Source organism: Trachypithecus francoisi, unplaced genomic scaffold (assembly GCF_009764315.1).
Source record: "Trachypithecus francoisi isolate TF-2019V2 unplaced genomic scaffold, Tfra_2.0 Lachesis_group12, whole genome shotgun sequence".
Classification (NCBI taxonomy): Eukaryota; Metazoa; Chordata; class Mammalia; order Primates; family Cercopithecidae; genus Trachypithecus; species Trachypithecus francoisi.
In genome coordinates, this window is record NW_022681457.1 from 14,832,817 (window position 1) to 14,964,510 (window position 131,694).

Below are 131,694 nucleotides of genomic sequence, written 5' to 3' on the forward strand. Positions count from 1 at the left end.
AGGCCCCAGATGAAACACTTGAGGCAAATCTGACAACACTTATGAATGAATTAAATGCACACATTTCCTTCAATTGAGCATCCCTGCTCCTAAAGATCTATCCAATGGACCTTTTCATGACTGAAGGAATTTCATTGACTGCTCCCTGGAGTCTGCAGGGGAAAAAGGATGTCTAGGGGGCCCCATCTGGGTGGAAATGGCACCTGGGGAGTAGAGCACACCCAGGGAGGTGAGGGCCACTTCACTGTTTCTTACTTCTTTTTTTTTTTTCTTGAGACAGAGTCTCGCTCTGTTGCCCAGGCTGGAGTGTAGTGGCGTGATTTTGGCTTACTGCAACCTATGTCTCCCGGATTCAAGCGATTATTCTGCCTCAGCCTCCCAAGTAGCTAGGATTACAGGCAAGCACCACCACACCTGGCTAATTTTTCTATTTTTCAATAGAGACAAGGTTTCACCATGTTGACCAGGTTGGTCTCAAACTCCCGACCTCAAATGATCCTCCCACCTTGGTCTCCCAAAGTGCTGGGATTACAGGTGTGAGCCACCACACCCGGCCCCAAGCTTTTAAAATTCATTAGAAATTATTTAAGACACAGAGACACATAACAGATGATAAACTGTCTTGTCAGTAGGATGTTTACTGCTGCATCTCTCATAGTGGGAGGGACAAAAGAGAAAACAAGGTGAATTCCCCTCAATAGGACAGTGACTGCTGAATAAATGTTGGTACCTCCATGCCATAGGCCATGGAAACCACACCACACAACCATTAGAAAGGGTGAATCGAATGACTCGGAGGGTTGAGAAAAGCAAGATGCAGAGAGTTGGCCGGGCATAGTGGCTCTTGCCTGTCACCCCAGCACTTTGGGAGGCCAGGGTGGGTAGATCGCTTGAGCTTAGGAGTTCGAGACCAACCTGGGCAACATAGTGAGATCCCATCTCTATGAAACATATACCTATAGCTCGGCATGGGGGTGCATGCCTGTGGTCCCAGCTACGTGGGAGGCTGAGGTGGAAGAATCACTTGAGCCCGGGAGATCAAGGTTGCAGTGAGCTACGAGCATTCCTATGAAGGAGTCTGCGGGGGAGAGAAGAGAAAGGTAAGGAGAGAACCAAGCAGAAAAGAAGAAAAAACTTCCCTTAAAAAATTAAAAGTGGCTGGGCATAGTGGCTCACCCTGATCATTGTAATCCCAGCACCTTGGGAGTTGGAGGCAGGAAAATCACTTGAGCTCAAGAGTTTGAGAACAGCCTGGGCAACACAGGGAGACCAGAAAGAGGGAGGCAGGGAGGGAGGGAGGGAGGGAGGAAGGAAGGAAGGAAGGGAGGGAGGAACGAACCAGGTGCAGTGGCTCACGCCTGTAATCCCAGCACTTCGGGAGGCCGAGGTGGGTGGATCACCTGAGGTCAGGAGTTCGAGACCAGCTGATCAACATGGTGAAACCCCATCTCTACTAAAAATACACAAAAAAATTATCCAGATGCAGTGGCATGCACCTGTAGTCCCAGCTACTTGGGAGGCTGACAGAATCACTTGAACCTGGGAGGCGGAGGTTGCAGTGAGCTGAGATTGTGTCACTGCACTCCAGCCTGGGCGACAGAGTGAGACTCCCCCTCAAAAAAAAAGGAAGAAGGAGGAGAGGGAGGGAGGGAGGGAGGGAGGGAGGGAGAGAGAGAGAGAAAGGAAGGAAGGAAGGAAGGAAGGAAGGAAGGAAGGAAGGAAGGAAAGAAGGAAAGGGAAGGGCAGGGGAGGGGAAAGGAGGGGAGGGGAGGGAGGGGAAAGGAGAAGGAAAGGAAGAAGGAAGGAAGGAAGGACGGGCTGGGCATGGTGGCGCATGTCTGTGGTCCCAGCTACTCAGGAGGCTGAGGCAGGAGGATCACTTGAGCCCAGGAGGTTGAGGCTGCAGTGAGCTATTGATAGCACCATTGCCCTCCAGCCTGGGCAACAGAGTAAGACTTTGTCTGGAAAAAAAAAAAATTAAAAGCATGCCTGTAGGTGACAAAACTGGAAGTATCATGTGCAGGATAGAGGTGATCTCAGGCAAGGAGAGAGGAAAGGAGCCATGGCCAGGGAAGGCTGTGGCCCCTGGGCGTGTATTTCAAATGTTTTGATGTTTTTTGTCTTTCAGCTGAGTGCCAGGAGACTCCACTTATTCTTTATTTGTTTTTGTTTGTTTTAAATAATTTATAATAAAATTTAAAAACTTGAATAATATGCCTACATGTATGCCCCTATGGAAAATTAGCAATGTACAATAACATCAAATTCTTCACCCAGGTCAGCCCCACCCTATCCCCGAAGTCCCTTTTATCCCTGCAGATTCCAGGTCCATTAAATGACTGTTTTCCACAAACATTTCCTGACCACCTGCCATGGGCTCTGGACTCAGCCAGGATGGGTCATATCCGGGACCCATCCCCTAGAGACTCCAGTCTGGCAGAGATGTTGCGTTCCTTCCTCACCACCCCCAGGTTCCTTCACACTCATACCTTGGGGCGGGCAACCTTCACCACGGGAGGCCATATTGGGTAACAGACAGAAATGGCACCCATGACCCAAAGGGCACTCCCTTCTCCAATAATGACCGTAAGGGCCACTGTTTACCTGCGTTGAACTCTGAATTCCAGGCGCTGTTCTGAGTTCTGTGTACGTGTGGACTCCCTCAACCGCATGTCCACTCTATGAGTAGGACCCATTATTATCCCATTTCACAAATGGGAAAGCTGAGGTGGAGATACGCACCTGAGGCCACTAGTAACTGAACTAGTGACTGGGCTCAGTGGCTCACAAAACGGTGATAATCCCAGCATTTTGGGAGGCCGAGGCAGGCGGATTGCCAGAGCTCAGGAGTTAGAGACCAACCTGGGCAACATGGCAAAACTCCATCTCTACTAAATATACAAAAATTAGCTGGGTATGGTGGTGCACCTGTAATCCCAGCTATTGGGGAGGCTGAGGGAGGAGAATCACTTGAACCTGGGAGGCAGAGGCTGCAGTGAGTTGAGTTGGCGGCACTTCACTCCAGCCTGGGCGACAGAGTGAGACTCTGTTTCCAAAGGTTAAAAACAAACAAACAAACAAAAAACTAGTAACTGGCAAAGTTGGCTTTCAAACCCAGACAGACTGGAACCTGAGTATCCTCTGAACCACTATGCTGAGCTCTGTGGATGTGTCTCTTGTATCCATATTGAACCAGTCACTTTTTTTTTTTTTTTTTTTTTTTTTGAAACAGGGTCTCGCTCTGTCGCCCAGGCTGGAGTGCAGTGGTGTGATGGCAGCTTACGGCAGCCTCAGCCTCCCAGGCTTAAGTGAGCCTCCCACCTCAGCCTCCTGAGTACCTGGAACCACTGGTGCATGCCCCCACACCCAGGCTAATTTAAAATTTTTTTTTGTAGAGACAGGTGAACTTGTCACTTTTGATATGAGCTTTCCATGAAGGATTTAGAAGAATGTCACAGATCCATGAGTGAGGGGAGATCTCTCCTGAAAGATTAGGATATTCTAGGCCTTCTGCAAACAGGCAGGGATGGGTGCAGGTTATGCTAAGCTCTCAATCTGCTTTATTTTATTCCATCCTCCCTGCCAGAAAGGATGCGTCTGTCCTACAAGAGTTGAAAGCATGGGCTCTGATACACGTGGAAGTACTTATGGGTGAAATATGATGACTGGGATTTGCTTTAAATGTCTCAGCACAAAAAGGAAGGAAGGGAAGAGGGAGAGAATATAGGAAGGAAAGAAAGGAGAAAGGAAGAAAGAAGTATGGAGGAGAGGAGGGAGAAAGAGAAAGAGGAGGAAAGAAGGAAGAAAGGAAGGAGGGAGAGAGAAAGAGCAAAGGAGGGAGGGTAAAAGCAATGGAAAGGCCAGGAGCAGTGGCTCACACTGTAATCCCAGCACTTTGGGAGGCCAAGGCGGGCGCATCACTTGAGGTCAGGAATTCGAGATCAGCCTGGTCAACATGGTGAAACCCTGTCTCTACTAAAAATACACAAATTAGCCGGGCACGGTGACGCGTGCCTGTAATCCCAGCTACTCAGGAAGCTGAGGCGTGGGAATTGCTGTAACCCGGGTGGCAGAGGTTGCAGTGAGCCAAGATCACACTACTGCACTCCAACCTGGTCAACAGAGCGAGACCCCACCTCAAAAAAAAAAAAAAAAGCAAAAGAGAGAAGAGAGAAGGGAGGAAGAGGGGAAGGTATAGGAAGGGAGGAGGCAGGAAAGAGAGGAAGGAAGAGATAATTTGGCAAAATGTGGATAATTTTGGACACTGGGAGATTGAGACCTGAAGGGTCATTTAATGACTGTTTCTGCCTGCAAACATTTTCCTGAGCACTCTGCCATGGGCTCTGGGCTCAGTCACATTCTGATTCCATCATAGATTGGGGTATCAGTCTATCATAGATATTATACTATTTTCTCTACTTTTGTATATATTTGGGCGTTTTCTTAACTTAAATAAGGGTGGGAAATTTTATCTTCTAGTGTCAGATAGATGTGTGTTCAATCCCAACGTTCTACATACTAGCGGCCTCTTAGCCTCCTTCAGCCTCAGTTTCCTCCTCTATACAATGTGGATAAATAATAGCACAGTCCTCATAATTAACAACCCGAAGACATGACTGTTTCAATTGGTTGAAAGCTTAGTGTGGGCCAAGTTTTGTGCTTAACATACATTACAATAGCAGCTTATGATATGGGAACACAAGGCTCAGGGAGGTTATGAAACTTGTCCAAGACTACACTGAAGATAAATTGTGAATCCACACCACAAACCCACCAGGTCTGTTTGAGTCCAGAGATCTTTTATTTTTTTCAATTTTTTTAATTTTAATTTTTTTTTTTTTTTTTTTTTTTTTTTTTTTTTTTGAGGCGGTGTCTCGCTGTGTCGCCCGGACTGGAGTGCAGTGGCCGGATCTCAGCTCACTGCAAGCTCCGCCTCCCGGGTTCACGCCATTCTCCTGCCTCAGCCTCCCGAGCAGCTGGGACTACAGGCGCCCGCCACCTCGCCCGGCTAGTTTTTTGTATTTTTAGTAGAGACGGGGTTTCACCGTGTTAGCCAGGATGGTCTCGATCTCCTGACCTCGTGATCCGCCCATCTCGGCCTCCCAAAGTGCTGGGATTACAGGCTTGAGCCACCGCGCCCGGCCTAATTTTAATTTTTATGGGTACATATTAGGTGTGTATATTTATAGGGTACATGAAGAGTCCAAAGATCTTTACCAACCTATCTGGGGCAGCAATTTGACGTATTTGGTTCTACCCTCACCTCTGTCATCAATTCCCTCTGAGACTTCTGGACTAGTCAGGATAGGCCAGGTGATGCTACAGTAACAAACAGCCCCAACGTCTTGGTGACTTACAACAGCAGGTTGCTCGCTCCTATCACATCTCTGCTGGAGTCCACTGTGGCTCTGTTCAATGTCAGCTTCACTCCAGAAGCCGGCAGGTGGACTCTATCGGGAACCTTGTGGTCCATACGGCAGAGAGAGCAGTGACAGGGCAAATCACTTTATTTATTTATTTATTTTTTTGAGACAGGGTGTTGCTCTGTTGCCCAGGCTGGGGTGCAATAGCACAATCATAGCTCATTGAAGCCTTGAACTCTCGAGCTTAAGCGATCCTCTTGCCTCAGACTCCCAAGTAGCTGGGACCACAGGTGTGTGCCACCATGCCTGGCTAATTTTTTTAATTTCTTGTAGAGACAGGGTTTTGCCATGTTGCCCAGGCTGGTTTTGAACTCCTACGCTCAAGCAATCTACCCACCTTGGCCTCCCAAAGTGCTGGGATTACATGCATGAGCCCCCATACCCGGCTGACAAACCACTCAAGCTCTGAAATCTGCTGGAAATGACTCAGGTTACATCTGCCCACAGTTCAGAGTCCCTGCAAGGACATTCCTGTCCTTTCTTCCAACATGGGACCTGCTGACCTTTTGATCCACATGAATCGTGAATCAGCAGTCACAGCTGAGTCCAGCTACTTGCTGTTAGACTTTGAGATGAACACTCAGAAGTCTCCATCCCTCATCTGCAAAGTAAGGGCTTATAATGCCTACATCATAGGGCATCAAATGCAATAAATTATGTGAAACATCCACACAGTTCTAGCCAGAAATGATACTTCCTTCCCTGTTTCCTTTCTTTTCTTTTTTTAAATTATTATACTTTAAGTTCTAGGGTACATGTGCACAACGTGCAGGTTTGTTACGTATGTATACATGTGCCATGTTGGTGTGCTGCACCTGTTAACTTGTCATTTACATTAGGTATATCTCTCAATGCTATCCCTCCCCCTTCCCCCAACCCCACGACAGGCCCCGGTGTGTGATGTTCCCCACCCTGTGTCCAAGTGTTCTCATTGTTCAATTCCCACCTACTTTCAATAGTGATATGGATGGAATATTTGTGTCTCCTGAAATTCATATGTTGAAGCCCTAACCCACCAACATGTGGTATTACAAAAATGACCACAGCAATATTTCAGGCCCTGCATCCTTTTTCAGATCGCTGTTATTCTTTTGCCCCTTCCCTTGAACGTGGATGAACAGAATATGGCAAGAGTGATGCTGTATGATCTCTGAGGGTACGTCAGAAAAGCAACATGGCTTCCCTCTCTTGACATTCTCACCCAAGGGTACCTAGTGCTGAGTAATGAATTACCACAAGCTTAAGGGCTTAAAATAGCACCCATGTGTACACACCCATTAGGAAGGCTACTGTAAAAAACAAAAACAAGCAGGGCATGATGACTCACTCAAAATTCCAGCATTTTGGGAGGTTGAGGTAGGAGGATTGCTAGAGCCCAGGAGTTTGAGACCAGCCCGGGCAACAGAGCAAGACCTTGTCTCTACAAAAAAAAAAAAAAAAAAAAAAAAAAAATTATCTGGTTATAGTGGCACATGTCTATAGCCCCAGCTACTCGGGAGGATCACTTGAGCCCAGACGTTTGAAGCTGCAGTGAACTGTGATTGCACCACTGTACTCCAGCCTGGGTGACAGAGTGAGACCTTGTCTCTAAAAAAATGTAAAAAATTAAAACACACACACACACACACACACACAGAAACCAGAAAATAACAAGTGGTGGTGGCAATGCAAAATTATGTAACTACTATGGAAAATAGTATGGTGGTCCCCAAAAAATTAAACATAGAATTACCATATCAGGCCAGGCACGGTGGCTCATGCCTGTAATCCCAGCACTTTGGGAGGCCAAGGAGGGTAGATCACGAGGTCAGGAGTTCAAGACCAGCCTGGTCAACATGGTAAAACCCCGTCTCTACTGAAAATACAAAAATTAGCCAGGTGTTGTCGTTCCCAGCTATTCAGGAGGCCGAGGCAGAAGAATTGCTTGAATCCGGGAGGCAGAGGTTGCAGTGAGTCGAGATTGCGCCACTGCATTCCAGCCTGGTGGGCAACAGAGCAAGAATCTATCTCAAAAAAAAAAAGAATAACCACATCATCCACCAGTTCTACAGGGTATATATCCAAAATAATTGAAAGCATGGTCTTGAAGAGAGAGTTGTATAACCATGCTTATGCTCACTGCAGCATCATTCAGCATGTGCATCACAATAGCCAAGAGGCAAAAGTAACCCAAGTGTCCATCAACCAATGAATAGATCAACATTTGGGTCTACCCATACAATGGAATATTATTCAACCTTAAAAAGGAAGGAAATTCTGACACACGCTGTAACATGGATGAACCTTGAGGACATTACGCTACGTGAAATAAGCCAGTCCCAAAAGGACAAATATTGTATGATTTCACTTATAAGCGGTATCTAGAGTAGTCAAATTCATAGAAATAGGAAGTAGAATGGTGGTGGCCAGGGACTAGGAAGAGGGAAAGGAGGAGTTGTTTAATGAGTATAGAATTTCACTTTTGCAAAATGAAAAAGTTCTGGAGATTGATTCCACGATAATGTGAATATACTTAACATTACTGAATTGCACACTTAGAAATGATTAAGGTGGGCCAGGGTGTGGTGGCTCACACCTGTAATCCCAGCACTTTGGGAGGCTGAGACAGGCAGATCACCTGAGGTCAGGAGTTCGAGACCAGCCTGGCCAACATAAAGTGAAACCCTGTCTCTACTAAAAAAGACAAAAATTAGCTGGTTGTGGTGGAACACGCCTGTAGTCTCAGCTACTTGGGAAGCTGAGGCAGGAAAATCCCTTGAACCTGGGAATAGGAGGTTGCAGTGAACTGTGATCGCACCACTGCACTCCAGCCTGGGCCACAGAACAAGACTCCGTCTCTCAATAAAATAAAATAAAATAAAATAAAATAAAATAAAATGGTGGGCCATGGTGGCTCACGCCTGTTAATCCCAGCACTTTGGGAGGGCAAGGTGGGTGGATCACCTGAGGTCAGGAGTTCGAGACCAGCCTGGCCAACATGGTGAAACCCCGTCTCCTAAAAATACAAAAATTAGCCAGGCATGGTGGCACATGCCTGTAATCCCAGCTACCAGGGTGGGGGTCAGGGGCTGAGGCAGGACAACCCCTTGAACCTGGGAGGTGGACGTTGTAGTGAGCCAAGGTCGTGCCACTGCACTCCAGCCTAGGCAACAGAGCGAGACTCTGTCTCAAAATAAATAAATAACAAATAAATAAACCAAAAAACAGCTCATTCAGGTGTTCAACAGAATCAGTTACTTGTAGTTATAGAACTGAAGCCCCCACTTTCTTGCTGGCTCTTGTCTCAGGTCACTCTTGGCCCCTAGAGGCTACTCTTGGGTCTTTTCCACCTGATTCCTTCAATGTTCAAGCCCACAATGCCGCATCAGACCCTTTTCCATGCTTCAAATCTAACTTCCCCTTCTGCTACCAGCAAGAGAAAACATTCTTTTAAAGGGCTTGTATGAGTAGATTAAGCTCACCAAGATGATCTCCCTGTTGACGAACTCAAAGTAAAATTGGTAAGCGGTAATCTTGCTTTTTTGTTTTTTTGTTTTTGAGATGGAATTTCACTCTTGTTGTCCAGGGTAGAGTGCAATGGTGCAATCTCGGCTCACCACAACCTTCACCTCGCGGTTCAAGCGGTTCTCCTGCCTCAGCCTCCCAAGTAGCTGGGATTGCAGGCATGCACCATCACACCCGGCTAATTTTGTATTTTTAGTAGAGACGGGGTTTCTCCATGTTGGTCAGGCTGGTCTTGAACTCCCAACCTCAGGTGATAGCCCCGCCTCAGCCTCCCAAAGTGCTGGGATTACAGGCATAAGCCACTGCACTCAGCTGAAATTGGTAATCTTAAATTAGAAGCTAATGTTAATCTCCTTTGGCAATATCCTCACAAACACACCCAGGATCAATACTTTGCATCCTTCAATCCAATCAAATTGACACTCAGTATTAACCATCACACCCCACCCCCAAATCCTGATTCACAGTCTTGAATTGTTTTATGCCACCAAATTTTGGGGGGAAATATGTCACACAGCCACAGTAACTGAACCCTCACTTTCTTCCTCTCTACTCTCCAGCTCCCCTGCTTCTCCCTTTTGCTCTCCCAACCCTTCCCAACTCCCTGCATTAAATTCCTTCTGTTGAAATGCCTTGGGTAACTTGTCTTTCTGACTGATCCCTATCAATCCATTTCTTCTTTTTCTTTTCCCCTTTTTCAAACCCCATATTTTCACCATGTCCCCCTTTTCAAACCCCATATTTTTTTCATTTCCCCCTTCTCAAACCCCATATTTGTCCAGACTCTGAGGCAGCCATGATCCATAGGAGAGACTGGAGTATTTCTCAACCCAAGGGACTGAATCTTGATTAGATGAAGTCAATCAGGATAAGTCTATCATCTTGCCAGGGATTGGCTGGCTCAATATTGGCCAAGGAGGTATGAGGGAAAGTCTGCTAGGGGATGGGGCTTCTGGAAAGACAAGGATGAGAGGTCCCCCCTTCTGGCTTTGGATATGGTTGTACGAGGCCATGATGCTGTAGCTATGGCCATCATCATGGAAACATGCAGAGGACGGCAGAGGAGAAAGATAGTTTCTCAATATTTCCTTTGAATTGCTAAATTACTGACCTCTGGATACCCTCTACTCTACCTCCATTTGTATAACATTAACTTCTTTCTTTCTCCTGCCTCCCTCCCTTCCTTCCTTCTCCCTCCATCTTTCTTTTTCTTTCTTCTTCTTTCTTTTCTTTCTTTCTTTTTTCTTTCTTTCGTTTTCTTTCTTTCGTTCCTTCCTTCCTTCCTTCCTTCCTTTCTTTTCTTCTTTCTTTTCTTTCTTCCCTCCCTCCCTTCCTTCCTTTCTTCTTCCCTCCCTCCCTCCTTCCTTCCTTCCTTCTTCCCTCCCCCTTTCTTTTTCTTTCTCTTTCTTTTCTTCCTTTCTTTCCTTTTTCCTTCCTTTTTCTTTTTCTTTCTTTCCCTTCCTCCCTTCTTTCCTTCCTTCCTTCTTCCCTCCTCCTTCCTTCCTTCCTTTCTTTTTCTTTCTTTCCTCCCTCCCTTCCTTCCTTCTCCCTCCATCTTTCTTTTTCTTTCTTTCTTTCCTTCTTTCTTTCTTCTTTCTTTTTCTTTCTTCTTTCTCTTTGTTTCCTTCTTTGCTTCCTTTCCTGTCTTCCTTCCTTTCTTTTTCTTTCTTTCCCTCCCTCCCTTCCTTCCTTTCTTCTTCCCTCCCTCCCTCCTTCCTTCCTTCCTTCTTCCCTCCCCCCTTTCTTTTTCTTTCTCTTTCTTTTCTTCCTTTCTTTCCTTTTTTCCTTCCTTTTTCTTTTTCTTTCTTTCCCTTCCTCCCTTCTTTCCTTCCTTCCTTCTTCCCTCCCTCCCTCCTTCCTTCCTTCCTTGCTTCCTTTCTTTCTCCTTCCTTCCTTCCTTCCTTCTTTTTCTTTCTTCTTCTTCTTCTTCTTCTTCTTTCTTCTTTTTCTTTCTTTCGTTTTCTTTCTTTCGTTCCTTCCTTCCTTCTTCTTTCTCTCTTCCTTTCATTCTTTTTTTGTTCTCTTTCTTTCATTTCTTTCTTTCTCTTTCCCTTCCTCCCTCCCTCCACCCCTTCCTTCCTTCCTTTTTTCTCCTTTTTTTTTTTTTTTGCGGGGGGGACAGGGTCTCACTCTGTAGCCCAGGCTGGAGTGCAGTGACACAATCATAGGTCACTACAGCCTTGAACTTCCAGCCTCAAGTGATCCTCCTGCCTCACCCTCTCAAGTAGCCACCACCATGCTAGGCTAACTTTTCAATGTTTTGTAACGATGGGCTCTTGCTATATTGCCCAGACTGGTCTTGAACTCCCGGTCTTAAGCAATCCTCCTACCTCAGCCTCCTAAAATCACACTGTGATTACAGGCGTGAACCACTGCATCTGGTCCACATTAACTGTTTCTTACTGCATCTGCCTTGGAGCCTTTGCCTTTGCAGTTCCCTCTGCCTGGAATGCTCCCCTTCCCCACCTCAGACACCTGCATGGTCTTCTCCCTTGCCTCACTTAGGTCTTTACTCGAACGTCACCTTACTGAGGCTCTTACTCACCATATATAAGATCACACCTCTTTGGCAGCATTGCCCATTCTCCTTCCCTGCACTGTCATTCCTTCCTAGTACTCACTGATGTGTGATGTATGATAGGTGATATTTATTTATTATGTGTCTCCTCCACTAAAACACAACCTCCATGGAGCAGAGAATTTTGTCTGTATCACCAGTGTCTCACTTACAAAAGGATGCATAGCTTGTGACTGATAAAGATTTGTTAGATGAATGTTAAATAAATCGTTTCTGTTCTTTTGGCTGGGCTTTCTGTTTTTGAGACGGAGTCTGGCTCTGTTGCCCAGGCTGGAGTGCAGTGGTGTGATCTCAGCTCACTGCAACCTCCGTCTCCCAGGTTCAAGTGATTCTCCTGCCTCAGCTTCCTGAGTAACTGGGAACACAGGCACCCGCCACCATGACCCGCTAATTTTTTGTATTTTTAATAGAGACAGGGGTTTCATCATGTTAGTCAGGCTGGTCTAAAACTCCTGACCTCAAGTAATCTGCCCGCCTCAGCCTCCCAAAGTGCTGGGATAACAGGCGTGAGTCACTGCGCCCGGTGGGGGCGGTCTCTTTCAAGGCCCCTAGAGCCACGCCAGCTAATCTGTCTGGTGCATGGCCTGGAGTGGTTTCTTAGGTAGCCCTCTCTCCCACTGTCAGCCCCGGGTCACTGGGATTACAGGCGTGAGCCACCACGCCCAGCCACTTTCAGCAGAAAGCAAACGGTTCCTGGCGTTCCGCCTATGGTGAGCTCCCCAGTGTCACCTCTCCGCTCAGTCCTCTGAGTTCAGTTCTAGATGCAGCATTTGGTCTTATGCCCACCCTGGCTCCCAGACACTGTTGTCAGTATGTCCCCACCAGGTTCCCCAGTTGAAGAGGCTTAACCTCCTCTAGCCCCAGGGAAGAGAGGACCACATCAGGTCCCTCTTTGAGGTTAAAACGTCAGAAAAAGGAAACTCAGACCACTTGGCATTGTGATATGTGATTCATTCAGATCTGGTTACAGCTGGGAGATTGAGCCCACACAGAAGAGGGGCTCTTCACCCCACCCAAGCCCCCTGCCCGGTCTTGGACCACGGTAGGGGTGGAGGAGGCTGCCCTGAAAACCTTGGAAGCGGGTGTATTGGATCCTCAAGCCCCACCTTGGCTGCCCAGGATTTTGCTAGACCCCAAAGAGGGAGAACGAAAGAGGAGAAGTTGCTTGTCAATGTGTGGGAGGAGAGACACATCCCTGGTGTCCAGGAGCAGCCGGATGTTGGGGACCCCCTTGTTTGAAGAAGGAGGCTTAGTCTTTGAGGGCCTCTGATCTAAAGGAAAGAATGTGTAGCTATGGAAGTGTCTCTAACCTGAGGAAAAAGAACAGCCCTCTTCTGAGTGAGGAGGTTTGGCCTTGGGGAAAGTGCCAATCAGAGTGGGGAGGTACAGCGCCGCCCCCCGCCCTTAGCTGAGCAGAGATCTGATCTCAGCAGGGGGTGAGTGGCCTTAGTCTGAGGGGGGAAGACACACCCTAGGCTGATGGAGGCATGGCCTTTGGGGCCCTGGTGGGAGGAAAGAGGACTTAGCCGTGAGTAAGCCCTGAGTCTGGAGCAGAAGGTCTGGCTTTGGGAAGCGCTAGTCTGAGGGAGGCAGATCACCCCTACTTCCTGAGTTTCTCACCAGAAGCTTCCAGGTCTGCGCATTGCCCCAGCAGAGGGGAGCCAGGGCACCATCTAGCGACGTGCCCAACAAGCAGGAGGAGGGGGTCTCCTGGACGGCAGGGTGGTCCAGGCGGGATTCCTCAGGACAGCGTCGCGGTCGCCAGGACTAACGCCAGAACCGGCAGGGTGAGGCGGAGGCCGGGCGCGGCGCCCGAGCGGCAGTGGGACTCTAGGACGGCGCGGCGGCCGGAGCTGCAGTGGCTGGACAGCCGATGTTTCGGGAGCACCGGGAGCCCGTGGGTCCAGTACAGGGCGCTGCACAGGTCTCTGGAGCCGCAGCCGCGTAGGCTCATGTTCCGGCCGCCTGCAGAGACGGAGACAGGGTGCAGGGAGGGGACGTGGGGGCGCGCTCAGGCAGAGTGCCTTGCACACGCACAGTGTCTGCGAGCCCCTCGAGTCCATGTCCTTCGTGAAAACTCATCAGGAATGTTCTTTTCCTTGAGCTGGAGGCTGGTCACCGCTGTCTATCTCATTTGTCACTCCTTCTACCTTACACGTATGTTACAGGTAGGTTTTCACTTGTGTGCAATGTTTGTTTCCTTTTTAATTTTTTTTTTTTTTTTTTTAATGAGACAGGGTCTCTCTCTGTCACCCAGGCTGGAGTGCAGTGGCACAGTCACGGCTTACTGCAGCTTCGACCTCCTGGGCTCTGGTGATCCTCCCACCCCAGCCTCCTGAGTAGCTGCGACTACAGGTTGTACCACCAGGCCCAGCTAATTATTTTGACAATTTTTTGTAGAGAGAGGGTCAGCCTGTGTTGCCCAGGCTGACCTCAAACTTCCAGGCTCAAGCGATCCTGGCCTTCTAGAGTGCTGGAATTACAGGTGTGAGCCACCACACCTGGCCCAGAACATTTTAAATTACACACGTGTCTTACATTACATTTCTTTCAGACAGCACTGATATAGTTTAGTGGATTATCTTATTCAATTCTCTCAACAGTCTTAGGACTTAGCGACTGTTGTTATTCCCCTGTTTTGTTGTTGTTGTTGTTGTTTGTTTGTTTGTTTTTTTGAGACAGAGTCCTGTCGCCCAGGTTGGAGTGCAGTGGTGCGATCTCGACTCACCAAACCTCTGCCTCCCGGGTTCAAGCGATTCTCCTGCCTCAGCCTCCCAAGTAGCTGGGATTACAGGCATGCACCACCACGCCTGGCTAATTTTGTATTTTTAGTAGAGATGGGGTTTCTCCATGTTGGTCGGGCTGGTCTTGAACTCATGACCTCAGATGATCCGCTCGCCTCAACCTCCCAAAGTGCTGGGATTACAGGTGTGAGCCACCACGCCCAGCCTCCCCTGTTTGTTTTTTGTTGTTGTTGTCGTTGTTTTGTTTTGTTTTTGAGACGGAGTCTTGCTCTGTCACCCAGGTTGGAGTGCAGTGGTGTGATCTCAGCTTACTGCAAGCTCCGCCTCTTGAGTTCATGCCATTATCCTGCCTCAGCCTCCCGAGTAGCTGGGGCTACAGGCACCTGCCACCATGCTGGACCAATTTTTTGTATTTTTAGTAAAGATGGGATTTCACCATGTTAGCCAGGATGGTTTCAATCTCCTGACCTCATGATCTGCCCACCTTGGCCTCCCAAAGTGCTGGGATTACCGGCGTGAGCCACCATGTCCGGCCCTCCCCTGTTTTTTAAAGAACTTGTTGCATACCAAGTTATCCCCTTTTACAGATAGAGAAATTGAGGCACAGAGAGGCAAAGTCACCTGGTCAAGGTCACCCAGCTCATAGGTGGTGGATTCAGGATTTGAACCCAGGCAGCCTGGCCCTAGAGTCCTGTTCTCATGCCTTTTACTCTGTCACCTCCCTCATAAGTTCACTTTGTCCTCACAATGCCCTTCAAGATGTGTGTCTACCATCCCCAATTACCAGAAGAGAAAACTGAGGCTCAAAGAGATAAAGTCCCTTGCCTTGAGCTACACAGAGTAAAGAATGGAGGGAGACTCCAAACTCAAGCACACCAGTGTCCAAATCCAACATGCTCAGGCTCACTCATGCATACACACATGTGCACACACATACATACACACACATGCTGTTCCCATTACCTTCTTCACACATACATACACACAGACAGGTGTGTTGTCCCCATTACCTTCACACACACACACACACACACACACACGTGCTGTCCCCATTACCTTCTTCAGACGTCAGGTCCAGCTGGACACACTCAGTTTCCCCACTGGGACACTGCATGTAGAAGGAGGAATTGCAGGGCTCCAAGGAGCTCCCAGGACGTGTAGGACACAAGATCTCACTCAGGGTGTGTGAGGCCAGATGAGTTGCTGTGTAGAAGAGGATGAGGATCAGTCAGAAGGAATCTCAGGACCTCCCGGAGCCCTTGGTGCACTCCTAGGCTCTACCACATTGTCACGACCTTAATATTGTCACGACCTTGACATTGTCATGACCTTGATGGGATTTCCTCCCAAGCTGGGGTCAGGGTGCCTGAGGGCAGCCTGGTTGTGGATGGGGGTTGAGTGATGTTCCTTCCTGCATTCCTTCCCCAACTTTGCCTCCAGAGTCACCCACCACCTCCGTGGCCACCCATCTGACTGTTTTCTGGTGACACCATACCGAGAGGGGTGGGCTCCTGGCAGTTGCCTTGGCAACAGGTGGTGTTGACTCAGAAGCCAAAGCCAACGCCATAGGTCAGGGCATAGATGGAGTTGCCAAATTTGCAGTCCTTGGAGGTCACACAGAAACCGTTTCTCCAGGAGACAGGGTTAACTTCTCCAAAGTCTGGAGAGAGATGGAGGCCAGACTAGTGAGGAAAGGCAATCACAACCCACCACCCAACCGAACTCCCCAAATCTCTCTGGGTATTTCCCTGATGGCATTCACTCTGCCTGAGATCTCCCCATAATACTTCCAAAGCTGGTCATTGTTCATTAAGACACATTAAGTTCAGGCTGGGGGCAATGGTTCACACCTATAATCCTAGCACTGTGGGACAGGAGGATCACTTGAACCCAGGAGTTCAAGAACAGTCTGGCCAACATAGTAGGACCCCCGCCTCTACAAAAAATAAAATAAAATTAGCCAGACATAGTGGTGCAGTCCCAGCTACTTGGGAGGCTGAGGTGGGAGGGTCGCTTGAGCCCAGGAGGTCAAGGCTGCAGTGATCCAAGTTTGCACCACTGCACTCCATCCTGGGTGACAGAGTGAGACCTTGTCTCAAAATAACAACAACAATAAAAAATCACATAGTTCAGAAAGCCTTCCATGATCCCCTGCCTTCTCTCCTTAGGGTTCCAATTAATAGGGCAGCTCTGTACCTGTGAAGTCTCCCCACCCTGTCTATGAGCACCTCATGGACTTAGTAAGAAACTTCTCTAAGATCCCAGAAATATCTAGAACTGGAGACTGGAACACCATCTTTATTATGCCTCTTTATGCTGTAAAAAGATAGCAAAGAGCTGATTTCAAGTTGAACTCCTCTTCCCATTTACAGAAGAGTCCAGTTTTTCCTTCTATGGGGGCAGAGTGACAGGAGCCTTAAGGGGGCCTGCCTGCCCAGAGTGTTGTAGTAGATACCAAGATGGCCACAACTGTATCCCCTATCCTGCACGCTCTTTTGCAACCTAACCTTGCCACTCTGTCATCAAGAGGTGGAATCTATTACCTCACCCCTTGAATCTGAGCTGGCCTTGGGATTTGCTCTGACAAATAGACTGTGGCAGAACTGACACTGTGACAGTTCTGGGTCTATCACTTAGAAAGCCTGGTTGTGGCCACATGCAGTGGCTCACGCCTGCAATCCCAGCACTTTGGGAGGCCGAGGCGGGCGGAGCATGAGGTCAGGAGATCGAGACCATCCTGGTTAACAGTAAAGATGAAACCCCGTCTCTACTAAAAAAATTCAAAAAATTAGCTGGGCATGGTGGCGGGCACCTGTAGTCCCAGCTGCTCGGGAGGCTGAGGCAGGAGAATGGAGTGAACCCAGGAGGCGGAGCTTGCAGTGAGCCTAGATTGCGCCACTGCACTCCAGCCTGGACGACAGAGCAAGAATCTGTCTCAAAAAAAAAAAAAAAAAAAAAAAAGGAAAGAGGCCTGGTTGTTCCCACTTCTTCCTTCTCAGAAGCCAGTCACCATACTGTAAGGAAGCTCAAGCTAGGAAACTGACTGGTAAGAGCTCAGAGGAGAGATACTCTCCCCAGCTGTCTTGAACATTCCAGTTGCAGTCAAGCTCCCAGCTGAATGCAATCACATAAGTGACCTCAGCCTTTACCACTTAGGGCAGAACCGCCCAGGTGAGCCCAGTCAGCTGCAGAATTGTGAGAAATAACAAATACTTGTCTAACCCGAGAAGCTTTTTTTTCCAGTTGTGATTTTTTTTTTTTTTGAAAATCACACAATATAATATATACCCTCTTAACCTTTAAAAAAAAAAATAGAGATGGAGTCTCACTATGTTGCCCAGGTTGGTCTTGAACTTCTGGCCTCAAGTGATTCTCCTGCCTCAGACTCCCAAAGTGCTGGGATTACAGGCATAAACCATCATGTGTGGCTTTCTTAACAATTTTTTATTGTTTTTGAGATGGAGTCTCACTCTGTCACCCAGGCTGGAGTGCAGTGGCATGATATTGGCTCACTGCATTCTCCACCTCCCACGTTCAAGCAATTCTCCTGCCTCAGCCTCCCAAGTAGCTGGGACTACAGGTGCATACTACCACACCCAGCTAATTTTTATATTTTTAGTAGAAATGGGGTTTCACCATGTTGGCCAGGCTGGCCTTAAACTCCTGACCTCAGATGATCCGCCTGCCTTGGCCTCCCAAAGTGCTGGGATTAAAGGTGTGAGCCACCACGCCCGGCTGGCCTTCTTAACAATTTTTAAGTGCACCATTCAGTAATGTTAACTATATTCACATTGTTGAGTGTAACAGATCTCTAGAACTCATTTTGCACAACTGAAACTGTACCCATCGAACAACTTCCATTTCCCCCTCCCCACAACCTCTGGCAACCACCATTCTATCTTCTGTTTCAATGATTTTGACTACTCTGGATAACTCAGTGAAATCATACAGTATTTGTCTTTTTGTGACCAGTTAAGCCACTAAGTTCTGGCCAATTCGTTATTCAGCAGTAACTTAAACAACAATGGCAGTAGATTTTAAACTCACACCCTCCACTGCACCCCAGCCTCTGTCCTGCATGCCCAGGAAAAGGCTACAATGGCTGGAGCTAGGCAGCAAAGTGGGAGAGTGAGGATAGGTCTTGCTGTGCCCCAGGCCCCATTTCTGTCCCCATGGGCACTCACCTGTGATGCCTGCCATCTGAAGGCAGTAGTTATTATCCTCTGGGCACGGAAGTGGGCCACAGCTGTGGACGTCTGAGCAGGTGAAGCAGATGGTGGTCTCAGCTTTGGCGTGTGTCACAGTTGCATGAGGACCTGGGGACAGAGGAAGATGAACTGGACGGGAGACAACTAGTGTGCATGCACGTGCATGGAGCTGAGTTTCTGGGCACATCAATATGTGCCCATGAGTGCGCGAAAGTGCCTTCGTGTGCGCATTTCTGCAAGAATGCCATTTGTGTGTGCAAGTTTGCAGGCCTGTTAAGTCTGTGTGCACATCTGGCTGTGCCTTCCTGTGTTGAATTATCTGTGTGTTTCTGAAACTGTCTGCAGGAGGGCAGGGATGTGTGTGTGTGTAGCTCTGCAGGACATTGTGTGAGTAGGTGTTTACCTGCATGTCTGCATAAACAAGGGTGTGTGTTTATGTGTATGTGTATAAAGCTGGTTTTAAGGGTATGTGTGTGTTTCTGTGGCTGGGTGTGTTTGTGTTTCCATCAAGGTGTGGGGGTGCTTATATATATATAGATATGTTGGTGTACAGATGTGAGCGTTCGTGGATGTTGGTAATGTATTTCAGCTTGCCTGTGTATATTTTGTGCTCTTGTATGCTTGTGGGTGCTTGTGCCTCTTTTCCATGTCATGTCTATGAAAGCCTGTGTGTCCATGCATAGATATGTTCCGTGTCTGTGTCCACAGGGATCATGTGTGCAAAAATTCCGTGTCCCACATTTCTGTTGTTAGTCTTCCTATTTTGCCCTTTTTCTTTCCATATTGTAAATTTTGAGCTCCCAAGTCAGCCTTTTTTCTTCATTGTGATAATTAATTAAATCTGCTGCTCAGGGCTGGTCGCAGTGACTCACGCCTGTAATCCCAGCACTTTGGGAGGCCGAGGCGGGCCAACATGGCAAAACACTGTCTCTACTAAAAATACAAAAAATACAAAAATTCACCAGACGTGGTGGTGGGTACCTGTAATCCCAGCTACCTGGGAAGCTGAGGCAGGGAGAATAGCTTGAACCCAGGAGGTGGAGGTTGCAATGAACCGGGATCACACCATTGCACTCCAGGCTGACTGACAGAGTGAGACTCTGTCTCACAAAAAAAGAAAAAAAGAAAAAAAAAAATCCACTGCTCAGTTTAAAAAAGGAAAACTCCTGGCAGCTGGAGATTTGAAGAAGTTAAGGTGAGAATGTTTCGGCTTTGCCTGCAAATTCAGTAAACACACTCTTTGATGAGCCTTTTTTTTTTTTTTTTGAGACAGTCTCGTTCTGTCACCCAGGCTGGAGTGTGATGATGCGATCTCGGCTCACTGCAACTCCGCCTCCCGGGTTCACACCATTCTCCTGCCTCAGCCTCCTGAGTAACTGGGACTACAGGCGCCCGCCACCACGCCTGGCTAATTTTTTGTATTTTTAGTAGAGACGGGGTTTCATCGTGTTAGCCACGATGGCCTCGATCTCTTGACCTCGTGATCCTCCCACCTCAGCCTCCCAAAGTGCTGGGATTACAGGCATGAGCCACCGCGCCAGTAAACACACTCTCTTTTGCATCACAGAATGGTCCTTCAGCTTTGGCAAGACAAGGAGGACCTAGCCTCTAAAAAAAAATTTAAAAATCAGCTGAGTGTAGCGGTGTGTGCCTGTGGTGCGAGCTGCTCAGGGGGCTGAGGCAGGAGGATCACTTACGCTTGGAAAGTCAAGGCTGCAGTGAACCATGATCGTGCCACTGCACTCCAACGTGGGTAACAGAGGGCGACTCTGTCTCTAAACACACACACACACACACACACACACACACAGAATGGTCCTTTCTGGTGTAGTTTCTAACAAAGTTTCCTCTATATCTTTGGAGCTGAGGGAATGCAGCTCTATCCAGAGAAAATTGCCTTTCTCACCTCTAAAACATCTATCCCTCTGTTGAGTTGGTTGAATTGCTTAATAAACTGTGGCCCCAGTAAATACTATTTCAATTAGCATATCACTTTTGTGGAAGACAAAATTTCTTGTGAATGTTCTTTGTTAAGCCAAAAGAAGACTATTGGCAAATCTGTCTTCTTTCACAAGCAAGGAAGTGAAGAAAAGAGAGAAAACACCATCAAGTTTTTCTTTTCTTCCTTTTTTTTTTTGAGAAGGAGTCTTGCCCTGTCACCCAGGCTGGAGTACAGTGATGCAATCTCAGCTCACTGTGACCTCTGCCTACTGAGCTCAAGCCATCCTCCTACCTCAGCCTCCCAAGTAGGTGGGACCACAGGCACATGCCACCATGCCTGGCTTTGTTTTGTTGTTGTTGTTGTTGTTTTGTAGAGACGGTGTTTTGCCATGCTGCCCAGGCTCAGATCCATTTAAACAGAGTGTGGATCTTTAATCTCACTCACATAATATGTTCACAGTATGTTCATGTTTAGAAATTTATGCACCTCTGCATATTTATTTTGGGAGCTAGGATGTAAATGTGGATGTTTGTGGATATGTGCCAATAGATGTTCTGCTTCTGAGTGTGTCAGGTGGGGGGTGTGTGTGTATGGGTAATTGTACTCATTGGGAGCATTATCATAGGGAATGTGGACACCCTGGGAACACATAGGTTTGAAAAGAGCATATGGGATCCAGGGAGGTAAGAAAGGCAGGGTTCAAAGCACCTGGCTGTGTAGGAGGAGTAAGGTAGTTGCATTCAGGCTTAGCGGTGAGATGAAATCCAGAGTCTTCTGGACCCAGGGTGGCATTCTCATGTAAGTTGCAGACCTCTGGTGTAGCACAGCCCTTCAGAATTTGGGGACCCCCTGCAGAAATGAGAGGAGATTGCAACAAGAGGCTCAGAGTCCAACCCTCCCACCTTGATGTCTATCTTTTGCTATCTGAAAGTTCCCATCTTAGTAGTTCTATATGATTCAGTTTCAAATCTGCCTGGTCAGTTTTTACAACCTCTTGTTGCCTGCTCACATTTGTGATTCTAAGCTTATTCCTTCAGACATATCATATACCGTTATGCTATGTTCTACAGCTGATAATTACAATAGCTGAGCTCCTCACAGGTCTGTGTATCTCTGATTTGTTATTTCTGCTATCACTCATGGTGGCTTGTTTCCTTGTGCCTTTCATGAACTATGATTGTGAGCTCACATTTGGTTGATATTCATCTGTGGGAATCCTGGGAGCTTTTCCCTGGAAAGGACTTGCTTTTGCTTCTACTGAGTGCCAGGAGGTGCTACTGACCAGGGATCATTTCGGCCTCTGTCCAAGGTCCCTAGCTTATGTGGGAATCTAAATTCCAGAAGCATGCTGCCAGCCCAAAACCTATTTACCTAAAGCAGGCTATTATCAGCATTTGCTCCCAGACCACTGTGCCTTCCATGTTTTCTCACTGCTCCCATTCTGATTTCTGTTCACATTTTTGTTTTGCTTAGGGACATGTGGAAATTTTCTTAACTTTCTGCAACCCGAAAAAGTGTGGAAAAATATTTCTGTATAGGATCTTGTTCATCTGTAAACAGTGGCATACTAAGCAGGGGTAGGGAATGGGAGCAGTCCATCCTGGGAACAGGCTATAAGGGGTTTATTGTCTATAGAGAATTTTTTTTTTTTGAGACAGAGTCTCACTTTGTCACCCAGGCTGGAGTGCAGTGGCACAATCTCAGCTCACTCCTACCTGAGCCTCCCAAGTAGTTGAGATTACACGTGTGTGCCACCATACTCGGGTAATTTTTTTTTTTTTTTTTTTTTTTTGAGACAGAGTCTTGCTCTGTCGCCCAGGCTGGAGTGCAGTGGCCGGATCTCAGCTCACTGCAAGCTCTGCCTCCTGGGTTTATGCCATTCTCCTGCCTCAGCCTCCTGAGTAGCTGGGACTACAGGCGCCGCCACTTGGCCCGGCTAGTTTTTTGTATTTTTTAGTAGAGACAGGGTTTCACTATGTTAGCCAGGATGGTCTCGATTTCCTGACCTCGTGATCCGCCTGTCTCGGCCTCCCAAAGTGCTGGGATTACAGGCTTGAGCCACCGCACCCGGCCTAATTTTTGTATTTTTAATGGGGTTTTACCATGTTGGCCAGGTTGGTCTCAAACTCCTGTTCTCAAGTGATCCACCTGCCTCAGTTTCCCAAAGTGCTGGGATTACAGGCATGAACCACCATGCCCAGCCTATAGAGAATTTTTTAAAATCATAAAACCAACTAAAAGATCAGTTTGCTTTTTATTATCACCATGTAGTACCAGCAATTCTAAACAATGTCAGTGATAAAATGCTCCTCCCTACCATGATGGGCCACTTCCTCTATTTCACTGTCTCTGTCCTCCACCTTCCCAGTATGCCACTGTTTGGAGCAAAAGATCTTTTAGAGGATCAAGTCCACCATACTGCCAAAAGCAGAAGCCCAAGCTACTGCTCTCGATTCTTTGGTTGGCTTCATAATTAGTTTATCCTCTGGCTACTATGGTTATATTATAAATCTTTTGCTGAAAAGGCCTCTCCTCCAACTGTTTGCAAATCATAGTGGTGATTTAAAAATATCTCTGCAAATCTATGACACGTCAACAAGTGGGGTCCATGCCTCTTCCATCTTGAAACCAGATAGAACTTTTGTGACCATTTCAATCAATAAAGCAGAATAGAAGTCACATTACATGACTTCCAAGGCTGAGCCATAAAGACCAAGCCGCTATAACTTTGTTTGCTGAATGAAATCGTTCGCAACCATGTAAAGAGCCTTGAGGTAGCCATGATGGGAGGAAGCTCAATCTAACCAATGTGGAGAGGCCACGTGGAAAGGCCCTGTTTTTACATATATGCAAGAGGTGCTCAGAAAGCCCCTGGTTATTCCTGCCCCAGCAGTTCCAGCTCCTAACACCCTCTGACTATAACACATGAGAGACCCTGAACTCTCCAAAGGAGCTCTTCCTGAATTCCCAACCCAAAGAAACTGGAAGAGATCATCAAATGATTGTCATTTTTAGCCACCCATCTTGTGAGTGAGTTGGGTTTTTTTTTTTTTTTTCGAGATGGGAACTCACTATGTATCCCAGGTTGGTCTTGAACTCCTGGGCTCAAGCAATCCTCCCACCTCAGCCCCCCAAAGTCCTGGGATTACAGGCGTGAGCCACTGCTCCTGGCCTGTGGGTGATTTGTTAAAGGACAATAGATAACCGGGACACAAATGCAAATGAAGCTCAAGCTTTATTTGTGCAGGTGGGAAGAAACCTGCCACCCAAATGACCTCCTGTGAAGGGGCCCTTACCTCTACTCCAGGTCCCGTTGAGGGTGACACATGCAGTCTGTTTCCCAGTGCAGTTCATGACCAAAAGGGAGTCACATGAAGCTGACCTATTCCCGGAACAGTAGTGACATTTCACAGTGTTGGGCTTGGCCTTGGGCCCTGCCTCTGGTGGGAGTCGATAAAGTCAGTGTGGGGTGGGGGCTAAGGAACACCCCTACAGCCATCCTTCCTCACCAGGCCTCTGTTCTCCTGCCTTCCCTCTCTCACTGCCTCTACTCCCACAATCCAGATCATTTCCCTCCAAAGTGATTCTGCACCTGGCCCCAGAATAAGTTTTCAGGGGCTGCAAGGAACATTTTGAGACCTGAGGCTGGGCACAATGGCTTACGCCTATAATCCCAGCACTTTGGGAGGCTGAGGCAGGTGGAAGGCTTAAGCCCAGGAGTTCCAGACCAGCCTGGGCAACATGACGAAACTCCATCTCTACAAAATGCAAAAAACTTAGCCAGGTATGGTGGCACGTGTCTGTAGCCGCAGCTACTCGGGAGGCTGAGGTGTGAGGATGGATTGAGCCCAAGAGGCGATGGTTGCAGTGAGCCAAGATTGTATCACTGCACTCCAGCCTGGGCGACAGAGCAAGACTGTCTAAAAAAAATTAATGCAGTTTTAATCATACCTAGCATTTTATATTCTGAATAGCATGCCCACCTCTTAACTTGAACCTGGGGGTTTTATTTTGCTGAGAGACACAATTTGGGAGGAAAAGTAGACACAAATTAGGAAGCGGGAAATCCCACTCATTTGAAAGGATGGCTACCTCTCCCCATTGCTACGAATTCCTTCTTAGAAGAAATAACCAAGCAACGAAAAGTGATTTTTTTCACCACCCAGGGCCAGGTCTAGAGTGACACCAGGGGCCCAAAATTTGAGGAGGCACGACTTTTCATGGTTGTGCAAGTAGAGGGCCATCCCTTAGAGTGAGCATCTCCTTAAATTTTGCACCCTGTGGCTGGGCACGAGGGCTCACACTTGTAATCCCAGAACTTTGGGAGGCCAAAGTGTGTGGATTGTTTGAGGCCAGGAGTTTGAGACCAGCTTGGCCAACATGGGGAAACCCTATATCTGCTAAAAATACAAAAAACTCAGCCTGGTGTGGTAGCATGTGCTTGTAATCCCAGCTACTCAGGTGGCTGAGGGAGAATTGCTTGAACCCAGGAGGCAGAGGTTGCAGTGAGCCAAGATCACACCACTGCACTCTAGCCTAGGCGACAGAGTAAGACTCTGTCAAAAAATAAAAAAAATTTTTTGGCATCCTGGGCTCCTGGCTGGGCTCACCCTAGACCTGGGCCTGTCACCACTTGTGAGGTTTCTTGTTCTGTTTGACTAGCCTTCAAGGGGAGCCCCTCTATTAAAGACAAAAAAAGAGGCTGGGCACAGTGATTCATGCCTGTAACCCCAGCACTTTGAGAGACCCAGGCGGGCAGATCACTTAAGGTCAGGAGTTTGAGACCAGACTGGCCAACATGGCGAAACCCCAACTCTATGAAAAATACAAAAATTAGCCGGATGTGATGGTATACACCTGTAATCCCAGCTACTCGTGAGGTTGAGCCACGAGAATCATTTGAACCAGGAAGCTGGAGTTTGCAGTAGGCCAAAATTGCGCCATTGTACTCCAGGCTGGGCAATAGAGTGAGACTCTGTCTCAAAAAAAGAAAAAAAAGAAAGAGAGAGAGAGAGACAGAAAAGAGCTTGGAGATCTCTTTAGCCTCCCAATATTCAGTAAGCATGGCAACAAAAGGAGTGTCTACCACATGCCAGCTTAGGGGATGAACACCCTTTAAAACCTACATCACGCCCATTTTCTAGATGAGAAAACTGAGGGTCTCCTTCTTGCCCCAATAAGTCAGACAAAAGGCTGTGAGGCAGGAAATTGAGGCCGGGTCTGCATGACACCCACCCTACCCTGGTGTGTGAGCCCGAGGTCCCCCCAACAAACCTTGCTGGGGAAGGGTACTGCAGTTGTTTTCACAACAGGCTGTGCTGACCCAGAGACTTGCATGGGGGCCGTAGGTCAGGGCGTAGACACCTTCTTGGCATTCTCCAGGGGCCACACATGACCCCTTCTCAATGAGAGTCCCATTTTCTAGGGATAGAGGTTGAGGAAGGTAGATTAGGGCCCCTGCTTTCCAAGCCCTCCAGGACCTCTGCCCACTCTATAGCAATCCCCATGGCCAATCCAGGGCCTCTTCTGCTGTTGAGCTCCCCTCTGCCCTTTACCCCAGCAGCACCAGGCTGAGCTATGAGGCAGGGCTGGCAATCTCCAGTCCCAGGATGCCTCATCCATGCCCCCCTTCCAACCACCACCTTTGTCCATTCTCTCCGCCCAGCCCCTGTCCAGTCCCCAGCCCGGTCCCCCACCCAGCTGCATCTGGCTAAACAAGCAGGAGTCCTGGGCAGAAGGACAAGTTATTTCAGTGCAGTTTCGCAGCAAAGAGCAGGCTGGACATGTCTTGGAGCTTCCTGCAAGGAAGAGAACAGTGATCAGACTCTGCAGTTTGAGAAGGACAAAGAACACACACACACACACACACACACACACACACGATTCAAGAATAGGACTAGTCAGGCATGGTGGCTCATGCCTGTAATCCCAGCTACTCAGGAAGCTGAGGATGACTTGAGCCCAAAAGTTCAGGCTGCGGTGAGCTAAGATTGCACCACTGCACTCCAGCCTGGGCAACAGAGTGAGATCCTGTCTCGAAAATAAAATAAAATAAAGAATAAAACTGAGGGCTGGCGGGGGAGGGCCATTGGGAGATCAACAACTTTCTTTGTGGTGAGGAGTGCGAATGGCATTCCAAGTCGATGAAACAATGCAGGCAAAGGTTTGGAGATGGGAATCACCGAATCTCTAAGTGGGAGCTGCTGGGTTTAAGGTTTCAATTCAAGATCACACAGTGAGGTCCTGGCCAGGATCCAAACCACTTAATTCCCAACTCAGGCAAAGGTGGCAGAATTAGAGCCAAAGGGGAGATAAGCAGACGAGGTAAAAGAGTAACAGTAACTGCTCCTGAATAATCCAGCAGAGCTCACTCTCAAACAGAGCCATTGCCAGGCTGGCACTGTTCTGAACTCCTCAAACATGTGGATTCAACCAATGCCTCAACAACCCTCTGAGGCAGGGGCACTGTCACCACTTCACAGAAAACATGAGGCAAGAGAGGTTATGTGATTTGTCTGGAGTCACACAGCTAAGAAGTGGCAGAGTCAGGATTTGAACCCAGGCAACTTGGTTCCAGAACCAGGTTCTCAGCCGCCCTTTTCTTCTGCCTCTGCTAGACAGTGAGCCCAGTTAGAAGGACCTGGGGTCCAGACTCTAAAGCCGGACTCCCACCACCCCATGTGATCTTGAGCCGACCCTCTCCCTTTCCGATGGACCACGACTCGCTTACCTGCTGGGGCGGCCAGCGCTCCCAGGAGCACCAGGGCAGAGAGGAGCCAGAGCATGATCCAGGCTGGAGAGAAGGAAGCAGGACATAGGTGCCCTTGCCTTTTATTCAAGGGCCTTGGCCAGGGTAGCAGCCCCGGAAGAGGGAGAGCAAACAGGCCAGGAAGATAGCGGCCCCACCCACCACCCTGGCCACTAGGACACTCGGCAAGAGAGGGGACTGAAAGAGCATCGAGATGGGGAAACTGAGTCCTGACAGGCATGTGGGGAAAGCCTGGGACTACTCAGTAAGGCCAGAGAAGGACAGGGGGACATGTTATTATTATTACTACTACTATTAATAGGTTGTGTCCAGGCACAGGGGCTCGCACCTGTAATCCCAGCATTCTGTGAGGCCAAGGTGGGAGGACTACTTGAGCCCAGGAGTTAAAAGACCAGCCTGAACGACATAGTGAGATCCAGCCTCTAAAAAAAATTTAAAAATTAGACAGGTGGGCCAGGCGCAGTGACTCATACCTGGAATCTTAGCATTTCGGGAGGCCAGGGTGGGCAGATCACTTGAGGCCAGGAGTTCGAGACCAGCCTGGCCAATATGGCGAGACTCTGTCTCTACTTTAAAAAAAAAAAAAAATTAACCAGGCATCGTGGCACGCGCCTGTAGTCCCAGCTACTTGGGAGGCTGAGGCAGGAGAATCGCTTGAACCCGGGGGCAGAGGTTGCAGTGAGCTGACATCATGCCACTGCACTCCAGCCTGGGCGACAGAGCGAGACTGTCTCAAAAAAAAAAAAAAAAAAACAAAAGCATTTGAAGCCCCAAATCTTTCTCTCTCAGGTCCCATATACTGGTTCTTAACCCTTCTCTTTCTTTCTTTTCCGATGTCTTTCCCCACTAACACCCCTTCCCCTTCTGCTTCATAACCTCAACCTATAAAAACTTATCCCCTTAAAACCAGGCTGTCTGACGACACTGAGGTCCTCAAATTTCTTATGTCTCTGGAACTAAAGCTGAACTCCATGCTATATCCAAGGCATTTCCTGAAGTTACTGAAGAGCCCCATCATTTTACCGACAAATCGAACTTCACAGTTCAGGCTTACCCATCCAGCTTCTCTGATTTTTACCAACTTGTTTTGCATACTTGCGGGAGAAGGCTGGGCCCGACACTGGATGGCAAAAGCCGATTAGGGTCGGGTGTGGTGGCTCACGACTGTAATCCCAGCGCATTAGGAGGCCAAGGCAGGCGGATCACAAGGTCAAGAGATTGAGACCATCCTGGCCAACATGGTGAAACCCCGTCTATACTAAAAATGCAAAAAATTAGCTGGGTGTGATGGTGCATGCCTGTAGTCCCAGCTTCTTGGGAGGCTGAGGCAGGAGAATCACTGGAACCTGGGAGGTGGAGGTTTTAGTGAGCCAAGATTGCGCCACTGCACTCCAGCCTGGGTGACAGACTGGGACTCTGTCTCAAAAAAATAATAAAAATAAAAATTAGCCAGGCATGGTGGTGCACACCTACAGTCCCCGCTACTCAGGAGGCTGAGGTGGGAGAATCGCCTGAGCCCAGGAATTAGAAGTTGCAGTGAGCTATGATGTCGCCAGTGCACTCCAGCTTTGGTGACAGTGAGACTCTGCTCTAAAAAAGAAATAATAATAATATGAAATAATAATGGGTTGCCTCATCACTCATTATAGACGTTAGCTCACAAAATCCTTACAGTAGTCCTACCAGCCATTATCATTAACCCCAGGAAGGATACGCAAAATATTTGACCACCTGTCAATATAGCCAAGGTATTGGCAGTAACAATTCTGCCCAATTGCTAGAGTATCATCCTGGTGGCCGCCAGGGACCCCGTCTTTCCCTCATCTTTCTAGAACATGAGGATGTCTGCGAGGACCCAGAGATGCCATCAGGGCATTCAAGGCCTCCAGACAGGGGAATTTTATCAACCAAATCTGGACATACCTCAATATTTTATCAACCAGTACAAATGAAATCAGCCCTGGAGTTCCCTCTTTTACAAAGAAAGGAACCAGGGCTCAGAGCAGTCAAGGTCTTGTCCAGGGGCATACAATAAGAAAATCAGCACAACCAGGATTTGAACCCAAATGTTTCTGGCTTGAGCACAGGGCTGCACCAAGAGGGAAATTGATCTGCTCTCTCTGAATGAGACCTGTGTCGCTCTTGTCCTGCCTCTCCCTGGGCCACCTTGATTTTCACACTTGTTCAGTGAGAATAAGATCAATTTCAACCACTCCGTGAGGGGCCTTCCAGCCTGGTGCCTGGCAAGTCCACCCTTCATGGGCTTTCACACCCCACCTGCTCCTCCTATGAGGTGCAACTCTGGGGATGTCCCTTCCCCTATTTCAGGCCTCAGTGTGCTCATCTGCTAAATGGGTGTAGCCCAGGGCCTGGATTGCTGTAAATTGTAAGTGCCTTCCTTTTTTTTTTGGAGATGGAGTCTCACTCTGATGCCCAGGGTGGAGTGCAGTAGCACGATCTCAGCTCACCACAACCTCTACCTCCCAGGTTCAAGTGATTCTCCTGCCTCAGCCTCCCGAGTAGCTGGGACTACAGGTGCCCACCACCATGCCCAGCTAAATTTTTGTATTTTTTAAAGTAGAGACAGGGTTTCACCATGTTGGTGGTCTCCAACTCCTGACCTCAAGTGATCCTCCTGCCTTGGCCTCCTAAAGTGCTGGGATTATAGGCTTGAGCCATGGTGCCCAGCCTGCCTCTTTACTAATGCTAAATGGTGGCTCTGTTAGGATTGGAGGTATTTGTAGTAGTGATGCTTGGGCTTTAAGGAAACCGCACACCGGTCCAGAGGGGTGATGAACGCTTTGGAACCAGACAATCCGAGTTCAAATTCCAGTTCTGCCACTTCCAAGCTAAGCGGCCTTGGGCAAGACATTTTACCTACTGGGCCTCAGTTTCCTCATTTGTAAAACAGGGCAACTAGGAGGACCTCCATCGAAGGGCTGCTGTGAGGATTGAGTTGATTTATGTAGAGCACTTAGAACAGTGGGCAGTAACTGCTGCTGCCATTGTAGTCGTCATCATCATCATCATTATTTAGCAACATAAATAAGGCTGCTAAGGGGGCAAGTTGAGGTTGACCTCCCCTCTTGGCTCAGAGGAGAGATCCCAAGCAAGAGAAAGGACAAGTTCAAGGTCACCCACGGGCCTGCCAGGCTTCCCAGAATCCCAGGTGGGGCCCCTGAATCAGTGTGTACAATCAAGGAGGTGACTCTGGAAGGTGCCAAGCCTAGGAAGGAAAGATAGCAGCCTGGGGATGGGGAGGTGGCTTTTCTCGATGGGGTGCTGGGGCAGGGAGAAGTCTGTGGTCTTGGCTCACATCCTTCCCAAGTAAACCCAGAACCCTTTGGTGCAGGAGAGGTGAGAAGACGGGACAGTGAGTCCCCCAGCAAGTCTGGAGTGTGGATAGGAGGGAGCAGCGCCTGGCACTTCGTGACTAGGGGAAGCCAGTCTCTCTAGATGCTATCATCACTGATAACTCGGGCTGGGTGACAGGCCAGGAGCTGCACAAACACGAGGCTAGTGGACCGAAGAATGAAGAGCAGGCACGCAGGGAAGGGACATTTCCCTGCACTCCACTTGAAATGTGGAGGCAAGGGGGCATCAGACGAGTTGTTTTGTTTTGATTTTTTGTTTTGAGACAGAGTTTAGCTCTGTCACCCAGGCTGGAGTGCGGTGGCACAATCTCTGCTCACTGCAGCCTCAACTTCCCATGCTCAAGCGATCCTCCCACCTCAGCCTCCTGAGTAGCTGGGACTACAAGCACGAACCACCACACCCGGCTAATTTTTTTACTTTTTGTAGAGACAGGGTCTTCCTGTGTTGTCTAAGCAGGTCTCAAACTCATAGGCTCAAGCAATCCTCCCACCTTGGCCTCCCAAAGTGTAAGGATTACAGGCGTGAGCTACCACGCCCAGCACCAAAAAGTTATTTAATGCATATACTCTACAAGCAAATATAGACATATGCCCTTCTCCGTTTTCTTTTCTTTTTTTCTTTTTTATTTTTTAATATTTATTTATTTATTTTTGAGACAGACTCTCGCTCTGTCACTCAGGCTGGAGTGCGGTGGTGCCGTCTCAGATCACTGCAACCTCCGCCTCCCCGGTTCAAGCGATTCTCCTTCCTTAGCCTCCCAAGTAGCTGGGATTACAAGCGCCTGCCACCATGCCTGATTAATTTTTGTATTTTCAGTAGAGATGGAGTTTTGCCTTGTTGGCCAGGGCAGGCCCCTCTCCTTTAATGCACAGCGGGGTATTCTCCGCACTGTTCTGCCCTAGATTTTTGAACTTGGCAATAATGTAACCTGAATTGCATGAAGAGTTTCCTCTTTCTTATCTCCACTGGATAAATGCACCTCTTGTAGCATTAGTATGCTCCCATTTGACATTACAAACTATGCTGCAATGAAGAGCCCTGGGCTCATATCATTTCATACTTGCATCAAGTTCCTGGACGTGGTGAGCGGTTTTGCAAAATGACGAAGGTTTTGCCACATTTGTGATTTTGAGAGCGATTGCAAAATTACCTCTCACAGGGCTATACCAGTTTACACCCCCAGGAGCAACAATGGGGAGTATCTGTTTTCCCACAGCCTCATCAACTCCATGCATTATCAAACCGTTTTATTTTTGCCAACCTGAGAGGTGAAAAGGTATGTGGTCTAATACAAGTGGCCACGAGTTCTGGGCAGCAACTTCCAACAAGAGAGAGCGTCGATCCTCCTCCTCTCAAATCTGAGCTGGTCTTGTAACTTGGTTTGGTCAATAGAATAAGACATGTTGATGTTCCATGAGTTCTGAGCCTGGGCCTTGAGTTCCTGGCTTCAAGAACTTGCAACTTTGGTGGGACGCAATGGCTCACCTCTGTAATCCCAGTGCTTTGGCAGGCTGCGGTAGGAGGATCACTTGAGCCCAGGAGTTCAAGACCAGCGTAGACAACACAGTGAGACCCCATCTCTAAAAAAGAATAATTAGGCCGGGTGCAGTGGCTCATGCATGTAATCCCAACATTTTGGGAGGCTGAGGTGAGTGGATTATTTAAGGTCAGAAGTTCGAGACCAGCCTGGCCAACATGGTGAAACCTCACCTCTACTAAAAATACAAAAATTATCTGGTCATGATGGCGGGCGCTTATAATCACAGCTACTCGGGAGGCTGAGGCAGGAGAATCACTTGAACCCGGGAAGCGGAGGTTGCAGTGAGCCGAGATCACGCCACTTCACTCTAGTCTGGGCCACAGAGCAAGACTGTGTCCAAAAATAATAATGATAATAATAATTAATAATTAGGCCGGGTGCAGTGGCTCACCCCTGTAATCCCAGCACTTTGGGAGCCAAGGCGGGTGAATTGCTTGAGCTCAGGAGGTCAAGATCAGCCTGGGCAACATGGCAAGACCCCGTCTCTACTGAAAATACAAACAAATAGCCAGACATAGTGGTGCGCACCTGTAGTCGCAGCTATTCCGGAGGCTGAGGTGGGAGAATTGCTTGAGCCCAGGGGATAGAGGTTGCAGTGAGCCGACATCTCACCACTACACTCCAGCCTGGGTGACATTAGAGAGAGATCCTGTCTCAAAAAAACAACCAAAAAATAAAGAAAATTAATAATTAGGTTTAAAAATTTAAACAAAAAGAACTTGCCACTGCTGTTCTCACTTTCTTGCTGCTGAGAACTCTTTTGACACTGGATGAAGTAGCCCAGGCTTACCTTTTGCAGGGTGAGAAACCTTGAGGAGAGAGACTCCCAGCACCCCAAACATCGCAGTTGAGAGTCTAGATGTATGAATAAGACCATCTGTCAAACTGAATGCCTACAAACAGTAGACATTTATTTCTCACAGTGCTGGAGGCTGGGAAATCCAAGGTCAAGGCACCAGCAGATTCGGTGTCTGGCAAGATCCCGCTCTCTGGTTCATGGAAGGCATTTTCTTGCTGCATCCTTATCTGTTAGAAGGGACAAAACAGATCTCTGGGGTCTCTCTTATTGACTAATTTTTTTTAGAGCATAGTCTCACTCTGTCTCCCACGCTGGAGTGCAGTGGCACGATCATAGCACATTGCAGTCTTGAACTCCTGGGCTCAAGAAATCCACCTGCCTGAACCTCCTGAGTAGCTGGGAAGATAGGCATGTCCTACCATACCTGGCTAACCTTTTTTTGTTTTGTAGAGACAAAGCCTCCCTTCGTTGCCCAGGCTCATCTGGAACTCCTGGGCTCAAGCAATCCCCCTGCCTCCTCCGCCTCCCAAAGTGCTGGGATTAGAGGTGTAAGCCACTGTGCCCGGCTAGTGTCATTTTTATAGGGGTCATTTGTGCTTCTTTTCCTGTCCTTTATTATTATTATTATTATTTTGGGACGGTGTCTTGCTCTGTCCCCCAGGATGGAGTGCAGTGGTACGATCTTGGCTCACTGCTACCTCCGCCTCCTGGGTTCAAGCAGTTCTCTTGCCTCAGCCTCCCAAGTAGCTTGGACAACAGGCCCACGCCACCACACCCAGCTGATTTTTTTTTTTTTTTTTTTTTTTTGAGACGGAGTCTTGCTCTGTCGCCCAGGCTGGAGTGCAGTGGCCAGATCTCAGCTCACTGCAAGCTCCGCCTCCCGGGTTCACGCTATTCTCCTGCCTCAGCCTCCGGAGTAGCTGGGACTACAGGCTCCCGCCACCTTGCCCGGCTAGTTTTTTTTGTATTTTTTAGTAGAGACAGGGTTTCACCGTGTTAGCCAGGATGGTCTCGATCTCCTGACCTCGTGATCCGCCCGTCTCGGCCTCCCAAAGTGCTGGGATTACAGGCTTGAGCCACCGCGCCTGGCCAATTTTTTGTATTTTAGTAGAGATAGGGTTTCACGGTGTTGCACAGGCTGGTCTCGAACTGCGAGCTCAGGCAATCCACCCATCTTGGCCTCCCAAAGTGCTGGGATTCCAGGCGTGAGCCCCTGTGCTCAGTTCAAGTGGTTCATAGAAGCTCTGTTAGCCTCCTATGGCTGCTGTAACTAAGTACTACAGACTAGGTGGGTCAGAACGACAAATGTATTGTCTCACAGTCTGGAGTCCAGAAGTCCAAGATCAAGGTGTCAGCAGGGCCATAAACCCATAGAGGAATCCTTCCTTGCTCTTCCCAGCAGCAGTGACTTTCTGGCAATCTTAGGCGGTCCTTGGCTTGCAGCTGCCTAGCTCCAGTCTCTTCCTTTGTGTTTACATGGCATTATTCCTGTGTCTGTCTGTTGTCACAGGGCTACCTTCTTTTTTTCTGTTTGTTTTTTGTTTTGTTTTGTTTTGTTTTTGAGACGGAGTCTCACTCTGTTGCCCAGGCTGTAGTGCTGTGGCACAATCTCCGCTCACTGCAGCCTCTGCCTGATGGATTCTAGCGATTCTCCTGCCTCAGCCTCCCAAGTAGCTGGGACTACAGGTGCACGCCACCACACCTGGCTAATTTTTGTATTTTTAGTAGAGATGGGATTTCATCATACTGGCCAGGCTGGTCTCAAACTCCTGACCTCAGGTGATGCACCCACCTCAGCCTCCCAAAGTGCTGGGATTATAGGCATGAGCCACCACACCACGCCACCACACCCTAGGGCCACATTCTCATAAGGACACCAGTCATAGTGATTTGTGGCCCAACCTACTCCACTATGACTGCATCTTAACTAATTATATCTGCAACATCCCTATTTCCAAATAAGGTCACATTCTGAGTACTGGAGTATAGGACTTCCACCTATCTTTTTCTGGTGTGGAGAGGAAGCATTTCAACCCATAACAGGAGCTCCTTATATATTCAGAATATTAGGCCTTGAATTGCAAAGATTATTTCTGCTATTGCATCTAGGCAGTGGAATAAAAGAGCTGCAAGGTGCTAGAGGCAAGGAAAGCTTTTTTCTTTATACAAACTAAGCGAATATTATTCCTCTGGTCCCCTCTTCTCTCCAAGTCACCCCTAATCCCATGAAGCCAGAGAGAGGCATAGCAAAGAAGGCTGCTGAAGGATGAGTTGGAAAGAGGCAGGGGTGAGGTGGGAGAGAACGGGATGAAACTTCTATTAATAGCTCCTAGTCTTTGCCTCCGCCACTTCAGGGCAGCACCTCTCAGCATGGTGGGTGTACATGTAGGAAGTAGAGCCAGACTGCAGGGATTCAAATCCTGACACTACACTTAACAAGTCAGTTTATCTTATTTTATTTATTTATTTATTTTTGAGACAGAGTCTCACCCTGTTATCTAGGCTGGAGTGCAGTGGTGGGTTCTTGGCTCACTGCAGCCTTCATCTCCCGGGTTCAAGTGATTCTCATGTCTCAGCCTCCCAAGTAGCTGGGATTACAGGCACCAGCCACCATACCGGGCTAATTTTCATTTATTTTTTTAAGTAGAGATGGGGTTTCACCATGTTGGCCAGGCTGATCCTGAAATCCTGACCTCAAGTGATCCCTCCGCCTTGGCCTCCCAAAGTTCTGGGCTTACAAACAATAGGCACCACACCTGGCCTAACAAGTCAGTTTAGAAGCCAGATGTGGTAGCTTAAGCCTATTAATTCCAACACTTTGGGAAGCCAACACTGGAGGATTGATGGAGGTCACGAGTTCAAGACCAGCCTGGGCAGCATAGTGAGACTCCCTGTCTCTATTTAAAAAAAAAAAAAAAAAAAGCCCGGGCGCGGTGGCTGAAGCCTGTAATCCCAGCACTTTGGGAGGCTGAGACGGGCAGATCACGAGGTCAGGAGATCGAGACCATCCTGGCTAACATAGTGAAACCCCGTCTCTACTAAAAAATACAAAAAACGAGCCAGTCGAGGTGGCGGGAGCCTGTAGTCCCAGCTACTCGGGAGGCTGAGGCAGAAGGATGGCATAAACCCCGGGGGCAGAGCTTGCAGTGAGCTGAGATCCGGCCACTGCACTCCAGCCTGGGCGACAGAGCTAGACTCCATCTCAAAAAAAAAAAAAAAAAGATTTAAATCAGCCAGGGGGCTGGGCATGATGGTTCTCACTTGTAATCCCAGCACTTTGGGAGGCCAAGGTGGGTGGATCAACAGAGGTCAGGAGTTCAAGACCAGCCTGGCCAACATGGTGAAACCCTGTCTCTACTAAAATACAATAATTAGCCGGGCATTGTGACAGGTGCCTGTAATCCTAGCTACTAAGGAGGCTGAGGCAGGAGAATCACTTGAACCTGGGATGTGGAGGTTGCAGTGAGCCAAGATCACGCCACTGCGCTGCAGCCTGGGCAGAAGAGCCAGAATCCGTCTCAAACAAACAAACAAAAAAGTTCTCTAAAATCAGCCAGGCTTGGTCACTTGGGCCTGTAGTTCCAGTTACTCAGGAGGCTGAGGCAGGAGGATCGCTTGAGACCAGGAGCTGGAGGCCGCAGTCAGCTATGATCTCGCCACTGCACTCCAGCCTAGGCAACAGGGCAAGACCCTGTCTCAAAAAATTAAAAAAACAGCTCAATTTAGGCAAGTGAGTTAACCTCTTACATTGGTGTCCTATTTTGCTGTAACAAATTAGCGTAGGTCTAGTGGCTTAAAATGACAGAAATTTATTCTCTTACAGACTGGAGGTCAGAAGTACAAAATGTGTCTCGTAATCAAAATCAAGGTGTCAGCAGAGCAGTGCTCTGGTCAAGAGATGTTCGGGGTGAGTGATTTCCTTGTCGTTTTCCAGCAGGAGCTGTATTTCTTACATTTCTTGGTTCTTGGCCCTTTCTCCATCATCAAAGCTTGCAGCAAATACCTTCTCTCTCCCACCCTGTTTTTCCTCTGCTTCTCTCCCATAACTTACTTCTCTCCTGTCTATAGTCAAATGTCCCTGTCCCTCCTTCTAGGGGCACTTCTGATTACACTTAGGGCCCAACTGGATAATTAGGAAAATGTTCCTGATTAAGTTCCTTAACTTAATAATACCTGCAAAGACCCTTATTTCCTATAAGGTAACACCCATAGGCTCCAGGGCTGAGGACCTGCATATTTTGGGGGACCATTTTTCAGCCCACCACACGTCTCTAATCCTCAGTTTCCGTGTATGTGTGTGTATGTGTGTACGAAATAGGATATTTACAGATTCACCAATAATATAGATAATACTCTCAGAACAGTACCCACTGTAACACAAACACAATAAACTTGAGATGGGGAGAAACTCATTTAAAGTTTGCTGTTTTAGGCCGGGCGCCGTGGCTCATGCCTGTAATCCCAGCACTTTGGGAGGTTGAGGTGGGCAGATCGCTTGAGCTCAGGAGTTCAAGACCAGCCTGGACAACATGGTGAAATATCGGCTCTACAAAAAATACAAAAATTAGCCAGGCGTGGTAGTGCACGTCTATTGTTCCACCTGCTTGGGAGGCTGAGGTGGGAGGATGGCTTGAGCCCAGGAGGCAGAGGTTGCAGTGAGCTGAGATCTCACTACTGCACTCCAGCATGGACGATAAAGCAAGACCTTATCTCAAAAAAATAAAATTCTTCCCTTTGGACCTCCGTTTCTCCGCCTGGAAAACAGGGGAAGATGGTTATTGGACTCAAGGGTTTACCAGCTCTTCCACTCCCTAGGGAGGCCCTGAGTGGAGAGGTTCCCTGCATCTAAGAGGTGGCCAGGCCAGGATGTGAAAGCCATATCAGTGTGGCCTGTTAGGCGTCCCAGAAAGGGGAGGTTATGGGCGATGGCCCTTTCCCTACAGCCATCCCCCATCCCCCACCCCTGCTCCCCTACCAGAGAAGGACGCTCCCAGTGGCCAGGCCAGAGGGCAGTCACTTCATCGTGGCAGGTGGCAAGAGGATGAAGGAGCCCCAAATAGATGCACACACACACACATGCATGCATACACACTCACATTCACACACATGCACACACACATGCACATATGCACACACACACACGCACACTTACGCACAAGAGAGTAGCACTCTTGTGCGGGATAATGATTTCACGGAGGATGGTGAACCAGAAACCACTAACTGAGGGGGGTATTCGTAGTGACAAGAATTTGTTTAATGTAAATACACTATGTTCGATGAACACATGTGCACACACACGCATGCATGTACACTCACACACATGCGCGCGCACACACACACACACACACAGTGTCCCTGTATCACTGTGTCTATTTTGTGCTCTCTGAAGGCAACTGTGTGTTGTTTTCTCTAACTCCTGTCAGTCTCTTATCTTCTCTCTCTCCCTGCTTGCCCACTTTTCTTTCTCCCTGTCCTTGTCCTTCGGTTGCTGTTTTCTGTCTCTCTCTCCCCCCACACCCCTATCTCAGATTTCCCCTGAACCAGTCTGTCTGTGGGTCTCTTCTCTCTCCCTCTTCCTCCTTTCCCCACCTCCATCTCTATCCCCAGCTCTCTCTGTCTCTCCTTCTCTTTGCCTCCAACTCTCTCACCCTCTCTGTCTCTGCCTGAAATTCTCCTCTCCACAGGCTGGGGAAGCCCCCGAAACCCATGGGCCTCACCCATGACCCCGCAGGCAGGCAAGAGCTGGGTGAGGCCCAGGTGAGTCATGAGGAGGAAGGAGCCAACGTCCCTGCAGTGTTTCTGGAGAGTGTCCAAGTCCTGATCCCTGCATTTCCCTTCCCTTTACACGTCAGCAAAACCTTACAGGTGTGTGTGTGTCACTTCAGGGAGAGACCGAGAGAAAGAATCAGAAACAGAAACAGAAACAACAACACAGAGAAAGAGAGCCATGGGGAAAGACAGAAAAGGGAGAAGCAGAGATAGAAAGACATGGAGAGACAAACAGATACAGAGATTGAGGTACAGAGAGACAAAGTGATAGAGTTGGAGAGACAGAGATAGGCATTGAGAGAGATAAAGAGGGACAGAGAAAAAGAAAAAGGACAAAACAGAGAGACGGAAAAAGACAAAGACAGACACAGGAAAAGACAGATTTCAGGAGGCGAGGGCAGCCTTGGGCAGGGATGAGTGGGCTCTGAAATACCTCTTATTAACTAAAGAGGAAATTGGTTGAGCATGGTGGCTCATACCTGTAATCCCACCACTTTGGGAGGCCAAGGCAGGAGGATCACTTGAACTCGGCAGTTCAAGACCAGCCTGGGCAACAGACCAAGACCCCATCTCTACAAAAAACACGAAATATGAAAAAATAGCCAGGCATGGTGGTGCACACCCCGAGGTCCCAACTACTTAGGAGGCTGAAGTAAGAGTTTCACTTGAGTCCAGGAGTTCAAGGCAGCAGTGAGCTATGATCATGCCTCTGCACTCCAGCCTAGGACCCTGTCTCCAAAAAAAAAAAAAAGGAAATTGTGAAATTGTGGCTCAGAGAAGTGAAGAAGTGAGGTCATCCAACTAGGAAGTGGTAGCAGCAGAGCACACAGCTCCGCATGACCCTCAAACCTGAGTTTTCTTTTCACTAAGAGATGCCCCCCACCCACCCCAGACCCATTTCATAGGTGGGAAAGTCAGGGATCAGTGGAGTGAAGCCATCTGCCCAGGGTCACCCAGAAGCAAGTGGCTGAGCTGGGTCTCAAAGCCTACTTGGATCAACACCCCAACTTTCTATTTCCGCACCTCATGTACACTCCTATCTAGTTTAGTTTTCACACCAGCCCCAAGAGGGATCTCCTTCTCCAGCTGAGAAAACTGAGGCTCAGAAAGAAGAACATTGTTGGCCCAGGGTGACCCAGCCAGGGAAGGGCTCACTTCAGCAGCTGACGCATGATAACTGCTGACGTCAGACTCAACGACAGGCCTCCATCTTCCTTCCTACTCCAGGAAGAGGTGAAAGTCCAGAGTTGCAACAACGATAATACTGGCAGCTATTGCTTTTATTGAGCATATACTATGTACCAGGCACTGTGGCAAGCATCTTAGGTGCATTCTTCTTTTTGTTTTTTGTTTGTTTTAGATGGAGTCTAGCTCTGTCACACAGGCTGGAGTGGAGTGGTGTGCTCTTGGCTCACTGCAACCTCTGCCTCCCAGGTTCAAGCAATTCTCGTGCCTCAGCCTCCTGAGTAGCTGGGACTACAGGTGCATGCCACCATACCCAGCTAATTTTTTTTGTATTTTTTAGTAGAGACAGGGTTTTGCCATGGTGGCCAGGCTGGTCTTGAACTCCTGATCTCAAGTGATCCACCTGCCTTGGTCTCCCAAAGCACTGGTATTACAGACGTGAGCCACCACGCTCAGTCGTTTTAGGTGGATTCTTTTACCTCCCCAGTACACCAGCCCTGGGAGGGTGATCCTTGCTATCTCTACTTTCAAGATAAGGGGCTTGGGCACAGAGAGAGATTAAGTAACCTGCTAGAGGTGACACAGCCAATATGTAGACGGAATTTAAGTTCTCAAAATCTGAGACCAGTTCCCACACTCTTAACCACTGGGCTATACTACTTCTTAGGAAATTATTTAGGAGTTCTTTTTTTTTTTCAGTCTCACTTTTTTTGCCCAGGCTCGAGTTCAGTAGCTCAATTTTGGCTCACTGCAGCCTCAAACTCGTGAGGCTCAAGTGATCCTCCCACCTCAACCTCCTGAGTAGCTGAGACTACAAGTGTGCACCACCATGCTTGGCTAATTTTTGTGTTTTTTGTAGAGACAAGGTCTCACTATGTAGTCCAGGCTGTAATTTTGTTTATTTTTTATGGAGACAAGGTCTTACTTTGTGGCTCAGGTGAGCTCGAGCGATCCTCCCAAAGTGCCTTCGCCTCCCAAAGTGCTGAAATTACAGGCATGAACCACTGTGCTCACCATTGGGAGTTTTTTGTTTTTTGTTTTCTAACCTTATCTTAAAATCATTAGCTTACAGCTTCAATGAATTAGTAAGAATCACATAGTATAGGCTGGAAGCGGTAGCTCACGCCTGTAATTTCAGCAATTTGGGAGGCCAAGGTGGGTGGATCACCTGAAGTCAGGAGTTAGAGACCAATCTGGCAGACACGGTGAAACCCCATCTCTACTAACAATACAAAAATTAGGGCCGGGTGCGGTGGCTCACGCCTGTAATCCCAGAACTTTGGGAGGCTGAGGCAGGTGGATTGCCTGAAATCAGGAGTTCGAGACCAGCCTAGCCAACATGGCGAAACCCCATCTCTACTAAGAATACAAAAATTAGGGCCAGGCGCAGTGGTTCAAGCCTGTAATCCCAGAATTTTGGGAGGCTGAGGCAGGTGGATCACCTGAAGTCAGGAGTTCAAGACCAGTCTGGCCAGCATGGTGAAACCCCATCTCTACTAAAAATGCAAAAAAATTCACCAGGCATGGTGGAGAATGCCTGTAATCTCAGCTACTCAGGAGGCTGAGGCAGGAGAACCTCTTGAACCTGGGAGGCAGAGGTTGCAGTGAGCCGAGACCGCACCGTTGCACTCCAGCCTGGGTAACAAGAAAGAAACTCCATCTAAAAAAAAAAAAAAAAAAAAAAAAAGCCAGGCATGCCTGTAATCCCAACTACTCAGGAAACAGGCATGAGAATTGCTTGAACCCAGGAGTTGGAAGTTGCAGTGAGCCGAGACCATGACATTGCACTCCGCCTGGGAGACAAAGTGAGACTCCATCTCAAAAACAGCAACAACAAATCACATAGTATAATCATTATTACAGCAGTAGAAGTAGCTACCACTTACTCATCCCCTATGACTCTCTTCTCTCCTACTCTGTTCCAGCCACACTGACATCTCTTCCATTCCTAGAATCTCATCAGGTTTCCACCTCAAGGCCTTTGCACTGGCTGTTCCTGCTTCCTGGAAAGGTTCCCTGCACATCTGCCCCACTTCTTCCCTCACTACATTCAGCCTCTGCCTGAATGCCACTTGCGCAGGGAACCCCTCCTGGATCACCCACCTAAAACAGCTCACACCTCACTTATACCCAGGTACTTCCTTCAGCCTGCTTTGCTTTCTCCAGTTTGCTTATCCCTCTCAGACAGTGAAAGTTTAGATAACACATATCTGCTCCCCACTGTCAACACCACAAAAGGTGGGAACTTTGCTTTGCTTCCTGCTGTGCCCCCAGCTCCTGGACCAGTGCCCAGCACAAATTATGTCCTTGGTAAAAGTTAAAGGAATGTGTTGAGCCCTCCATTTCGGCCGGCAGCCATTTCAGGCATTGCACCTACATTAAATTGCTCTGTTTAGCTAGATGCATCCTAAGAAGGGGAGACAATGTTATCTTTAGTGTTTTATTTTACTTAAAAAAAAAAAAAACCTTGGCCAGGTACAGTGGCTCATGCCTGTAATCCCAGCACTTTGGAAGGCCAAGACAGGAGGATCACCTGAGGTCAGGAGTTCAAGACCACCCTGGCCAACATGATGAAACCCCATCTCTACTAAAAATACAAAAATTAGCAGGGTGTGGTGGCAGGTGCCTGTAATCCCAGCTACTTAGGAGGCTGAGGCAGGAGAACTGTATGAACCCAGGAGGCGGAGATTGCAGTGAACCAAGATAGCACCACGGCACTCCAGTCTGGGTGACAGAGTAAGACTTCGTCTCAATAAATAAATAAATAATAAAAAGAAAGAAAAAACTTATTATAAGCCTTTTCAAACACACAGAAAAGGAGACAGAATGGCATAATATGCCCCTATATACCCATTACCTTTATATAATTGATACAACCATTTGGCTATTTTGCCTTTATTTTCCACTCAAGTTTTTATTTGTTTATTTATTTATTTATTTGTTTTTTTGAGACAGGATCTCGCTCTGTTGCCCAGGTTGGAGTGCAGTGGTGCAATCATAGCTCACTGCAGCTTCCAGTTCCCAGGCTCAAGCGATCCTCCCACCTTAGCCTCCCAACTACCTAGGACTACAGGTACTGGCCACTGCACCCAGCTAATTTTATTTTATTTTTAATTTTTTTTGGAAAGACGAGGTCTCTTTATGTTTCCCAAGCTGGTCTTGAACTCCTGTCCCCAAGTGATCCTCCTGCCTTGGCTTCCCAAAGCATGGGTGTTACAGACATGAACTACCTCATCTGACCTCTTCTAAAGTATTATAAAATAAATACAGACATCAAAATGAAAACAAAAGAAAAACAAAAAAAAACAAAAAGAAAAAACAAAACAAAAATCTCCAAAACAACAACAAAAAAATGCAGACATCAGTAACATTCACCCCTAAATACTCTAGTGAGCATCTGAAAAAAAAAAAAAGAAAAAGAAAAAAGAAAAAAAGAATCCACCTAAGCACAAAGCCATTGTCATAACAGTGTATCTTTTTACATTTTTGGCTGAAGTGTTTTTCTTGTTTGTTTGTTTGTTTTATTGAGACGGAGTCTTCTTCTGTGCCAGGCTGGAGTGCAGTGGCACAATCTCTGCTCACTGCAACCCAACCTCTGCCTCCCGGGTTCAAGTGATTCTCCTGCCTCAGCCTCCTAAGTAACTAGGATTACAGGCACACGCCACCATGCCCAGCTAATTTGTGTATTTTCAGTAGAGACGGGGTTTCACCATTAAGTGTTTTAATGTAGGTGCAATGCCTGGAATAGCTGCTGGCCGAAATGGAGGGCTCAACACATTCTTTTAACATTTACCGAGGACCTACTTTGTGCTGGGCACTGGTCCAGGAGCTGGGGGCACAGCAGGAAGCAAAGCAAGGTTAAATGTATTAAGTGTTTAAGAGATGCATATTTCAGGATGCATCTCTAGATAAGGACATTATCCCTCCTGACAAAACTAACAAAAATCCTGTGAGCTAATAATCAGCCACATTCATATTTACCGTCAAAGCTTTTATCCTCATTTTACAGCAGTGGAGAGCGATTGCCCCGGGTCCCACATTAGGAAGAGAGAGAGAACTGGGATTTGCACCCAGGCAGTCTGGGGACACAGCTGTGACCACAGCTCCATGAGTCAGGGCCGAGCCAGCCCCTTCACCACCAGCTGGCCGCGCCCCGGGAAGGGAAGTTTGGGGCGGAGGAGGTTCCTACGGGAGGAGGGGGAGGCGCCCACGCATCTGGGGCTGACTCGCTCTTTCGCAGAACGTCTGGGAGGAGCCCCTGGGGCCACAAAACTGCCTCCTTCCTGAGGCCAGGAGAGAAGTGCAGGGACCCCGCGCACAGGAGCTGCCCTCGCGACATGGGTCACCCGCTGCTCCTGCCACTGCTGCTGCTGCTCCATACCTGCGTCCCAGGTAGGGGCTGGCTCCCGAACGCCTTCGCCTGGAACAGGGTCTGATTGAGGGGAGTGGGGGTTGTCAGAGGATGAGTTGAGGAATGGGGTTCAGTCCCCAGCACCCTCCCTAATCAAATTATAGTAATTTTCGTGCTTTGTGCAACGCCACGCGGCGCAGTACCTGGCTCTCGGTAGCTAAGGAAATATTGGTGGAGCAAAGGCATTTAGCTTTACAGAATTTAGTGAGTGCTTTTTTTTTTTTTTTTTTTTTTTTACGGAGTCTCACTCTGTCACCCAGGCTGTAGTGCAGTGGCGCGATCTCGGCTCACTGCAACCTCTGCTGCCCGGGTTCAAGCGATTCGCCTGCCTCAGCCTCCTGGGTAGCTGGGATTACAGGCGCCTGCCATCGCGCCCGGCTAATTTTTGTATTTTTAGTAGAGACCGGGTGTCACCGTGTTAGGCAGGATGGTCTCAATCTCCTGACCTCGTGATTCCCCTGCCTCGGCCTCCCAAAGTGCTGGGATTACAGGCGTCAGCCACCGCGCCCAGCCCAAGTGCTTTTTTTTTTTTTAATGGAGCTCTTCGAAGCCTCTTCCTTGTAATTTCAAGGAACTATGAAATGGGACTATTATTAATTTCGTTTGACGATGGGGCTATTATTAATTTCGTTTCGCAGAGGAAACTGGGGCACAGAGAGGTTAGATAACTGGCCTAAAATCACACAGCCAGTGCTCGAATAAGCAGGATCTGTCCCCGTAGCGCCCCCCAGCGCTCTCCATGCTGCCAGGTCTCCCCCTCCGAGAAACGGGGGGACAGGACTCCCTTTTACAAAAGGGCCAAAGGGAGGCTGACTGAGCGGTGCAGAGCCAGTGCTGGAGACCCGGGACTGTCCCTCAGGACCTTTCCCTCTCACTGAGGCGACTCTACTTCCCCGGAAAATGTGGGGGGCACTGGGTAGAGAAAGGAGAGGAATTTGAGAAGGAACTGAGTCAGGGCTGGTGGCCACGGGGTGTTGCGGCCGCGATGAATAACCCGGAAAGCGCTTGAGACCGCGGGAGGCCTGGAATGAGTAACAACTCCGGGATACTCCGAACGCGCAGCTGGAAAGGGATGTCCGGGAAGGCCCGGAGGTCCGGGACCCGGCCTAGGGACTGGGCTACAATCTCGGGGCGGAGCCTGGGGCGGGGAGAGAGTGTCGGGGAGGAGCCAGAGGGCGGGGCTGGAACCTCAAGGAAGAGCTCGGGGACAGGTCATAGCCCCGAGGATGAGCTAGGGGCGGGGCTACAACCTCGAGGCGGACCCAGAGGGCGGGGTTATAACCTCGAGGAGTAACTAGAGGGCGGAGTTATAACCTCGGGGAGGAGCTGGAAGGCGGGACTAGAATCTTAAAGGGATAGGATTATAACATCGGGGAGGAGCTAGAGGGCGGGGCTGGAACATCAAGGAGGAGCTACGGGCGGGGTTATAAGCTTGAGGAGGAGCTACGGGGCTGGGTGAGGACCTCAAGGGGCCATGGGGCGGGGTTACGACCTCGGGGGAGGAGTACAGGGTGGGGCTGAAACCTCAAGGCGGGACTGGGGCGGAGTTATGACCTCAGGGAAGAACTAGGGGCTGGGAGAGCCTCGGGGAAAGCTAAAGGGCGAAATTAGAACCTCAAGGAGGAGCTAGAGGGCAGGACAAGAGCCTCGAGGAGGAGCTAGGGACGGGGTTATGGCATCGGGGAGGAGCCAGGGGGCGAGAAGATTAGGTCAGGAAGAGCTAGAGGGTGGGGCTAGAACCTCGAGGAGGAGTCTGGGGCGGGGCCAAAACCTAGTTGGAGAGCTGGAGGGCGGAGACAGAACTTCGCGGGAAACTAGACTATCTGACGATAGAAACTCGGGAGGGCTGATGGCCGGGGCTACAATTTGGGAATAAACTAGTAGGCGGGCAGAGGCGCTGGAGCCGGGTAGAACCAGGGGGAGTGAGTGGAGGGATAATTCCATTAGGGCACTAGGAGTGGCGGTATAACAAAGATAGACAGGGGTGGGGCGAGGCTAGAACTCCCCTAGTGGAACTGGAGAGGCGTGATCGACCGAGGGCCGGCGCGGTGAGAAGGGCCTAATGGGAGCAGGAATAGAACGTACTGATAGACAGAGAGGGTGGGGATAGGACTGTCAGGATATACGCCTCACGAGGACAGAATGAAAGGAAAAACGGGCCAGGACAGGACTTTGGGAAAGGACTTGTGGGCAGGGATAGAACGTTCAGTTAGGGGGATGGAGGTAGAACGTGTACAAAGGACAGACTGGAAGTACCGCCGGCCTGAACCCGGCAGAACATGGAACACGAATCAGAATGGACGGGGCCTAGAGACTTGGTGTTGGTATTGGGACATGCAGGGGCGAGCCGGGGGTCTTGGAGCTAAGTGCAGCTAACCTCTCCTCTCCTCTCCCTCCTTCCCCCAGCCTCTTGGGGCCTGCGGTGCATGCAGTGTAAGAGCAACGGGGATTGCCGGGTGGAACAGTGCGCCCTAGGACAGGACCTCTGCAGGACCACGATCGTGCGCATGTGGGAAGGTGAGCTTCCCTCCCCACACACACACCCCTCCAGCGCCGCATGGAACGCGAGTGATTGAGAAAACTTCCTCACCCGTAACTAGGAAATGCAAACTAAAAACAAACAAACAAACAAACAAACAAGGAGAGCCCATTTCACACCCACCAGAATGGCAAGCCTTTAAAAATCTGACAATACCCGGGTTAGTAAGGATGTGGAGTTGCAGACCGTGTCTGTGGTGGGGGAGTAAATTGGCACATCAACCACCTAGAGCGATTTGGCAACATCTAGTCCAGATGAAGATTAGCATATGCTACAGCTCAACTCCTCGGCATGCAGAAATGCCAAAGAACCTTGGCCACATACACCCAGGGACACATGTATAAGAATGTTCTTAGCAGCAATGTTTGTGACATGGAAAATTGGAAACAGGCCGGGCACTGGCTCACACCTGTATTCCCACCATTTTGGGAGGCAGAGGCAGATGAATTGCTTGAGGTCAGGAGTTCACGACCAGCCTGGCCAACATGGTGAAACACCCGTCTCTACAGAAAAAAAAAAAGGGCCGGGCGCGGTGGCTCAAGCCTGTAATCCCAGCACTTTGGGAGGCCGAGACGGGCGGATCGCGAGGTCAGGAGATCGAGACCATCCTGGCTAACACGGTGAAACTCCGTCTCTACTAAAAAAAATACAAAAAAAAACTAGCCAGGCAAGGTGGCGGGCGCCTGTAGTCCCAGCTACTCGGGAGGCTGAGGCAGGAGAATGGCATAAACCCGGGAGGCGGAGCTTGCAGTGAGCTGAGATCTGGCCACTGCACTCCAGCCTGGGTGACAGAGCAAGACTCCGTCTCAAAAAAAAAAAAAAGAAAAGAAAAAAAAAGGAAAAATTAGCCAGGTGTGGTGGCACGCACTTGTAATCTCAGCTACTCGGGAGGCTGAGACAGGAGAATTGCTTGAACCTGGGAGGTGGAGGTCGCAGTGAGCTGAGATCATGCTACTGCACTCCGGCCTGGGCAACAGAGTGAGACCCTGTCAAAAAAATGAACAAAAGAGAGAAAGGTGGGCCGGGCGTGGTGGCTCATGCCTGTACCCAGCACTTTGGGAGGCTGAGGCAGGTGGATTACCTGAGGTCAGGAGTTCAGGACCAGCCTGGCCAACATGGTGAAACCCTGTCTCTACTAAAAATACAAAAATTAGCCAGGTGTGGTGTTGGGCGCCGGTTATCCCAGCTACTCGAGAGGCTGAGGCAGGAGAATTGCTAGAACCTGGGAGGCGGATGTTACAGTGAGCTGAGATCATGCCATTGCACTCCAGCCTGGGTGACAAGAGTGAAACTCCATCTCAAGAGAAAAAGAAAGAAAGAAAGAGAGAGAGAGAGAGAGAGAGAGAGAGAAGAGAGAGAGAGAGAGAGAGAGAGAAAGAGGAAGGGAAGGGAAGAAAGGAAAGAAAGAAAGAGAAAGGAAGGGAGGAAGGGAGGGAGAGAGGAGGGAGGAAGGAAGGAAGGGGAGAAAGAAAGAAAAGAAGAAAATGGAAATGACTTTAAGTCAGTCAGCAAGTTAGCAGCAGAAGACAAACACTGGGGTAATAATTACATAATGGGGCCAGGCGCGGTGGCTCACGCCTGTAATCCCAGCACTTTGGGAGGCCGAGGCGAGTGGATCATGAGGTCAGGAGATCGAGACCGTCCTGGTTAACACGGTGAAACCCCGTCTCTACTAAAAATACAAAAACAAAATTAGCCGGGCGTGGTGGCGGGCACCTGTAGTCCCAGCTACTCCGGAGGCTGAGGCAGGAGAGTGGTGTGAACCCGGGAGGCAGAGCTTGCAGTGAGCCAAGACAGTGCCACTGCACTCCAGCCTGGGTGACAGAGCCAGACTCCGTCTCAAAAAAAAAAAAAAAAAAAAAAAAATTACATAATGGAGCACTCTACTGCAGTTTAAAGAAGGAAATAGAGCTGCAGATACCAATGTGGACACATCTTAGAAACCTAAGATTGAGAGGTAAAAAAATGTTGCACAATGTGATACGTTTTTATATAAGCTTTAAGAACACATGAAACAATAGTATATGAAACCAAGCATGGTGGCTCACATTTGTACCCCTAGCTACTCAGAAGGCTAAGGCAGAAGCATTCCTTGAACCCAGAAATTCGAGGTTGCAGTGAACTATGATTTCCCCAGCTGTGACAACAGAGACCTGTTTCTAAAAAATAAATACATAAATACAAAAATAAATAAAATAAAGTTCTATTAGAGGCATCTCACTACAGAGATCACTAAGCTGAGGGTGTGGGGGAGGGACAGATGGATCCAGATAAGTCCCAGTGGTAGTGCTGTCACTACAAGAGCAGGAGTGGGGCACAGTGGCTCACACCTGTAATTCCAGCACTTTGGGAGGCCAAGGTGGGAGGATCACTTGAGGCCAGGAGTTCGAGATCAGCCTGGGCAACATAGTGAGATGCTATCTCTATAAGAAATTTAAAAATTAGCAGAGCGTGGTGATGTAAGCCTGTGGTCCCAGCTACTCGCAAGGCTGAGGAGGCAGGATTGCTTGAGCCTGGGAAGTCAAGGTTGCAGTGAGCTATGATTGCACTCCAGCCTGAGTGACAGAGTGATACCCTGTCTCTTTTTTTTTTCTTTTTTCTTTTTCTTTTTTTTTTTTTTTGAGATGGAGTCTCAATCTGTCACCCAGACTGGAGTGCGGTGGTGCAGTCTCAGCTCACTGCAACCTCTGCCCGCTGTGTTCAAGTGATTCTCCTGTTTCAGCCTCCCGAGTAGCTGGGACTCCAGGCACCCGCCACCACACCTGGTGTTTTTTGCATTTTTGGTAAAGACAGGGTTTCACCGTGTTAGCCAGGATGATCTCGATCTCCTGACCTCGTGATCTGCCCGCCTTGGCCTCCCAGTGCTGGGATTCCAGGCGTGAGCCACCACACTCGGCCGATACCTTGTCTCTTAAAACATTAATTATTAGCCAAGTGTGATGGCATGTGCCTGTAGTCCCAGCTGCTTGGGAGGCTGAGGCAGGAGAATCGCCTGAATCTATGAGGCAGAGGTTGTAGTGAGCTGAGATCTTGCTACTGCACTCCAGCCTGGGTGACAGAGCAAGACCCTGTCTCCTGGGAAAAAAATAATAATTAATTAAAATAGAATAGAGCAGGCTCCTTGTTGGAATGGGGGTAGAGTCAAAGTTAACTCTAGAAAAAGACAGAGTTGGACTCAAACAAGTGAAGAGGCCTAGCAAAAATCAGCCCTGGGAGCGGGTGACCTTGAGACCAGGACTGTCAGAGACTGGTTGGGCTGAGAGGAGCCTCTGTGGTAATGAAGATCCCCTCCTTGCAGAAGGGGAAGAGCTGGAGCTGGTGGAGAAAAGCTGTACCCACTCAGAGAAGACCAACAGGACCATGAGCTATCGGACTGGCTTGAAGATCACCAGCCTTACCGAGGTTGTGTGTGGATTAGACTTGTGCAACCAGGGCAACTCTGGTGAGTACAGCAGCCCTTGCCATCCCCAACCCCAAGCCATCCCCAGCTCAACCTCATCATCATCCCAATCCTACTCTTAACTTTACATCAGCTGAACCCCAACTCCATGCCTTATCCAAGTCCCAACTCCAGCCCAACCCATCTCTAGCTCAGCCCTATCCCCAACCCATTCTTGACCCAATATCCAACCTCAACTCAGCTTCACCTCCAATCCTATCGCCAACTTCATGTTACCCCAACACCGTTCCCAACTCAAACTCAGCCCTGTTCTAAACACAGTTCCAGCCCCATCCCCAAATCAACCCCATCCTCATCTCAGACTATCCAAATCCCCACCCCAATGACACAATTACTTTCATCCTTAACCTAATCCCCATCCTGCATGTTTGTATGTATGGTTGTTAGGTATAACTTGCAACTCTGCCCTTAACAAGCTCACACGCGTGCATGAGACATAGATGAGACGTCTCAGTGATGTTTGTTCATCTGACTGGGCAGGAGATGGTCCTACCCAATCCATTGGGATGGAAGATGGTCCAAGCAATAGATGCTGAGGGGCCAGGAGTCAAGCAAAGACTTGATGTTCTTAAGAGAAGTCAAAAGAGGGGAGGATTAAATGGGCCACAGTAGGCTGGGAGAATCCTCTGCAATAGATGGTCTCTGGCTTGGGCAGTGAAAAAAAAAAAATGTGAAGAAATGTCCCTAACAGGCTGGATGTGGTGGCTCATGCCTGTAATCCAAGCACTTTGGGAGACCAAGGCAGGAGAACTGCTTGAGCCCAGGAGTTTAAGACCATTCTGGGCAACATAGTGAGATCCAGTTTCTGCAAAAAATAAACAAAAAGTAGCCGGACATAGGGGTACACACTTGTAGTCCTAGCTATTCAGGAGGCTAAGGTGGGAGGATTACTTGAGCCTGGCAGATCAAGGCTGTAGTGAGCTGTGATCGTGCCATTGCACTCCAGCCTGGGCAACAGAGTGAGATCCTATCAGAAAGGAAAGAAGAAATAAAGAAAGAGAGAAACAAAGAGAGAAAGACAGAGAGAATGGAAGGAAGGGACACAAAGAAGGAAAGAAAAAAGGAAGGAGAAAGAAAGAAAGAAAAAGAGAAAGAAGAGAGAAAGAAAGAAGAGAAAGAGAAAGAGAAAAAGGAAGGAAGGAAGGAGAAAGAAAGAGAAACAGAGAAAGAGACATAAGCCCTGTCTGAAAGAAAGAAAAGAAAGAAAGAAAGAAAGAAAGAAGGAAAGAGAGAGAAAGAAAGAAATATCCATAAGCCCCTTTGTTGAATTCCATGGCTTCAGGCTCTGATCATTTTAAGAAAAAGACAGAAAAAGTCAAATTCTCCTAAATTCCCACAGGAGAGGAAGGGTGGGGAAGGAATGGGTCCACGGTGCATGGATCCATCCGTGAAAGAGATTCCTCTTTCTGGACCTAGTGAGGAAGGAAATAGGGTAAGGCCAGTCTAGTCACGGTGACGGCAGTGAGCAGAGGGCTGAGTTTGCACTGGGTTTTCTTTGTTCTTCACTCTTCCTGATTCTGCCTGGTTTTCATCCATCCTGTCCTCAAACACTAATCTGTTGGTGGGGCCAAATCAGATGTTTGTTTTGAGGAAGTGACAAGAGAGGATGTGGGCTTCCTGTCTCAGTGAGATGCGCTTAAGGAAAGCACCAATACTTGGGTCTAAGTAGTGCATTCAATCAGAGATGATAGTGAAAATATTTAAAAATATTGATCAGTGCCGCGACAAACTCCTGGAGTCCCCCCCTGGGCCTGGTGTTACCCCTTTCCATGATGGGTCACAGGGACATGAAGGGTCCTGGGGAGAGAGTTGGGAGTGGTCGGGGTCCACCAGGAGCTTGGAGCAGCTGTCAATTCAGTAATCTAATAACTGAGATACCTACGTCCTCCCTATTTCTTTTCTTTTCTTTCTTTTTTTTTTTTTTTTCTTTTTTTGAGATGGAATTTCACTCTTGTTGCCCAGGCTGGAGTGCAATGCCACGATCTTGGCTCACCGCAACCTCCGACTCCCGGGTTCAAGCGATTCTCCTGCCTCATCCTCACAAGTAGCTGGGATTACAGGCATGCGCCACCACGCCCTGCTAATTTTGTACTTTTAGTAGAGACGAGGTTTCTTCTTGTTGGTCAAGCTGATCTTGAACTCCCGACCTCAGGTGATCCGCCCGCCTCAACCTTCCAAAGTGCTGGAATTATAGGCGTGAGCCACTGTGCCCGGCCTCATCCCCATTTATAATGCCATTGTACCCTGCTTGTGGCAACTTGAATAGTTGGTTAAACTTCACTCAGTACTTATATGATGCTGGGGACACAGCAGGGACCAAGACAGCCTTGTGCCCTGCCTTGTGGGGAAAAGAAAGAGAGATCAGCCTGTTACTGTGTCTATTTTCCCCACACTGCCTGACTCCATGGGACTCATAGTCCAGTGTGTGTGTGTGTGTGTGTGTGTGTGTGTGTGTAGGGGTGACAGACCCATCACCAGACAGTGACTGATTATTAGGTTAATGCAAAAGTAATTGCGGCTTTTGCCATTAAAAACAACGGCAGAAACAGCAATTACTTTTGCACCAACCTAATAGATGAGTCTGGGCTAGGAAGGGGGAAACACAGGCAGAGGGTTCAGGGCTGGGATGAGGGAAGAGTAGGGGCTGTGGGATCCCAGAGGAGATACCTGACTCAGGTCAGGGAAGGTTTCCTAGGGGAAGCAATAGCTAAGCTGGATCTTGAAGGATGAGTAGGAATCAGACTATTAAACAGCCAGTGGAGGCCGGGTGCGGTGGCTCATGCCTGTAATCCCAACACTTTGGGAGGCCCAGGTGGGAGGACTGTTTCAGCCCAGGAGTTCCAGACCAGCCTAGGCAACATGACTCTACAAAAAATACAAAAATACAAAAATTAGCCAGACGTGATGGCATATGCCTGTGATCCCAGCTCCTTGGGAGGTTGAGGCAGGAGGATCACTTTAACTCAGTTAGTGGAGGCTGCAGTAAGCTATGATCGCGCCACTGTACCCCAGCCTGGGTGACAGAGCGATATCCTGTTAAAAAAAAAAAAAAAGACAGTGGAAAGGGATTTCCAGCAGTCCAGCAGAGGGAGCAACAGATACAAAGGTGGCCAAAAGCAGTGTGGCTGGACGAAAGAAACAGTGGGGCGAGATGAGCTGGAAAGCTTGGCAGGAGCATGTTACACAGGGGCTTCTAGACGTCGTCCTGGGAGCACTGGGGCATCACAGAAGGTTTTAAACAGCGAATGTCATGATCACATTTATTTATTGTAATTTTTTTTGAGACAGAGTTTCTCTGTTTTTGCCCAGGCTAGAGGGCAATGGTATGATCTCGGCTCACTGCAACCTCTGCCTCCCAGGTTCAGGCGATTCTCCTGCCTCAGCCTAACAAGTAGTTGGGACTACAGGCACCCACCACCATGCCCGACTAATTTTTTTTGTATTTTTAGTAGAGATGGGGTTTCACCATGTTGGCCAGGCTGGTCTTGAACTCTTGACCTCGTGATCTGCCCGCCTCAGCCTTCCAAAGTGCTGGGATTACAGACGTGAGCCACCGCACCTGGCCCTCATTTATATTTTTAACAAATTATTCTGACCTCAGGACAGAAAATAGATTGAAAGGAAGCAAGAGTAGATGAGAGGAAACCAACCTGGGGGTGGGTGAGGTTGTCCAGGTGGAGAAGGGTGTCAGATATGCAGAGGAAGAGAAGTGGATACATTTAAGAGCTGTTCAGGCTGGGCACAGTGGTGCACGCCTGAAATCCCAGCACTTTGGAAGGCCGAGGCAGGAGGATTGCTTGAGCCCAGGAGCTGGAGGCTGCAGTGATCACACCGCTGAACTCCAGCCTGGGCGGCAGAGAAAAATCTTGTCTCAACAAAAGCCAAAAAAGAGCTATTTAGAAGCAGGCCTTAGTGGTAGATTAAATGTGGGAGGGGACCTGCAATTCTGGTCATGATGGAGTCACTTGTATCAGACCAACCCTTCTGCCAGTGACAGCTGCAAATGCTGGACAAATAATAAACAATTATTAGAAGTTACTGGAGAGCAGCAAATGAAAGGAGAAACTTGGCCGGGCGAAGTGGCTCATGCCTGTAATCCCAGCACTTTGGGAGACCAAGGCAGGTGAATTGCTTGAGCTCATGAGTTCAAAACCAGTCTGGGCAACATGGCGAAACCTCGTCTCTACTAAAAATACAAAAGTTAGCCAGGTGTGGTGGCACATGCCTGTAGTCGCAGCTACTTGGGTGGCTGAGGCACAAGAATTGCTTGAACCTGGGAGGTAGAGGTTACTGAGCCAAGATCACATGACTGCACTCCAGCCTGGGCGACAGAGCAAGACTCCGTTTCAAAAAGAAAAAAGAAAGAAAGAAAGGAGAAACTTGAGGCACTACAACCTCTGAAATAAGGGAAGCATAGAATTTGGGTTCCACAGACAACCTGGCTTTTTCCCAGAGTGCACTTGCCAATCTGCTGCTGTGGAAGGGAAATAGAGCCCAGACAGAAAGAGAGTCGCTAGACTGAGAAGACGGAGGTTGGAGTTTGGGGCTGCCAGAATGTCTGGAAGATGAGAGTTAAAATCCTGGAATGGATGGGACCACAGAAAAGGGAGTTCCCAACCTGCAAACAAATCTCCCTCAAGTCATTGGCAAGCTGTACATGCGCAGGGTGAGAGTCCAAGAAACTTGGAAGAGAAAAATAGCAAATGGGAAGCTACAAAAGCGAACAAGGCTTCCAGCAGACATGTGATGCTGGGGACACAGGTTGCCAAGCTGGAGAGGCCTTGGTAAGCATCTCAGGCTTTCCCCCAAGACCACCCTAGGGGTAAGGGCCAAAGTGAAATAGATGAGCCCTAAACAAGCCTAGGTCCAATACTTGACAGGAATGAAAACCTGACTCTCTGTGGAAGAAGAAAACATCGTTTAGGCCCTTGACAGATTTTTATCTATAATGTCTGGCATCTGATCAAAATTTACAAGATAGCGAGGCATGGTGGCATGCGTCTATAATCCCAACTACTTGGAAGGATTACTCGAGCCTGAGAGTTCTGGGCTGTAATGTGCTATATCAATAGGGTGTCTGAACTAAGTTTGGCATCAATATGGTGATCTCCTAGGAGCAGGGGACTACCAGGTTGTCTAAGGAGGGGCTGAAGCAGCCCAGCTGAGAAATGGAGCAGGTCAAAACTCCTGTGCTGATCAGTAGCAGGATTATGCCTATGAATAGCCACTGCACAACAGCCTGGACAACGTAGAAAGACCCCATCTTTAAAAAAAAAAAAAAAACAAGCTGGGCATGGTGGCTCACACCTCTAATCCCAACACTTTGGGAGGCCGAGGTCAGAAGTTCAAGACCAGCCTGGCCAACATGGTGAAACCCCTTCTCTACTAAAGATACAAAAAAAAAAAAAAATTAGCCGAGTATGGTGGCACATGCCTGTAATACCAGCTACTTGGGAGGCTGAGGCAGGAGAATCGCTTGAACCCGGGATAAGGATGTTGCAGTGAGCCAAGATCGCACCATTGCACTCAAGCCTAGGCGAGAGGGCAAGACTCTGTCTCAAAACAAAACAAAACAAAAAATAAACAATAACAACAACAACAACAAAATCTTACAAGGTATCCTGAAGAAAATAAAAAGGAGGCTGGTTGCGGTGGCTCAAGCCTGTAATCCCAGCACTTTGGGAGGCCGAGACGGGAGGATCACGAGGTCAGAAGATCGAGACCATCCTGGCTAACACGGTGAAACCCCGTCTCTACTAAAAAATACAAAAAAAACTAGCCGGGCAAGGTGGCGGGCGCCTGTAGTCCCAGCTACTCGGGAGGCTGAGGCAGGAGAATGGCGTAAACCCGGGAGGCGGAGCTTGCAGCGAGCTGAGATCCGGCCACCGCACTCCAGCCCGGGTGACAGAGCAAGACTCCGTCTCAAAAAAAAAAAAAAAAGAAAAGAAAAGAAAAAGAACCAATTGACCAGAAACCAAGAGAAAAATCCAAACAGAATTGTAGTGATTCAGATATTGGATTATAGGACAGGAAACATGAAAATTGCTACGATCAATATATTCAGGAAAACAGAAGAATGGGTACATTTTAACACCTGGAATCCTTTTTTTTTGAGACGGAGTCTCACTCTGTTGCCAGGCTGGAGTGCAGTGCAACAGCACTTGGCTCACTGCAACTTCCACCTCCCGGGTTCAAGCGATTCTCCTGCCTCAGCCTTCTAAGTAGCTGGGACTACAGGCGCCTGCCACCATGTCTGGCTAATTTTTGTGTTTAGTAGAGACAGGGTTTCACCATGTTGGCCAGGATGGTCTCAATCTCTTGACCTCGTGATCCACCCGCCTTCGCCTCCCAAAGTGCTGGGATTACAGGTATGAACCACCGCACCCGGCCAAGGAATCCATTTTTTAAGAGTCCAACAGAAAATATAGAACAGTGACTCAAATGAAGAACTCTGCAGTTATGCTTGATAGAGGTCAGAAACAGCAGAGCAAAAAGATTAAAGAGCTAGAAGATGGAACAGTAGAAGCATGTGGATTGATTCACAGATGTGGAAGACCAAGGGGTCTGCCAGGTTTCTGCCCTAGGGACTGGATGGGGCCGCCTTGGACGTGTGGACTTCAAGAAAAAGAGCAGTTGTGGGAGAAGATGGGGAGTTTTGTTTGGGACAGGTATTTGAGGTATAGCCGTGGGGCCTTGAAGAGACAGTTGCATATACAGGTCTGGAGCTCAGAGAGAAGCCTGGACTAGAGAGAGATTTGTGAGTGATGAGCAGATAGATGGAAATGAAGTCATTTCAGTATTTACCCCATGAAAGAGTCTATACTGTGAGAAATAAAAAGGGCTTAAATCAGAGCCCTGGCCAGGTGCGATACTCACGTCTGTAATCCCAGCACTTTGGGAGGCCAAAGCAAGAGGATCATTTGAGTCCAGGAGTTCGAGATTAGCCTGGGTAACATCTCAAGACCTTGTCTCTACAAAAAATACAAAAATTAGCCAGGTGTACTGGCACACGCCTATAGTCCCAGCTACTCAGTAGGCTGAGATGGGAGAATCACCTGAGCTCAGGGAGGTTGAGGTGGCAGTGAGTCATGATTGTGCCACTGCACTCCAGCCTTGGGGACACAGCAAGACCCTATCTCAAGAAAAGAAAAGAAAAGAAAAGAGCCCTGAGGATCATTGGCATTTAGAAGAGTGGCATAAAAAGAGTTCACACAGGAGACCCGTGAGTGACCACCCAGAGTGGGCAGAACTAGAAATGGGGAATTCAGGGGGCAGTGGGAGCTCAGAGCAGGTACCTGTTCCAGGCTGATGGGTCAGGGAGGGCTTCCTAGAGGAAGTAAAATTGAAGATGACAGCTGAAGAATGAGTAGGAGTTAGAGAAAGTAGGGCACAAGGAAAAGGCGTTCTAGGTGTGAACAGCTATTTTGGCAATGATGAGAATTTGTGTTTTCATTTTCATGGAAGTTTGTATGAGAAGACATGGGTGGCCTTGTAGTTATTTTCCTTTGAGGGGGATGATTGGGCTTTGGATATAAGTGAGTCACCTAATTGAATCAAGCCTGCCAGTTAAGAGCCTTGGCTGACATGGTCCTCTCACTTTTTTAAGACTTGGCTTGGACTCAGCTTAGATGTGTCTTGGGTCAGGACGGGGAGGGCATGCCAAGCATGGGAAATGGTGTGAGCCAAGGGTTGGGCAGAGGAATGAGTCTGGTGTTTCCAGGGAAAAGTAACGGATCCAGTTGGCCAACACCACAAGGTTCGTGCAAAAGGCAAAGTGATCAGGAATCAGTCAAGTGAGTCTTTGATTCCTGGGACAATTAGGTAGTGTATTATCGATTGCTTATCTATTATCTATTGCTGCATTACAGATTGCAGCAATAAAATAAGCATGCATTATTTCCCAAAGTTTCTGAAGGTCAAAACCCCTGGAGTAGCTTAGCTAGGTGGTTCTGGCTTAGGATCCTTCATGAGCCTGCAGTCAAGATGTCAGCTGGGGTTACAGTCATCTGAAGGCTCCTAAGGTAGCTTCACTCACATGAATGCTCCCCTCCCATGGCTTTGGCACAGGCCTCAGTTCTGCCACTTGAACTTCCCCATGGTGCTACTTGAGTGTCCTCACAAAATGGCTGCTGCTTCCCCTAGAAAAGGTGACCCAAGAGAGACAGCCAGGCAAAAATTGCCATGTGTTCTATGATCTAGCCACAGAAGGCAAACACCATCATTTCCATAATATCCAGTTGACTACATAGGGCATCCTTATTCTTTTTTCTTTTTTCTTTTTTTTTTTAATTTAAAGACAGAGTCCTGCTATGTTGCCCAGACTGATCTCAAACTCCCAGACTCAAGCAATCCTCCCACCTCAGCCTCCCAAAGTGCTGGGATTACAGGCATGAGCTGCTGCTGCACCCAGCCAGCCCTATTCTTTAAGGGCATGAATTCCAGGGAGCAGAGATTATTGGGGGCCATTTTGGAGACAGGCTACCACAGAGAACAATAGAAAGGTTTTAAGTAATTCCTCATTCATTCATTCATTTAACAAATATGTATTGAATATCTTATCTGTCCCTGGCCCTGTGCCAGGTGGTGCTGGGACACAGTAGTGATCAAGACAGCCCCTGGCCCTGCCCTCCTGGGGCTCACAGTCCAGTAGAGGAGACATACCTGTCACCAGACAGTGACCACCCAGAGTGGGATGCGGGAGACCAGGGGTGTGTGGGAGCTGCTCCAGCCTGGTAGATCAGGAAGGGCTTCCCAGAGGAGGTGAAATTGGAGCTGACACCTAAAGAATGAGTAGGAGTTAGGGAAGGCAGAGAGCAAAGGAAAGGTGTTCTAGACAGAGACAATGGCATATGCAAAGGCCTGGATGGCAGGCAACATGTGTAGCCGTGGAAGTCAGTGTGGAGTAGAGTCTGAGGGTGTAGTGGAGGGAGACAAGGCAGGAGAGGTGCTCAGGCCCCAGTATTTGATAGGCTTTGAATCCCATGCTGAGGATCTTGGATTTTATTTTGAGGGTAGTAGGGAGCTATGGAAGAGTCTTGAGGAGAGAAGAGACAGGTCAAATATGAGTATTAGAAATACCCTTCGGCCGGGCGCGGTGGCTCAAGCCTGTAATCCCAGCACTTTGGGAGGCCGAGACGGGTGGATCACAAGGTCAGGAGATTGAGACCATCCTGGTCTACACGGTGAAACCCCGTCTCTACTAAAAAATACAAAAAAAAAAAAAAACTAGCCGGGCGAGATGGCGGGCGCCTATAGTCCCAGCTACTTGGGAAGCTGAGGCAGGAGAATGGCATAAACCCGGGAGGCAGAGCTTGCAGTGAGCCGAGATAGCGCCACTGCACTCCAGCCTGGGCAACAGAGTGAGACTCCGTCTCAAAAAAAAAAAAAAAAAGAAATACCCTTCTAAGGGCCCGGGTGCAGTGGCCCATGCCTATAATCCCAGCACTTTGGAAGGCCGAGGCAGGTAGATCACTTGAGGTCAGGAGTTCGAGACCAGCTCTACTACTGTCTACTAGAAATACAAAAATTAGCCCAGTGTGGTAGTGCACGCTTGTAGTCCCAGTTACTCAGGAGGCTGAGGCAGGAGAATCACTTGAACCCAGGGAGTGGAGGTTGCAGTGAGCCAAGATGGCGCCCCTGTGTTCCAGCCTGGGTGATAGAGTGAGACTCTGTCTCAGGAAAAAAAAAAAAAAAAAACGGGAAAGAAATATACTTCTAGGGCATGTGGAAATGCTGCATTGGGGTGAGTAGGGGGTGACAAGAATGGAAACCCAGAGGCTAGGGAGGTAGCTGGAGTTGAAGGAGGTCTGATCTGGACTGGTCAATGGGGCTGGAAAGGAGGGCGTGGATTCTAGAAAGATTCAGCAGGCAGAATAGACAGGGCTCAGTAACTGGCTGCAGGGTGGGATAAGGAGGAAATGATACCCAGTGAGTCCTTGCAGAGCTGGGGCTCCAGGACTGTCCCCATGGAGTCTCACTCCCCTCCCCCTCTTCCAAACAGGCCGGGCTGTCACCTTTCCCCGAAGCCGTTACCTTGAATGCATTTCCTGTGGCTCATCAGACATGAGCTGTGAGAGGGGCCGGCACCAGAGCCTGCAATGCCGCAGCCCTGAAGAACAGTGCCTGGATGTGGTGACCCACTGGATCCCAGAAGGTGAAGAAGGTGAGCCCCAACCTGCTGGCAACTCCTCCTCCCTGCTCTGCTCCTCCCCAAGACTGCACTTAACAACCCTAGAGTAACAGGGATGTCAGCAAGGGACTAAGTTATCTCATACACAAGAGGTCCAGGGCCACAAGGACAGTTCCAGAGTCACCAAGAACCCAGATGCCTTCTCGTTTCTTTTTTTTTTTTTTTGAGATGGAGTCTCACTCTCTGTCGCCCAGGCTGGAGTGCAATGGGATGATCTCGGCTGGCTGCAACCTCCGCCTCCCAGGTTCAAACAATTCTCCTGTTTCAGCCTCCTCAGTAGCTGGGATTACAGATGTATATCACCACGTCTGGCTAATTTTTGCATTTTTAGTAGAGACAGGATTTCACCATGTTGGTCAGGCTGGTTTCGAACTCCTGACCTTGTGATCCACCCACCTCAGCCTCCCAAAGTGCTGGGATTGCTAGCGTGAGCCACCATACCCAGCCACCTTCTTGTTTCTTACACATCACTTCCATTCTCAAAATTCCTCATAGTCCAAAATGGCTGCTGGAGCTCCGGGTCTCACATCTAAGTTCCAGGAAGGAGGAAGAAGGAAAGAAGGAACAAAAAAGGGGGCACTGCTCCTTTTGTAAGTGTTCTCCTTTCTGGAAGTCCCAGAAAGCACTTCTATTTATATCACATTGGTCCGAACTTCATCACATGACTGTACCTAGAGAGGCTGGAATATGTAGTTTTTGACAAGATCTATGACTGTCCTAGATAAAATGAGGGTCCTATGATGAAAGGTGAAGTAGTGAATGGTTGAATGCCTGCTATTGCGGGCAAATCCCATCTTAGTCCCTCATTCACAATCTGACATCTGACCTCTATCCCCTGGCCCCCACAGGGCATCGTCCAAAGGATGACCGCCACCTCCGCGGCTGTGGCTACCTTCCCGGCTGCCCAGGCTCCAATGGTTTCCACAACAACGACACCTTCCACTTCCTGAAGTGCTGCAACACCACCAAATGCAACGAGGGCCCAAGTAAGGAACGGGAGACACAGGCAAGGCCTGGGCTTGGGCAGGGGCATGCACTCAGGCAGACAGCTGCAAAGTCACTCTCCGGCAATCAGCTCCTCTCTGGGGCCTCTGTTTCCTTTTCTGAAAAATGGTAGTATCAGGCCTTTTTTTTTGAGACGGAATCTCACTCTGTTGCCCAGGCTGGAGTGCAATGGTGTGGTCTCCGCTCACTGCAACCTTCGCTCACGAGTTCACGATTCTCCTGCTTCAGCCTCTTGAGTAGCTAGGATTACAGGTGCCCACCACCACGCTCAGCTAAGTTTTGTACTTTTAGTAGAGATGGGGGTTTCACCATTTTGGCCCGGCTGGTCTCGAACTCCTGACCTCAAGTGATCTGTCTGCCTTGGCCTCACAAAGTGCTGGGATAACAGGCATGAGCAATTGTGCCCGGCCAGACTTTTCTTCAAAAGAAGAATTTTGTAAGAATTCAATGATACTGTCTATCAGCCCTTGCCAAGACCTGAGCTTCCTGTCTTTTTTGTCTCTCTCAAATTTTCCCACTCCTCCCCACCTCCACTGCCACCACCTGGGCTGAGCCACGCTGACTTCTTGCCCAGGTTGTTGCAATGACCTCTTCTCAGGTCTTCCTGCTTCCACTCCTGCCACCATACAGCCAAGGTTCAACCCAGCAGCGAGCGATTTTTTGGGGGGAGGGGTATGGGGGAGACAGGGTCTCGCTCTGTCACCCTGGCTGGAGTGCACTGGCATGATCATGGCTCGCTGCAGCCTCAAACTCCTGGGCTCAGGAGTTCCTCCCACCTAAGCCATTGGAGTAGCTGAGACTACAGGCGCCCGCCACCACGCCCGGCTAATTTTTTTGTATTTTTAGTAGAGACAGGGTTTTACCGTGTTAGCCAGGATGGTCTCGATCTCCTGACCTCATGATCCACCCACCTCGCCTCCAAAAGTGCTGGGATTACAGGCGTGAGCCACCGCGCCCAGCCGCACCCAACTAAATTTTAAAACTTTTGTAGAGACGGGGTCTCAGTATGTTTCCCAGGCTGGTATCAAACTCCCAGGCTCAAGCAATCCTTCTGCCTTGACTTCCCAAAGTGCTGGGATAACAGGCATGAGCCACTGTGTCTGACCTTCATTTAGTTTCTTTTTTTTCTTTTTTTTTTCTTTTGAGATGGAGTCTCGCTCTGTCAGCCAGGCTGGAGTGCAGTGGCGCGATCTTGGCTCACTGCAACCTCTGCCTCCCAGGTTCAAGCGATTCTCCTGCCTCCGCCTCCCCAAGTGCTAGGATTACAGGCATGAGCCACTGTGCCTCATCTTCGTTTAGTTTCTTTTCTTCCTTCCTTCCTTTCTTTTCTTTCTTTCTTTTTCTATCTTTCTCTTTCTTTCTTTCCTTCCTTCCTCCCTCCCTCCTTTCTCTTTCCTCCCTCCCTCCTTCCCTTCTTTCTCCTTCCTTCCTTCCTTCCTTCCTTCCTTCCTTCCTTCCTTCCTTCCTTTCTCTCTCTCTCTCTCTCTCTCTCTCTCTCTCTCTCTCTCTTTCTTTCTTTCTGATGGAGTCTCGCTCTGTCAGCCAGGCTGGAGTGCAGTGGCGCGATCTTGGCTCACTACAACCTCTGCCTCCCAGGTTCAAGCGATTCTCCTGCCTCCGCCTCCCCAAGTGCTAGGATTACAGGCATGAGCCACTGTGCCTCATCTTCGTTTAGTTTCTTTTCTTCCTTCCTTCCTTTCTTTTCTTTCTTTCTTTTTCTATCTTTCTCTTTCTTTCTTTCCTTCCTTCCTCCCTCCCTCCTTTCTCTTTCCTCCTCCCTCCTTCCCTTCTTCTTTCCTCCTTCCTTCCTTCCTTCCTTCCTTCCTTCTTTCTCTCTCTCTCTCCTCTCTCTCTCTCTCTCTCTTTCTTTCTTTCTTTCTGATGGAGTCTCGCTCTGTCAGCCAGGCTGGAGTGCAGTGGCGCGATCTTGGCTCACTACAACCTCTGCCTCCCAGGTTCAAGCGATTCTCCTGCCTCCGCCTCCCCAAGTGCTGGGATTACAGGCATGAGCCGCTGTGCTGATGTTCATTTGGCTTCTATAACCACCAAAACCCATCTGGCCTCATAGCCCTTGCATATGCAGTATCCTCCGTTGGAACATGCCTTCCCCAACAGTTCACCCTGCTGGCAAATTCTCATCCATTAGGCCTAAGCTTTAATGTATCATCTTCAGGGATGCTTTCACTCTCCCTCCCCTCCAGTGTAATCTAGATCCCTGTGTCTATTACCCAGCAACTGTCAACAGATGGAAATGTTCCATATCTGTCCAGTCCGATATTACAGCCACCACTGTATGTGGTCAGTGAGCACTTGAAATGCGAACTGAATTTTAAGATTTAATATTAATTTATTTAAATGTAAACAACCACATGTGGCCAGTGGCTACCAGATTGGGAAGTGTAGCTCTAAATTGTAAATTCTGGCTGGGCACAGTGGCTCACACCTGTAATCTCAGCACTTTTGGAGGCGGAGGTGGGAAGATCACCTGAGGCCAGGAGTTTGAGACAAGCCTGGGCAACATAGCAAGACCCTGTCTCAAATAATTTTTTTAGTAATAATAATAGTAATAACTTGTAAGTTCTGACCAGGTACAGTGGCTCACACCTGTAATCCCAGAACACTGGGAGGCTGAGGCAGGCAGATTGCTTGATCCCAGGAGTTTGAGACCAGCCTGAGCTACGTGTCAAAACCCCATCTTTGCAAAAAATAGAAAAATCGGCCGGCATGGTGGTGCATGCCTGTAGTCCCAGCTACTCAGAAGGCTGATGTGGAAGAATCTCTTGAGCTGGGATGGTCGAGGCTGCAGTGAGCTACAACTGCACCACTGCACGCCAGCCTGGGCAACAAAGTGAGACTCTGTATCAAAACTAAATAAATAAATTGTAACTTCTGTGAGGGCAAGGACGGTTTCATCTTACATAGTTGCTTACCCAGCACCCAGCACAGTGCCTGGCCAGAAATGGGAGTGGGGGAGTTGAAAATTGCGGTTTCTCTTAAGCACTCAAAAACCATCCCGCTCCAAATGCCATTCAGACGCCTGACCACAAGGTGGCTCCATGACATCTCTGGCTCGGAGTGGAAGTCCTGGGGAGGTCATTCAAGGAAGTGGGGATCCAAGCACTAATTTTCTTGGTCTCTGTGTCTCTGGTCTTCTCCTAAGTCCTGGAGCTTGAAAATCTGCCACAGAATGGCCACCAGTGTTACAGCTGCAAGGGTAACAGCACCCATGGATGCTCCTCTGAAGAGACTTTCCTCATTGACTGCCGAGGCCCCATGAATCAATGTCTGGTAGCCACCGGCACTTACGGTGAGGCCTTCTCCCAGGCTGGGAGGGAACACATTGTGGGTAATGAGTTCTGCAAGAGACTGACTTCCAGTTAAGCTGGACTTAACTGTGGTGGGTCTCCCTGTGGAAAAGGTGGGATTTCCTTCAGGTGGGTGAATATTGTTGTAAGGAATTAGGACTTGTCCATCAGGATGCGGACATTTTTGCCGTAGAAAAGTGGAATTCTGGCTGGATGCGGTGACTGAAGCCTGTACTCTCAGCACTTTGGGAGGCTGAGGCCAGAGGATCTCTTGAGGCCAGGAATTTGAGACCAGCCTGGGCAACATAGCAAGACCCCCATCTCTACAAAAAGAAAAAGGGAAAGAAAAATTGAATTCTTTGGTGGCAAGATTTCTCGTGGGTTGTGGGGATCTGCTGAAGACAACTTAGGCTTTCATCTTGTGGTGTCCTGGAAAAATCTTTGTATTCTAGTCGTTCTCAAACTTTTTGGTCTCAACTTCTTTATGCTCTTAAAAATTATTGTTAGCCAGGTGTGGTGGCTCACGCCTGTAATCCTAGCACTTCAGGAGGGCGAGGTGGAGGACCACTTGAGGTTGGAAGTATGAGAGCAGCCTGGCCAACATGGGGAAACCCTGTCTCTACAAAAAAATAGCAAAATTTTCTGCATATGGTGGCGGCCCACACCTGTAACCCCAGCTACCCAGGAAGCTGAGGCATGAGAATCACTTGAACCCAGGAGGAGGAGGTTGCAGTGAGTGGGGATCAACCCGCTGCACTCCAGCCTGGATGACACAGTGAGACTTTGTCTCAAAAAAAACTGTTGTTTATTGTTTATGTCAGTGATTTCTATAGATAAATGCCATAGTTTTATTAAAAATAAAACTCAGAACCAGGCGCAGTGGCTCATGCCTATAATCCTAGCACTTTGGGAGGCCGAGGCAGGTGGATCCCCTGAGGTCAGGAGTTCAAGACCAGCCTGACCAACATGGAGAAACCCCGTCTCTACTAAAAATATGAAATTAGCCGAGCGTGGTGGCGTCTGCCTGTAATCCCAGCTACTCGGGAGGCGGAGGCAGGAGAATCACTTGAACCCGGGAGGCAGAGGTTGCGGTGAGCCAATATCGTGCCATCGCACTCCAGCCTGGGCAACAAGAGCGAAACTCCGTCTCAAAAAAATAAATAAATAAAATAAAAATAAAACTGAGAATTTTTTTTTTTTTTTTGAAATGGAGTCTTGCTCTGTCGCCAGGCTGGAGTTCAGTGGTGCGATCTCAGCTCACTGCAACCTCTGCCTCCTGGATTCAAGCGATTCTCCTGCCTCAGCCTCCTAAGTAGCTGGGATTACAGGCAAGCACCATCACGCCCAGCTAATTTTTGTAATTTTAGTAAAGACGGGGTTTCACCATGTTGGCCAGGATGGTCTCGATTTCCTGACCTCGTGATATGCCCACCTCAGCCTCTCAAAGTTCTGGGATTACAGGTGTGAACCACTGTGCCCAGCCAAAACTGAGAAGTCTTTAAAGGTTTATTTACGAATTCATCTTATAACAATAAAAACTCATTACACATTAACATAAATAACATTTTAATGAAAAATGACTATAGTTTCCAAAGAAAAAATGTAATGACAGCCAGACATGGGGGCTCATGCCTGTAATCCAGCACTTTGGGAGGCCCAGGTGGGCAGATCATGAGGTCAGGAGTTCGAGACCATCCTGGCCATGTGGTGAAACCTTGTCTCTACCAAAAATACAAAAATTAGCCGGGCGTGCTGGCGCGCCTGTAGTCCCAGCTACTAGGGAGACTAAGGCAGAATTGCTTGAACCCGGGAGGCGGAGGTTGCAGTGAGCCAAGATCGTGCCACTGCACTCCAGCCTGGGCAACAGAGTGAGACTCCATCTTAAAAAAAAAAAAAAGAGAGAGAAAACTGGCATGATTTTGCTGTATTGCACATCTCTTTAATGTCCAGCTTAACAGAAGACAGCTGGGTCCTCATGGAAGCTTCTGCTTTCAGTCTGTTGCAATATCACATGTCCTGGAGTTTTTGGAAAAGTCCATTGTACACATGAGAGTGAAAAAGCCATGTTTTAGTACTATCATGAGAATCATTTTGATTTCACAGATCTCCTGAAAGGGTCTCAGGGGTCCCTGAGCCACACTTGAAGAACTGCTGCTCGCTTCCTTTCCTCCCCTTCCCTTCCCTTCCTTCCTTCCTTCCTTCCTTCCTTCCTTCTTCCTTCCTTCCTCCTCTTTCTCTCTCTCTTCCTTTCCTTCCTTCCTTCCTTTCTCTCTTTCCCTCCTTCTCTCTCTCCCTCCCCCCTCCCCTCCCTCGCCCTCCCCTCCCCTCCCCCTCCCCTCCCCTTCCCTTCCTTCCCTCCCTTCCTTTCTTCCTCTTTTTTTGCTTGTTCTTTGAGACAGGGTCTCACTCTGTTGCCGAGGCTGAAGTGCAGTGGCGTGATCATAACTCACCGCAGCCTCCATCCCCTGGGCTCAAGTGATCCTCTCATCTCAGCCTCCCAAGTAGCTGGGACTACAGCTTTTTTATTTTATGTTTGTAGAGACAGAGTTTTGGTATGTTGTCCAGGCTGGTCTGGAACTCCTGGGCTCAAGCTATCCTCTTTCCTTGGCTTCCCAAGGTGTTGAGATTACAGGCATGAGCCACCGCACCTGGCCCTGAGAACTGCTGCTTTCTCTAGGTGGTAGTGAAGGTGGTGCCCACTGCAAGGTGGCAGGTCACCTATTGGAGAATTCCAGTCCTGGGCCCAGGAGCTGGAAGTCTCACTCCGTCTTCTCTTTCTTCAGAACCAAGAAACCAAAGCTATATGGTAAGAGGCTGTGTAACTGCCTCAATGTGCCAACGTGCCCACCTGGGTGATGCCTTCAGCATGAACCACATCAATGTCTCCTGCTGTACTGAAAGTGGCTGTAACCACCCAGACCTGGATGTCCAGTACCGCAAGGGGGCCGCTCCCCAGCCTGGCCCTGGCCATCTCAGCCTCACCATCACCCTGCTGATGACTGCCAGACTGTGGGGAGGCACTCTCCTCTGGACCTAAACCTGAAACCCCCCTCTCTGCCCTGGCTGGATCCAGGGGACCCCTTGCCCTTCCCTTGGCTCCAGCCCTACAGACTTGCTGTGTGACCTCAGGCCAGTGTGCTGACCTCTCTGAGCCTCAGTTTTCCCAGCTGTGAAAACACCTATCACAAAGTTGTGTGAAGCAGAAGAGAAAAGCTGGAGGAAGGCCGTGGGCCAATGGGAGAGCTCTTGTTATTATTAATATTGTTGCCGCTGTTGTGTTGTCGTTATTAATTAATATTCATATTATTTATTTTATACTTAAATAAAGATTTTGTACCAGTGAACAAGGCCAGGTCTGCCCTTCTTTGTAGTGTCTATCTTTGGGAGGAAAAATGGTGGGGGCACCTTTCCACAGGCTCCTGGAATCAGGGGTCATGTTTGAGGCCCCTGCCTACCTTGGAAGTCCTTGTGGGGGCTGCCTCCACATCTATTTCTGGACTCCAAATGCTGACAGAGCATGAGCATCGCCATCTTGAACAAACACCACCATTCTTAGATCCCCTTGATTAAAAATCGGCTAAATCCAGCCCCAAAACATCAGCCTAATGGCTAATGTCAGCATAACCAGAAATATTCCAATTCTAAGATAAACCCCTTTCTGACCAAAAACATGCCAACCCCCAGATAGCCTCCCCTCCAACCAGAGACTTTCTAACCCCGCGATAAACTTTTCCTCACATAAAAACATTCCGGACCTACGATAAGCACCCCCTTCCAAAACCCTTAAATATCCTTAGTCTGAAAAAAAAAAAAAGGGGGGGCGGGGGGGGCTCTCTAACCTAGCTCAGCCAAAAGCTCCTCTGAGGTTTGTTTTCTCTAAAATAAACCTGTCCTTCACTGTCAAGCCACATTTCATGTTTCTTTCCTGTTTTGTTTTCTTTTTCTTCTTTTTGAGATGAAGTTTCACTCTTGTTGCCCAGGCTAAAGTGCAATGACACAATCTCGGCTCACCACAACCTCTGCTTCCTAGTTCAAGCGATTCTCCTGCCTCAGCCTCCCAAGTAGGTGGGATTACAGGCATGCACCACCATACCTGGCTAATTTTGTATTTTTAGTAGAGACGGGGTTTCTCCATGTTGGTCAGGCTGGTCTCAAACTCCCGACCTCAGGTGATCTGCCCACCTCGGCCTCCCAAAGTGCTAGGATTACAGGCATGAGCCACGGCGCCTGACCTCCTCTTTCTTTAATTCTTACAAATGCAACCTTCCAGCTCACACACTGAACACTAACCTTCTAGTCTTCTCCTAAACTTCAAAGATTGCAACTATTTTGTTGTTCTAAGTAGACATCCCCACATTTCCCAGTGTACTTTGGGACAGGAGACAGATAGAAGATAATCTGATGGCCAGAACTCCCTGCATGCACTGCAGTGAGGAGTAAAGACAGGAGTGCACTTCCCCTGATGTGCTGGGGACAGGGGATAAAGGTTGGGCTTTATTTCCCAGGATGCCTCAGGACTGTCAGAAAAAGAGACAGAACTACCATTTCAATGGTACTCTAGGAGCACAACATTGAAAAATTCATGTTTCTTCCCATCATTTGCTAAGGCAACCCATGGAGACAAAAATTACATTCCCCATTGAGCCTTGTGGCTAATGAAGAAAAAAAAATAAGACATCTTCAGCTGGCTGTGGTGGCTCACACCTGTAATCCCAGCACTTTGAGAGGCCAAGGTGGGCAGATCACTTGAGGTCAGGAGTTTCAGACCAGCCTGGCCAATATGGCAAAACCCTGTCTCTACCAAAATTACAAAAATTAACTGGGTAAGGTGGTGGGTGCCTGTAATTCCAGCTACTTGGAAGGCTGAGGCAGGAGAATCGCTTGAACCCAGGAGGAGGAGGTTGCAGTGAACCAAGATCACACCACAGCATGACACAGTGAGACCCTATCTCAAAAAAAAGAAAAGAAAAGAAAAGAAAAAGACATGTTCCCTGGTATTTGGGGGCAGGTGAGGGACAAGGTCCTTGTTTAGGGCTTTCGCTAATCACATATCACCACCTGTCATTGTGGTGGCTTAAAGAGGTGAGGTCTGTACTTCTGCCTCTTGAATATGAGTGACTCTGTGACTGCTTTGACCAGTAGAATGTGGTGGAAGTTTTGCTGTGCTATGTTCTGGAATCAAGCTTTAAGAAACTGTCATTTCTCACTTTCTGAATCTTAGAACGCTCACTCTGGGGAAACTGGTTGCCATGTAAAAGTACTACTGCCCTGAGACCGCCATGCTGTAAGGAAGCCCAGGCTACTTACGTGTAAATGCCATGTGGAGATAGAGCCCCAGATGTTTCAGCCATCTCAGCCCAGGCACCAGACAAGTGGGTGAAGAAGCCACCTTGGACATGTAGCCCCAGCAGATGTGATATAGAGAAGAACCAGGAAACTCAGCTATATTAGTTTCCTAGGGCGGCCTGTGATAAATTATTACAAACTTTATAAACTAACACATTGTGTGCCCATATCAAAACACCACGGAAGGACAGGCACAGTGGCTCACGCCCGTAGTCCTAGCACTTTGGGAGGGTGAGAAAGGAAGATCTCTTGAGCTCAGGAGTTCAAGATCAGCCTGTGCAACACAGTGAGACCTCACTTCTATTAAAAAAAAAAAAATTTGGCTGGATGTGGTGGGGCATGCCTGTAGTCCTAGCTACATGGGAGGCTGAGTCAGAAGGATCATTTGAGCCCAGGAGGTCAAGGATGCAGTGAGCCATGATCTCACCACTGCACTCCAGCCTGGGCAACAGAGCCAGACTCTGTCTCAAAAAGAAAAAAAAAAAAAACAAAACACTAAAACCCAAAACCATGTTACATATGTCCTATAAATATACACAACTATGATGTATCCATAATAATTAAAAATAAAAAATTTAAAACACACACACATAAATCTTACAAACGAGGTGGCTTAAAACCACAGAAACTCAGCCAGGCACAGTGGCTCATGCCTGTAATCCCAGGCAGATCACAAGGTCAGGCGATCGAGACCATCCTGGCTAACACGGTGAAACCCCGTCTCTAGTAAAAATACAAAAAATTAACCGGGCATGGTGGCGGGCACCTATAGTCCCAGCTACTCAGGAGGATGAGGCAGGAGAATGGCGTGAACCCGGGAGGCGGAGCTTGCAGTGAGCCGAGATCACGCCACTACACTCCAGCCTGGGAAACAGAGTGAGACTCCGTCTCAAAAGAAAAAAAAAACAAAAACACAGAAACTTAGGCCAGGTGTGGTGGCTCACACTTGTAAACCCAGCACTTTGGGAGGCCAAGTCAGGCATATCACTTGATGCCAGGAATTTGAGACCAGCTTAGCCAACACAGTGAAACCCTGTCTCTACTAAAAGTACAAAAAAAAAAAAACATAGCTGGCTGTGGTGGCTCTCCTCTGTAATCCCAGCTACTCAGGAGGCTGAGGCACAAGAATTGCTTGAATCCGAGAATCAGAGGTTGCAGTGAGCCGAGATTGAACCACTGCACTCCAGCCTGGGCAACAGAATGAAGCTGTGTCTAAAAAAAATAAATAAATAAAATAAAATGAAAACACACACACACACTAGAAGCTTGTTCTCCCACAGTTCTGAATGCTAAATGTCCAAAACCAAGGTGTTGAAGTCTCAGGGGAAGAGCCAAGCTTTTAAAATGTCAGGGGAAAAGCCATGCTTTTAAAGTCTTGGGGTCTGACACCTGTAATCCCAGCACTTTGGGAGGCGGAGGCGGGGGGATCACCTGAGGTCAGGAGTTCGAGACCAGCCTGGCCAACAGGGTGAAACCCTATCTCTACTAAAAATGCAAAAACTAGCCGGGCATGGTGGCGGGCGCCTGTAATCTCAGTTACTCGGGAGGCTGAGGCAGGAGAATTGCTGGAACCTGGGAGGCAGAGGTTGCAGTGAGCCGAGATCACATCATTGCACTCCAGCTGGGGCTGACAACAGCGAGACTCGGTCTCAAAAAAAAGAAAAATTAGAAAGTCTTGGGGGAAGAATCAAGAACTTGCCTCTCCTTTGCTTCTGAGGGACTGCCAGCAATCTCTGCCATTCCTTGGCTTGTAGCTGCATCCCTGTAATCCCTCCCTCTGTCTTCCCATGGCCACCTTCCCTAGGACTGTGGCTATGTCTCCAAATATCTCTCCTTATAACCCCATATCAATCATTGGATTTTCCAATGGTTCTTCCCCCAAGATTTTCTAATTTTTCAGCACTTTGGGAAGGCTGAGGTGGGCAGATCACTTGAAGTCAGGAGTTCGAGACCAGCCTGGCCAACATGGTGAAACCCTGTCTCTACTGAAAATACAAAAATTAGCTGGGCATGGTGACACATGCTTGTAATCCCACCTACTTGGGAGGCTGAAGCAGGAGAATCGCTTGAACCCAGGAGGTGAAGGTTGCAGTGAGCCAAGATCATGCCACTGGACTCCAGCCTGGGTGACAGAGCGAGACTCAGTCTCAAGCAAGCAAACAAACAAAAAAGTCACTTACATTTGCAAAGACTTTATTTCCAAATAAGGTCACATGTGCAGATACCAGGGGCTAGAACTTCAACATATATTTTAGTTGGGGGACACTATTCAAAACCCACAACACCAACCACCAGCCTTAGATATATGGCCCTTGGTGCCCCTCCCCTCCATCTCCAGCTGTTCCAGCTGGTTCATTTTTGGCCCCAGTTCATCATGAAGCAGATATTCACCAATCCTCTTCCAATTCCTGACTCATAGAATCATAAAATTAAAAGGTTATTGTTTCACACCACTACGTTCTGGGGTATTGTGTTATTCAGCGATGGTTAAATGGAACAGTAATTTTTATTTGTTTTTAGCTAACTTTTCCCATTGTAATTGCCATGGAGGGCAAGACCTTTTATTTACTTGATAATTTATTCCTAGTGCCTGGAACATGGCAGGTGACGAAGAAAGAAAGGAGAGAAGGGACTGAGTGCAATGGCTCATGCCTGTAATCCCAGCACTTTGGGAGGCCAAGACAGGAGAATTGCTTGAGCCCAGAAGTTCAGGACCAGCCTGGGCAACATAGCAAGAAACTCTGTCTCTACATAAAAAAAAAAAAAAAAGGACAGGAAAGAAAGAAAAGAAAAAAGGGAAGGAAGGAAAGGAAAGAAAGAAAAGAAAAACGGGAAGGAAGGAAAGGAAAGACTGCATCTTCTATGGCAACTTACAACAAAAATTAGACCAGAAGTATATCTCCCATGATACCCTACAGCAGAGATGAGGCTAAAATGACATTTTCGGAGATACTCCGTATTATAATTGAGGATAATTTCACCTTTCCCATAATTCCCTACAACATATTCAGGCTAGGACTGCATTGCCTATGAAACCCTATGGTAGAGATTGAAGGTTAGGATTATATATCCCATGATGCCCTACAGTGGGGATCAGAGGATAGAAATACTTATTCCATGATGCCCTCCAGCAGATATTGAGGCTAGGGACAAATTTCTCATGTCCTATACCATAGCTTGTGATCAGGACTTCATTGTTAATGACTCTGAAGTTTTTGTTCAGGAATCTTTGGTTGCAAGAAATAAAATCTGTTTGCGCTGACTTAAGCAAAAATGGTGTTATTGAAAGTTTAGAAACCAAGCAAGAGCTAGGTCTCCGAGTCTCACCAGGGACAGAAAACAATTGAAAAGCTGTGTGAAATAAAGGTTGTCTCTCTCTTGCAGAATCTTAATCACCCCAAATGTGAATCTGGCCCCAGGGGTATCTGCCAGCCATCTTGCTACAGGAGGGGAGCCATGCATCCTTAGGACAGAGATTGACAGACCTTGCCAAAGCCAACCATACAGGGACTTTTTGTTATGTGTGAACCAGTTATCTTTCTCTCAAACCAGTTGGGTTGGACTTGCTGTCACTTGCACTAAATCCCTAATGGACAGGGTACCCTGGAGTAGGATGGGGACAGGACCTCTATTCTATTTTTTATTATTAATATTATTTAGACTGAGTCTTTCTCTGTCACCCAGGTTGGAGTGCAGTGGCGTGATCTTAGCTCACTGCAACGTCTGCCTCCCAGGTTCAAGGGATTATTTTGCCTCAGCCTTCCGAGTAGCTGAGATTATAGGCACGTGCCACCACACCTGGCTAATTTCTTTTTTTTTTTTTTTTTAGAAAAGACGGGGTTTCACCATGTTGGCCAGGCTGGTCTCAAACTCCTTGACCTCAAGTGATCGGCGCGCCTTGGCCTCCCAAAGTGCTGGGATTACAGGCGTGAGCCAATGCGCCTGTCAGGACCACTACTCTCATGATGTCTTCACATGGAATGGTGGGACTTAAGGATGACAGGTAAGAACCAAACCAACATCTCCCAAGGTTCCCCTTCAGTTGGAGCAGGAGACATCTGTCAGAGTCCTGAGTGAGGGGGCCTATTGGCCCCTGCAGGAAAAGACAACTACTAGTTACCCCTTGAACCAGTATCCCAAAGGCAGGTCAAACATTCCTCTCCCATCTAGCAAAAGTCACAAAATGTGAGCCCTAGAAGGAGGATTAGAGACTATCTTTTCCCCAGTCTACAGAAGCTGGGAAGCTGAGGACTGAAAAAGAATTGCTCGGGGTTATGGATCTGGGGATACAGGGACAATTAGAAGTTTGGGCTCTGAGGACAGAGAGGACACTGGGATCCACGGTCCTGGGGACACAGGAGTTGATAGGAGCTTGGACCCTGAGAACAGAGAGGATGCTGGGAGCCATGGTCCTGCTTCACGGGGGTTGATGGGAGCTTGGACCCGAAGGACAGAGAGGATGCTGGAAGCCATAGTCCTGAGGACACAGGAGTTGATGGGAGCTAGGACCTTGAGGAAAGAGAGGATGCTGGGAGCCATGGTCCCGGGACACAAGGGTTGATGGTAGCTTTGGTCTTGAGGTCAGAAAGGATACTGGAAGCTGGGCACCGAGGACAGAAAAGGTGTGTGAAGGGTGTGCGAAGTTCTGAAGTCCCTTGTGGGCCTGGATGTAAAAATGTTTAGTAGGAATAAAAAGTAAGGATTTTCAGCTGGGCATGGTGGCTCATGCCTGTAATCCCAGCACTTTGGGAGGCCCACACAGGTGGATCACCTGAGGTCAGGAGTTCAAGACCAGTCTGGCCAGCATGGCAAAACCCCGTTTCTACTAAAAGTATAAAAATTAGCCAGGTGTGGTGGTGGGCTAATCTCAGCTACTCGGGAGGCTGAGGCAGGAGAATCGCTTGAACCCGGGAGGCAGAGGTTTCAGCGAGTCGAGATTGTGCCACTGCACTCCAGTCTGGGCAACAGAGCAAGACTCTGTCTGAGCGGGGGAGGGGGGAAGGAAAGATGTTCATAACTGGCACTTCTGGACCTCAGATTACCTGACAAATGGGCATGAGAGAGGTCGAGGTCTTCTTTCCATGGTTTCTCACTCTTTCTGGGTTCCATAGGTAATGATCCCGCATCAGGTTTACAGGGTGTCACAGAAGTGGCCTCAGGGAAACCCACTCCCAGGAGGGAGAAGGGATCTAAGTCTGGAGGGATGAGTCAGCCTCAAAGATGGGGAGAGAGGAAGGGCAGAGGCAAATACATGCAGAGAGAGGGTGAGAGGCTGGGGCAGGAAGACAGCAGGGAGGAAAGGGGACGCCAGAGTCTGGAAGGTGTTCACAGGAGCCTCTCCCTCCTGGGACCCACGATTCAAGCTTCCTTCCAGTTAGTTCACTTTCAGGGGACCCCTCCCGGGGAATGACGCGGAAACACGGGGTTTTCAGGTCAGGACAGGAGAGAAGGAGGGAGGGAACTAACCCCGCCCCACTCCTGAGCCCCAGCCTCGCCCTGCCCTGGGAGATCCTTGACCTGCCTCGACCTCCAGACCCTGCGGACCTCCCGCTGAAGCCTCCCCTGTCCCGGCGGCTCAGCTCACAGCCTCTCGCCAGACTCTAGACACCCACCTGCCCGCAGCACGCCTCTCACACTCACCTTTCCCACGTCGCACTCCCTCCCTTACGCTCTCCCGTCACGCTGGCCACGCTCTCCCTTCGCACACACCGCACCCCACGACGCTCACACTCCCACCCTCTCACTGCCTCCAGCAACACCCTGCCACCTTCCCCTCCGCGCAGCGCACGCACCCTGCATGCCAGCAACTCTGCAACCTCGCGCGCAGCACCTGGGCCCGCACGCAGCACCTTTACCCAACACCCCCCGTTTCCCGCGCTCACCCAGATCCCCCACCTGCTCCCACGACGCTGTCGCCCTCCCGCGCACCCCTTCCCGCCCTCCTCACCCCTCTCCTCTCCGGCGCTCGCATCCCGCACCGTTCCCCCACCGTGCCGTCCCCCCCATTGTCTCCGAGCCTCTACTCAGTCTTCCCCTCCCCTCCCCGGCCCCGGCCCCGCCCCGGCCTCGGCGCCCCGCCCCCGGGCGGGCAGGGGGCGGGGCGCGGGGGGCGGGGCGGGCGGCGCGGGCGGTGCAGGTGCCGGGCCGGGAGCGAGCGGCGGCGGCGGCGGCGGCGGCACCATGGGCCGGGCCCGGCGCTTCCAGTGGCCGCTGCTGCTGCTGTGGGCGGCCGCGGCGGGGCCAGGTAGGGTCGGGGGCCGGGGTCGGCCGGCCGGGCTGGGGCGGGGGGCGCGCCGTGGTGACAGCCCGGCAGCCTCGGGGCCGCAGAGGCCGAACAATGCGCGCGGGGCCGGGCCGGGCCCCCTCCCCGGGACAAAGCGCAGCGCGGGCCGGGAGCCGGGAGCGACGAGCGGGGGAGGGGGCGCGGGCCCCGGCCGCCGTGCCGCAGCCCCCCCCACCCGCGCAGGCCGGATCCCGGCGGGGACAAAGGGCCCGAGACCCCCCCACACACACGAGTCCGCCTTCCCCAGGCCCGTCCCACTGTCCTGTCCAGTCTCTGCGTCCCTCTGTCCGCCCGTCTCTAAATCCCCCCTTCCCCCCGTCCGGCTCCTCGTCCCCCTACCCTTGTCCTCTGTCCCTCAGTCTCGAAGTCCTGTCCCTCCTTCTGTCTGTCTACCTCTCTCCTTGCCTCCGTGTTCCTCATCTATTCTGTCTTTGTCCCCTACCTCTGTCCCCTGGTCTCTGTCCCCTTTTCCTGGGTCACTCTGTCCCCTCCATCATCCTCTCTATTCTCTTTCCCCCGGATTTCTGCCCTCCTTCCCTGTCCCTATTCTTGGTCCCTGTCTCTGTCTCGCTGTCACCCTTGTTTTTCTGTCCCTTTTCCTCTGTCCCCTATCTGCCCCATTCCCTTGTCTCTCTGTCCCCTGTCTTTCTGTCACTCGTTTCTCTAGCCCTTTCTGTCACCTGTCTCCTTCCCCCTTCTCTGTCCCACTATCTCCATCCCTGTCTTTCTGCTGTGCCTCCTCTCTCTACCCTTACAGCCTCCATCCCGGGATCTCCCATTCCCATCCTTCCTTCCTCCCTCTCTCTATCCCTCTGTGCCCCTGGAGAGGAATTCAGTCAGGCAGGGCATTCTAAAGAGCCCTGGGGGGAAACATCTGTGCATGTGTGCAGGGAAGTGAGAATGGGGGACCTTGGCATGTAGGCACACACGTGGATTCAGCGAATGTCTCTCCAAACCCTCCTCACCCATTCACACACCCAGGCTTGACTCACAGAGCAGCCCCTGTCCGGGACATCCAGGGAGCCATCCACATACCCTCATCACACACTGTGAGAAGCTGGAGACCCCCAAGGTCGGGTGACCCTGAAACTGGGGACAAGGTCAGGAAATGTCACCCACACACACTCTCACACTGTGTGAGTCTCGAACCTGCCACGGGTCACCCCTTCCTGGTGGATAAGGCCCCTTTTGGAAGGAACAGAGGATTGGAAGGTGGCTGGGTAGAAGCAGGAGGGCTGGGTGTTCTGCAGAGATTGGTGAGAGGAGTTGTGATCAGGTGGCACGGGGCTGGCAGCCTGGGCTTAAATCTTGGCTCTTGCCATTTGCCATTGCAGCCAGTGGTAAACACCTCCCTCTCTCCAGGCTTCTGTTTCTCTTTCTGTAAAGTGAAGATGTTGAACTCAGTGACCTGAAAGGGAACACCAGCTCAGACTGTGAAGGGGTTTCTGGCAAGTTGAGTGTAGTTACACGTTCCCCACTCCAGGGTTTGAGGCAGAGCCACCTTCACTTCGGCCAGGGTGAGGGGCAAAGCTGTCCTGTCACTGTCTGCCTTTCTTTCTTCTCTAGTCTTCTGTGACTGCTTTAGAACTTGCATCATTACCTCCTTTCTTTGCAACAGACATGCCACAATTTCCCAGATGAGAACTTTGGTACCCCAGTGACATTTCCATCAATTTTAATTTATCTTGATTTTTTAGGCTAGACACCAGGCTCACAGAATCCTGGAATTAATGAATCCAGTAAACAAAGAACCTGAGGGTACTCTAGAATACTGACATCTATAGGATTCTAAAATCCAGAAGGCTTTAGCATTTTGACAACTTTAAAGTTCTAGAACCTCGATGGTGTTAGCCTGCTAGCATCTTGACGTCTTGAAAATCGTGAAATCTTGATGTCTTGGAGTTCCTGGATCTTGATATCTATGACATTTAGAATCTTGGCAGCTTAGAATCATCAGACTTTGAATTCTCAGGATCAGCATATAGCTTAAGGTGACCACCCGCTCCGTGCAAAAGCCTTTCTGTGGTGCTTCTGGGAGTTAGGTCTACAGCCCTGTCCCTCGTTTGATTTCCAAGTCACTGCTTTCTGGCACCCTAATCCTCTCTGTAAACTTTCTCTAAAGTAAATGGTATGTGACTTTTACAAGTAGAAACTGAGCTTGGTGTCATGGGAAGAGCTCCCGACTGGGAGCTAAGGAACTTGGGTCCAAGTCTTACCCAGGACCCTTTGGTATAACTTTGCATCAGTCCTTGTCCCTCTCTGGGCCTTACTTTCCCCTTCTGTAAAGCATGGGATAGGAGGCTATAGCATGGGGTCTTGGAGGATCCTTCCTGCTTTCCTTTCCATTGGATATTTCTGAGTGGCCTTGGCCACCACATTTTAGTGGGTATCTGTTGTTCCCACATTTCTCTCTTAGTCACTCCTTCCTCTCTCACCTTGCCCAGCCAGCAGAAATCGGGGGAGATGGGGTACATTTGCGCCATTTTAAAAACATGTTCTCTCTCTCCTGGTTCATTCATCTTCTGAGCATACCAGAAGAAGATGATGAGATTTATGCCCAAAGAAGAAGGATCCAGGGTGGGCAGAGGAGAGGAAGGGAGAGGGAGGGATGGCTTGCCTGCCCAGAGATGCACCCAGGCAGAAACGGGGACCCGCAGCCAGAAACTGGGTAGAACAGAAAGGAGCAGAGGAAACAGATATCCAATACAAAGAAAGAATAGAGAGGCAGTTAGGAGTTGAGGGGCCTTGTGGAGGGGGCAGTTGTTGATCCCCAAATAATGTTTTCCTCCCAGGGTGACTCACTTTTTCCTGCTAAAATTCTGACCAACCACTCTGAGAACAGGGGGACCCTCCCTCCATTGTGAGTCACCCCAAGGAACAGGTTTTGGAGGTTTCTATCACTGACCCCCCCCCCACCCACCCATGAGCCAGGCGCCTGTGTCCCCAGAGCCTGGGGGTGGGGGTCAGGTTCTGCAATGGATTCCAAGACCTTAGACACAGCAGGGCTGGGGCCTAAGGCTGGGGTAATGTCGTGCGAGCCTGGCCTGTCCCCATCTTGGAGAACACAAAGGCAGCTTTCTCTCTCTGGGAGGGGTGGGGGGTGGCCTGGAGACAGACCCACCAGCATCCAATGGCCTGTGGCACCAGGACCCAAGCACCCACTGGTTTCCGCCTGTGCAGACCCCAGGCCCACAGGGAGCAGGCACACAGGCTCCTCCGTGGGCACCCAGTGGGGCAAGGGGCAGGCGCTGAGCCTGGGCTCTTCTGGGAAGGGGGTGTGAATAGAGGGCACTGGGGGTGGAGGTTCGGACAGTGGGAGCTCAGTGCAGGCCTTGCACCCTTCCCGGAGCAGGAATTCCTCCCGTACCCCACACCCAGGGAGGACCTCTGGAGGACTCCCCACTCCCTGGCTGGGCCTGAGGCCCGGAATCCAGGGAGTCCCGAATATCCCAGGAATGTGGGGGCCACAGCGGGGACTTTGTGTGTGAGGCTGCTGACTCACCCCTACGCCCCCACCTGATGCCTAGGTCCCCAGATGGGAGGGGACACAGGGTTGAGGAAAGGCAGAACTCTGGTTCTAGGGGTTGAATGGGGACTTAGAGTCAAAAGTTTCCAGGAGAGGAGGGGCTGGGGGCCTGGACTCCTGGGTCGGATGGAGGAGGGTCTGGGGGCCTCGACTAATGGGTCTGAAGGAGGAGGGAGCTGGGGTCTTAGACTCCTGGGTCTCAAGGAGGAAGGGGCTGAGGTCTTAGGCTCCTGGGTCTGAGGGACAAGGGCCTGGGGTCTTAGACTCCTAGGTCCAGGGAGCGGGGGGGCTGGGGTCTTAGACTCCTAGGTCCAGGGAGGAGGGGGCTGGGGTCTTAGACTCCTGAGTCGGAGGGAGGAGGGGGCTGGGGTCTTAGACTCCTGAGTTTAAGGGAGGCGGGGCCTGGGGTGTTAGACTTCTGAGTTTAAGGGAGGAGGGGGCTGGGGTCTTAGACTCCTGGGTCTCAGGGAGGAGGGAGCTGGGGTCTTAGACTCCTGTTTCTCAGGGAGAAGGGGGTTGGGGTCTTAGACTCCTGCGTTTAAGGGAGGAGAGGGCCGAGGGCTGCAACTCCTGTGTCCGGAAGGAAAAGGGGGCTGGGAGTCCACACTCCAGGTCTTGAGGGAGGAAGGGATGGGGATACAGACTCCTGGGTCCTGAGGGAGGAAGGGGCTGGAGGCCGGGGGTTCCACTCCAGGTTTCTGAGGGAGGAGGGGCTGAGACCCTGAAGCCTAGGTCCTGCGAATACAGGCGCCTTCACAAGGCTGAGCTGGGGAAGAATTGACGCTTTGTGCGAGGATGTTCGGACTCCGCCATTGATGGGGGGCTGAGGGGGGTTCGGTCAGGACTCAGGGATGTACCACCTCCCTAGGGGAGGAAGGGGGAAGGAGGCAGGATGCCAGGAGCCCCCTGGGGAGCGGATACAGAGGGGGTGGTGGTGACCTTCCCGGAACTATGACCTTGAGACTCCCTTGGGTATTCGCTGACTCAGGACCCAGGAAACGCTCCCCCCACCCTGCTTAGTCTCCGTGGAAACATCCACCAGCTGTGTACTCTGGACCCCTGGCTCCTGGGTCCTGAAGGAGGAGGGGGCTGGAGGCCCAGACTCCTGTGTCTAAGCTGGGACAGGGCTGGGGGCTCTGACTCCTAGGTTTGAAGGAAGGGGCTGCTGAAAGCCCAGACTCCTGGGTCCTGATCGAGAAGGGGGCTAGAGGTCTGGATTTCGGGAACCTGAGAGAAGAGGTGGTTGGGGGCTGAATTCCTGGATCTAAGGGGGAAAGAAACCGGGGTTCCAGACTCCTAGAACCTGATGGAGGAGGGGCTGGGAGCGTAGACTCCTGGGTCCTGGGAGAGGAGGTAATTGGGGGCTGGATTCCTGGGTCTTATGCATTACCTGCTCCACCACTCTTTCCCAAACCCTCCCCTGTCCCTTTTTCCAAGCACCATCCCTGTGACGACTCCTGGCTGTCAACACAGTTTAAAGGGCCAGTGCCTCAGTCCCCAAGCTCAGCCCCTCTCTGACCAGAAAGACCCGCCCCCACCACCCTCAACCCCCCAAACAAAAGCTGCTGAGACATTAATATTCCAGGCACAGACACTGTTGGTTACTGACTCCTCAGGAGGGGGAGGGAGTAAGACAAAAGCCCCCCACCCTCACCCCATGTGCACCCTCAAGCAGAGAGTAGGGGATAAATTTGGTGGGGGCAGATTGAGAGGAACCTGATGACTCCCAGGAGATGGTGAATTTTGCCACCGACTTGCCTGGGACCTGCTAAGCCTCATTCTCCACATCTGTAAAATGGGGGGCTAGCCCTGAACCAGCCTTGAGGTCCAGGATCTATGGACAGGCTTCGAGATGTTTTTAAAAGCGTCAAAATGTGCATGCCAGTTTTCACATCCATGGGCATGTTTCCCGAGGCTGTACTAAAACAGCCTTGCAGAGAGGGCTTCCTGAGCTTTAGGCACGGGGCTCATCGTTACAAAGCAGGCACTGGCATCATTCCCATTTTATAGATGAGGCAACTGAGGCTCAGAAAGGTAAGGTCACTTGCCCCCAGGTCACACAGATGGCAAGTAGTTGATCTGGGATCAACCTAAGTGTTTAAGATGAAAATAATGATGTCACAAAGTTGTTGTCAGGCTGAAATGAGATTCTGTCTGGGCCAGCTGCAGTGGCTCATGCCTATAATGCCAGCACTTTGGGAGGCCAAGGCAGGAGGATTGCTTGAGCCTAGGAGTTCAAGACCAACCTGTGCAAGATACTGAGACTCCCCATCTCTAAAGAAAAAAAAAAAATTTTTTTTTTTTTTAATTAGCTGGGCATGGCTAGCATCTCTGTAGTCTTAGCTATTTGGTAGCCTGAGGTGGGAGGATCGCTTGAGCCCACGTGTTCAAGGTTACAGGGAGCTATGATTGCACCACTGCACTCTAGCCTGGGTGACAGAGTGAGATCTTATCTCAAAAAAAGAAAAAAGAAAGAAAGAGAAAGAGAAAAAGGAAGGAAAGAAGGAAGGAAGGAAAGAAAGAAAGAAAGAGAGAAAGAAAGAAAGAAAAAGGAAAGACAAACAGATCCCATCTGACACATGCAATTCATGCAGCAAGTTCCCCAGGCACTTATCAGGTGCCAAGCACTCTTCTAGGTACTAGGGGTGCAGCAGTAAACCCAGTGGATTATATCCCTGCCTTCCTAGACTATATATTCCAGTCATGGGCGACAAACAGACAGTAAACAAATAAGCAAATTAATCTGATAATTCCAGTGAAATCTTCGTAGAAGAAATAAAGCAATGGTGAGGAAATAGCAAGTGTTTTGGGCCAGGCGCAGTGGCTCACGCCTGTAATCCCAGCACTTCGGGAAGCCGAGGCAGGAGGATCCCTTGAGCCCGGGAGTTAAGAGACCAGCCTGGGCAACATAGAGAATCTCTGTCTCCATAAAAAAACACAAAAATTAGCCAAGTGTGGTGGGAGGAGCCTGTAGTCCCAGCTACTTGGGAGGCTGAGGTGGGAGGATGAGGCAGTTTGAGGCTATGGTGAGCCATGATTGCACCCCACTGCACTCCAGCCTGGGCAACAGGGCAATAGCCCGTCTCTCTCTCTCTCTTTTTTTTTTTTTTTGAGACGGAGTCTCACTCTGTCACCCAGGTTGAAGTGCAGTGGCTTGATCTCGGCTCACTGAAACCTCTGCCTCCCGGGTTCAAGCAGTTCTGCCTCAGCCGTCTGAGTAGCCAGGGCTACAGGTGTGCACCACCATGCCTGGCTAATTTTTGTATTTTTTAGTAGAGATGGGGTTTTGCCATGTTGGCCAGGCTGGTCTTGAACACTTGATCTCAGGTGATGTGCCCGCCTTGGCCTCCCAAAGTGCTGGGATTACAGGCATGAGCCACTGCACCAGGCTGACTTTGTCTCTTAAAAGAAAGTGTTCTAAAGGTGAAGGGATGAGCACTGAAGGAAGGCCTCTCTGAAAAGGTACTGATATGATTTGAGACCCAAATGGGAACAGGAGTCAGCCCTGGGAAGATGGGGGTTGGGAGGTGGGGAGAAGAACATTCTAGGCAGAAGGAAGAAAAGGGAAAAGGCCCTGTTGGGGGAACGAGCTCAGCCTGTTTGAAGGACAGCAAGGCTAGCGAGCCCAGAGTGAAGTGAAGTCAGAGAGGGGCCAGGCCATAAGCACCTCGAAGTCCCCGGGAAGGGGTCTCTATTTTACTCTACATGTTATGGGCAGCCCTTGGAGGGTTTTAAGCAGAGAGATGAATTGATCTGATTTACCTCTTTAAAAATCCATCCGGCCACTGGGTGGAGAATGGCCTCGGAGGAGGCAGACAGGGGTGCAGAGAGACCCACGAGTAGCCTCTTGCGGAGTCCAGGTGAGGGATGGATGATGCTGGATGAGAGTGAGGGTAGGAGAGGCAGACAAAGGTGATGAGATCTGGGATATGTCTTGGAGGTAGAATGGACAGATATTGCTGATGGAATGGATATTGGGGATGAGGGAAAGGGAGAGAACTTGAATGATTTCTAGGTGTTTGACCTGAGCAACCAGGTGAATGGTGGTGACATTTACTGAGATTGAGAAAATTTGGGGAGGAAAATATCTGGGGCAAGGATTGGACATGTTAAGCTTGATATTCCAGGAGGTGCTAAATAAACCTCAAATAGTAGCTCAAATACCCAAAGTGCTATAGTTTCAGCTACTCAGGAAGCTGAGGCAGGAGGACTGCTTGAGCATAAGAGTTTGAGTCCAGCCTGGGCAACATAGTGAGACCTCATCTCTAAAAAATTTTAAAAATAAAAATACCTGAAGTGTTACACTCAAACATCAAAGAAGTCCAGAAGTAGGAGTCCAGGGCTGTTACAGCAGCTCCACATCTTCACCAGAGACTCAGGCACCTTCCAGCTCTTGGTTCCGCCATCCCCACTGCCCTTGTCCTCATGGTTCAGTATAGCTGCCTAAATTCCATGCATCACACTGCGAGTTCTGGGCGGCACAAAGGTGACTCGGTAGAAAAAAGGGTTTGTCCACCTGTTTCAGGAAGTCCTCCCAAAATTGTCATGCAAAATTTTGGCTTGTATCCAACTGAACAAAATTTTATCAGATGGTTTTACCTTGCTGCAAGGAGACTGAGAAATGTCTTTTTCTGCTGGACATAGTGCAGCCGTAAAATACAACCAGTGTTCTTTTCTTTTACTGAGGAGAAAGGGAAAAACGGATGTCAGAATAGGAAGCCAGAAGTCTCTGTCTCCATCCCCCAGAAATAATCTTTTCTACCCCTCAACTCCCAAATTAGGTTACCTATCCTCTTACAGAGAACGTAACTCTTCTGATTACAGTGATTGGTTTCTACCTTCCCAAAATCTTAAAGGGCAGGGACCCCATCTAACTCATCTCTGACTGCTCAGCTCTTGAAAACCGATGTGATACTCAGGAAATACTCCTGAATGAATGCAACCCTGCACCTGAATGTAAAAGACATGGATAGCTATCCAGCACTTAAAGACAAACAGCCAGATTTAATCATGGCATTTTCCTGCTTCAAAACCTTCACTGGCCCTTAGGATGAAAGTCAATCTCCTAGGTTGGCATTTGAGGCCCATCACAAGTGGATCTCACAACCCCCTGCCAATGACAGACACTTAATCCAGACATCCAGGAGTGGATATACAGATGCAGGATACAGAATCAGAGATTTGGACGCAGATTTTGGTGCTGCCACTCTTGGCTGTGAACTTGGGCAAGTCATTTCATCTCTGTGGGCCAATTTTCTCACCTATAAAATGGGAATGGGAGCAGGATGCGGTGGCTCAAGCCTGTAATCCCAGCACTTTGGGAGGCCGAGGAGGGTGGATCACGAGGTCAGGAGTTCCAGACCAGCCTGGCCAAGATGATGAAACCCCATCTCTACTAAAAATACAAAAATTAGCCAGGTGCAGTGGTGGGTACCTATAATCCCAGCTACTTGGGAGGCTGAGGCAGGAGAATCGCTTGAACCCGAGAGGTGGAGGTTGCAGTTAGCCGAGATTACACCACTGCACTCTAGCCTGGGCAACAGAGCAAGACAACGTCTAAAAAAAAAAAAAAAAAAAATGGGGATGCAGGAAATGGGGATAGGCCGAGCGCAGTGGCTCATGCCTGTAATCCCAGCACTTTGGGAGGCGAAGCAGGCAGTTCACTTGAGTTTGCAAGTTCGAGACCAGCCTGGGCAACACTGCGAAACTCCATCTCTAAAAAAATACAAAAATTAGCCAGGTGTGATGGTGTGCACCTGTAGTTCCAGCTACTGGGGAGGCTGAGGGGGATCACTTGAGCCTGGGAGGCAGACATTGCAGTGAGCTGAGAGCGTGCCACTGCACTCTAGCCTGACCTTGTCTCAAATTTAAAATAATAATAATAATTGGCCGGCGCAGTGGCTCGCACCTGTGATCCCAGGACTTTGGGAGGCTGAGGCAGGCGGATCACTTGAGGCCAGGAGTTCGAGACCAGCCTGGCCAACATGGCTAAACTCTGTCTCTACTAAAAACAAAAATTAGCCCAGCATGGTGGTCCATGCCTGTAATTCCAGCTAACTTGGGAGGCTGAGGCTGAAGAATCGCTTGAACCTGGGAGATGGAGGTTGCAGTGAGCCAAGATCGCACGACTGCACTCCAGCCTGGGAAACAGAGCAAGATTCTATCTCAAAACAAAACAAAACAAAACAAAATAATAATAATAATAATAATGCCTACCTTACACAGGGATTGTGAAGATTAAATGTAAGTTATATGGGTAATGCCCTTAGCACAGGGACTAACATTGCAAGTATCTAATAATTGTTAGCTATGGGGGTTACTGTTATTTTGAAGACAACAGATGATGATAGTGATGCTGATGATTAGTTTTGGCTTTCAGTTTTCCTAAATTCTTTCCTCTGATGGTGCTAGAAACACCCCCTTTCTAATTCCCCACCTTGTTTTTCTGATGGATTAATCAGGGTAGGTTAAACACTGTAACAGACACCCCTGAAATCTCAATGACTTAACAAAAAGGTATATTTCTTGCTCATATCACAGTCCTATACAGGTGGGTCATGGGGGACAGTCAGTCAGAGACCCAGGTTCCTTCCGGCTTGTGATCCTGCCCTCCTCGAGGCTCCCTGGAGTCCTCTCTGTTCAGTCAGTGTTAAGGATTATGAGGGAGATGGGTCAGGCTGCAAGAGGTGTTTCTCTTCCACCTACATCCCATTGGCCAGAATTGGTCACATGGCCCCGTCTAACTATAAAGGATGCTGGGAAGTATAGCCTAATTCTGTATTGTATCAGTTAACTTTAGCAGAGAACAGATCACCCACAACTTAGGAGTTTAAAACAACCACCACCTTATTTGTTCATGATTCTGGGGTTCAGCAGTTTGGGCTGTATCAGATGGGCAGATCTTTTATTGGTCTCAACTGGGGTCACTTGTACGGCTACTGTCATCTGGTGGGGCAGCTGGGGCTGGATGATCCAGGATGGCCTCACTCACACAGCTGGTGGTTGGTGCTGGCTGCTGGCTGGGCTTCTCTTTCACTGTGATCGTTCATCTGCAAAGACACTAGTCTGGGTATTTTCATGTAACAGTCTTAGGGCAGGAGTGGAAGTTACAAGGCCTCTTCAGGCCTGGGCTCAATATCACTTCTAGCAAATTTTACTGGTTAAAGCAACTCGCAAGTTTTACCCAGACTAGTAGGGGGACAGAGTGCTTTCTCAATGGGAGGAATGGCAAAATCAATTTGCAAAGGACATGTCCAGGAACAGGAGAATATTACAGCCATCTTTGCAAACGGGCTACAATATGTGCCCAGGTGTGAAAGATGAGGCTTGGTGAACACACAGCAGTCTCCCACACCTTGTGAACTCCTGCTTACTCTTTTTTTTTTTTTTTTTTGAGACAGAGTCTTGCTCTGTCACCCAGGCTGGAGTGCAGTGGCGCAGTGGCTCAACCTCGGCTCACTGCAACTTCCGCCTCCCCGGTTGAAGCAATTCCCCTGCCTCAGCCTCCTGAGTAGCTGGGACTACAGGTGCCTGCCACCACACCCAGCTACTTTTTTGTTTGTTTGTTTGTATTTTTAGTAGAGACGAGGTTTCACCATGTTGGCCAGGATGGTCTCTATCTCTTGACCTTGTGATTCGCCCGCCTCAGCCTCCCAAAGTGCTGGGATTACAGGCATGAGCCACTGCGCCCAGCCTCCTGCTTACTGTTTAAGATCCAGATCCAATGGCGCTTTCTTGCAGAGCCCTCTCTGGCTACCCATCTCTCTAGGCAGTTCTATAATAGTCTCCCCTTGCTCTGGGCTCCTAATGTGCCCTGTGCTGCCCTCATTAGAGCATATTCTACTAAATCTTGACTGCAGCTCTTTTAGAGTAGGGAGCAGATTTCCTCCCTGTCCTGGACTCTAGCCTGCAGGAAATGTTCAGTACAATGAAATGAATGAGGGGAAAGAGAGGGATTGGAGGTTTGGATGGGGGAGAGGGAGAAAGAAAAAACTGAAATGCAGCTTTCAGTGAGTCTTCTATCCTTTTTGTCTAATCATCCAGGGGCAGGACAGGAAGTACAGACAGAGAACGTGACAGTGGCTGAGGGTGGGGTGGCCGAGATCACCTGCCGTCTGCACCAGTATGATGGGTCCATAGTTGTCATCCAGAACCCAGCCCGGCAGACCCTCTTCTTCAATGGCACCCGTGGTGAGTGCTGGGGACTAGACTCCTGAGTCTTAAAGGAAGAGAGGACTGGGGCCCAGACTCCCATGTCCTGAAAGAGGACATACCCGAGAGTTTGGTCTCCTGGGTCTCAGAGAAGAAAGGGCTGGGGGCCTGGACTGCTGGTCCTGCAGGCAGGAGGACTTGACTAATGCTGGGTTCTCAAGGGAGTAAATAGTTGGACACCTCAGACTCACAGGTATGGCTGGAGAAATGAGGCAGAGGGCTGGACTCTAAGCTCTTGTTGGATGGGTGGGACTTGTGAGGCCAGGACTCCCGAAATTCACACCTTCCCCCTCACTCTCTCTAGCCTTGAAGGATGAGCGTTTCCAGCTTGAGGAGTTCTCCCCACGCCGGGTGCGGATCCGGCTCTCAGATGCCCGCCTGGAGGATGAGGGGGGCTATTTCTGCCAGCTCTACACAGAAGACACCCACCACCAGATTGCCACGCTCACGGTACTAGGTAACGCCCTCCCCCTTGTCGGGCGCATCCTCTCCTCCTTTCTTCTCTGCTTCTCTCTTCTCCTGAGACTTTCAGACCATGACTATTTTTAACATCCTGGATGGGCATCTGGCTCCTGACCTCTCCCCTTTAACCCCTGCCATCTGGGACCCTGGTTCCCTCTGGTCGCTGGGAAACGGCAGCTTGATCGCTTTGAACCCACGTTCGTGCCTTTTTTAACCCCCTTACTTCCCTTCTTCCTGCGGCAGTGGCCCCAGAGAATCCCGTGGTGGAGGTCCGGGAGCAGGCGGTAGAGGGCGGCGAGGTGGAGCTCAGCTGCCTCGTTCCGCGGTCCCGTCCGGCTGCCACCTTGCGCTGGTACCGGGACCGCAAGGAGCTGAAAGGTACCCTGGGCCAAGTGCTGATGAGGGGTGGGGAGGAGGTGGGACTTAGGAGAGGTTATATGTGGTTATATGTGGAGAGGAGCCACAGGTTTTCACAGACACTGGACATTCAATATGTAGTGGTTGATGTCAAGCGTGGTGGCTCACACCTGTAGTCCTAGCACTTTGGGAGGCTGAGATGGGAGGATTGCTTAAGGTCAGGAGTTCAACCTGGCCAGAATTGTGAGACCCCGTCTCTAAGTATATATATAGATTTATGTTGATATATATAGCAATTAAATGGATTGATAGACGAGAAAGCATGAGCGTGAAAGAGGGAAGAGCTTTGGGAGGAGGCACATGGCTTTGGTTAGGGGTGGGGCGTAGCTTGGAGGACAAGAGGCGGGGCCTGTGGGTAAGGGGTGGAGCTTGGCAAATAGCCTGCTTTGGGGTTGGCTTGGGTGGATGGATGAAGCCGGAATCGCAGCCTGACAGTGTCTGACCGGGGTGTGGCAGGAGTGAGCAGCAGCCAGGAAAATGGCAAGGTCTGGAGCGTGGCAAGCACAGTGCGGTTTCGTGTGGACCGTAAGGACGACGGTGGTATCATCATCTGCGAGGCGCAGAACCAGGCGCTGCCCTCCGGACACAGCAAGCAGACGCAGTACGTGCTGGATGTGCAGTGTAAGTGCCCCGCGGGCCGGGACCCAAGGGATCCCAACGCCAGCCATTCACACCCGGGAGAGTCCCCCTTGTCCCGCGTGATGGCTTGGAAACTACTCTCCCTTCTTACTTTTGCCTTGCAGACTCCCCCACGGCCCGGATTCATGCCTCCCAAGCTGTGGTGAGGGAGGGAGACACACTGGTGTTGACGTGTGCTGTCACGGGGAACCCCAGGTGAGCTCTAGGGGCCTCCTGCGTCCTCAAGAGGAGAAAGCTGGGGACCTGGAAGAACAGGGACCAGAGACTTGAACGCCTGGGTCCTAAGGAGGAGAGAGCTGGGGACCTGGACTCCTGAATCCTGAGAGAGGAGGAATCTGGAGGCTCGGACTCCCCAATACTGAAGCTGTGCAGCCTCGGACTCCTGGTTGCTGAGGATGGAATGGCGTGGGAGGGCTAGAATTATTATTATTATTATTATTAATTGTAGTGATGGGGTCTCCCTATGTTACCCAGACTCGTCTGGAACTGCTGGCCCTAAGCAGTCCTCCCATCTCAGCCTCCTAAAGTGCTGGGATTACGGGCATGAGCCACCATGATCAGCCTGGGCTGGAATTCCTGAGACCTTGGTGATGGGTGGAAGCAGGCCCAGGACTGTTGGTTTTCCAGAAAGGAAAGAGATAGCAGGAAGCCTCTTATTTGGAGGTCCCTGCGGGATGAGAGTTGCATGTCTATATTCTTGACAAGTCAGAATTGGGTGCTGGCCCCTGGGTTCCTAACTTTCACTATACTTTATCCCCACCCAGGCCAAACCAGATCCGCTGGAACCGCGGGAATGAGTCTTTGCCGGAGAGGGCGGAGGCCGTGGGAGAGACGCTCACGCTGCCGGGCCTGGTATCCGCGGATAACGGCACCTACACTTGCGAGGCGTCCAATAAGCACGGCCATGCGAGGGCGCTCTACGTACTCGTGGTCTACGGTGAGGGCAGGGCTGCGGGCAGGGCTCAGGGCGGGGGCGGGGCGCGGCGCCAGGTGGCGGGGACTGGGCTTGGGCAAAGAGGCCACGTAACTCAGGGGTTCGGCAGCCAACAGAGTTCTTGTCCTTTTGGGACCAGACTGGCCCGAGGGGCTCAAATTCGGGTTGGCTGCATTCTATTGCAGATAACCGAACCTGTCTGCGCCTCAGTTAACCCATCAGGAAAGTGGAAATAAACAACAGCACCTATATAACAAGGTTGTTGTGAAGATTATGTGAGCTAAATATGTAAAGTGGTTGGAATGGGCTCTAGCACACAGCTGTTCTGTGTTTAGCTCTATGACGGTGGGGCAGAAAATTTGGAAGTAGTTGGAAACCCAGCACTTCAAATACTTGGAGCGTTTTAGACAAGGTGGGAAGGGACTTGGACCTGTTTCTTGGACTCTGTTTCTTAGTGGAGGAAGAAACTTGAGTCAAAAGAAGAGGGATGGCCGGGTGCGGTCGCTCACGCCTCTAATCCCAGTACTTTGGGAGGCCTAGGCCGGAGGATCGCTTGAGCCCAGGAGTTTAAGTCCGGGCCACATAGCGAGACCGCCGTCTCTGCAAAAGAAAACAAGAAAAAGAAAAGGAAAATGCAACATGACTCAGGGGAGGGGTGGGGCAGCATCTGTAAAGCATCTGTAAAACCAACAAGCATCTGTAAAGAAAAGAGGCTACAAGGTGGCAGTAATTTTTGAGGGGTGTGGCACATAAAAGGGCGCGGTTAGATGTGTGCAGAATGGCTTAAAAGCTTGGCAGCGATGGGGCCAGACTGGGACCGTCCTCTGATTACCTTGCCCTGTGCCCTGTCCCTCTGGCAGACCCTGGTGCGGTGGTAGAGGCTCAGACATCGGTTCCCTATGCCATTGTGGGCGGCATCCTGGCGCTGCTGGTGTTTCTGATCATATGTGTGCTAGTGGGCATGGTCTGGTGCTCGGTACGGCAGAAGGGTGAGTGGGGCGGGGCCTGGACTCTGTGATTGGTTGGTTGTGGGGCTCGGAAAGAGGCGGGGCCTAGAGCCAGGGTAACGAGAGGGCGGAGCCTAGGCGCAGGATTCCAAATCCCCCTGCACCTGGGGCCGAGATGACAAAGGGAGAGGGGCTTTGCGCACAATAGTCGAAAAGGGGTAGAATTTAGAAGCTGAATTAAAAGCATAGATTTGTGGGTGGGCGCGGTGGCTCACGCTTGTAATCCCAGCACTTTGGGAGGCCAAGGCGGGTAAAGCACTTGAGAGACCAGGACTTCGAGACCAGCCTGGGCACCATGGCGAAGCCTCTTTTCTACTAAAAATACAAAAAAGTAGGGGGGAAAAAAAGAGCATGGATTTGAATAAAGCAGTTTATTTTCCTAATTGCTGAATTCGCCGGGAGCAGAGCAAAGAAATACCTCCAACAGAAGGGATAAGGGTGGCACTTTCGGTGAGCTTTTGGAGTCTTCCTAATTCTGCTTTTACCTCTTTCTCTGCCTCTCCCTGTGTGTTTGGTTCGGTTTCTCCCTCTTCCTTCGTCTGGCATCTGCCTTGTCTGTCTCCCTTTTCCCCTATATTTCTGTCCAACTCCTGGGTCCACAAATATGTCCTCCCTGCCCTGGGGGTCTGTCACCCCCTCAGGTTCCTATCTGACCCACGAAGCCAGTGGCTTGGATGAACAGGGAGAAGCAAGAGAAGCCTTCCTCAATGGCAGCGATGGACACAAGAGGAAAGAGGAATTCTTCATCTGACCCTATCCCCACCCCAGGCCTAGGCCTGGGCTGGGGTCCCCCCCCACTGCCAGCTGCAAGGAACCAGCAAAGACATTTACCAGAGTCTGGGATGGTGGGCTTCTCCCCCCACCACTAACACCTCAGACGCTTGGGCAGGGATGGGGGTGTTGGATGCCTGGATCTCTGCAAGGGCCAGAAGTGAGGGCCCAGAGGTCTGGGTCCCCCAGAGGGCAGGGGCCAAAGGTCCAGATCCCCCAAGTCCAGGGAGGGCAGTAGGGATTGGGTTGGGGGAAGATAACTGGGGGAAGGCCAGGGCCCCTAGGCTACAAAACCAGGTCTTGTGGGGAGGGGGTCAGTTTCTGGGAAGGGTGGGGTGGGCAGGGAAGGGGAACACAGATTTCTTTGGGGGTCCTAGACCCCATGCCAGCCATTGTAAGAGTTCCACAGAGCTCTGGGCACCTCTTTGCAAAGCCATGTTTGCACGGTGGGGGGATGGGTGGGGGGAGGGCATGGAAATAGGGATTCTGTGTCTTTGTGTCATAACTTTGATGGGGGCAGTGAGGGAGACAGCCCCAACCCTTTTCTCCAATCCCCCTTCCCCAGCTTCCTGGGCTCCCCTTCTCTCTACCTTCTCCCCCAAAGTCTGTCTCATCCATATTTGTCTCTCTGTCCACCCACTCCTGGGGGGGCCTTCCCCATCTCTCCTCCAGGCCCCCCGGGGAGGGGGAAAGGAGTTTGGGGAGGATTCGTGGTCTTTATGGTTTTATATATAATATATTAAAAAATCAAAAGTCTGTATGAAAAATATCAGATTGCACCCCCCTCTCCCCATTCCTGGCTTTTGCCCCCTTTTTCTTGTTAAAAAAACAAAAAACAAAAAAACAAAAAACCACACACAGATTTTGTACGGGGCGGGGAGGGGAATGGGGAGGGGGTTTGGCAATCTCACTAACCACCATTAAACTGAGGAGAGAACAAGTGTTTGGGGTGGCCGTGTGTCTGTCCTGCTGTCAAGGGCTGTACCATTGGGAGGGGAACTAAGGGAGAGGGGAGGGGGGAGTGTGATGGTTGCTGGTGGACAGTATAGGCCAGGAGAAGGTCCTGACCTCATTGAGGGTATCTCGACCTCCCAAGAAACCTGGCTTTGGCCACTTCTTCAGCCAAATAGTCACGGAGTCTTGTCTTTTTGATAGCGACTGAGCTACCCCATTCCATGGCCGCGACCCTTACCCTGGCTTCCCCCTACCCCAGACATTAGTCTCCAAGGGAACTCTGAATTAAAGTTAAGCTCTCAAAACCTTTGCCTAGCTCCCTATCACCTCTAGACCAAGTCAAAGCTCTTTAGTCTGGCATCCCAGGCCTCTCTCATTCATTCATGTACCTTTTAGATGTATTATTCTAACTTTAAAAAATAACCTCTTACGACGTGCCAGGTGCTGCTCAAAGTTCTAGAGTCCATGGTGAATAAAACAGGCAAATGTTAGGTGTTAAAGACAGCTCTGCACTAATCTGAAATCTGATCCTGCTCTAAGCACTGAGAACCCAAAGTGAAAAAGGGCGACTCCATTCTTACCCTCATGAAGCTTTCATGAGGAAAACACTCAAAACAAGGAAGCAAAGAAAGTTCAGATTGTGATAGGAACTATTAATATACATGCAGAGTATGGTAATGTGGTATGCCATTGTCATTATGGAAAACTTCAAACCCACAGGAGTAGATGGGGCAATAAAGTCCCATGTACTCTTTTTTTTTTTAAGACGAAGTCTCATTCAGTTGCCCAGGCTGGAGCGCAGTAGTGAGGTCTCGGCTTACTGCAAGCTCTGCCTCCTGCGTTCATGCCATTCTCCTGCTTCAGCCTCCCAAATAGCTGGGACTACAGGCGCCTGCCACCACCACACCCCGCTTTTTTTTTTTTGTATTTTTAATAGAGATGGGTTTTCACCTTGTTAGCCAGGATGGTCTCAATCTCCTGAACTCCTGATCCGCTCGCCCCAGCCTCCCAAAGTGCTGGGATTACAGGCGTGAGCCACCGCGCCCAGACTCTTTTTTTTTTTTTTTTTTTGAGACAGAGTCTCGCTGGGTGGCCCAGGCTGGAGTGCAGTGGCTCAATCTCGATTCTGCCTCCAGGGTTCAAGTGATCCTCGTGCCTCAGCCTCCCAAGTAGCAGGGATTACAGGCACCCCCCCATCACCTCTGGCTAATTTTTGTACTTTTAATAGAGGCAGGTTTCACCATGTTGCCCAGGCTGGTCTCAAGCTCCTGACCTCAGGTGATCCACCCGCCTTGGCCTCCCAAAGTGTTGGGATTACGGGCATGAGCCACAGCGCCCAGCCCCATGTACTCTTCATGCCAGTTACAACCACCACCAACTCATGGCGAATCCCAATTTATCCGTAACTCCAGTCATATGTGGAAGCGCTATTATGGAGAGATCAGGAAAAGCCTCTCAAATTGACATCTGTACCAAGATATGAATGGTGAGCACAAGAGCAGGTATTCAAAGGTCAGAGGGAAAAGCATTTTCAGGCAGAGGGAACGGCAAGAGCAAAGGCCCGAGATGGCAAAGAGAGTTTGGCATAAAGTGGAGCTGGACAGGAGTGGAGGGAGGAGGAAGTAGGTGGGGTCAGAAAGATAAGCACAAGCACGGTCAGACCAGCTGTATAGACCTGAGGCCATGATAAACATTTTTGGATTTTTTTTCCTAATGGGATCCCTTTGGGGAGTTTAAGCCGGAATGTGACACTTCCAGGAAGACTGGAACGTAGTCATAGTTCAACTCTAACATGGTCTATAAGACCATTTCCCCTCTCCAGTTCGGTTCCAGGCATACTAAGCTGCTCTTGCTTTCTCAATCAAACCATGCGCTTTTTTTTTTTTTTTTTTTTTTTGGCCTCTGGGCCTTGGCGCTTGCTGTTCACTCTGCCAGATCCATTCCCATTCTAGCTGTCTTCTATTTGTACTTGGCTTAAGGATCACCACCTCCTGGAAGCCTTTCTAGAACCATAGGCCGGGGCAGGCGCCTCTTAGGCTCCCACAGCCCCCTGTGTTCCTCACTCCAGGTCTGACCTTCTGGGTAGTAGTTGTCTAATTAGGTGTGTATCTCTTTCGACTGGGGCGCCGTGAGTACAGGAGTATGGTTCACTGCAGAAACCATAGAATCTGCCAGCATAGGGTCTGACACCAAGGAGATCAATAAACATTTATCCTGGTTGGGAGATGTCCTGACCCTCGTGCCCCTTCTCAAGGTGCAAACTGATTCCCTACGAAAACAAGGTTACCCACTTCGCGTTAGTCTGCAGTCCCTGCGCGCATGCGCTTTGCTCAGGTTGCCCCGCCATATGCTAATCACTGCGCTCAGGAGTAAGGCCTCCTCGGGGAATATGCAAATCACTCTTTCCAGTTCTGGAGGCCTTTCATTGTCCCGCGCTAGGATTATGCAAATAAACAGGCCTCGGGCCCAGGATCCAGTCCGAACTAGCGCCCTCCACCCCCAGCGCATCCCATTTTTATAAGTAGCGTTCCTGCCCCGCACACGCACGCGCGAACCCTTCAGCTTGTTGTTCCTTCGGGCCGCGGACTGTACCAAGTAAACCCAGGCAGCGAGGGGCAAAGCACGGCGCCCCCCCGCGCGGGTCTCGTCGACGGCCCGACGCTCATAGCCCCTCTTCATACAGAGCTACAGGACTAGTCCGTCTCGCCGCGCAAGCGCCCTAGGCTCTTCACCCTCCCTGCGCGCTCTCCTACCCTACTTGCGACGCAGGCGCAGAGGCTGGGCGTGCAGCCGCCGCCGCAGAGCCGGAGCGGGGGCCGCGGGCGCCGGTGAGTGTCCCGGGCAGGGGTGCGCGGGGCATGCCGGGAAGCGGGCGCTACGGCCCCGCTGCATGATGGGAACGACGACTCCCGTCGCCGGGGAGCCGGCGGTCTGGGGCCGTGGTGACCCGAGGGCTTCCTTTTCTCCCCCTACGCGGCTGTGCCGCCCTGGGGCATCCTGGGAGAACCGAGCGCTCCCCCTTGAAGCGCTGTGGGAGTCGGTCCGCTAGTCGTTGTAGGCCTGGTGCATCCTGGGAAAGAGTGTCCCAGATCTCGTCGAGACCGGTTCCTTTTATCCCACACCTGCCGCTGACCGTCCTGGAGGCTTGGAGCGCTTCCACATGGGGAATCCGGGAAGGTGGTCGCTATAGGCCCAAGGCATCCTGGGAAGAACTGCCACAAGGAATTGTGGGAACTGGCCCTTATTGTCCCGTAGTGAAAGGTTTTGCCCTCGTCTCATTGCTCTAGCATTGGAACGGATGCCTATTGTGTTCACGCGGGGCATCTTGGGAATTGGCTGCTACAGGCCCAGGGCATTGTGGGGTCTCCAGCACTGTGTTTGCCTTTCAGTTTGGCCGCCATAGGCATGGTAGGAGTGGGACTTGTGAACCAAGGGATGGCCCTACCTGACGTGTGGAATACTCAGGAAGGGGCCTTGTGTGATGTGGGCTTGGAAAAGTGTAGGCTGATAGGCATTGTCTCCTGGTAACTTCATGGGTCGTCTTGATTGCCCCAGGTGTATGGTTGCCATATAAAATATACAATGTCTAGTTAAATTTGAATTTCAGATAAACACTTATATCCAAAAGATAACCTTTTAGAAAAGTATGTTTCAAATATCACATGGAATATAGCTATATTAAGTAACTGTTTGGGCCAGTTGCAGTGGCTTATGCCTGTGATACCAAAACTTTGGGAGGCTGAAGCAGGAGGATCACTTGAGACCAGGAGTTCAAGACCAGCCTGGGCAACATAGCGAGACGCCCGTCTCTACAAAAAAAAAAGTAAAAATTAAGCCTGGCGTGGTGGCGCACACGTGTAGTCCCAGCTACTCTGCTAGGGGCGAGTAGGATACCATGAGCATAGGAGTTTGAGGTTACAGTGAGCTAACCTTCCAACCTGGTTATGGGGAGTCAATGAATTAAGACCTGGAAGCCCCTTTCCTACAGATCAGCCTACTGCACTCCAGCCTGGGCAACTGAGCGAGACCCCTGTCTCTTAAAAAGTATAAATAAGTAGGCTGGGCACGGTGGCTCACGCCTGTAATCCCAGCACTTTGGGAGGCCGAGGCGGGCGGATCATGAGGTCAGGAGATCGAGACCATCCTGGCTAACACGGTGAAACCCCGTCTATACTAAAAATACAAAAAATAGCCGGGTATGGTGGCGGGCGCCTGTAGTCACAGCTACTCGGAAGGCTGAGGCAGCAGAATGGCCTGAACCCTGGAGGCGGAGCTTGCACCACTGCACTCCAGCCTGGGCCACAGAGTGAGAGTCCACCTCAAAAAAAAATTAGCCGGGCGTGGTGGTGGTGGTGGCGGCTGCCTGTAATCCCAGCTACTAGGGAGGCTGAGGCAGGGTGGAGGTTGCAGTGAGCCAAGATCGCGCTACTGTACAGCAGCCTGAGCAACAAAGTGAGACTCCATCTCAAAAAAAAAAAAAGGAGGAGGAGGACTTTCTTGACAGCAACAGTGGGTTTACTAAGATGCACAGATGGGAAAAGGCCTTGTGTGCACAGGGAGAGGTGAGAGGTGGGGAATGTCTGGAGTTTACAGAGGGGTGGGGGTGGGAGTAGTAATGGCCACTCTTGATGGAATACCAGCCACACACCAGCAATTTCTATCAGTGAGCCTACTGAATCTTCAGAAAAACCTTTTGAGCTGAGAAATCATTTTATGAAAGGTGTGGCTTCCAATCCTAGTTCATCCACTTACCAGATGGTGACCTTGGGCTATTCACTTACCACCTCTGTGTTTGTTTTCTCATCTGTACAAAGGAGATAATTCCAACCTAGTTATGGGGAGTACGTGAGTTAAGGCCTGGAAGCCCTTTCTTTTTTTTTTTTTTTTTTGAGACGGAGTCTTGCTCTGTGGCCCAGGCTAGAGTGCAGTGGCCGGATCTCAGCTCACTGCAAGCTCCGCCTCCTGGATATACGCGTTCTCCTGCCTCAGCCTCCCAAGTAGCTGGGACTACAGGCGCTCGCCACCTCGCCCGGCTAGTTTTTTGTATTTTTTAGTAGAGACGGGGTTTCATCGTGTTAGCCAGGATGGTCTCGATCTCCTGACCTCATGATCCGCCCATCTCGGCCTCCCAAAGTGCTGGGATTACAGGCTTGAGCCACCGCGCCCAGCCAGCCCCTTTCTTACAGAGAAGGAAACAAGCTAGAGAAGTTGGGGAAGTTAAGTTCTTTGCTTGGTGCTACACAGCTAGAATGTGGCAAACCTAGACACTATCTTGCCAATGGATACAGAACTAAGGCTGATAGTCACAAACTAGTATAGCCATACTAATTGTTTAAATATTAAAATACTTTCAGATGGGTTGGTGTGTCACTGCTACACAAGTACTCCCTGTCCCTAACTGCCACTTTGGACCCTCCCTGTGGTATTATATGTATAAATATATTGGTTTTTATCCACAGTTCCTGGCTGCTAACTCCTATAGCCTTTGTTTGTGGTCTCTTGTTGTAATGTTGTGTACTTTAGGCCTGGGGCAGGTCTCAAGAAACAACCTCTCTGACCTCCTCCTTCCCTCCATTTCCTGCCCCAGGGCAAGACTCTAATCTTCCCCACCTTCCTGATTGTTGGTCTTAAGACATTTTCAGAGAATTCCATGCCTAATGCTGCTGTCTTAAAGCCTCTAAAAACCCAAGAGGACTGGGTTTGGAGAGCTTCCGCATAGCTGACCACATGAGGGTTCCTGTAGGGTGGCACCCCAGGGAGGGCGTGATGCTCCCTGCCCCTTCCCTTATACCTTGCCCTACACATCTCTTCATCTTTGTTCTTTGCAACAATAAACCAGAAAATCTAAATAAGCATTTCCTTGAGTTCTGTGAGCAGCTCCAGCAATTTTTTTTTTTTTTTTTTTTGTAAGAGGGGTTATCCAGGCCTAAGTGCAGTGGCAAGGTCACGGCTCACTGCAGCCTTGACCTTCCAGGCTCAAGTGATCCTCCTGCCTCAGCCTCTCAGGTAACTGGGACTGTAAGCATATGCCACCACTCCGGCTAACTTTTGTATTTTTTTTTTTTTTTGAGACGGAGTCTCGCTCTGTCGCCCAGGCTGGAGTGCAGTGGCCGGATCTCAGCTCACTGCAAGCTCCGCCTCCCGGGTTTAAGCCATTCTCTCGCCTCAGCCTCCCGAGTAGCTGGGACCACAGGTGCCCGCCACCTCGCCCGGCTAATTTTTTGTATTTTTTTAGTAGAGATGGGGTTTCACCGTGTTAGCCAGGATGGTCTCGATCTCCTGACCTCGTGATCCGCCCGTCTCGGCCTCCCAAAGTGCTGGGATTACAGGCTTGAGCCACCGCGCCCGGCCTTTTTTTTTTTTTTTTTTTTTTTTGTAGAGACAAGGTGTGCCGTGTTGCCCAGGCTGGTCTCAAACTCTTGAGCTCAGGTGATCTGCCTGCCTCGGCCTTCCAAAGTGCCGGGATTATAGGCGTGGGCCACCACACCCGGCCTTATTTTTTTTAAAAAGTCGGGTGTGGTGGCTCACGCCTGTAATCCCTGCACTTTGGAGGGCTGAAGCGGGCGGATTGCTTGAGCTCTGGGCACCATGGTGAAACCCTGTCTCTACCAAAAATACAAAAATTAGCTGGGCATGGGGATAGCGTTGGAATGGAATTGGAGGGGACACCTAGCCTGTGTCTGCTGTGTAGTGTGTGGGGGAAAAGCCCCACACATTTGGTTACAGAATTCTGTGTTGATGATTGTTGTGGTGGTAGTGTGAGAGTAGAGGAAAAACATAGTTTGAGGGTTTTTTCCCCATAACACTCCCCCAACCCCAGACCTCCCCATGGTGCAGCAACTAAAGGGTTAATGCCTGGCATCCGTCCCTGCTCCACTCTCAGTTCTGATTGGTGCCCACACCAGTCTCCACTGTTGAATATTTGGAGTGTCACCTCTCCCTATCCCACTGAATAAGAACCAGAAGGCAGCCTTGTTGCCCACATGGGGAAATTAAGACCTAGAGAGGGGGCCAGGTGCTGTGGCTCACACCTGTAATCCCAGCACTTTGCGAGGTTGAGGTGTGTGGATCACCTGAGGTCAAGAGTTCAAGCCCAGCCTGGCCAACATGGTGAAACCCCATCTCTACTAGAAATACAAAATTAGCCGGGCGTGAGGACACACGCCTGTAGTTCCAGCTACTTGGGAAGCTGAGGTAGGAGACTTGCTTGAGCCTGGGAGGTGGAGGTTGCAGTGAGCTGAGATCGCACCACTGCACTCCAGCCTGGGCAATAGAGCGAGAGAGAGAGACTCTGCCTAAAAAAAAAAAAAAAGACCTAGAGAGGAGCAGGGCTTGTAGTCAATTACCTATAGACAGTCAGAGACAGAGCTGGGGTCCTCTGTGCCCCACCCCAGCAATGAGCGCACAGTTGGGCTTAGGGTGGGGATGGGTGCTATGTAAAAATTTATTGAATCATCACAGGCCTTTCCTTTCCCCCATCCAGCATCCCTCTCTACCTGCCAACATCCTGTATTAGAGAACTTGTGGCCGAGGTGTGGCTGTGGAGAGCTGGCCGGGGAGGGACACTGCTCAGCTGCTGCTCTGCTCCTGTCTCCTGTCCCCTCTTCTGGCCATGACAGAGACCCGTGAGCCAGCTGAGACTGGGGGCTATGCCAGCTTGGAAGAAGACGATGAAGACCTTTCCCCAGGTAAGGTGGCCTTAGAGGTGGTGGCGTTGGCTTGACTGTCATCCTGGCTTAGGGTTTGGCCTCCACTGGGAAATGTTGATGGGGAGTGGCTGCTAGTCTTGCTAGGGGTTCTATTCTGACTGAGACTCCTTGTCCTGGTAGGGGATCTCTTCCAGTTGGGACTTCTGGGGACTGTAGATTGACTGGGGTCTCTCTCCTTGCTAGAGGTTCTAGATTGGCTATGATTTCCTTCCTTGCTGGGGGTTCTAGATCGGCTGTGAGCTTTCTCCTTGCTGGAGGCTCTAGGTTGTCTGTAACCACTCTGCCTATTGGGGCTTCTAGATCGGCTGTGATCTCTCTCCTCGCTGGGGCTTCTAGATTGTCTGCGCTCTCTTTCCTTGCTGGGGCTTCTCCATCGTCTGTGATCTCTCTCTTTGCTGGGGCTTCTGGATTGTCTGTGTTCTTTCTCCTCGCTGGGGCTTCTGGATTGTCTGTGTTCTTTCTCCTCGCTGGGGCTTCTAGATTGTCTGCGCTTTCTCTCCTTGCTGGGGCTTCTCCATTGTCTGTGATCTCTCTCTTTGCCGGGGCTTCTGGATTGTCTGTGTTCTTTCTCCTCGCTGGGGCTTCTAGATTGTCTGCGCTCTCTTTCCTTGCTGGGGCTTCTCCATCGTCTGTGATCTCTCTCTTTGCCGGGGCTTCTGGATGTCTGTGTTCTTTCTCCTCGCTGGGGCTTCTGGATTGTCTGTGTTCTTTCTCCTCGCTGGGGCTTCTAGATTGTCTGCGCTTCTCTCCTTGCTGGGGCTTCTCCATTGTCTGTGATCTCTCTCTTTGCCGGGGCTTCTGGATTGTCTGTGTTCTTTCTCCTCGCTGGGGCTTCTAGATTGTCTGCGCGTTCTCTCCTTGCTGGGGCTTCTCCATTGTCTGTGATCTCTCTCTTGCTGGGGCTTCTCCATTGTCTGTGATCTCTCTCTTGCTGGGGCTTCTCCATTGTCTGTGATCTCTCTCTTGCTGGGGCTTCTCCATTGTCTGTGATCTCTCTCTTTGCCGGGGCTTCTGGATTGTCTGTGTTCTCTCTCCTCGCTGGAGCTTCTAGATTGTCTGCGCTCTCTCCCCTTGCTGGGGCTTCTCCATTGTCTGCGATCTCTCTCTTTGCTGGGGCTTCTGGATTGGCTGTGCTCTTTCTCCTTGCTGGGGCTTCTAGATTGCCTGCGATCTCTCTCCTTGTTAAGGCTTCCAAGTCGGCCATGATATTTCTCCTTGCTGGGGCTTCTAGATTGTCTGTGATCCCTCTCTTTGCTGGGGCCTCTAGATTGTCTGCGCTCTCTCTCCTTGCTGGGGCTTCTAGATCGGCTGTGATCTCTCTCTTTGCTGGGGCTTCCAAGTTGGCTGTGATTTCTCTCCCTGCTGGGGCTTCTGGATCGGCTATGATCTCTCGCCTTGTTGGGACTTCTAGATCGGCTGCAATCTCTCTCCTTCTTGGGACTTCTAGATGGGCTGCAATCTCTTTGCTTGTTGGGGCTTCCAGATGGACTGTGACCGTTCTCCTTCCTGGGGCTGCTAGATGCTCTGTGATCTCTGTCTTTGCTGGAGCTTCTAGAATGGCTATGACTTCTTTCCTTGCTGGGGTTTCTAGACCAGTTGTGACTTCTTCCTCTTCTGGGGGTTCTAGGTTGGTTTTGACTTTTCCCCTTGCTGTGGGTTCTAGACGGGCTATGTCTTCCCGTCTGGCTCAGAATTCCCTTCCGGGTGCGACTTCTTGCCCTGCTGTGGTTTCTCTTCCAACTGTGACTTCTCGCCCTGCTGTGCGTCCTCTTCTGACTGCCACTTCTTGACCTTCTGGGGCTTCTAGATTGACTGTGACTTTGTGGCCTGCTGCAAGTACTGGCCTGGTTATAACTCTTGACCCTGCTGGACGTTTCAGTGGGGCTGTAACTCTTTTCCCTACTGGGGATGATCATCTGACCGTAGCTCTTCACCTTCCTTGATGACGATAGAGATGGGCTGTCACTCTTCTCCTTGGAGGGAATTCCAGTCAGGGTTTGACACTTGGCTCTACTGGGAGTTACAGCCAGCTCGGCACTCTTCCCCATACCTGAGCCTCCTGATGGGCGGTAACTCTTCTTGCTCATATTTCTAGGCTGGCTGTCACTTCTTTCCCTGTTGCTGGTTCCATGCTGGCCGTAACTCTTTCTCCGGCTCCATTTTTGCTGTGAAGTGGGAGTTCTCACCCTGCTGGCCATGCCTGGTCTGGCACCATGAGTTCTTATCCTGCCAGGAGTGCTGGCCCTGCTGGGTGACCTCTTGGAGCTGCGGCTTCCCCTTCTGCCAGGTGTCCTACCCCGGCTGTGTGTACCCCTCCGCTGGTGGCATCTCACGCCGCTGGCCTTGCTGGCCTTGCTGGTCCTGGTGTCGGTGCTCACCCTGCTGGGTGTTCTTGCCTTGCTGCGGACTCGGGACCTGCTGCTGCTGGGCAGGTTCGAAGGGGCTCTTTTTGTACTGGTCGATTTGGTGGACTTGGAACTGCTTGGGCTCACGACCGAGTTGGGGGATGTCGCTGGCTTGGTGGGCACTAAAGATCTGTTGGGCGTTGCTGATTTGGTGGACTTCAAAGAGGCAGGAGGCTTGGGATCCGCAGTGGGCATGGAGGATCCACTGGGTGCCGGGGACATACTGGGCTTTGAAGATCTCTTAGGTGAAGACATGGTGGGCGCAAAAGGGCTTGTGGTCCTGGAAGTCACAGTAGACATGAAACACCTGGTAGCCGTGGACGATGACCTGATTGCCTGTCACAGGCCAACTGTGTGAAGTCACAGTGGGCATTGAAGACTCTGCAGGGTGAGTGGTATGAAGTCAGAGGTGGGAGGAGAGGGCAGGTCCCAGCCTGAGGCTAGAGATATTTCCTCTGGTTTGCAGCCATTTAGCAGATGTCTTCTGAGGCTGACTCATGCCCAGCATTGCTGGGGACACAGAGATGGGGCAGACCCAGGTCCTGCCTTTGAGGAGCCCATAGTCAGTGGGTGGGGAGGGGGTCACTGCTCAGAGTAGTCAGGGTGTGATGGAGAGCGGAGCAGGAGCTGGGGAGCCCACACGAGAGAGACACTGACTGCCTGGGGAGTCAGCGAGGACTTCAGTGAGGAGGTGACATGAGCTTGGCTTTAAAAAGGAGCAGGAATTTTGCCAGTAGAGAAGGAAAGGGGTCAGGCTGGACGCGATGGCTCACACCTGTAATCCCAGCACTTTGGGAGGCCGAGGCAGGCAGATCACCTGAGGTCAGGAGTTCAAGACCAGCCTAACCAACATGGTGAAACCCCATCTCTACCAAAAATATAAAAATTAGCCAGGTGTGGTGACACGCGCTTGTAATCCCAGCTACTTCAGGGGCTGAGGTGGGAGGATCGCTTGAACCTTGGAGGCGGAGGTTGCAGTGAGCCAAGATCACACCACTGCATGCCAGCCTGGGTGACAGCGAGACTCTCTCAAAAAAAAAAGAACGGGTCACCCAGGTGGGGAGGGAGATCAGGGTCTTGGGGCCACTATCATCCATTGACCCACATGTCCTCTGCTGGGGACCCCAAGATCATACCTGCCCTTAAGGATTTCCCAGTCTGATAAAGGAGATACCCTGGGGGGCAGCTGACTGCAGTCAGCTTCTAGGACAGTAACAGGAGGAGGTGCTGGGGCATTGGAGAGAGACCTGGCTGGGAGCCTGGGGCATCAGGATGGTGGCTTCAGAGAGGACGGAGTTTGTGCTGGGTCTTGAAGGATGAGTAGGGGGTCACCAGGTGGACAGAGTAGGGAACAGCCCATGCCAAGACCTCAGGAAACGATTCTTTTTTTTTTTTTTTAAACAGAGTCTCGCTCTGTCGCCCAGGCTGGAGTACAGTGGCGCGATCTCGGCTCACTGCAAGCTCCGCCTCCCGGGTTCACGCCATTCTCCTGCCTCAGCCTCCCCAGTAGCTGGGATTACAGGCGCCTGCCACCATGCCCAGCTAATTTTTTTCTATTTTTAGTAGAGACGGGGTCTCACGGTGTTAACCAGGATGGTCTCGTTCTCCTGACCTCATGATCTGCCCGCCTCGGCCTCCCAAAGTGCTGGGATTCCAGAAGTGAGCCACCATGCCCGGCCAGGAAACGACTGTTAAATGGTGGGAACTAGTAGGAGAGAGCTGCAGGGGCGGATGTTCAGAAGGAAACAGTTATAACCCGTTCTGGGCTGGTGATGCTGGGGACCCAGCAGGAGGGTGGTTGAAAAAGTGACTGGCTGCCTGGGATGAGGAGGTCTGGGACGGCCTCACCAAAGAGGAAGGCCTCCCACTGGGTCCTAAAGGATGGTGGGAAAAACTAGGGCAGAACATTCCCACCAGAGGGAGGAACTGTGTGTGTGAAGCCTCAGAACAGGTTTTTCAAATTCCATGCAGAGATATCCATGCCATAAATATGTCGTAAGTACTTTATTTGTACAGAGGAAGTGTTCTAGATGCTAGGCCCATAGCAGTGAACCAGACAAAATCCCTGCTCTCGGGGACAGGCAATAAACAAACACACAAGCAAATGTTGTATACAGTGAGTCAGAAGATGGAGAAAAATGAGCCAGGTGCGGTGGCTCATACCTGTAATCCCAGCACTTTGGGAGGCTGAGATGGGTGGATCACCTGAGGTCAGGAGTTTGAGAGCCTGGCCAACAAGGTGGAACCCTGTCTCTACTAAAAATACAAAAATTACCTGGGCGTGAGGGCGCACGCCTGTAATCCCAGTTACTTGAGAGGCTGAGGCAGAAGAATTGCCTGAACCTAGGGGGTGGAGTTTCCAGTGAGCTGAGATCACACCACTGCACTCCAGCCTGGATGACAGAGCGAGACTCCATCTCAATAGAAGATGGAGAAAAATCAAGCAGAGTAAGGGGCATAGGGAGTGCTGGGGAGTGGCCAGGGTGTCACTGAGAAGGTGACACTTGAGAAGAGACATGGAATGGAGAGTGACATCGGCAGAAAGGATGGCAAAGACCCTCAGGCAGGTATGGGCCTGGGGTGTCAGGGAAGGTGAGGAGCCTGGTATGAAGAGCCTTGTGGCCACTGTGATGACAGAAGCAAGGGCGGAGCACAGGGTGCAGTAGGAGGATCCTCTGGGTTCTGGGAGAAACTGAGGAATGGGGCCGGGATGGATACAAGGTGAGGCTTTTGGCAAGCTCCTGCTACTGAGGCCAAAGAAGCTGGTACTTCCCACACTGTGGTCACGGGCACCCCATCCCCAGCCATTATTCTGTTTGTGTGCCCCCATAATGGCAGCTGATGTCGCCCTTTTCCATATATCAACTGTAAAATTTTTCCCCTTTTCTTTTTTTTTGGAAACGGAGTCTCGCGCTCTCACCCAGGCTGGAGTGCAGTGGCTTGATACTGGCTCATCGCAACCTTTGCCTCCCGGGTTCAAGCAATTCTCCTGCCTCAGCTTCCCGAGTAGCTGGGACTGTAGGCACCCACCACCCTATGCCTGGCTAATTTTTGTATTTTTAGTAAAGACTAAAAATACAAAAAATACAAGAAATAAATTGGGTTTCATCATGTTGCCCAGGGTGGGTCATGAACTCCTGAGTTCAGGCAGTCCGCCCACCTCAGCCTCCCAAAGTGCTAGGATTACAGGCCCTTTTCTTTAAACCTAAACTTGTCCTAGGCATGCCCTTGATAACTGTGAAATCACAGTAATATCTCACCTATAAATAAATATTTTAATTCACCTATATATATATATCTCTCTCTCTCCATGGCTACAGATATAAAAGTACATCTGTTTGTATGCATGTGTTTTAATTTGCACAAATACCTTTTCAAATGGTTGTCTCCCTAAAATGATCCAGTGTCGGCCATGGTCCAGGTTCAGCTTTTCCTGCCAGAGCTGTGTAGCCACAGGGGAGTAAGTCGTCTAGCCTCCCTGTGCCTCAGTTTCCACATCCATCAACTAGGGATAGTAATAGTATCACTCTCAAAGGGTGGTTGATGATTTAGTGAGTTAATGTATAGGAACAGGGCTTCTACAATAGCAAGGATGCTGTTGTTACTGGTGGTTTTTTACTACTCCTGCTTTGTCCTTCCTAAACGCCTCCCACTCCACCTCCCCGTGGAGTTTTTTTTTTTTTTCCCCAAGACGGAGTCTTGCTCTGTCACCCAGGCTGAAGTGCAGGGGTGCAATCTCAGCTCACTGCAACCTCCGCCTCCTGGGTTGAAGCAATTCTTCTGCCTCAGCCACCCAAGTAGCTGGGATTACAGGCACCCGACACCACACCCAGCTAATTTTTGTATATTTAGTAGAGACAAGGTTTCACCATGTTGGCCAGGCTGGTCTTGAACTCCTGACCTCATGATCTGCCCTCCTTGGCCTCCCAAAGTGCTGGGATTACAGGCATAATCGACCATGCCCAGCCAAAAAAAATTTTTTTTTTTTTTTTTTTTGAGACGGAGTCTCGCTCTGTCACCCGGGCTGGAGTGCAGTGGCCGGATCTCAGCTCACTGCAAGCTCCGCCTCCGGGGTTTACGCCATTCTCCTGCCTCAGCCTCCCGAGTAGCTGGGACTACAGGCGCCCGCTACCTCGCCCGGCTAGTTTTTTGTATTTTTTAGTAGAGACGGGGTTTCACCGTGTTAGCCAGGATGGTCTCGATCTCCTGACCTCGTGATCCGCCCGTCTCGGCCTCCCAAAGTGCTGGGATTACAGGCTTGAGCCACCGCGCCCGGCCCAAAAAAATTATTTTTAAGAGGTGAGGTCTCACTCTGTCACCCAGGCTGGAAGGGAATGGCGCAGTCATGGCTCAAATGCAGCCTCGAACTCCTCGGCTCAAGTGATCCTCCCACCTCAGCCTCCTGAGAAACTGGTACTACAGGCAATATGTCACCAGGCCTGGCTAATTCTTAAATTTTTTATAGAGACGGAGTCTTGCTATATTGCCCAGGCTAGTCTGAAACTTCTGGGCTCAAGTGATCTTCCCATCTTGGTCACCCAAAAGTGCTGGGATTACAGGCATGAGCCACCATGCCCAGTCCTGTCCCATGCAGTTCTTAGAAGACATTCATTTGCTTGACACAAAGATACAGGGAATCTACCGGGTGCCAGCCTTGTTCTATGCCATGGGGACTCATCTGTGGGGAAGAGAAGGGTAGTGTCCAGGCTACCCTGGTCATAGTATGACAAGTCTGAATGTGAGGGTTCAGGGAGGGGACAGCTGGGCCTAGTCCTCTTTCCTCTGATGCCACTGTCTCCCCGTGTCTTTCCCCCTCCAGGCCCTGAGCATTCCTCTGATTCAGAATACACTCTCTCAGAGCCCGACTCCGAAGAGGAAGAAGATGAGGAGGAGGAGGAAGAGGAGACCACTGACGATCCCGAATATGATCCTGGCTACAAGGTGAAGCAGCGCCTTGGCGGGGGCCGTGGTGGCCCATCCCGCCGGGCCCCCCGTGCAGCCCAGCCCCCGGGCCCCCCGGCTCAGCCTTGCCAGCTCTGTGGCCGCTCACCCCTTGGGGAGGCCCCACCGGGAACCCCACCCTGCCGGCTCTGCTGCCCTGCTACAGCCCCCCAGGAAGCACCAGCCCCTGAAGGCAGGGCACTCGGGGAGGAAGAGGAGGAACCACCTCGGGTTGGGGAGGGCCGACCAGCTGGGCGGGAGGAGGAGGAGGAAGAGGAGGAGGAGGGAACCTACCACTGTACGGAATGCGAGGATTCCTTCGACAACCTGGGGGAGCTGCACGGGCACTTCATGCTGCACGCCCGGGGTGAGGTGTAGGCAGCGCCCCCACACAGGGAGCTTGGCAGAAGGGGTGGGGTGGGAGGAGGGGGCCTGAGGAAATCCGGGTTGTGACAGTGGTCATGGGGGATGGGGTACTGCCGGTCTGTGTTGTCTTAGAAGTAGATGTGTGATGGCCAGAATAAAAGCCAAAATCTGTATCTGTGTGTGTTGGTTCAGACAGAGAGAGTGAGTGTGTGTGTGTGTGTGTGTGTGTGTGTGTGTGTGTGTGTGTGTGTATTCCCCCTGTGCTCCTTCTTGGGGAACCTCGGGGTCTTTTGGGAAAGATAACTAACATTTACTATGTGCTTGTATTTGGTGATATTTCCATATATTTACTCACAGACCCCATAATGTAAAGGCTCTAACAATAGAATTTCATTTCTCACTCACAAAATAGTGCTGGGTGAGTCATTTGGGGACCCAGGCCATCCCTTAAGCCTGTTGTCTCCCCCATGGTCCAGACTGGGTGGCCATGGCCTGGGTCCTGCTGACAGAAGAGGACAGGGGACCTGCTGGGGTGCATGTATTATCTTATAAGCCCTGGCCTGCCAGGGGCACACACTGGTTCCATTGACACGCCTTTGCTGAGAAATTAGATACGTGGCCACAGCTAACTGCAAAAACAACCTGGGAGAAGCAGTCTAGCCAAGTGCCCAGAAAGCAGAAAACGGTTCGTGGAGGACAGCTAGGGCTTTCTGCCACATTGCCTAGGAACTTCCACAAAGAGGACTTTAATTATAATCACAGCTACGCTTCCTCAGCGCTTCCTGGGTGTCTGGTGCCAGTCCAAGGGCTTTATATATATTGACTCATAGAAATGGTGCATCTAGGAACTTACAAAAATAGAACCTTAATGATAATTACAGCTGCCATTTTCCGAGCACTTACAGAGTGCTGCACTTAATTTGCATGAGATTATCAGCTTCTTAGAATAACCCTGTGAGATAGGGATTGTGATCCATTAATTCATTTAACAAATATTTTTTAGTACCTGCTGTGTGCTAAGCATTGGGAACACACCAGTGAATAAAATAAAATCGTTGTCCTCATGGAGCTTACATGGGAGTGGGTAGAGGCTGCTGGTGAAGACAGACATAAACAAGTAAGATACAGCATATGCCGGGTGCTGATAAATGCCGTGAGAACAATAAAGCACTGAAAGGAGGCCCGGTATGGTGGCTCACTCCTGAAATCCCAGCACTGAGGTGGGCGGATCGCTTGAGCGCAGGAGTTCGAGACCAGCCTGGGCAGCATGCCAAAACCCCATCTCTACAAAATACAGAAAATTACCTAGGCTAACAATGGTGCACGGCTATAGTCCCAGCTACTGGGGAGGCTTAGATGGAAAGATTGCTGCAGCCTGAGAAGTCAAGGCTGCAGTGAGCGGTGATCATGTCACTGCACTCCAGCCTGGGCAACAGTGAGACCCTGTCTCCAAAAAAAAAAAAAAAAATGAAGGGACGCCAGTAGCTCACGCCTATAATTCCAGCACTTTGGGAGGCTGAGGTGGGAAGATTCTTGAGGCCAGGAGTTGAAGACCAGCCTGGGCAACACAGTGGGACCCCATCTACAAAAAATTAAATTAGCGGGGCATGGTGGTGCATGCCTGTGGTCCCAGCTAGCTATTCAGGAAGCTGAGGTGGGAGGATCGCTTGAGCCTTGGAGGTTGAGGCTTCAGTGACCTGTGATTATGCCACTGCTCACTGCACTCTAGCCTGGATGATGGCAAGAATTTGTCCCAACAAAAAATTTTTAAAAAGGACTGAAGGGAGAACTGTTCTGGAAGGAGGCTGCAGTTTTAAAGAGTGTAGTCCTCCCTGAGAAGGTGACAGATCTGAAGCCGGGGGGAGCCATGTACATCAATGTGGAAGAACACTCCAGGCCAGAGGAGCCTGCCTGGTGTGCCAAGGAGGCCAGAGCTGTAGGGATGAGGTCGAAGGGTAGCAGAGGATCAGCTCTTTACAGCCTTGCCAAAACTTGGGCTTGGGCTCTGAGATGGGAAGTATAATTCATAATTCACAGAAGCTTGGCACCGAAGCTACTTTGAAAATAGAAGCCTAATTATAATAATAGCTATCATTAACGGAGAATTTACTGGGCAACCAGCCCTGTTCTAAGGCGCTTTACATGTGTTAACTCATAGAAGGTTAGAAACTAAGAACCTTCAAGAATAGAACCTGAATTACTGTAATGGCCATCATTAAGTCAGCGCTCACAGTGGACCTGGGCTCAGTGCTTTATGTGGACAATCGCATCAGATCCTTACAAGGTAGGGACTGTTATTTATTTACTCATTCACCCAACAATGATTTATTGAGCACCTATGAGATGGCAGGCGCTGCTCTGGGATTTGGAAATGTAGCAGTGAACAAAATGAACAAAACCCCCCTCCCGGCCGGGCGCGGTGGCTCACTCCTGTAATTCCAGCACTTTGGGAGGCCAAGGCGGGCGGATTACGAGGTCAGGAGATCGAGACCATCCTGGCTAACACAGTGAAACCCCGTCTCTACTAAAGAATACACAAAATTAGCTGGGCGTAGTGGCTAGCGCCTATAGTCCCAGCTACTCGGGAGGCTGAGGCAGGAGAATGGCGTGAACCCAGGAGATAGAGGTTGCAGTGAGCCGAGATTGTGCCACTGCACTCCAGCCTGGGCGACAGAGCGAGACTCCGTCTCAAAAAAAAAAAAAAAAAAAAACCCTCCCTTCGTGGAGGTTATAATGGGGAAGACAGTAATCAAGTGTTTAAGTAAAATATACAAATTGTATGAAATGTTAGATAGTCATAAGTGCTATGGAGAAAAGGACAGGGTGGGAAGCTTGTGTGTGTGAAGGTTACAGTTTTAAGTAGGATGGTCAGGGAAGGCTTCACTGAGGTGGCATCAGAGCAGAGACTTAGAGAAGGGGCAGGAGTGAGCCTTGTGGCTGTCCGGGGAAGAGTAAGTGCAATGGCCTGAGGTGGGAGCCCAGTTGGGGTGCTTGGGAAGAAGACACAGGGCCACGAGGCTGAAACTGAGGAAGACAGGTAGGAGGTGAGGTCAGAAAGTAGCAGAGAACCAGGCCGTAGGGACCATATACTGACTTTGGCATTCTCTCTGAGTCTTGAGTCCTCATAGTAATCTGAGTGCTCATAATAATCTTTAGAGGCTACTTGGATGACCATTTTGTAACTGCTACAACAGGCCAGGCATGGTTGCTCATGCCTGTAATCTCAGCACCTTGGGAGGCCAAGGCAGGTGGATTGCCTGAGGTTGGAGTTCGAGACCAGCCTGGCCAACAAGGTGAAACCCCATCTCTACTAAAAATACAAAAACTTAGCTGGGTGTGGTGGCGTGTGCCTGTTGTCCCAGCTACTTGGGAGACTGAGGCAGGAGAATCGCTTGTACCTGGGAGGCGGAGGTTGCAGTGAGCCCAGATCGCACCACTGCACTCCAGCCTGGGCAACAGAGCAAGACTCTGTCTCAAAAAAAAAAAAAAAAAAAGACCAGGCATGGTGGGTCATACCTGTAATCCCAGCACTTTGGGAGGCTGAGGCGGGTGGATCACCTGAGGTCAGGATTTTGAGACCAGCCTGACCAACATGGAGAAACCCCATCTCTACTAAAAATACAAAATTAGCCGGGCATGGTGGCACATGCCTGTAATCCCAGCCACTTGGGAGGCTGAGGCAGGAGAATCGCTTGAACCCGTGAGGCGGAGATTGCGGTGAGCTCACGCCACTGCACTCCAGCCTGGGCTCAAAACTCCCAACTCAACAACAAAACAAAAACAAAAACAAACAAAAAAACTGCTACAACAGAGGCACAGAGAGGTTGAGTTACCTGCCAGAGGTCACAGAGCCAGTAAGCTGCAGAGCCCTGGTTTGTACCCAGACAACTGGATGCAGGTGCATCCACTCTTAGTCACTAAGCCACACACCAGAAATGACAGTCTAGTACCCACCGCCGCCATCCGACTTCCAAGAGTATAGCTGGTCTCCACCGAGCTATTGAGTTTTTTTAAGTTACGTTGGTTACCAATGTTGAAAAATGGGTAATTTCACATTAAAAAAATTGAAGTTTCTGGACTGTCTTGAAAATTGTAAGATCTGTATTGCTGAATCCCCGATCCCATGGGGAAAGTAGTTTGCTGGTGCTGAGTAGGAGTCACTTTCTGGAGGGGAGGCATTCACTCTTATGTGCCCGGTCACCACTGTCTCACATCTGGACACCCCAATCCTGCCTGCTTGGCCCTGAAGAGCATCTGCTTTTTTTTTTTTTAAATGTTGGGTTTTTGTTGTTGGTGGTTTTTTTGTGATGGAGTCTCACTGTGTCACCCAGGCTGGAGTGTAGTGGCGTGATCTCAGCTAACTGCAGCCTCTGCATTCTGGGTTCAAGCGATTCTCGTGCCTCAGCCTCCTGAGTAGCTGGGACCACAGGCACGGCACTACCACCCCCGGGTAATTTTTGTATTTTTAGTAGAGATGGGGTTTCACCATGTTGGCCAGGCTGGTCTCGAACTCCTGAGCTCAAATGATCCACCAGACTTGGCCTCCCAAAGTGCTGGGATTACAGGTGTGACTCACTGTGTCCGGCCAACATTTGCATTTTTGACACTTATTACAGGATTTCAGACCAAAGCATTTTTCAAAACCCACATTTCTTATCCCAGAATCTCCAAACCTGACATTGATCCACTCTGAACTGAGACTTTCCTAGCCACTATAGCTTCGCATCATGGAACCTCAGAATCATCAGCAGAAATTCCGGGCTCGTTAAAACAACAGTGTCTCAGTCCGTTTGTGCGGCTGTAACGTAATAACCTGACACTGGGTAATTCATAAAGAACAAAGGTTAATTCCTCATAGTTCTGGAGACTGGGAAGTCCCAGTTCGGAACCAACAGATTTGGTGTCTTATTAAGGGTTGCTCTCTGCTTCCAAGTTGGTGCCTTCTTGCTGCACCTTACACAGTGGAAGGTGGCAAAAAGGGACGAACGCTGTGTCCTCAGATGGAAGGAGAGATGGAAGGGGAGAAGGCCTAGCTACTTCCCTTGGGTCCTTTTATAAGGGCATTTATCTTGTTCATGAGGGCAGAGCCCTTGTGACTTCGCAATCTCCTAAAGGCCCCACATCTGAATACTATCACATGGGGTCTTAGGTTCCCAACATATGAATATTAGGGGGACACATACATTTAACTATAGCACATGGATAAGTGTGATCATAGGTTTTATTTCCTGGAGCAGCACCCCATCCTGTCTTCTGCCGTAAGACAGGATTTCTAAGGACAGATACAGAGAATTTCCATCATTGGCAAATATTCCTAAGGATCACAAGAGACACTATAAATCAGGAGTTGGGTCATTCAGCCAGCACCCATTCAGGATATGGCATCAGGCCAGGCATTTCCCAAAGAGGATTTAATACAGAGAATAGTTACACAGGTGTTAGAAGGCTGAAATTCAGCCAGACAACGGGGGCTCACGCCTGTAATCCTAGCACTTTGGGAGATCGAGGTGGGCGGATTGAGCTCAGGAGTTCAAGACCAGCCTAAACAACGTGGTGAAACCCCATCTCTACAAAAAATTAGCTGTTCATAGTAGTGCACACCCATAGTCCCAGCTATAGGGCGGGAGGCGGAGGTGGGAGGATCATCTGAGCCCGAGGAGGTCAAGGCTGCAGTGAGCTGAGATTTTGCCACTGCACTCTATCCTGAGCTACACAGTGAGACCCTGTCTCAAGAAAAAAAAAGAAAAAAAAAAAAAAATGAAGGCCAGGTGCAGTGGCTCACACCTATAATCCCAGCACTTTGGGAGGCCCAGGCAGGCGGATCACTGGAGGCCAGGAGTCAGAGATCAGCCTGAGCAACGTAGTGAAACCCCATCTCTATTAAAAATACAAAAATTAGCCAGTTATAGTGGTGCACACCTGTAATCCCAGCTACTCGGGAGGCTGGGGCTGGAAAATTGCCTGAACCCAGGAGGCGGAGGCTTCAGTAAGCTGAGATCACGTCACTGCACTCCAGCCTGGGAGACAAAGCAAGACTCAAAAGAATTTAAGAGTGCACAGTTTTTTACTAACATGATGGCAGTGGTGCAGGTCGGGCCGCAGAAGTCATATTGACCTATTTTAAGTTTGAGATCTCCATTTGTTTATTCAAATGGTTATATCTTATGTCTGGGGTTTGGGCTGCAGATAAAAATGTGGAAGTCATCAGTGATGCTATTTAGAGAATCTGTGACGTCTGGAGAGAACAGGAAGCCCAGAGTGTACTTGGGCAGGCTGCTATCTTGGGAGAGCATGTGGGATTAGATCCTTAGGTTTGGGTTTAGGGGAGCCACTGTGGGGGTGGTGTGAAAATATCTGGGTTGGAAACTTCTGAGCGTTCACCAAGAGCCAGAGGAAATATTTGGCTCTTCATGAAGTTGGTATCTTGAAAAAAACTGATGGTCTACTAACTCCAACCAGTCTCCCTATAAGTCACCCCAGCAAAGAGATCCAGGGTAGCCCTGTCCCAAAACACACACACATACCCTACCTACCTACCTGGTAAAGGTGGTGGTTCCCAGGATCGAAATTTCTGCTTCCAGACTCAGAGTAGGTTGAATGTCTTTTTTTTTTTTTTTTTTTTTTTTTTGAGACGGAGTCTCGCTCTGTTACCCAAACTGGAGTGCAGTGGCCAGATCTCAGCTCACTGCAAGCTCCGCCTCCCGGGTTCACGCCATTCTCCTGCCTCAGCCTCCCCAGTAGCTGGGACTACAGGCGCCCGCCACCTTGCCCGGCTAGTTTTTTGTATTTTTTAGTAGAGACGGGGTTTCACCGTGTTAGCCAGGATGGTCTCGATCTCCTGACCTTGTGATCCGCCTGCCTCGGCCTCCCAAAGTGCTGGGATTACAGGCTTGAGCCACCGCGCCCGGCCTGAATGTCTTATTAGACCAGGGGTTGGCAAACTTCTCCTGCAAAGGGCTAGATGGTACCTATTTTAAGTTTTGGAGGCCATAAAATCTCTGATGCAACTATGCAGATCTGCTGTTCTAGGCAAAAGCAGCCATCAACAATACATAAGTGAATGAGTATAAAACTGTATTCAAATAAAATTTTATTTGCAAAACCAGGCAGCAGTCTAGAGTTGGCCATAGTTTGCAGACCCCGTCTTAGGCTGTAAATTCTGTTGCACGTGACAGAAACCCAGAATAATGATGGCTTAAATTAGAAGTTTCTTTCTTTCTTAGATAGCAATATGGAAGTGGGCTGGTATGGTGGCTGTGCTCCCTGAAATTGACCAGAGACCCAGGCTCCTGCTGTCTTGTTGCTCTGCCATCCCATGTGTCGTTCTTGTCCTTATGATCTGAGATGGCTGGATACTATGTCCGTATTACAGTTAGGAAGGTGGAAAAAAGGTATGTCCCTTTCTTTTCTTTTTTTTTTTTTAAAAAGAGTCTCGCTCTGTCACCCAGGCTGAAGTGCAGTGGCATGATCTTGGCTCACTGCAGCCTGTCTCCCAAGTTCAAGCAATTTTCCTGCCTCAGCCTCCCAAGTAGCTGGGGTTACAGGTGTATGCCACCACACCTGACTAATTTTTGTATTTTTAGTAGAGATGGGGTTTCACCATGTTGGCCAGGCTAGTCTCAAACTCCTGACTTCAGGTGATCCACCAGCCTCAGCGTCACAGACTGCTGGGATTACAGGTGTGAGCCACTGTGCCCGGCCATCCCTTTCTTAAGCTTGAGTGTTCTACCCAGGAATTTAGCCAGAATCAGTCACATGGCTACATCTAGCTGCAAAGGAATCTGGGAAATGTAGTCTTTTCAGCTACCATGTGCCTAGCTAAAAACTGAGAGACAGTGATCAGTCTACCACATCCACCTCACCTGGGCTTTAAAAACATCCCTCAACATAAACAGAGTCTATAAGTATTATATGCAGGGCATTGACCATTGTCTGCAAGTGCAGGGCAGGTAATTAAGGGTGTAAAACTGGCCTGGTGGGACTCATCTCCAGTTGAGGATGACACCCACTGTTCCCCTCCAGCCTGTTGTAGCTTCTGCCCTGCCCCTGCTGACAATGTCACCCTAGGTTGGGCCTTTCAAGAGAGCTGAAAATAGGATCTTAATGGGAAATCTCCCAGTGTTGGCCAAATAAAACCCGAAACAGAAGGTATCTCTGTTTGATTCCAAACCAGTTTCCCCACAAAGCGAGGCCAACTCTGGCCTGAGTTCCCCCACCTGCCCACACCCTTATGTTCTCTGGAAATTCCCACTCAAAAGCCAGAGCTCCCTGTTTAGACATTTTAATATGGATGTTTTCTGTTTTTAGATACTATTCCTGTTAGCTTATTCATACCATTTCACCTACACATATGAAAAAATATTTCATGACCAGAATGATATACAAAATTATTTAAACGAGACATAAATTATCGGGGGACTAGTGCCATCTAGTGCCATGGCCCCTCTGAGTGAGGTTGGCAGAGGGTGGGAAAGAGACACAAGGACTCCAATTGCCACCTCCACTCAATTGGGGTCCAGCTCCCAACTGTGCTGCCCCTTCCCCAAAAGCCCAAGTTGCTCCACATCTGGAACTCATCCGGTGGCATTACAGGCCAGCAACACCTCACCTTCCCTGCCCCCATTCAGGCAAAGGTCCAGGGCAATTTGCTCCCATCGCCCATGGCATCCATCTGGGAAGAATGAAGGGTGATGACACAGTCTGCAGCTAGGTGTTTAACTGGGAATAAGGGAGACACAACCCATTTCTCTCCTGCACTCCATTCCCATTTTTTTTTTTAACGAAAGATCTCATTATTGTCTGATTTCACTGTCTCACGAAGGTCCTGGGTCCTCCAAAGACTGAAGCTCTCAATGAGAATCTTCTAGGTCCTCTTTATTAGGAGCCCTCTGCCTTCCCAGGAGAGGGAAGCAAATCCCTCAGGGCCCCCGGAATTCCTGCACCCCATATCATGGGTGAGTCGTACCGGCCACAGAGCCACCTGTCACCACGGAGACGCTTAAGCTGCACTCAGAGCTCCCCTCGGGCATGCCGAATGTAGTGTTGATGCAGCCCTGCTTCCTGAGCAAAGTCCTGACCGCACTCTGTACAGGCGAAGGTGCCAGGAGGGGCACGGGCCTCATGCATCTGGCGGTGCCGCCTCAGAGAAGCAGCCTGCCCAAAGGTCTTGCCACAGTCAGGACAAGGGAAGGTGGGCTGGGCAGTAGTGGCTGCAACCAGTGGGGTGGGCTTGGCGGCTGGACCGTGGCTGCGCTGGTGGGTGATTAAGGCTTTGGAGGAGGGGAAGGAGCGGGCGCAGGTGAAGCAGATGAAAAGGACCCCCTGCAGCTTCTGGGCCACGAAGTCCGCTGGGTGCTCCCGCTTCATGTGACGCTCCTGGAACTTGGAATCTGCGAAGGTGATGAGGCAGCGGGTGCACTTCGGGGCCCCCAGGTGGCCTGAGGGATGTGCGGAGAGGTCAGGGGAGGCCAGCAGGAGTCTCCAGGACCTCTCCTGAACCCCAGAATCATACCAACAATTAACATTGAGTGTGCTATGTGCTAGGTTCTTTTTTTTTTTTTTTTTGAGGCGGAGTCTCGCTCTGTCGCCCGGACTGGAGTGCAGTGGCCGGATCTCAGCTCACTGCAAGCTCCGCCTCCCGGGTTTACGCCATTCTCCTGCCTCAGCCTCCCCAGTAGCTGGGACTACAGGCGCCCGCCACCTCGCCCGGCTAGTTTTTTTTTGTATTTTAGTAGAGACGGGGTTTCACCGTGTTAGCCAGGATGGTCTCGATCTCCTGACCTCGTGATCCGCCCGTCTCGGCCTCCCAAAGTGCTGGGATTACAGGCTTGAGCCACCGCGCCCGGCCAATGTGCTAGGTTCTATGCTAATGCTGGACAACCAAACAGGAGAACTGTTCTTGGACCTATTTTACGGATGAGCAAACAGATTCAAAGAGGTTAGGCAAGTTGCCCATAGTCATGAGGCTAGGAAAGGAAATGGTGGGGCCGGGGTTGGAACCCAGAGAGTCAGCCTGCCCAACAGAGGGGTATGGTGATTACAGCACAGCCTTTGGGGCCAGACTGCCTGGGATTGAATCTCAGCTCCACCACTTCCTAGGCAATTACACCAGTTTCCTTATCTGGAAAATGGGCTAATAACAGTATCTACTCCATAGGACTGTTGGAAGGAATAAATGAATTGCTGTACAGTCATTTGCAATTATGACTAATGATAACAGAGAAATCCAGCCCGACATCCAGGATCTGGCCTGGTACTCACAGCTAGACTTTGGTGTTCTGTTGAACATAAATTTTCACAGAATATCAAGGACCGACAAGGTCATGCTGTGACTAGAATGAATCGACAAGACTACATCATAATAATGTCTGATCACAGACAAAATATGAATGCTGTCCAAGCAGAAAAATGACCAAACATCCTCCTATCCTGGCTAATGTGAATGTCTGCTGCTGCTTTATCAGTCAGAGCTTGAGCCTTGCCTTCTTCCTTCCTCCTTCTGGATAAGATTTGTTACGATAGCCAATCACAGAATTGCCCCTGCTTCCTGGTAGCATCCAATCCACAGCAAAACAATGTTGCTCGCACATTCCCCAAAATCACCACCCACAAGCCCAAATCCTATGTCGTTTTTACCACTCTTAGTGAGACACCCCACAGTTCCCCCATGGTGTGTGTTCTTCATTGCAGTGAGAAATAAACCCAACGTGTTCAACTGCACGTGTGTTTCTGGTAGTCTCAGGCTCAAGGGCATTGAGACTACAGCTCTTGTTACAAATACCTCTCTCTGCCTCAGTTCCCAGTTTAAAGGGCCTATTACTAGAAGGACTGAATGAGATAATGAATGTTAAAATCATTCATAATATGAGAATAAATACACCTAGCTCATAATAAAACAGCAGGAGGTGTTGCTATTACATGGCAAACTGGCTACCATCATTAACCCCTAGCTTTCCCCTTTGCTGCAGTTAATCCCATAACCACCCTGTGAGGTGGGTAGTGCCACCCTCTTTTGACAGTCAGGGAAACCAAGGCCCAAGTTGCACTGAAAGTCTAGGGCAGAGTTGGGACCTAAATCTTGGGGGCTCTTCTCCCAATAGAACCATTCCCAGCCACATCTCGAACCCAAGCATCTCTTGGAAGCCACCCTATCCCTCTGAATGCATAAGCATTGCAATCCTGCTTATGTGGCCAGAGGAGGGTGAGTACTCTGGCCACATAAGCCGGTGTGAGGAGATGCACTTCCTGCTAGGGCAGCTCAGGGACCATTACAGCCCCTCTCAACAGGCAAAACTCTGGCGCCTATGACAGTGAAGTGCCACAGAGATCTTCTTAGCATCAGCTCCTGCACCCCACCCTCCTCTAGCCAGCCAGCCATGTGTACTCACAGATGTTGCCTCCTGGGCTCTGGGGACTTCTCTCCTTGGGTGAATCCTGCTGCTTCATGTTCTCTTCAGGGTTCGGGTCCTCCATGGTGTTGGGACCCTTCTAGTCAGGAGAGGAGCGTGCATGAGTGAAGCTGTTCATCTGTTACCAGTCTTAGAGGGCACCCTAAGTCTATGACCTTTGACATCGCCAGAGGCTCTCCTTGCCTGCCTTTGACCCCTACGACATACTATCTCCTTGAACTCTAATTGATGGAGTTCTTGCTAAGAGAAGCTTCAGACCTCCCAAAAAGACTTCCTGGGTTTGGGACTCAGAGTCTTTTCACTGGTGTGACCTATTGACCTGCTGCATCAAACTAACTCCCTGAACTCGGCGTGGGAGTCTTGATCTTTGACACCAGCGTCATCCCAGTCTCAAGTGTCTTGAGGCAGATAGTGATACCCACCCTTTATCCCAGTTCTTCCCGGGAAACATCCTCTGACATCCTGTGATTTTTGTTCCGCCCAGAGCCCCCGCCTCCCACGCGCACTAGCAGCTGCTATCCCGCTACCCTCAAGCGCTGCCTACAGGTTCCTGCTCCCAGGCCTCAGTTTTCCTCAGTACAGCAGAGGGCTGCCTTTCGCTGCGCCTGTCAGTCGCTCGCTACAGCGCCGCCACCCAGAGAGACGTGGGATAGGGCCCACTCAGTCTCAGGGACCCCGTGGTTTCCGCGCCCTTTTGCCAGATGAGCCTCTCGGAGCCGAGATCCCGGATTTGCCATCCGGCAGTAGTATAGTCGCACCAGTCCGGTCCTCAAAATAACGGGAGGGGTCCTTCTCTGCACTATGGTGCGTTATGATGACGTTCAGCCTCCCGCGGCATAGGTACCGAAGCTTTTTGCGCATGTCTGGGTAGGTGCTCGTGGCGCGCAGGCGCGTTGACTCCTTCATTGTTCGAGGCCCCGAGGCCGCCGAAGAGGGGCGTGAGCACTTCGGCCGTTCTGCGCAGGCGCTGTGAAGGGCTGGGTCTCTGCGGTCTCGCTTCCAAGACACACCCCCTTGGAAGAGGGAGTGACGTCAGGTTAAAGCTACTGGGACGCATCCCGGCATCTCTAAATCACTGCGCCCTGGCCTCTTCGGCCTGCGTCCGCTGCGGCCCAGGGGTCGGGCTTCTCAGCTCCTGAGCCACCGCCACCGACTGCGCTCTCCCGTGGGTCGGCTTTTTGCTCGGTTGGTGATGTGGACGGGGGAAGGGGAAGGTTAAAAATAACAATGTGTCCGAGGGGGGAGGGACTGGAAGGCAGATTTCTGAGGTTTTATTTTTATTTATTTATTTTTGAGAGAGTGTCTTGCTCTGTCGCCTGGGCTGGAGTGCGATGGTGTGATCACTGCCCACTGCAGCCTCCAACTCCTGGGCTCAAGCGATCCTCCCGCCGCGGCCTTCCGAGTAGCTGGGGCTACCGGCGCACGCCACCATGGCCCGGCTAAATTTTATTTTTTGTAGAGACGGAGACTCTACCAGAGTCCCACATGTTGACCAAGCTGGTTTCGAATTCCTGGCCTCAAGCGATCCTCCCGCCTCGGCCTCCCAAAGCACTGGGATTTAAGGCATGAGCCACCGCGCCTGATTTCAGAGTATTTGAAGCAGAAAGGGAAACGTTTCCATCTAGAAAGAGGGCGGACAGACAGGACGCCTGGAATCCCTGGGGAATAGGGTCTGGGCTCTGGATTTTTTAGGTCCTGGAGAGTGACACTCAAGAACCGAAGGGGACCGGGGGGAGGACTGAGGCCTGGGTTCCGAGTGGGGCGGCTAGGAAAGGAAAAGGCTAGGTGCTCCCTGACCCAGGTCTTCTCCACCCGTTGCTTTCCAGCCATGCCTCCGCCGCAGGGTGACGTGACCGCCTTGTTCCTGGGGCCTCCTGGCTTGGGGAAGTCCGCGCTGATCGCATCGCTGTGCGACAAGGATGTGGAGACGCTCGAGGCCCCCGAGGGACGGCCGGACTCCGGGGTCCCCAGCCTAAGAGCTGCGGGCCCAGGCCTTTTTCTGGGCGAGCTGAGCTGCCCACCCGCGGCGCCGGGGCCCTGGGCGGCGGAAGCCAACGTGCTGGTACTGGTGCTGCCCGGACCCGAGGGGAACGGGGAACCCTTGGCTGCAGCCCTGGGAGAGGCAGCGCGGGCCGCTCTGGCCCGAGGGACCCCGCTGCTGGCTGTGCGGAACCTCCGTCCTGGGGATTCACAGACTGCAGCCCAGGCCCGTGATCAGACAGCAGCTCTGCTGAACAGCGCGGGGTTGGGAGCTGCGGATCTGTTTGTGCTACCGGCGAACTGCGGCAGCAGCGATGGCTGCGAGGAGCTAGAGCGCCTCCGGGCGGCGCTGCAGAACCAGGCAGAAGCGCTGCGGAGGTGAGTGCTTTCTGGCTTGGTCCCTGTGTTGAGACCCTACACACCTAGGTCCTATTTGAGGTCCATGAGATCCCTCCCCCAGTGAGTTTGGGGCAAGGCTTAGCTCTATTATTATTATTTTTTTTCCCGGAGGGTCAGGGTCTCTTTACGTTGACTAGGTTGAATTTGAACTCCTGGCCTTAAGCAATACTCCCGCCTCAGCTTCCCAAAGTGCTAGGATTACAGGCGTGAACCCCCACACCCGGCCTTTTTTTTTTGAGACAGGGTCTCACTCTGTCGCCCAGGCTGGAGTGCAGTGCCACGATCCTAGCTCACTGAGGGCCTCCACCTCCTGGACTCAAATGATTCTCCTGCCTTAGCCTCCAGAGTAGCTAATAGGACAGGCTGCAAAACAGGATCTCACTGTTTCCCCAGGCTGGTCTTAAATTCCTGGCCTCAAGCCATGCCCCCACCCAGGCTTCCCAAAGCCCTAGGATTAAAAGGGAAAATCTTAACACTTTACTGCTGGGGCCCTGAGGCTCCTTTTTCTGGGCCCTGCCCCAAGCAAGGTGATGCGCCTTCCTTGGCCTCCCAAAGTGCTGGGATTATAGGCGTGAGACATTCTGCCCAGCACCCTGGAAGGTTTTACCTGAAAACTCTAATCCTTGAGCCCTCCCCACCATCAGTTTGGTTTTCAAGTGACCTAAAGCCACACCAGCAATGAGCTTTATTATCTTGGGGCATCCTCATCCACCTCCTTTCTCCAGCTCCCTCTCGTTTCTATGCCCACTTGCTGGCTACCTCCTGAATTTGCTCTACCACCTGCCAGCCTCCTCATTTTACAGACTTTAAAACGAGGCTCAGAGAGGGACAGTCCCTTGTCCCAGTACACTATCATCTTTTTTCCTTAGCTTCACCTGGCGGGGAGTCACCTTAGCCACTCCCCCTTGGTAAGAACTAGTAGATGAAATTTCTCCCCTCACTGACCCTCCTTAGGCCCAGCCTCTGAAAAGAGTGCCTTGGCGACCTTGTCTGTCTCAAATAGTGCTGGACTTGTGTTTAGGCCACAATACAGTTGGATTCTTTGTTCTAGGCCCCACCCTCTGTGAACTTTGCCCCACCCAGCCCAGCCGACCCTTGGAAAAGCCCCGCCCCCAAACACTATTCCACGGAAGTCTTATCCCAATCCCCATTTTAGGCTAGGGTGGGAAACCTGACCTTAAGTCCACCTGTCCGATAATCAAGACTCCATTATTGCTTGAAGCCCCGCCCATATCATCATGGCCCCTCCCCATCTGGTTTCTATTTGCCATGCCATCAGTCTGGCCCTTCCCTTTCCTATCCCTGCCCCATTCTGGGATCGTTAGGAAAGCTCCGCCCTTGTCATTCATAGCCCAGTCCATGTCACCCAGCCCCTCTTCTGCCTTTGACCCTGACCCTTCTTGTCCCCACAGGCTCCTGCCCCCGGCCCAGGATGGCTTCGAGGTGCTGGGTGCAGCAGAGCTGGAGGCTGTGCGTGAGGCCTTTGAGACCGGCGGCCTGGAGGCTGCGCTGTCGTGGGTGCGCTCAGGCCTGGAGCGCCTGGGCAGTGCACGGCTAGACCTGGCCGTGGCCGGCAAGGCTGACGTGGGCCTTGTGGTGGACATGCTGCTTGGATTGGATCCTGGTGACCCAGGTGCTGCCCCTGCTTCGATGCCCACGGGGCCCACTCCCTTCCCGGCCCCAGAGCGCCCGAATGTGGTGCTCTGGACTGTACCTCTGGGCCCCACGGGCACTGCCACCACCGCGGCCGCAGCCTCTCACCCAACGCACTACGACGCCCTCATCCTCGTCACCCCTGGGGCCCCCACTGAGAAGGACTGGGCCCAGGTCCAGGCCTTGGTGCTACCAGATGCGCCTCTTGTCTGCGTGCGCACAGACGGTGAGGGCGAGGATCCGGAGTGTCTGGGAGAAGGCAAGATGGAGAAACCCAACGGCGAGAACTTAAAGAACGCAGGCGGAGGGGGATTGGAGAATGCACTCAGTAAGGGAAAGGAGAAATGTAGCGCTGGATCGCAGAAAGTAGGCAGCGGGGAAGGTCCTGGGAAAGCTGGCAGCGAGGGTTTGCAGCAGGTTGTCGGCATGAAGAAATCAGGTGGTGGCGACTCAGAGCGGGCCGCCGTGTTAAGCCCGGAGGACGAGACGTGGGAGGTGTTGGAGGAGGCACCGCCGCCAGTGTTCCCCCTACGGCCTGGTGGACTCCCAGGGCTATGCGAATGGCTGCGGCGAGCGCTCCCCACAGCCCAGGCAGGGGCGCTGCTGCTGGCACTGCCACCAGCATCTCCCAGCGCTGCCCGAACCAAGGCTGCGGCGTTGCGAGCCGGGGCGTGGAGGCCAGCTCTGCTGGCTAGTCTGGCGGCGGCGGCGGCACCACTCCCAGGGCTGGGCTGGGCATGCGACGTGGCACTTCTGCGGGGTCAGCTGGCGGAGTGGCGACGGGGCCTGGGACTGGAACCCGCGGCACTGGCTCGACGTGAGCGTGCCCTGGGCCTGGCTCCTGGGGCACTGGCAGCGCGCGCTCATTTCCCAGGCCCGGTGACGCGCGCCGAGGTAGAAGCAAGGCTGGGCGCCTGGGCGGGCGAGGGCACTGCTGGGGGTGCAGCACTGGGTGCTCTCTCCTTCCTGTGGCCTGCGGGTGGCGCAGCGGCGACAGGTGGCCTGGGCTACCGAGCGGCTCACGGCGTACTGCTGCAGGCTCTGGATGAGATGCGGGCTGATGCTGAGGCTGTGCTGGCACCCCCTGAGCCTGCCCAGTGAGAGGTGGGAGGGGGCTTGAGGGTCCAGACTCTGGCAGGGAATGCCTGGGCTTAATCCTGGGTGCTTGAAAGGGATGTGGACTCTGATTTCTAGCTGGGATGTGTGACTTCTCATCACCTGGATTCAAAGAGTCTGGGGGACAGGAATCCTAATTTCTTTTGTTTCTTTTTATTTCTTTTTTTTTTTTTGAAACGGAGTCTCTTGTTGCCCAGGCTGGAGTGCAATGGCGCGATCTCGGCTCACTGCAACCTCCGCCTCCCAGGTTCAAGCGATCCTCCTGCCTCAGCGTCCCGAGTAGCTGGAATTACAGGTGCCTGCCACCAAGCCTGGCTAATTTTTGTATTTTTAGTAGCCTGTTGGCCAGGCTGCCCTTGAATTCCTGACCTCAGGCGATCCACCCGCCCAGGCCTCCCAAGCTGCTAGGATTACAGGCATGAGCCACTGTGCCCTGCCAGGAATCCTGATTTCTTTGGGAACCATGGTGCATGACATCCAGACCCTTCTGTCCTGAAGGGAGTTGGTGGCCCAGAGTCTAACAGGGACTATGTCTTTGTCTCCTAGGGAGTAGAAACTGGAGTTACTGGATGTTTAGTCCTCCAGGGGAGGGGAGTAGAAGTCCTGTTTCCTAACTGGTGGGGAGGTGTCCATGACTGGTACCTAAACTCCAGTATAGGGGAGGGAGACCTGAGCGCCCCAGGGAGCTGGAACTCTTGGGCTTTAGAGCCTCAGAGGGAAACGGGGTCTACATTTCTCTGGGGGAAAAAGCCTGCACACAGGTCCCCAAGGAGCAGTGGGCTTTGAGTCTTGATGGGGTGGCGGAGGCCTCCGGGGTCTCAGACTCCAGGGTTCTAAGATGGCTGTGGACCTTGGTTCCTAATTCTTGGGTAAGGGGAGGTCTGCATCTGGAGGACAGATCAGGGGGCTTGTAGGAGAAAGCTGGAGACTTCTTGATCTCTCCTGGGGAGTGGATGGGTTGCTATAATTGCCCTCCAAAAGTATGTAGGGAGGGTGGTCCCACAAAAATGAGGTGAGGTGGGTAAGAGGTCTGGGCATGGTGGGCTCTAGAAGTAGCCAGGGACCAGGAATGAGGCCTTCTGGGTGTGGAAGGGCAGGAAAGAATACCTCAGAGACAGCTCCTCCAAACCTTGTATTGGGTCCCGGCAACTGCCTCTGTGAGTGTGACTGGGAAGGGATATGACTGCCTTCATCTTCTAGGTGCTGAGCAATTCAGATGATCTCTGGGGAGTCTGTTTCTCTCTCTCTTTTCTTTAGGGAAAGAGTCTGTTTCTCTTTTTTTGTGGCCTTGGTTTCTCCTGTCATTTAACTGTAACCTTTTCTGGCCTTGGTGTTTTGTGCAACTTCCTTTTTGGAAGAGCAGCTGTACTGCTGCAGTGGTCCAAACACTTCTGTATGGACACCTCAGGTATCCCCAAGAGACTCTGCTTTCTGGTGTACATAGAGGGTACTGCACTGAGCCAGGGGCCCACCAAACGGGTGGCCAGGCATTCGAGACCATGGGAATATGCCAGGAGTGAATGAAGCAAAGGCAGAAACCACAGTGCCTGGAATGTTCTAGGCTGCTAGCCACATGTAGGGGGAAAGCTGCAGGTTACAGAATTCTTCAGTGTCAAAAACGGAGAAGGAGGATCTGAGAATCCAAGTGATAGAATTCCTTTTGTTGTAGACAGAAAGAGCAAAGTCCAGAGAGGGCAGGCTTGAGGCCCTGAGGGTCTGGCCCTTGCTTATTCTCATTCCCTGCCCCTTCCCACTCCTGTCCAGCCTGATAGGCTTTCCTTCTTTTTTTTATTTTTTATTTTTTTGAGATGGAGTCTCGCCCTGTCACGCAGCCTGGAGTACAGGGATGTGATCACCGCTCACTTCAATCTCCTGCTCCCAGCTTCAAGCGATTCTCCTGCCTCAGCCTCCCGAGTATCTGAGATGACAAGCATGTGCCACCATACCTGGCTAATTTTTGTAGTTGAGTAGAGAAGGGGTTTCACCCTGTTGGCCAGGCTGGTCTCAAACTCCTGACCTCAGGTGATCTACCCGCCTCAGCCTCCCAAAGTGCTGGGATTACACGTGTGAGCCATCATGCCCACCTGACTTTCTTTCTGATGCCTGAGTGGCCACCTTGAGTCCTGCCTGGGGACCCTTGCACCTGCTGTTCTCTTTCCTTCAAGGCCCTATTCACAACTTCCTGTTCTACTCTCAAGCCTTCCTGTTCAGTCAGATCTCAGCTCATATATCCCCTCAGGGAGGCCTTCCCCTCTCTGACCACCCTATCTGAAGTAGCTCACATCCCCCCATTCATTTCGGCCAGTTAAGTTTCCTTGTAGCAATTATTACTGTCAAAAATGATCTTATTTATTTACCTGTTTATTGGCTTTTGACCCATTGCCTGTCCTCTATTGTTCCCCCAGCATCTAGAACAATAGGTGACTGATACAATAGGTGCTTCGTAAATATTTTTTACTATTATTATTATTATTATTATTTTAGAGACAGGGTCTTGCTCTGTTGCCCAGGCTGGAATGCAGTGGGATGATCGTGGCTCAGTGCCACCTCCAACTCCTGGGCTCAAATGATCCTCCCACCTCCGCCTACAGAGTAGCTGGAACTGTAGGTACACAGCACCAAATTTTCTGTAGAGACGGAGTCTAGCTTTGTAGCTCACACTAGTGTTGAACTCCTGGCCTCAAGTGATCCTCCTGCCTTGATGGGATTGCAGGTGTGAGCCACCACACCCAGCCTACATGTTTATTTCATTGATCAGTGTCAGAACTAGGATTGGAATTTCGATTGTTGATCTCTTGCCACAAGATAGGAAAATGGAGCAAGATAAGGAGAAACAAGCATTTAATTGGAGAGAACACCCTTGTCTGAAGTCAGGGGCCGGGGAAGCAAGCGCAACTTTGCCACTGTCACTGTGTGTTACTTGGACAGTGCCTTATTTTCCCATCTGTGAAATGAAAGAGCTGGACAAGAACCTTCAAGAGTTTTGAGATCCTGTCTCGCTTAGAAGCTGAAGACAAGGGTGACTGATCCAAGGGGAGATACTCAAGGGATGTTACCACTGTCTCCCCCACTGCTGACATAATTTGTCCCATCAAAGTTGAGATATATACCATGGGGAAGAGCACTTGGTTCTATACTGAATGGCTCCAGGCATTTCCATGAAAGCTCTTTCAACTTTAGGGGAAGATTATTCATCCATATCTGTAATATCCACTACACCTCTTTACCCTCTCATATTAGTGTCTAAGCCCTGCAATCAGGCATGTCAGCCACGTGATGGTATGGGAGAGCTGCAGGGCAGCACTGTCCAGTAGAAGCAAAATGCAAGCCACATATGCCATTTTAAGTTTTCTTTTCTTTTCTTTTCTTTTTTTTTTTTTCAGATGGAGCTTCACTGTGTCACCCAGGCTGGAGTGCAGTGGCAATATCTCGGCTCACTGCAGCCTCCGCCTCCCAGGTTCAAGTGATTCTCTTGCCTCAGCCTCCTGAGTAGCTGGGATTACAGGCACATGCCACCATGCCTGGCTAATTTTTGTATTTTTAGTAGAGACGGGGTTTCACCATGTTGGTCAGGCTGGTCTCGAACTACCGACCTCAGGCCACCCGCCTCAGCCTCCCAAAGTCCTGGGATTACAGGTGTGAGCCATCACGCCCAGCTAATTTTTATATTTTTATTTTATTTATTTATTTATTTTTTGGAGACAGAGTCTTGCTCTGTCACCCAGGCTGGAGTGCAGTGGTGCAATCTTGGCTCACTGCAATCTCAGCCTCCCAAGTAGCTGGGATGACAGGCATGCACCATCACGCCCAGCTAATTTTTGTATTTTTAGTAGAGATGGGGTTTCACTGTGTTGGCCAGGCTGGTCTTGAACTCCTGACCTCAGGTGATCCATTGGCCTCAGCCTCCCAAAGTGCTGGGATTATAGGCATGAGCCACCACACCCAGCCTAATGTTTATATTTTTAGTAGAGATGGGGTTTCACCACGTTGGCTAAACTGGTCTTGAACTCATGACCTCAAGTTATCTGCCCACCTCAGCCTCCCAAAATACTGAGATTACAGCCAAGTTTTCTAGTAGCCACATTAGAGAAGTAAAAGGAAACAGGTTAAATTCATTTTAACATATTTTACTTAACCCAATGTATCCAAAATAGCATTTCAACATATCGTCGTTTTTTGTTTTGTTTTGTTTTGTTTTTTTGAGATAGTGCTTCGCTCTGTTGCCCAGGCTGGAGTGCAGTGGCGCAATCTCTGTGCACTGCAACCTCTGCCTTCCGGGTTCAAGTGATTCTCCTGCCTCAGCCTCCCAAGTAGCTGGGATTACAGGCACCCACCACCATGCCCACTAATTTTTGTATTTTTGGTTAGAGATGGGATTTCGCCATGTTGGCCGGGCTAGTCTCAAACTCCTGACCTCAGGTGAGCCGCCCACCTTGGCCTCCCAAAGTACTAGGATTACAGGCATGAGCCACTGCGCCTGGCGTCATCGGTATTTAAATGAGTTATGTTACATTCTTTTATGCTGTCTTCAAAATCTGGTGTATATTTTACACTTACATCAAATCTCAATTACCATGATACATTTTCATCCAAAATGCTTGACCTGTTTTTCAATTTCATAAAATTCATAGTTGGAGAAGTAGATTCACATATCCAAGTTGTTCCAATTATATAATAGTTTTCCAAAAACTGAGATGGGTGTCAATTTTTTTTTTTTTTTTTGAGATGAAGTCTTGCTCTGTCGCCCAGGCTGGAGTGCGGTGGTGCGATCTCGGCTCACTGCAAGCTCTGCCTCCTGGGTTCACGCCATTCTCCTGCCTCAGCCTCCCGAGTAGTTGGGACTACAGGCGCCTGCCACCATGCCGGCTAATTTTTGTATTTTTTTTTTTTTTTTTTTTTTTTTTGAGACGGAGTCTGGCTCTGTCACCCAGGCTGGAGTGCAGTGGCCGGATCTCAGCTCACTGCAAGCTCCACCTCCCGGGTTTACGCCATTCTCCTGCCTCAGCCTCCCGAGTAGCTGGGACTACAGGCGCCCGCCACCTCGCCCGGCTAGTTTTTTGTATTTTTTAGTAGAGACGGGGTTTCACCATATTAGCCAGGATGGTCTCGATCTCCTGACCTCGTGATCCGCCCGTCTCGGCCTCCCAAAGTGCTGGGATTACAGGCTTGAGCCACCGCGCCCGGCCTTTTGTATTTTTTAATAGAGACGGGGTTTCACTGTGTTAGCCAGGATGGTCTCGATCTCCTGACCTTGTGATCCGCCCGCCTCGGCCTCCCAAAGTGCTGGGATTACAGGTGTGAGCCACTGCGCCTGGCCAAATATCAATGTTTTTTAAGTAGAGATGCGAGTCTTGTTACGTTGACCAAGCTGGTGGGTTTTTTTGTTTTGTTTTGTTTTGAGACAGAGTCTCACTTTGTCACCCAGGCTGGAGTGCAGTGGGCATGACCTTGGCTCACTGCAACCTCTGCCTCCCAGGTTCAACTGATTCTCTTGCATCAGCCTCCTGAGTAGCTGGGACTACAGGTGTGTGCCACCATGCCTGGCTAATTTTGATATTTTTCTTAGAGATGGGGTTTCACCACTTTGGCCATGCTCATCTTGAACTCCTGACCTCAGTCGATCCGCCCACCTCAGCCTCCCGAAGTGCTAGGATTACATACGTAAGCCACCACGCCCGCCACCAATCTGGTTTTAAACCCCTGGCCTCAAGTGATCCTCCCACCTCAGCCTTCCAAAGTGCTGGTATTACAGGCATGGGTGACCACACCTGGCCTCAGCTGTTCAATTAAGAGTAAATAAAACTTAAAATTCTATGTTTCATTGGCAGTAGTGCAACATTAATACTGAGTAGCCACATGTGGTTAGTGGCTACAGTATTGGACAGTGCAGGTACAGAATACTTCCATCAACATAGAAAATTCTATCAATCTAGCTCTAGGGGCAGATAGTCCTTCTACTGACTTGGGCAAGTCACTCCACAAATGGCATCTACCTCACATGGTTATGGTGAGAATTCAGCGTGTGTATGTATATGCATGCATACAACATGCATACACACACATAACAGTGCACCCTTTCCTAAAAAGTCAACACAGGGCGCTCAAACATGAGTGCCACCCACCCCTGGGCGGCACCAAGATGGCTCCAGTCTGGGCGCCTTTGTCTCACCCCCATGCCTTTGTTCGGAGTGTGCTCCTCATTTTTCTGCCACTTTGACTCTGTCTCTGATTTGGTCCCCTCTGACATCACTGCTATATGCTTTGCTGCTCTCAATTTCCTCTGCCCTCATGCCAGCAGGAGTCATGCCAGAGATCATATCTGAGAAAGCAAGACAATTTTGTGTGTGTGTCTGTGCCCATAGAGGAGTGCTGGTTGTGTTGATATAGTTGTAGATTGGTTGTGTTTACATCGTTGTATATAT

At 50.2% G+C, this 131,694-nt stretch overlaps 7 protein-coding genes and 1 long non-coding RNA gene across 13 annotated transcripts; 4 read left to right on the forward strand and 4 right to left on the reverse strand.

Annotated features, from left to right (window-relative positions):
- Positions 1-13,333: 13,333 nt before the first annotated feature.
- Positions 13,334-31,918, reverse strand: LOC117091911 (protein RoBo-1). 2 transcript variants are annotated; one of them, XM_033224869.1, is made up of 9 exons: positions 31,805-31,918; positions 26,096-26,197; positions 25,674-25,820; positions 23,696-23,839; positions 21,108-21,248; positions 18,434-18,565; positions 15,745-15,909; positions 15,306-15,452; positions 13,334-13,470 (listed from the first exon to the last, which is right to left on the reverse strand). In XM_033224869.1, the coding sequence occupies exons 2-7, from the start codon at positions 26,103-26,105 to the stop codon at positions 15,794-15,796; spliced, it is 690 nt and encodes a 229-aa protein (XP_033080760.1). In that variant the 5' UTR covers positions 26,106-26,197; positions 31,805-31,918; the 3' UTR covers positions 13,334-13,470; positions 15,306-15,452; positions 15,745-15,793. The 2 variants fall into 2 exon arrangements, with proteins under 2 accessions (XP_033080760.1, XP_033080759.1); XM_033224868.1 differs by lacking the exon at positions 31,805-31,918 and adding an exon at positions 27,130-27,554.
- A 12,036-nt stretch (positions 31,919-43,954) lies between these two features.
- Positions 43,955-68,092, forward strand: PLAUR (plasminogen activator, urokinase receptor). The gene is made up of 7 exons (XM_033224870.1): positions 43,955-44,228; positions 46,654-46,764; positions 50,085-50,228; positions 60,247-60,408; positions 61,284-61,421; positions 64,601-64,747; positions 67,529-68,092. The coding sequence occupies exons 1-7, from the start codon at positions 44,174-44,176 to the stop codon at positions 67,780-67,782; spliced, it is 1,011 nt and encodes a 336-aa protein (XP_033080761.1). The 5' UTR covers positions 43,955-44,173; the 3' UTR covers positions 67,783-68,092.
- Positions 68,093-76,198: 8,106 nt separating this feature from the next.
- CADM4 (cell adhesion molecule 4) lies at positions 76,199-93,282 on the forward strand. The gene is made up of 9 exons (XM_033224872.1): positions 76,199-76,335; positions 87,944-88,090; positions 88,416-88,568; positions 88,817-88,951; positions 89,447-89,611; positions 89,734-89,824; positions 90,394-90,566; positions 91,424-91,552; positions 92,212-93,282. Exons 1-9 carry the CDS (start codon positions 76,272-76,274, stop codon positions 92,319-92,321), a joined length of 1,167 nt encoding a protein of 388 aa, XP_033080763.1. The 5' UTR covers positions 76,199-76,271; the 3' UTR covers positions 92,322-93,282.
- Positions 83,222-91,489, reverse strand: LOC117091916. Its single transcript, XR_004440570.1, has 3 exons — positions 91,396-91,489; positions 86,746-86,949; positions 83,222-84,581 (listed from the first exon to the last, which is right to left on the reverse strand). It is a non-coding gene; the product is annotated as an uncharacterized LOC117091916 (long non-coding RNA).
- Positions 93,283-94,996: 1,714 nt separating the features above from the next.
- Positions 94,997-108,889, forward strand: ZNF428 (zinc finger protein 428). The gene is made up of 3 exons (XM_033224873.1): positions 94,997-96,123; positions 100,779-100,983; positions 108,229-108,889. Exons 2-3 carry the CDS (start codon positions 100,908-100,910, stop codon positions 108,726-108,728), a joined length of 576 nt encoding a protein of 191 aa, XP_033080764.1. The 5' UTR covers positions 94,997-96,123; positions 100,779-100,907; the 3' UTR covers positions 108,729-108,889.
- SRRM5 (serine/arginine repetitive matrix 5) lies at positions 100,716-103,719 on the reverse strand. The gene is given in 3 exon segments (XM_033224871.1): positions 100,716-101,667; positions 101,670-101,747; positions 101,750-103,719. Coding segments are annotated over 3 exon segments (2,763 nt in total). The 5' UTR covers positions 103,710-103,719; the 3' UTR covers positions 100,716-100,942.
- An 8,092-nt stretch (positions 108,890-116,981) lies between the features above and the next one.
- ZNF576 (zinc finger protein 576) lies at positions 116,982-120,885 on the reverse strand. Of its 4 annotated transcripts, none has more exons than XM_033224878.1 (3): positions 120,669-120,885; positions 120,104-120,200; positions 116,982-118,153 (listed from the first exon to the last, which is right to left on the reverse strand). In XM_033224878.1, exons 2-3 carry the CDS (start codon positions 120,186-120,188, stop codon positions 117,726-117,728), a joined length of 513 nt encoding a protein of 170 aa, XP_033080769.1. In that variant the 5' UTR covers positions 120,189-120,200; positions 120,669-120,885; the 3' UTR covers positions 116,982-117,725. The 4 variants fall into 4 exon arrangements, with proteins under 4 accessions (XP_033080769.1, XP_033080768.1, XP_033080767.1 ...); XM_033224877.1 differs by having other exon boundaries at positions 120,104-120,203; XM_033224876.1 differs by having other exon boundaries at positions 120,547-120,885.
- Positions 120,886-121,028: 143 nt separating this feature from the next.
- Positions 121,029-125,531, forward strand: IRGQ (immunity related GTPase Q). 2 transcript variants are annotated; one of them, XM_033224879.1, is made up of 3 exons: positions 121,029-121,309; positions 121,951-122,482; positions 123,916-125,531. In XM_033224879.1, exons 2-3 carry the CDS (start codon positions 121,953-121,955, stop codon positions 125,255-125,257), a joined length of 1,872 nt encoding a protein of 623 aa, XP_033080770.1. In that variant the 5' UTR covers positions 121,029-121,309; positions 121,951-121,952; the 3' UTR covers positions 125,258-125,531. The 2 variants fall into 2 exon arrangements, with proteins under 2 accessions (XP_033080770.1, XP_033080771.1); XM_033224880.1 differs by having other exon boundaries at positions 121,029-121,289.
- Positions 125,532-131,694: the final 6,163 nt, after the last annotated feature.

Bases quoted from the DNA above. Each gene is read 5' to 3' on its own strand.
- LOC117091911 (XM_033224868.1), bottom strand. From the start codon at position 27,388: ATGCCTGTCAGGACTCAGTTTCCCCATCTCGATGCTCTTTCAGTCCCC. The intron at 26,198-27,129 runs GTAAGCGAGTCG...TCTTCCTTGCAG, and splicing joins AGCGCTGGCCGCCCCAGCAG to GAAGCTCCAAGACATGTCCA. The intron at 21,249-23,695 runs GTAAGGGCCCCT...TCATTTCTGCAG, and splicing joins CAACGGGACCTGGAGTAGAG to GGGGTCCCCAAATTCTGAAG.
- PLAUR (XM_033224870.1), top strand. From the start codon at position 44,174: ATGGGTCACCCGCTGCTCCTGCCACTGCTGCTGCTGCTCCATACCTGC. The intron at 44,229-46,653 runs GTAGGGGCTGGC...TCCTTCCCCCAG, and splicing joins GCTCCATACCTGCGTCCCAG to CCTCTTGGGGCCTGCGGTGC. The intron at 60,409-61,283 runs GTGAGCCCCAAC...TGGCCCCCACAG, and splicing joins GATCCCAGAAGGTGAAGAAG to GGCATCGTCCAAAGGATGAC.
- CADM4 (XM_033224872.1), top strand. From the start codon at position 76,272: ATGGGCCGGGCCCGGCGCTTCCAGTGGCCGCTGCTGCTGCTGTGGGCG. The intron at 76,336-87,943 runs GTAGGGTCGGGG...CTAATCATCCAG, and splicing joins GGCGGCCGCGGCGGGGCCAG to GGGCAGGACAGGAAGTACAG. The intron at 89,612-89,733 runs GTAAGTGCCCCG...TTTGCCTTGCAG, and splicing joins GTACGTGCTGGATGTGCAGT to ACTCCCCCACGGCCCGGATT.
- ZNF428 (XM_033224873.1), top strand. From the start codon at position 100,908: ATGACAGAGACCCGTGAGCCAGCTGAGACTGGGGGCTATGCCAGCTTG. The intron at 100,984-108,228 runs GTAAGGTGGCCT...TTCCCCCTCCAG, and splicing joins CGATGAAGACCTTTCCCCAG to GCCCTGAGCATTCCTCTGAT.
- ZNF576 (XM_033224878.1), bottom strand. From the start codon at position 120,188: ATGGAGGACCCGAACCCTGAAGAGAACATGAAGCAGCAGGATTCACCC. The intron at 118,154-120,103 runs GTGAGTACACAT...CACATCCCTCAG, and splicing joins GAGCCCAGGAGGCAACATCT to GCCACCTGGGGGCCCCGAAG.
- IRGQ (XM_033224879.1), top strand. From the start codon at position 121,953: ATGCCTCCGCCGCAGGGTGACGTGACCGCCTTGTTCCTGGGGCCTCCT. The intron at 122,483-123,915 runs GTGAGTGCTTTC...TTGTCCCCACAG, and splicing joins CAGGCAGAAGCGCTGCGGAG to GCTCCTGCCCCCGGCCCAGG.